The sequence below is a fragment of the Uloborus diversus genome, chromosome 7, assembly GCF_026930045.1.
Source record: "Uloborus diversus isolate 005 chromosome 7, Udiv.v.3.1, whole genome shotgun sequence".
NCBI lineage: Eukaryota > Metazoa > Arthropoda > Arachnida > Araneae > Uloboridae > Uloborus > Uloborus diversus.
Genome location: NC_072737.1, coordinates 90,988,314 through 91,132,492, shown reverse-complemented (window position 1 = coordinate 91,132,492; position 144,179 = coordinate 90,988,314). Strand labels below are relative to the sequence as shown.

Below are 144,179 nucleotides of genomic sequence, written 5' to 3'. Positions count from 1 at the left end.
GGGGTGGTGCCCAATTTGGGGACGGGTTGGCGTTGCTTTTTTTGGAGCGGGGGGGGAGGGGGATGGCGGCGTGCATCCTTGCTCTTGGGGGGGGGGGCTTTCCTGCAATTTCTGTATGTTTCAATGGAACTCTGGAACAACTCTTTGCTGTAACATTTTAAATATTTGTGCTTTGCTTACGTTCCTCACTTTCTTTTTTATTCATTAAAAGCCATCTTATTATAATTATCATTTTTTTTTTTGTGTGAATTGCACTCAAAATTTCTCCTATTGTGTGACGTCGACAGTGATATTCATCCTTATAAAACGTCCTTGAAATAATAAAACTATGCTATTCTGTAATGCCTTTATTTTCGTCAACCCACATACAAACTAAGTATTTTGGAGAAAACATCGTTTCATCTGCACACGATTTCAAGAATGGATGCCAGTTGTCACAATGGATGAATAATTGCCGGCTGCTAGGGGTGTGGAAAGTGTCCGTACCGCTTCGGACACTTAAACCAATTCTCCACGTCACCTGTTTCATCGACGATGCAATCAATATCGTCTTCATCACAATCCGTACCTGGAGGTGTGTTGACTTTCGTCACCATCCTGGTGGAGGATTCTGTTGGTTTTGTTTCATAATCCGTAGTCATCATTGAGGTCGTAATCGTTTCAGTAACACTGACACAGATGTTTGTTTGGTACGAGTTGTGTCTGTTTGATCTGAAGTAAATGATACATCAGTTGAGACTTCAGAAGTACTGCTGGAAGTTGGTGGTGGTGTACCAGTTGAACTTTCTGTAGTCGCCTTTGTAGTCTCCGGAATTATCGTTGTGGGTCTTTCAGTTGACATTCTTGTAGTTGCTTTTGTAGTAGATGGGATTTCTGTTGTCGAAGTTGTTATAACTGAAGTATCTGTAGTTAGCTCTGTAGTAACTGGAATTTTCGTCGTTGAGTAAATGGTTGAATCTTCCTTAGTCATTGTAGTAGGTGGAATTTCTGTGCTGGAAACTTTTGTACTTTTCTCACTTACAACAGTTGAAAGTTCTGTAGTTGTTTCATCTTCCTTATTAGTTGATATTTCTGTTGGTACATCAGTAATTGGATGCTCTGTAACAATATCAGTGACTGTGTTTGGAGTTTCTGATGGGGGTGTTAGTATTTTGGATATTCTGTAGAGGTATCTGTAGCAGTTGTCGGTAATTTTGAGTTAATTGTAGTAACTGTGGGCGATTCCGTAGTTGAAAAATCGTAACTCTCAGAGGTTGGTGGGATAGTTGTTGATGGCTTTGTAGTCGAAGTCCATCTAGTCTCTTCAGTTGTTGGAGCCTTTGTAGAAGTAATGATTGTAGCTGTACTTGAAGATCCAGCTAAAGATGAAGTGAAGAGTCTGGTTGTCCAAACTGTGTCTGTTACAGGTTTGGTTGTGCTAACTATTTTTGTAGAAGGGGTGGTTATCAAGCTTGTTTTTGTAAATGGCTTCCTTGTGGTAAATCTCGTGGTTCCAGTAGTTTTTGTGAAGTACTTTGTGGTTTCTGTAAAAGGTCTGGTTGTTCTCGTTGTTGGTGGCTTGGTTAAATCTGAGAATGAAAAAAAAAAAATTTTTTTTTTCATAATTAGAAATTAGTTATTAGAGAAGGTTATAAAACTTTCATTCGGTAGGTTACTAAGAAAAGAAACATCTCCAAAAAAAAAAAAAAAATGCAAATAAGAATGAGCAAAACGACATTTAAAGCGAATATTTGATAAAAAGCAAAGCGTGCATAGTAGAGAAAAGCCATACAGACTTTGTCGTACAATTCGAAAGACAATGTGAAATAAAAATTACTGAGTTATGAGACTTGTAACTACGTTTTTTATCGCTGTATCATCAGAGTAAGAAAAACAAACGTCATGTGATATTGTTAATTCATTTTATTAAACAAAAAGCAATACCTTTCTTACTAGAGTTTAATGTATGTACCATTTGTAGACATGAGAATTGACCGTTTATATCTATACATATTTACGATGCCATAATAAATTACTGAACCTGCGAAGCAATATGGCGCAAACCGCATATTCATACGACAGTTTGTTGCCTTCTATAAATGTTTAAAATGTATCAAGAACTTTTCAGACACCCTGTATATTATATATATATATATATTTGTTATTATTTAAAATCAAATTTAAGTAAATTGAATATTGATAAGAAAAAAATATTTCCTCAATTTAGGTAAGAAAAGGCAGCAAGGTATTTCTAAATCGTGAAGAGACTTGGTCTATCTAAGCGGGTTAGGATGGTGTAATTGTAATAGACAAAAATTAGCAGTTGTCGCCGATTACAGGGTGACTAAATGATGGCGGTTAAAAATTCAACTGCATATCGTCCCCCGATTGTCATTTAAAAACTAAACAAATGACTTTAAGAGACATTCAGTAGACGGTAAAATCTTTTTCCTTGCAAGGCAGCGTTTATGAATTTATTTATTAAAAATGTAATACTTTCAATCATTAATGGGCTTTGGATTATTAATTTTAAAAGATTGAAATGAATATCGTTAAAATCTTTGAGGTAAAAAAATGCTAATATTTTTTTAAAAAAGTGGCGACTAATGAAATTGTTTCTACCAGCCACTGGTGGTTCGAGGTTTCCCCTAGTATTGCTACTAGGCGTTTGCTCCCCTCCCCTCGTCCTGTCTTTTGTTTCAAGAGATCAATGTTTTTTCATACATCAGGGTGCGGTTTTTGTTTATTTGATATACGTACTGAATATATACCTCCCCCCTCCGCCCACCCGTGAGAAAAAAAAAGCAAGATTGCTGGCGTGAAAGGAATTTTTTTGTGTGGAGAAACTAAATTGAGAAAGTAGCTTCAATGCTTAAAGTTTTTCGTTTAATCGGAAGCACCCCGTTTATTTTCCCCAAGAGCATGATATAAGTAGATAATTACGCTATACACAATTAGTCTAGAAGCTTAAGAACTTTTACACCAACAATGCTTAATCTGTATCCTGTTAGCCGCATGCGACCCGCTGAATCCTTCAAATGTAATCTGAAACCATTTAAGAAGAAAAATCATTAAAAAAAAACCATTTTTTCGCTTAACGTATGTAAAATGCACACAAAAATGCAATTCACATCAAAATATAAACTTCTAAAGAATAGAATGAATGAAAAACTTCGTTTTTTTTTTCTATTTACTCCCGAGTAGGGGTAAATAGAAACACCTTAATGTCTCATCAAAAATAGCTGGGAAGGTGAAATTCATAAATAAATGTTTTTAATAACCTTCCACAGGAAAAGTACGCTTAGTTGGAACCAGTTACTCCGCGTTTGTCTCCTACTGTTGAGGAAAATGTCACTAGATTTTAAAAAACGAATTTTTGCTCAGTGTCATCATCAAACAATGATGGCACCTACATAATTACATGCAATACACTGACAGCCCAGTTATCACTTCCAGAGAATGCAATTTCGTTCTTATTAGAACTCATCTGCCTGGATTAGTGAATAACCGTGCTGGAAGCTGTGCCTTCAACTCACGAATTGAACCGTACTATACTGCGGACACTCGCTGGTGAGATAAATCCACTTCGTCTACCAGTTTGTTGGCACTCTGAGGTTCCATGAGATGACATCTGCCTCCAACATGGTTATTCACTATTCCAGATAGATGAGTTCTAATAAGAACGAAATTGCAGTCTCTGGAAGTGATAACTGGGCAGTCTGGTATATTGCATGAGGTTCTGGGAGGGGGAGGGGACGTTAGCACTGTCATGCGTTCGGTAACTTACTACCTACATAATGGGATTATTTCCTTCAGTCAAAAGTAGTACTTTTTGTCACTAAAACTGATAGAATAAGCAAAAAAAAAAAAAAAAAACATGGACTCAGAAAATACTTTCATTTTACCAACAGTTATTTTTTAATTAATTTTTTAAAATGTCCGATTCTTCAAACAAGACGTGGTCTTTATGACGTCACAAATGATGCACTATGGCGCATCTTTCTACCGCATTTCCACGTTATGATAATCAAGAAGCGAATTACAATTGTGCTCTACGCTCGTTATCAACCTTATCGTTGCCAATACACGTGAGTAAAGATGCGAATTAAATATTTTGGACCGTGAATGGCAACAGTGAATGGCATTTCATCATTTGTGATGTCATCGGCAGAAGCGTTAAACGATGAAAGAGCACCAATTTAAGTAATTTTTTAAAAATATTTAACTTAAAAAAATTATTTAAAAAATGGTCAGACTCTATGTTTTTAAGCATGCTCTTTCAGAAAAAAATACTTTTAAAATTTTGGAAACGACCGTATTGTTTCAAAACACGCGGAGCTCTCGGAATCTCTTATATGTTATTTAGTCCTCAGTCTCAGTACCAGTACCAGCATTTTAGATTCAAGGATTACCACAAGTGTGTATTCATTTACCACACGTGTCCTTTTACTCAAACGGACCCTACATAAATACATAAAATATAACCGCCAGCTCAGTCATTCCATCCGAGGACTGCAGTTTCGTGCTTTTCAGCGCTCATCAGCCCGGAATAGGAAGTAACTGAGTTGGAGGCGGAAAACCTCTCAAGGGAGCCAAGAGAGCCAAACAAACTGGTAGAGCTATGCCATCAATCTTTGAGTTGAACTTCACCATTGCTGCGGTCACTCGTCTGTTGTGCTAATTCTACATTAGCTACCAGTTTGTTTGGCTCTCTTTTGGCTCCCTTAAGAGGTTTTCAGCCTCCATCTGAGTTACTTCCTATTCCGGGCTTATGAGTATTTTATGTATTTCTGCCTTAGCCCTGGTTTAGGGCGGTAACTTACTGCAAAATGACCTTACATAAGTTAGCGAAGCTTCTTAAAATTTACCGTATTAACTTCTCTCAAGTAATATTCCAGTTTGCTTTCTTGACACGGTGTAACTCAAGTTAAAGTCATTACTTAGAGATAAGTTTAAGGGTTCAAAAAAATATGTGCATATGGTTACCATTGGGATCGATTCTGTTATCGCAGTCCACTTGATCCTTTGGTCGACATCTCCTGAAATATGCATCAAACAGTTCCTCCTTCCTGCAAGTGAATAAAGATGGTACGTTGTAGACACAAATAATGTACTTGGCACAATCTCGGGGGTGTGGAAATGTTCCCCAAGTGTAAGGGCACTTGAGTTCTTCCTTTTCTTCTTCTGTTTTTTTTGGACATAAAAAGAAAATGAGTATTGTCAAAAAAATAAATAAAGGATAGGATTATGAATACAATAAAAATGAGACCTGAAAGTGATTACAATTTTCAGTTAAAGACAATAAACAATAGATAACAGATCATTTTTGATACAGTCAAACTTGCTTATAACGAGCACGAAGAGACCACGATATTTCCTCCTTATAACCGAGTGCTCTTAAAAAAAGAAAAAAGAAAAAAAAAAACCGAATTCGTGAAAAATCATAAAAATGCGTGCATACTTGCTGTTTTTCTTATATTCCTCTACAATACTAAAGAATTTGTTTAATTTAGTTCAAACTGTTTTACTGTCTCCTTCTTGTGTTACTGATTTGGAGGAATACTCATAGCGTCATTTCCATGTCTGCCCACGAAAAAAGTTTGAAATTCTTCAGCACATCAGAAGTCATTGAATGTGTTGAGAATTGCTCAGCTTCAAATTCTTAACAATTGTCGTTATCATCGTTTTAATTTTTTTTTTCATCTGTATTACCTTGAATTTAGCTTCAATATCCTCGGAAATGAGAACATTGACTTCAACAAATATATAGTTTTCAAAAACTTCTCTTCTCCACAAATTAAAAAAAAAGGGGGGAGGGGCGTCATAACTTGTTCTCTTGATTTATAACTCATCACTAACTTTCGGTTAACTTCAGAATATTAATAGAATTTTTCAAGGATAAGCTGATCTGGAAAGCAATAAAAATTTTATGAATTCAAAAAATATTGCTCGCTTTAAGCGGGGTTTGGTTGTTAAAAGCGAGTTAGCCCTTCTTAGATTAACATTGTACCAACTAAATATCTCTGACTTCCTCGCTAAATCAGGGTTCGTTAAAAGCGAGTTCAACTGCCGAAGCAAGATGTTTTAAATATAGAGTTTGGCACTTTCAAATTTTAAGATTTTTGATTAATTTGTTTGCCTCACATACTGTTTTATAAGATATTATTTTCGCATTAAATACAATAAAAATAAATAGGGTAACGGCACCAGTAACAGACATGTTTAAGACATCGCTCTCAACTCAATTTTCTGAGCCTTTTCATGTATTTAAACTTTTAAAATTATTTTTCTCTCATGCAACTACATCTCATCTAACGTTTGGCTTCTTCTGCATCTTCTGAATTAGTTAATGCTATTTTTATTTGTTCAATTTCGAGAAAAGGTCCAACACCCCAGTAACAGGCACCGACAATTCAGATGATATCCAGTAACAGGTATGATGAGGAAAGGATGAGTAATGGACAGAATTCGACTTTTCTCTTCAAAATGTGCAAAAGTTCTTTATTTTTAGATCAAAAACCTAATAAATTCAAATGAACATGAAACACCGGCAAACCTCGTGGTGGCTGTTCATAATCTTCCAAAACTTGTAAATACCAATTGGCTAATAAAGTTCACTCTGATAACACTTGGTGGTTGCACCGTGTTCATGTGTCGCAGCAACAGCAGTTTTACCCGTCTAAAAGTTCTTATTATTTAAATCCAAACTTAGGACTGTCTGTTACTAGGTACTTGTCTGTTACTGGTGCCGTTACCCCGCTGTAGTTTGAACAATTCGTCAATAATAATAATTTCATTTTTCGAATGAAATTATTAATATTGACGATTTTTTTTCAAGTGTTTTGGACTAGTTTTGAAAAATTTTGGAGGAGGTTTATAAATCCTAAAAATCCACTCCTTAAATACGGCCATGCTGCTTCTGCACTACGAGCCTCTTTATATTCCGGGGAAATCTGCAATACCTGTCTTTCATTCCAAGGTTCTAGTCTATTTAGACAACAATCACTTTTGTTTTAATTTTTATTTCAAAGAAATTTATCAAAACACTTAACGTACAATAAGGTCTTTTAGAATTGTTTTGTATTGTATTACTTGTTGTGAATTTACATTTGGTAGAAAATAATAGTTTGCCTCGGTAATGTTATAACGCGGATGTAAAACGTGTTTCTTAATGTATAAAAAGCATTTTTATTGATGTATGTAGATCTGAAGAAAAAAAAGTGGAGTAACTTTTATGGTTCTTCTTCGGGGTTTCTGGTAGTTAAAATGTAAACTGGTGCCGTGATCCAGTAAAGCAGCGTTTCCCAAAGTGTGTTCCGCGGAATCCTAGGGCTCCGCCAAAGAAAGATAGGGGTTCCGCCACGATTTTTTTTTCACGTGAACAACTAATAATTAGAATCAGTGAAACTTTTTCTAACCATCGGCATTACATCACATTAATGCCGTTTAGAAAAGCATGTCCTCCAGAGGTTTCAAAATTGAATTCCTTAGTGATAGTCCTGATATCCAGATTTTTTTTAGTGCTTTTTAAAGCTTTTGGCCGCTGCTTAATTTGCCTTCTTAAAAATTCAACACTGGTCAATAATATGGATTTAGAACATGGCGCAAATGTAATTTTTTTGTGCTATTAATCCATTGTTTGAATTATATTTAAAAAAGGGCCGTTTTAAAAAATATATATGCTTTAAACAAAGTAGATCCTCTAGTGAGCAAATACATTTATTTTTCCCCGAACAGCTGTTTAGTAATTTTATGAAATAAAACCCTGTCAGAAGGGCTGTTTTCGCACCCTAAGGCATATCAAGAGCAAGCAACATTTTTGCAATTATGTTGAAGTCTGTACAGATTTGCGGCAGAAGTTGTAAACCACAGAATTGGTTCAAAAATTGTTTTGTAAATATGTGTGTTAACTTCTGAATTAAATGTAGGAGAGTGATCAGAAAATGTGAGGCAAAATTGTGAACGGGGTGAGAGGGGGCGATATTAAGAAAGAATCACACCGAAACATAGGGACGCATTAACAATGCTGACAACAACTCAGCATTGTTAATGCGTCCCTATCAAGTCACACATTGACAAATTTAAAACAAGTTGGTAATTTTTAGCACAAAGATAATATTAACAGAACTAATTGCAGACACTACAAAACATTTCAGTTTTTAAAAGAGGTTTGATGCATTTGTTGAATTTTGCGGCACACAGCTGCATTACATTGCGTCATAACAACAACCAACCGTCCGTCGCAATAATGGCCAGCGATTTTGACGTAGATTTAACAATGGGGTGGTGCATCTCCGAAACATAAATATAAATAAATATTATATTAGCAGCATATTGAATTAAGTTTTTAATCTTAATTATAGCTGTAAATGAGACTTGAGCATTTATATAAATAATACGAAAGTTTCTTTATTGAAGATATACTGGGCGACTCCTATGCAACATGCGATGCTTCCAAGATTTTTTTTTTTACTACGTTAAAACGGCTTTCGAGTATGGGGCTCACAGGAGTGAGGCCGATACTCCTGTTTTGCACAGAAAAATAAGTTAAAAATGTCCTAGAAAAAATATCGTTTTTGGTTGTTTTTAAATAATTTTACGAGAGAATGAGTTTTCTAACTTGCAATACAACCATAGAGTTTAGAAACCAAATGTAATTACATAACTTTCTGCTTTTTCCCTATAAAATGTAATAAAGGCAAACACTTTGCCCTTGGAAATTTTTGAAATGACGGGCCTGTTCAACATACCTATAAAGCGCGTAAATCCATAAAAATTCGAAAATTACACGAGCCCAATGCTTTTTTTTTAATTATTATTTCTTATATTAAATATGGAAAAAGTAAAAACGACAGCGAATTAGTACAATTTTTGTCTTTATCAAGTGACTTCCAGGTAGCAAACATTTTGTCTTGCTATGAACAATATACCGAGGTTCCTTGAAGTAAAGGTAGAGCCCTAAGGGTTCCTCGGCCCAAAAAGTTTGGGAACCACTGCGTAAAGGAACATTTCTAACCAGTGGACTAATATAAAATTTTCCAGTCGTTTCTTTTTATGAATTATACAGAGGAAAGTTGCTGCTGGAGATTCATTTAATAACAACTTTTAAAACCTTATTTAGAAAAATAAAATTATGAATTGTTGATTCAATAAAGTGTTTATTCATTGGTTGGACGAACTACCATATACACTCGATCTCAAAAAATAAGCAACAATCTAAAAAATGGTAAGAAGTAAAAATAATGTATCGAAACGCAACGAAATTTTTAAAGTTGTTTCAACAGCAATGCTATTCATTATAACGGAGGAAACCACTGCGTTTTCAACTAAGCAGTAAAACATACTCGTTCAAATTTTGTAGCTGTAACCATGACCATCGAGAATTAAGGAGGGCCTTTGCCAGTTTGATCGTCGGGCACCATTCTCTTATATAAAAGACCGGGCTCCTAGTTTCTGGCTAGGCTAACATGACCCCTCTTTTTCCCTGGCTGTAACCTTTCGTCATCAATGATAATTTTACTATTTGCTGCCTATTTTAAGAGCTAGAGTGTATTTTAATCTATTATTAAAAACAGTAAGAAGTTCGCCTTGCCTTTGATGCCTCCTGGCCTGTTACCACATCGTACGTTCTCTGCTTCCCGACATTCTTCTCTGTGTTCGTCATACAACAGGGAGCGAGGGCAGTGATGGTGATTGGGGATGAAAAAGGAGCACTCATAAAAGCGAGAGCAGTCCTGTGGATCAGGATAACGTCCGTACTTGAACGGGCAGTGAAATCGTTGATGATCTGAAAAATTGGAACGGAATTTTCAAAATGAAAATGCCAGAGTCAAAACGACTCCGGCAAGATCCATACTGCGCGAAAAAACATTCAGTATCCAGCAAATCGCTACTGTGGGCCGCACAGCGTTTTAACTTAGAACTGGCGGCAGTAAAAAGGTTAAGCACCGGACATGAAATTAAACGTGCTTTTTATTTATTTGATTTTTTAATCTTTTGAATGAGGAAATAAATTTTTCTTTTCGGCATCCCCATTTTACAACGCCACGAATGTGACGACTATTTGTTAAAAGGCACAAAATAAGCGCCATCATTTTCCTTAACACATAATGTAAATAACTGGATTAACCACAGAGAGATGGCAGCACCAGTTATCTTCTCCTTCACAATTTAGACAGGAGGCAAAACGGGAAGGAATTTTTTCTTCAGTCACCTATATCTATGGTAACTGAGAGCAATGGATCACAAGAGTTTAATATTTTTGAGCATGAGCTTACTATTTAATGAACATTAAAAAGCTTGAAAAATGTCGGTATGGACGAGTTAGCTAAAGCTCGAGTAGGAGGTGGATTTGTTATTGTTTTAAATAGTTTGTTGTACTAACTATTATTATCATTTAAAACAATTCCAAATTTCAAAAATGACAAGGCCTCACATGCTTCCCGCATAAAGTCGCCAATGGATCACAATGCAAAATGAATTGAGCTTACCGATGGTTGTTAGAGGAGACGATGTAGTTCGCCAATCAGTGGATCGGATGGTAGTCGTTGTTGTCGTGTGGTATTTAGTGCTTGGTTTCCTGCTTGTGCGCATTTCTATAAAAGAAACAAAATATAATGTACAAAACATTCAGCTACGCAGATTCATTAAAGATTAATTTTATTATGTACTTGCCATCTCTGTCCAGTCTAGATCCACAATTCACTTTCCTTTTATCTAGACATTTCCGGGCTTTTTCATGATAGAGCTCCGATTTTTCGCAGCTGAGTAAGGCTGGGACGTTGTAGACGCACAAGTAATACTTTGAGCAGTCCACGGGATGGGGAAAGGAGCCCCATATATAAGGACATTTGAAATCCAGCTCTTTGCTTACATCTAAATATGAAATTATGCATTATTTCATTAATTAGATATTAATTAGCTTAGACGGTAGAGGAAAGAAATCAAGTATCAATTTGAGTTTCTGGATGGGTTGCAATTTAATTTTTCTAAAGGTTCTACACTCTACAGGTTATTATTTTTTATTAAATTTATGAACAATGCCTGCAGGCTGTAGACTAAAAAGATTTGCTGATAAAATGGAGAATGTGCGTTAAAAAAGCTGATCAAGTATGTTACATTTGCTTATAAAAATCTTTAAAATATAAATTTACCCAAGATAAAATTATTGCATTTCTTAAATATGGTGACTGAGGCATAATCTCAGCAAGCAATTTAAACAATGCCCAAATTGAATTGAATATCAAGAAATATTATTTTGTAAGTATAACAATTCAAACTCGGTTATAAAGTTTTTTTTTGGCAATATCAGGAAACTTTGGAAGAGTTACGGTAGCGTGTTGGTGACAGGTTTTCAAAAATCTGAGCACCACGGCAGATTCCAAATGTTCCGCTAAAAAGTGAAAATTGTGCCAAATAAATAGATTAGGCCACAAAAGACCATTAAACGGTCCCTGAAAATGTAAAACAAATCCGCCAACAAATTATGAAAAGTTCATTGAATAACAAAAGTTCCATGCAAAAGTAACTAATTCTCCATTGTTTGTCACCAGCCCCCCTCAAAGTGACCACGCTGCCGCAACCCCGCCGGAAACTTGTTAGGCCAAACTTCTTTTAGTAAATAAAATATCTTCATTTCTTTGCAGTAACTCTCAATAGAAATGTACGAATTTTTTTAGTTAAAAATTAATGAGTAAAACAAAAATGTTAAATACAGTCGAGTCTCAACTTAAGCGAGGTATGCGTTCCAAGACTCCTTGCGTAAGTCGAAATTTCGCGTTGTGGAAAAATGTATGCATAAACATTTTTTAGAAACATACCAAATTTTTTAGACGTTCGTAAGCATCCCTCAAACTGCTTTAAAGCATTCCTCAACTATACATTACAGTTTCTTACATAAAGAACTCAACTTCTACTGTATTTAAAAAATAAAAAAGCTGTTTTATTCAACACAAAAAGAATGATTGATAAAATAAAACAACACGGTACGTACAGTATGTAGTAATAATAAAATGCTGCACTATAATAGTACTGTACAGTAGATACAGTAATAATATTTATGAGTTAAAAAATGAAGATGATGAAGATTTATGCTGCATGATCAGATCGTTATTTTTTATTAAATACATTTAAAAATACGGTTGCTTCACCTTTTCTTTTATAACGTTTCCATTTATGGCAACAAGCCCCTCTTCCCAATCTCTTTAATCCACAATGCAACAGCAGCTTCCATTTTCATATACTTTAATCAGACTCTTTAAAGCTTTAACATTGAAACTAAGGTCTGAACTTATACAGAAATCATTTTGTTTTGACTTTTAACTGTACGTATGGAAGATTCACTTATACTTATTGCGTTGCTACCATCAACGTTTGGTAGTTGTCCAAGCATATCGAGAATCTAAATCTTCTTTTTATTGTCAGAAACTTTATTTTTCCCCCCATCTTCATAAACTTTAAATGAAACAGCTAACTAAGCTGCCATTATATTTCATCAACTTTAATGTTTAGAATGAAAAAAAAAAGAAAAATGCTGAGCAGTTTTTTTATGCACTAACAACGTGATGCCTAGACTAGTTTGATGTGGGAACTTTCGATGGTCAGTGTGATGCTAATGGGATGCAATAACATTTACAAAAAATATATTTAGTTGTCAATAATGAAGCCGATACTTCCTTCTAAAGAAATTCGTGTTGTGGACGAGGAATTCGCTCGCGTCAGCTCTAAAATTCGTTACTCGTGGAAAATTCGCGTTATAGCCATTTCGCGTAAGTTGAATCGCGTTGTAGCGGGAGTCGACTGTAGATCTTCTAGGCAACGTTATTCAAATCTGTCGTCCGTCATAAGCCTCATCTTTCCGAGAATCACGGGGAGTTAACAGTCCAACGAGGGGACAAAAATTCGAAATTTTATGCGAAACCCATTTCACCCAGTCTTTGTACAAATTTAATTAGCCGAGATATTAATTAAATCATCAATTGCTCTTAACATTCCTACAGTCAATTCGATCGCCAAAGCGTACCACCGACGGCAAGTTGGTGAGTAAGTGGTATTGCAAGTGAAGTTTAATTTTTGACTCTCAGACACATTTTTTAATTACTACTGACTAGATCAATATTAGCAGTGTCTATTCACAAACGACCGTTTATTATTGTATTGTATTAAGCATGTAATGAAGATGTGGAGTAACGAGAAAAAACGAGCTGATGTGTGCATCACATGACTTCCTTTTACTCCAATTTAATGTCATTTCCCCATTATTGGCAATTTTAATGTGATTCAAACGTTTACTCTCTAAATATTACCAACAGTGGACAAATTGAAACCAAATTAAAAAAAAGAAAGAAGAAAAGAAATGCCAAGTTTGTCGCCAAGTTGGCGATAAAACTTTGCGAAGAAAAGACTGGCGATATATCGCCAAGTGTTCGACAAATAATAACACAACTTGAGTTTACATCGAAAATAACAATGATTTCCCCCCAAAAAGGGGCAAAAGACCCCCTTAGGAACATCCGAATGCAACCAAAAGGAAAGGTGCACAACTAGACCCTACTATGAGTCTACGTACCAAATTTCAACTTTCTAGGACATACCGTTTTTGAGTTATGCGAGATACATACATAAACGCATACACTACGTACATACGGACGTCACGAGAAAACTCGTTGTTATTAACTCGGAGGTCGTCAAAATGGATATTTCGGGTGTCTGTACGTTCCTAGGCATGTATCCACGTGTGATCGGGTCGGGGGGGAAAAAAAAAACTCACATTCATTCGGGGGATAGAAAAATGGAAATTAAGGCCGATTTTTGAGTAAAATTTTTTTCGCGAATACAATACTTCCTTTTTTGTAAAAGGAAGTAAAAAAGAAGTAAAAGTACTTGATAACCTTTGTCATCCTGATCCTGGTTATCCTTGTAGCACTGAACACGCCGCTTATCTTTGCACTGTCTTTTCTCTTCATCATACAATTGGTTGTTCCGGCACTTCTTCAAGGTGGGCCATCCATTCTTGCATTCGTAGTACAGGGCGCAGTCACTAGGATGAGCAAATCGTCCTTGATTAGTAGGACAAGTAAAGTGATCGTGCGCTGTATCTTTGTGGTGATGGCTGTTCTGAATTCCCGCTGAAAATAAAAAGGTGAAAAATAAAAGAGAAGGAACGTGGTAACAATATGAAAGTTGTCATTAGTGTGTTAAATAAACAAACCATTAACATTTTTTGTGAAAATTCAAGCTTTAGATTCTTCTGAAAAGAATACGAAAAAATAAGTTTTAGAATGTTCCGATCTGATATATTAGCTTATTTTTACCTTTCATTATAACTGATGTCTCAAGCAGTGAGGGTGGCACTAAAATATTTTTAAGATGCTTTTATCTCTTACTTATTGTTTGAATTAAATAGTATGAAATGAAGAGAGAGAGAGAGAGATAAAAAAGGCTCATTCAGCAGGAAGTAATTCTGGCCATTTCGTCCAGCCAATTTATTAAAACATTCAAGAAACAATATATATATATATATATATATATATATATATATATATATATATATATATATATATATATATAGCAATATATATATATTTCTAGAAAAAGAAATCGCACATGTAGCGTAATTTCTTGGGCAAAAAATGTTTGTTTATTATATTTTGTAAATGGTGTTAGGGGAAGGTCGGGTAGTATCAGACACCTAAGCCATTTTAATCGTAACACTTTTTGTTTTATTTGTAAAGAATTAGTTTTTACACTAAATTATGCTGCACTAAGTTACCTAACATAAATTGTAAACTTTGGTTAAAAAAACATGGAGTCGTATCTTTTAAACAAATTTTTGTCAAACTCTATTTCTGGCCAATTTTAAATTTTTGAGGGTTGCATCGGACACAACATTAAAATGTTGAAATAAAAACAAATAGTTCAGAAATAACATTTTAATGTGCAAAAAAAAAAAAAAAAATGAAACGAACAAAGTAGTTGGCTACTTAGAATAGTATACTTCTTTGTTCTTCCGTAAAGCTTTGATCCTAGCACCCAAAGTACTTTTTGGGACTAAATATCTTTCACTAGCTTCTATAATTGTCATTTTATTAAGTCCAACTTTTTCAATGGCTTCTTTCATATTTGTTTCATCCCATTTATGTCGTGATTTTTCCATTTCAACCTGTTGGACAAAGAAAAACACCTTCAGTATTTTATTTTGGTGCCAGTAACTTTGTCCGATACAACCCGAAATTGGTTTGTCCGATACAACCCGAATGTAAAGCTACAGTTGTTTAACCACCACTAGGTTATTACTTAAGCAGGACACTTTTACAGCTCATGATACTTACAATAATATACTATTAGTCTAAAGCCGCGACTCCACATCACCGGAAAAGCGAAAACGGAAACTGAAACGGAAAACGTACGATCTTCCGTTCCGTTGTATTTCCGTTCAACTCATAGACTAATAATAAGAGTAGACCGAGCTTTCTCATTCTTGTATTTTTTGATGAACATACATTCAGAATAGATTCCATTTGTTGGTACAGGAACCATTTGGGAACATAGACTTCAAGGTTCCCTTTCCTGTACCCAAACTTGTCCTGGACTTTTTTTTTTTTAGTAAACCGGTTCCTTTGAACTGTCCTCTTTGTTTCTGCTACAGGACTTGCAAAAATTTAATTTGTTGCAGTTGATTGTTGATTGCAAACGCATAGTTCATACCATTCAAATAAAGCTACTAAAAATGTTCGACTTACCACTCAAATTGAATTTGGAGCCGATGACAGGCCACAAACTCCTCTTCATTTGGACATCTTCATAATCTTTCCTTTTTTTTTTTTTTTAAATCGAAGAGGCAAGGATATTTCCTGACCTCTTCTAAAAATACTTCTAAATATATCTTCATGGATCCACTAGCCGTCGATATTTCTGAAGAAAACGTAGTTGACAATGTGAAGAGTTCCTATTGGCTGTTGCGAAGCGGATTCCGTTGCCAGAAACAGAAAAAGTTAAAAATGTTTCAACTCTCGATTCCGTCTTGTTTCTGCCGCTCGGAAAAGGAAACAACCGGAAGTGGGAAGGTTTTTCTGTTTCCGTTGTCCGTTTCCGACGACTTTCCGGTGATGTGGAGTCGCGGCTTAAAGGTATAACAATGCAAGAGTATAATTTACTCTATGTGTAAATATATGCCCCAGAAGTTCAGTTCGTGCACTGCAATTCTCTCAACAAACAAACAACTAGCTTTGCACACTAGAACGAACGGTTGATTTTAACCAATATGGCGTCTGTGGCTTTCTTCCCCAATACGGCACACTATATTGACCCAGTACGTGCTGCCCCTGGCAGCGGAATTAAGAAGCTGCCCTTGTCCGATACTACCCGCTGTCCGCTAAACCTTCCCCTACTTTTGAAGTATAATATAAAGCTGTCAAGAGCAGAACAAAATGCAAGATTTTGTGTGGAATGGCACACTATTTGTTTCTTTTTGGAATCAAGCACTAAAAATTAGGAAATCAAAGTATATATTTAAAAAATGCACAACACTATATTTAGAGGATTTTTTGCTAGAATTGAAAAATCTAAAACTGTTGTCCAAAAGTGTGTCCTGTACGGTGACAGGATAACTTCGTTTTTTAAAAGGAATAAGTTTTCAAACAACATTTTAAAAAGATGTTTTGGGGGGGGGGGTGGACTTTTGCTTACCAAATCCTACAAATAGACCTCTTTCACTGGATCTAGAAGTTTTTAGCTTGTAGCCCTAAATAATTTGTATTGTTCTGCCGTGAGAAGGTAAAGCGCAGTATATTGTTTTTGTGTTTTTTTTTGTCACCTATTGTACATCCGCTGAAAATGAAGCACGAAAAAAAAAATTGAGTTCCAACATTTCTCTGTTGTTAGCATGGAGTCTAAAAAGCATTTCTTCAAATATCTGAAAAACTGCACTGCACTTTACCTTCCCACGATAGTATTATACAAAATATGTTTAAAAAACCATTTTATCGAATTTGTCCAACACTTTTGATGGAATCACCCAATTGAGTTGAAACAAAGTTTCAATGATAAAAATGAATTTTCCGCTGAAGTAACGTAGGACAGGGAAAAAGCAAGTTTTTTGCATTTCAACAGATAAGCGGTAGAAAACATATGGAAAGTCTCATGCTGATAATGTTTTTGCTTATCGATTCAATCATTTTTAAGTATTTTCTCACATGTTCTGATTTTAAGGTGATACAGATTTAAATGGTACTCGAACCAAATTTTATTCAAAGTATTTTTTGTTTTTAAGTTTCGTTTTCTAAAAATAGTATTAAGGAAAGAAAAATCCTTTTAAAAATCAATTTTATGAATTTTAATGTGTCTTTTTTTTCTACACAACATAAGATTTTTTTTTTTTTTTTGAGCAATCACACGAATTGCTTATTAACTTCACTTGAACGTGGTGGATGTTCCTTTGATTTTTCAAATTACCGTGATGACAAGAATAACTAATTTTTGTTGTCAGTGTTGCAAATCTCCTGCGGCTTTTCCAAGGCGCAACTCAAGTAGGGTCGTTTTTAGTCGAATACCGTGGAAACGAAATTTAGATGAGTAAGTAAAAGGCTTTCATTAGCACAATCTCTTCCTGGGGAAGGAAGAGGGAGGGGTAGTCACAACAGTCCTTACATGCATACAAGCTTACTATAGTCTGTTCAATGAGAATTGGCATGTCAGGGCCAGACTTTCCAACTTTCCCATTTTCCACCCATCTTCCCTTCTGGTTGTCATGGTTACGGCACTATGAAAAATGTTTCCTACGTTGCTTCTGCAACACATAATATTTGCAGAAGCTGCGTGGAGGAAAGGTTCATAGTGCCATAACCATGACAACCAGAAGAGGAAATGTGCGGAGAGTGGGAAAATTATTTGGCTTTGACACGCCGATTATCGTTACATAGACTATGGAATTCTCAATAATGGCTTAAAATCAAGGTCCCCCCCCCTTTTTTTTTGTTGCCTGGTGAACTCAAAGCTTCTAACTATTTCAATATTTCTATTATAATATTATAGAAGAAGATTTTCAAAAATCCAAAACTGATTGTGGAAAAAGTTGAGCAGTTAAATTTTGATAAAATATAACCATAATAAATAACTGAGAATTTCCGTCCCTGTATAAAACCCTTCTATGTTTATCCCCTAACCCTCATATTTTGTTTTGAAAAATATATGCTTAATACACACTCGCAAGTAGACTTACAAATACTTGAACGATGAGTTTAAAACTACATTAAAAAATTGAAAGTACTAGACTAAAAATTAAATTTTTTGAAAATCTTCAATGTAACACATGACAAGATGCATAAACAAAATAATAACTGTCTAGAAACACATACTTAATGATTTCAATCTGGAAATTTCATTCCCAGCTTCAATTTCTAGCGCTGCTGGTGCAGAAATAAAAACCACTGTAAAAGAAATGTGGTAAATCATACAAAATGGGTCTGTAAAAGGTTATGATAAGCTACGATGAATCAGTACAAATATTTAGTTTTTTTTCCTTACTCGTAAGAAATATACGAACAAAATACAATAAGTAAAGATATATGTATAGGAGAAAAAATAACGAAGAGTATGGTGACGTTTTCAATAGCTGTTTTCAGACGATCGGTTTATAAAATCAGCAACAAAAATATACAAATTTTAAATTTTACGTCAAATCATGCCGTTTTAAAATATCTTGTGAGTGTTAACGTAAGTTAAAATCACGCTACTAGCTACTGTACATTATGACGACATGACACGTGACTTCATTGTCACGTATTGGAATACTCAATGTTCGTTTGCTTCAAAAATATAGGAAAATATATTTTCGCAACGTATGTGAAATTCTTAAGCAGACAAAATGGGTGGCGATTCTTAAAGAATAAACATTAATTGGAGCTTTATTTGGATTTTTTTTAACGGTTAAAAGAAGTCCTAAGCCACCATTTCCCCAACAGATATTGAATTATTAATACAAATAACTGTCAATTCAATGCGAACAAGATGTTACTTTTGATTTAAAGAACGCGATTACAAAGTTTCAGAAAAATACTTAAGAATGACGTGATAGTACTTCTTTTTTTGCGGGCACTGCGATTTATCAACAACGCATGTTACAAAATACCCTATTTGTAATTCCCGGAAAAAAAAAATCAATTGTAAAAAAAAGTGTAACTTCAACATTGTGATTTCTCAGCGTTCATTTTCGAAAAGGTTTCTGTATTTTATTTTTTTCGTTTTAAAATGATTAGCTGGAAATATACGTAAAACTGAACAATAAAAAAAGTGTAAACAAAATGAAGATTAAAATTGGATGCGCAAAAAAAAAGTAAAATAAATAAATAAATAAAGATAAAATAGAGAAAATAAAAGATAAAATTAAATAAATAAAAATGAAGTAAAATAAAATAAATAAATAAATGAATAAAATAAATAAATAAGTAAAATAAAATAAATAAATAAGTAAAATAAAATAAAATAAATAAATAAACAAATAATGCAAAAGCTATTTAGATATAATGCTTTTTACGGGTTAAATCACAATATCGTCGCCTCAGAGCAACAGTAAGATATTTAATCCCAGAAATAATATTAAGATATCTTACTGTTGCTCTGAGATGATGAAATGTTGAAACTCGAAAAAATATTTATGATGCGATGACTAATTTCTTCTGAGAAATAATTAAATTAATATTTTTTTCAAAAAAAAAAAATGCTTTAAATACTTACAATTCTGAGAAAGAGCGTAACCATTTAATCAATCCATTAATTGCGGTTTGAGAATTCAATGTTAAGTTTTTACCTAAGAAATTCTTTCTGTTTTTGCCTACAACTTTTTTCTATTTCTTAGAAAAAAAATAACGTGTTAGCCCCCGCGCTCCCGGATAAGATTAAAAAATTTATGAAAGTTTAGTTCAATATTTGGATTTTTTTTTAATACAAAAAAAAATTTGCAAAAAAAAAAAAGGAATTATATTTTTCTTAGAAAATAAGGTTATAAATAAAGACTAGGTAAATTTTGAATTCGTAACGCATGTTTTAAAATGTTAATTAATAATTCTAACGTAAAAATAAAAAATTTAGGTGATGTATAATGGAAGATGAATGTATTCATCACCATGGCCACAGTTTTACTCTTTGAAAACACACTAAACACTTACGAAACGGTAAAATGAAGAGGACAATCATGACAACGGCAGTGAACGGGCCTCCAGATGATAAAGGATTTATATCGTGATGAACAAACCTTTTATAAGAGAATATTCTTTTTAGAAAAAAAAAATGATAAGGTGTTACAGACCATCTTATCAAACTCTTACCGAGCGCTTCTTTCGAAAAAAAATCAAGTGGTAAGCTGGCAAGTAAATTTAATTGAACAGAATAAATGAGATAACGTGGAATCAAAATACAAGAACATTCTATAATATCTACGAGGAACATTTGAAATGAAATATTTATCGGTTAACACAAAATTACATTTTTGCTTGATTTGGGTGGAGGATGAATAAAAAAGAGAAGCATCAAACCGTTTTAGTTGTGCTTACATATAGGTACATTTCTGACAGTTGCATCTGAAAATGTGCGAGAAGTTGTAATTATCGCTAGAGCTGTAATTTTGTCTCGGAAATAGGACACCGAAAATCGCGGGTGCATGAATGCTACGATATCAGTAATGAAAGTCATAATCTTATATTATTAAAAACTGAGCGTATGTACCTATGTATGTAACTATGTATTTTTCTCCAAGGTACTTCTCCCGAGCGACAGTGAATTGACAATCGAATCAGGTATCGGTGGATTCGTAATCTTCCTGCCGTTATGTTTGGATATTTAACATAATCCTCAGTTAATAATTAGCGGAGATATCAATTAAAAACTATTAATTATGAAGCTTAGATTTCGACACAAAATCTCTATTTTTCAAAGGCCTTCCTCCATTCAAATTATTATTCAGTGCTTCATCTCAAATTTTCATAATAATGCTTTTATTAAAATTTGTAGCGTGAAGATAATCATTAAATGAAAGATCTGTTGCCATTTTTTTCTCAAATATGAACAAATAAAATTCTGGCTTTTGTTTTAAAGCCTTTTCCTGTAATTGAGGGATTTTTAATGTTTACTTTTTGGTTATTTTTCCGTGATCTGCCGCAAAATTTCACTGATTTTTTTTTTTGGTTCAAACCTGATAGTTAAACACGTGTCACTTGACGTAACTTTTATTTTTGAGGTAGACCGTGCAAAGCCGGGTGACGCAGCTAGTATTCATTATAAAACTTGATGGTGGCTTAGAGATGAAAACGGTTGGAAAAAAACTTGAAAATTTCGGAAAAAACGTTTTTTTTTTTCCAAAGAAGTTTATTTCCACTCCGGAAAAATTAAAAAAATCATTTTTCAACTTTTCAGGAAGTTTTAGTTGAAATTTTCAGCAAAAAGTGATTAGAAATTTCTCATACTTAAATTTTGATGCAATTTTCTCCCCCCACCTCCTTATATGTTAAAATACTGTCTAACTTTGATAATGCAAGTTGTTGTATGATAATATAATTTGCTTATAGATAAAGAAACATTTAATACTTTTTGCAAAAAATAAAAAAATAAATTAAACCAATATCCTTAGTGAAGAATTTATTTTCCTTCTTTATAAAGCTTCATAACTTTAATCACAGAACTATGTTTCTCCTAACTGTGCGAACCAAATGTACAGGATGCGGGGAAAAAAAAGGCAAGCAATTTTCATTGTAACTTTATTAAAAATAAATAAATAAACAAAACACAAAAAATAATAATATGAGAAAACCTTTAGCAATCAATAAATTAATTGGTTTCAAGCTGGCCGCCTTTTGAAGTAAAGCAGAGGTGCAACAACTTATTGAAATTTTCATTCAAGGACCGCAAGTCCTTTAATCAATCCTATTCCGTGTAAAGCAATTGGTTTAGAAAGTCCAAACTCATGTATAGTTTAGGGTAGACTTTTGACTCTAAAACAGGCCACACTGTAATAAATGGGATTGAGGTCTAGCGAGTAGAGCGTGCACTCTAAGATGAAACATTTCTCATGTCAAAACCAATGCACCTTGCACTACTTTGTCTTTTTGGCCGTATGAACTAGTGTGGAGTCAAATTGAAATGTCCTTTTACATTGCTATGATGAAGTACTCTTAGGTCCACAGAAGTACAACAGCTTCTAAAATCTCCTTCCGGTACACTTTTTGATTCATTTTAGACCCTCATCCACAAAAAAACAGAGATTTTTTGTCACTTGCAGGGCCGATACTAGCAGGTGTGCAGCGCGTGCACCTCACACGGGCGGTCAAGGTAGGGAGCGACCGTAGGCCCCGTATATTTCTATTAATCAAGCAAAATTTCTCAAGAATTTCTCACAACAAACATTTTTGAGTGAAAATTTTTTCGCTAATACAATACTTCCTTTAAAAAGGAAGTATTGTATTCGCGAAAAAATTTTCACTCAAGAATCGACCTTAATTTTCATTTTACTCACCCCCGAATGAATGATGATTTTTTTTTCCAACTCGACCACACGTGGATAAGTGCCTAAGAACGTATAGACCCTCGAAATAACCATTTCGACGATTCCCGAGTTAATTACAACGAGGTTTCTCGTGACGTCTGTATGTACGTATATGTGCGTGTGTACGGATGTGCGTATGTGCGTATGTATGTCGCAGAACTCAAGAACAGTATGTCCTAGAAATTTGAAATTCGGTACGTAGACTTCTAGTGGGGTCTGGTTGTGCACTTCCTCTTTTGGTTGCATTCGGGTGTTTCTAAAGGGGTATTTCCCCCCTTTTTGGGAGGAAATCATTGTTAATTTCGATGTAAACTCAAGTGGTGTTATATTATGGCGGACACTTGGCGATATATATCGCCAGTATTTTGGTCGCCAAGTTTTGTTGCCAAATTGGCGACAAATTTGGCGATCTTTTTAAATTTATGTTTTTTTTAAATATGGTTTTAATTTGGCTACTGTTGGTGATATTTAGAGAGTAAACTATTGAATCACATTAAAAATGCCAATAATGGGGAAATGACATCAAATTGGTGTAAAAGGAAGTCATGTGATGCACACATCAGTTCGTTTGTAAAAGGAAGTAAAAAAGTTGTAGAAACTATAAGACTCCTGCAATCAAAAGTATTTAAGCCTGATCGAAGCAATAAGGCATATATATTTGCCCTTTGCTCTCTAAATGCATTATAGGAGGCTAATTTTGTTTGATTTTTAAAGAAAGATGAGAAGAAGTTTTGCAAAAATTCACTTCAAGCGCGGTTAAAATTGATTTTCACACATGTGCCTAAGAACGTATAGACACGTGAAATATCCATTTTGACGATTCCCGAGTTAGTTACATCGAGTTTTCTCGTGACGTCTGTATGTACGTATATATGTATGTGCGGGTGTGCGTATGTGTGTATGTATCTCGCATAACTCAAAAACGGTATGTCCTAGAAAGTTGAAATTTGGTACGTAGACTCCTAGTGGGGTCTAGTTGTGCACCTCCCCTTTTGATTGCATTCAGGTGTTTCTAAAGGGGTCTTTTGCCTCTTTTTGGAGGGAAATCATTGTTAATTTCGATGTAAACTCAAGTAGTGTTATAGTTTGGCGGACACTTGGCAATAAATCGCCAGTCTTTTGGTCGCCCAGTTTTGTCGCCAACTTGGCGACAAATTTGGCGATTTTTTAAAAAAAAATCTGTTTCAATTTGACCACTATTGATGATATTTAGAGAGCAAACTATTGAATCACATTAAAAATTGCCAGTAATAGAGAAATGACATTAAATTGGGGTAAAAGGAAGCCATGTGATGCACACATCAGCTCGTTTTTTTTAAAATTACGTTGGAAAAGTGGAATCGACTGATGCGCTGAACGTCTTAGGATTGGAAGCGTGTTGTCGTAGCACGACATACAATATGATTTTTAACAAATAAAGAAATATAAAGGAAACTAGGGAGATTTGACCCTTAGGGAGACAACCCACGAGGAACTTTTTCCATGAAAAGGATATTTAGGGAAAATTTAATCATATTATTGGTTGACCAGTCACACAAAAGTATTTTTGCAGGGATAAGCCATTTCAGAATTATCAGATCTTTTCAAGAAATTCAGTGTTAAAGGATACTGCACCTAAAAAGTAAATTTTTAAGATTTTGGAATTTTTTAGATTCTGTCCCCCAGTTTTGAGGGAAATGAATTTTAAAAGTATACATGTTTTAGTCACTCTTTTTTAGGTACCTAATTGATATACAGTAGTTTTATGTAACTTTAATCTAAGTTGCTAAAAATTTAAGGTAAACAAAAGAAAGAGAACTATGGAGACTTGACCCAAAGAATAATATTATCTTATTGCCTGTAATTTCGCCCTCAATCTTTTGGGTTACTCTCCCGTCGTTAAAATTTCTCTCCTATGAGATTAGAGCCAGGGCTTCGCAACCGGTGTGCCGCGGCACACTGGTGCGCCGTGACAAGGAACCCGGTGTGCCGCGGTATTTTCGTAGTTGTATAAAAAGAAAGAGACTTGATGTATTTTATTTTAACCTTACGACCGAATAGCGTTTGTATCGTTCTGTAACTTCTCAATTCACCCTGTCGGTCATGTGCAATAAGACATACCCAAGAATCAAAGAGGCGGGATTTTCTGCCCCACCTCTTTTAAACTTTTCACGATCCTATTATTTTCAGTTTGCGAAAACGGATTCTAATTTCCACGAAATGCACTAATTATGCAGAATTTTTTTCTAAATTTTTCACAAACGGGAATATCGCCGCCTCCTCCAGACAGAGATCGTGCCCTCCCCGCCCAGAATTTTAGCCCAAGCTTTAACTTTTGTTTTCCTCTTTTCCAGTTCCGATACTAATTTCATTTTATCGTAGTTTCTCAAAGTTCGATTCTGAGACTTAACAAACTGGAAATTAAAACCTTAAACTGTTAACTCCATCGTGAAGCTCTCATGGCAAAGAACTTACCAGATGAGCTGAAGTCGTGAAAATCGTGAATTTCATAAGATCGAGGCCGCTTAATTCTCGCCTTTTCGCCGTATACTTTGTGAAGAATTCGGGCAGATCACCACTCCCTACTTCTTCATACAGAGATTCGCTAGCTTTCATGTGGTAAGGTACTATCAAGAATTTTCGAATTGAGGGATGAGGTACCCCATTTTTTGATTTTAAAAAACGAAATGCAGTACAGCAGTTTGTTGCAAGACAACTATTGGCTGACAAAACTAACGTACATGGCTGACATTTTTTAACACCTTAACGAATTGAATCGGAAAATGTAAAGACAAGGAGAGAATTTGGGTTACATGTATGAACGAGCTAAACGGGTTCAAATCAAAAATTCAGCTGTGGAGAGAAGAAGTAGATCGTGGCTCATTGGACATGTTCAAACAGACCGTCAACGTGGTATGTGAAGGAAATTGCATGGCAGAAAAGCTACTGAATGTGGTAGCGGATCATTTAGTCATACTTCAGAACAAGTTTAAGCACTATTTCAAGAATACTGACATAGAACGGTATGACTGGATTCGCGATCCATTCTCTTTATCTGCCGATGCACCAGTTAAAAGACTTTTCTTTGAAGCCGCGAGAAGAATTTATGGACCTTAAGAGCGACCGTACTCAATGTTGAGCGAAGTGCCGCTCTGAACGAATTTTGGTTGCTGGTTATAAATGAGTATGTCACCATCTCTTTTCTCGCTATTGATGTGCTGCTACCATTTTCAACTACATATCTTTGCGAACTCAGCTTCTCAGCCCTCACACTTATAAAAAAACAGCAAGAAATCATCTCTAAGCCTGGAACCAGAACTTCATGTAGCTCTTTCCAGGATAGAGCCGAACATCAAACGTCTTTGCTCCTCAAGGTAGGCTGAAGTGTCTTATTAGTGTCAAACGGAAGTTGTAGGTGCTTGCTTCGTTTTTGAAACATTATTTGATAAATCGTTTAATTGCAGTGTGCACACTTTAAGGACATGCTTGATGGAAATGCTTTGAAACATATGAAGCATAATTTTCTTTAAAGTCTGATATAGGTAGTTTTGTTGTTCATTATCAACCTCAATACATTTGAAGTATTTCTACTTTCTGAATAAATTAAAATACACTACGTTAGTTATAATTGTTTTATTTATATTAAAAAAGCCCCCCCCCCCGTCTTTCTACCAGTGAATGATAAAAACATTTTTATATTACCATTACGAAGTTAGGTTCAGTGTGCCCCGTTGATCTAGAAATTTCTTAAGTGTGCCGCAAAGTAAAAAAGGTTGAGAAGCACTGGTCTACAGCATCTGAGCTGTTATTCTAAATATGCTTTTAATTAGCAAAATGTAACAGTGCGATTAATAAGCACTATCAATAAGTGATGTTTATCATGACTTGAAGACTAATCGGAGCAAAGTACAGCACAGCGGCAACCCTAGAAATGGAAAAAATTCCGCTTTCGTCGGGATGTTTACGTTTTTGTAAGGAAAAAAATACATTTTGAAGCATTACGGAAATATTCTGTTAAAATCAGTCAGAAAACTACCTGAATTTTCAGGTTTTTTTTAAACAGTGTATCGGCGATTTAATAAGTGGTACTTTAATGCATCTAGGATACGCGATAATCACAGGGAGAGGGGGGGGGAGTTGTTCACAAAAATTATGAATTTATCTCGAATCGCACTCAATGGAGGCAAGTGTTGCAGATTTACGAACGATCCCTTACTATTCGTTGCCTTTCGGGGAATAATTGAAATTCGGCTCTCGCCGACATCTTTATAAGTCTTTATAATGTTTTACTTTAGTTCTTTTATAAGTTGCCATATCTACTTGATTACGAAAATTTGAATGTTATAAACTGCTACCTTTCGCGCATGAGCAGTACGAAATGAATTACTTTGAATATTCATGTTTTATCAAATTTTCAGTATTTAAATCTCGTGTATGCTGTTAAGTTTCTGAAAAGTGATCAGGTTCGACGGAAAATTCGGCGTGTTATTAGACAAAATCTAGCGAATGAAATTGCAATTTTTGAAAAATATCCATCAATAGAATAAAAAAAAATATTTCTTCAATTTGTTACTGGTCACCTAAATCAGGGCTTCGCAACCGGTGTGCCGCGGCACACTGGTGCGCCGCGACAAGGAACCCGATGTGCCGCTGTATTTTCGTAGTTATATGAAAAGAAAGAGCCTTGAGGTATTTTATTTTAAAGTTACGACCAAATAGCGTTTGTATCGTTCTGTAACTTCTCAATGCACCCTGTCGATCATGTGCAATAAGACATACCCAACAAGGGGAGAGGCGGGATTTGCAGCCGCGCCTCTTTTAAACTTCTTGTGATCCTATTATTTTCAGTTTTTTAAAAACGGATTTTAATTTCCAGGAAATCAACTAATTATACAGAATTTTTTCTTAATCTTTTGCAAACGGGAGTATTGTCCCCTCTCTCAGGAATTTCAGCCTCAGCTTTAGCTTTTGTTTTCCTCTTTTCCAGTTCCGAAACTAATTTCCTCTTATCGTAGTTTCTCAAAGTTCGATCCTGAGACTTAGTAAAATAGAAATTAAAACCATACACTGTTTCCTCCAGCGTGAAGTTCTCATGGCAGAACTTACCAGATGAGCTGAAGTCAGCTTTGGCTGAAGTCGTGAATTTCATAAAATCAAGGCCACGTAATTCTCGCCTGTTCTCCGTACTTTGTGAAGAAATGGGGGCAGATTACCATTCTCTACTTCTTCATACAGATATTCGTTGGCTTACATGTGGTGAGGTATTATCAAGAATTTTCGAATTGAGGGACGAGGTACGTTTTGATTTCAAAAAACGAAATGTAGTACGTCAGTTTGTTGCAAGACAAATATTGGCTGGCAAAACTAGCGTACATGGCTGACATTTTTGAAAATCTTAACGAATTGAATCGGAAAATGCAAGGACAAGGAGAGAATTTGGGTTGCATGTACAGACAAGCCAAACGGATTCAAATAAAAAAATCAGCTGTGGAGAGAAGAAGTAGTTCGTGGCTCATTGGACATGTTTTTAAACGGACCGCAACATGGTATGTGAAGAAAATGGCATGGAAGAAAAGCTGCTGAATGTGGTGGCAGAACATTTAGTCATACTTCAGGAGAAATTACAGCACTATTTAAAAGAATAGTAACAGGGAACAGTATGACTGGATTCGCGATCCATTCTCTTCATCTACGGATGTATCAGTTAAAGACCTTTCTTTGAAGGAGCGAGAATAATTTATGAACCTCAAGAGCGACCGTACTCTAAAACTTAAGCTGAGCGAAGTGCCTTTGGACGAATTTTGGTTGCTGGTTAAAAATGAGTATCCCACTATCTCTTGTCTTGCTATTGATGTGCTGCTACCATTTTCAACTACATATCTTTGCGAACTCAGTCTCTCAGCCCTCGCACTTATAAAAAACAGTAAGAGATCATCTCTAAAGAGCCTGGATCAAGAACTTCGTGTAGCTCTTTCCAGCATAGAGAGCGAACATCAAACGTCTTTGCAAAAGTTAGGAGCTTGGTTTTAATTTCTTGCTTGCTTCTTTCTTGAAACATTATTTGATAAATCGTTCAATTTTTGCACTTTTATGACATGTTTGACAGAAATGCTTTGAAACATATGAAGCATAATTTTCTTTAAATAGCTATAGTTTTGTTGTTCATTATCAACCTCAATACATTCGAAATATTTCTGCTTTCTAAATAAGTTTAAATACACTACGTTTGTTATAATTGTTTCATTCATATGAAAAAGGTGTCCCCCCCTCGTCTTTTTACCAGTGAATGATAAAAACATTTCTATATTACCGTTGCGAAATTAACTTCAGTGTGCCCCGTTGATCTAGAAATTTCTTAAGTGTGCCGCAAAGTAAAAAAGGTTGAGAAGCACTGTTCTAGAGATCGTTACGCATTTTGGGGTAAGAAAGTTCTAATGCGTTTGTACTGGCTATATTAATGTTTTTGTTTCTAAGCTTCTTGATTACCAATTGCAAGTAGTGTTGCAAATGAAGGAATAAACCGGGTTTTTTTGGGAAGGAAATTTTGAAAATTCCCGGGAATTTTTCGGTAATTTAAAGAAGGAAAACTTTATATACATATTTAAATATTTTATCTACACGATTTAAAATTATATTGCTTTTTATACAGGGTGTCACAAAACTGCACAAACTCTGCGCAGCTAGATTCCTCGTTGGGAGTAGATAAAAACTGCCCAAAGAAGCGTTTTACGAGCATTATAACTACCTTTAACCGACGAATTTTCTAAATGTTTAATTGATTTATTTGAATGTTTATTATTATTTTTATGAGCACTATACCAATTTGTAATTAAACATTTAAATGATTTATTTGTATATTTAGTTCTCTTTAAAAACTTATTACATTAATACAAACAGCATTACGTAGTTATTTTTGGACATCAACCAACAGTTTAAATTTCTTTCAAAAAGAAAAAAAAAAAACTTGTTCAACAAGTATATTTTTAGTTTTGATTCGATTTCATTTTAAATAATTTTTTCCATAGTGAGAGCAGGGAAGATTTGAATGTTTATTATTTGCGTATGTTTATTGTTATATATTACACACACACACACACACACACACACACACCACCGCCCAGGAGGGAGGGACATGCTCGCCAGGGTTGAGGCTCCCCCCTAAGAGCATGGGCGCATCCCTTAAATATCGCGAAGACCTCCCAATGAGCAACAGCCCGCCAAAAAATGAAAAAAAAAAAAAAAAAACCCTCAGTGCTCGCAGAGGTTTGATTTATTTGAATGTTTATTATTATTTTTATGAACACTATACCAATTTGTAATTAAACATTTAAATGATTTATTTGTATATTTAGTTCTCTTTAAAAAACTTATCACATTAATACAAACAGCATTACGTAGTTATTTTTGGACATCAACCAACAGTTTAATTTCTTTCAAAAAGAAAAAAAAACTTGTTCAACAAGTATATTTTTAGTTTTGATTCGATTTCATTTTAAATAATTTTTTCCATAGTGAGAGCAGGGAAGATTTTTTAGCAATGATACCATCTGAAAAATTTTACATAATCGGGTTTTAATCCTAGAATGAATGTGGGGAAACATGAAATTTGTTTACTTCCGAAATTTCCGATGTTCCCCAAACTTCCTTTTTTATTCTACAAAATACCCGAAATTAATCCCGTAACTCAATAACTGTTTTTTTTTTTTTTTTGCATCTCCAAGTAAAGATAAACAATTGCTGTAAAAGTTGTTTCCGTGCAAGCGCAGTGTCAATGCAGGGAAACTAGCACCTCTTCACTGTATTATGGGTGGGTTGGTTTTGGTCTAAAACAGAGTTTCCCAAACTTCAGACCTCCTCGGAGCCCCTACGAAAGAATTACAAACTTCGCGCCCCCCCCCCCCCCCCGCTCATTGCGAGCGAAAAAAAAAAAAAAAATTGTCACAGTTAGATCTATTTTTTTTCTAATATATTTTTACACTTTTTTCCTTTAAATTTATTTATTCATTGTTCTGTATGTTTTTCAGAGCTCTTGTTTGTTTTTCATTTCTTACGTTTCTTTCTCTCTTTTTTTTTGAGTTATGGAAGTAAATTTTTTTTTTTTTTTTTTTGAAATTTAAGAAGGGATAAAAACGTTATCGCCAAATTTCTACAAGTTTTCTAATAAAAATGAACTTTTGAAGATAGTGAACAAAACACTGTTAGCCTAGTTTAAGTGTGGTATATTCAGTAAATTTCCGCCCAATAGCCTGGGCTAAAGCAGAAATACATCGCCAGCTCAGTCATTTCCAGCCGAGGACTGCAGTTTCGTGCTTATTAGCACTCATCAGCCCGGCATAGGAAAGTGACTAAGCTGGAGATGGAAAAACCTCTTAATTTACTGAACATACCATGCCTTGCCTTCAATCCTCGAGGTGAACCGAACCATTGCTTCTGTCACTCGTCTGGTCTGCGTTAATTCTATATTAGCTATAGTCAGGGGGGCTACGGGGGAAGAATCTGCATTTTGTGATAAAATTTTGAAACTTGGCATGTTTGTAGACATTGTATATATAAATATTTTAGGAAGGGGAGGCATTCCGAAATCCCCCCCACCCCCAAAGCCCTCCTGGCGGCCATTTTTGGTCGAAAACCAAAAATAGTGATTTTTTTAAAAACAAATTGTTATAATTTTTTTAATTATTGCTTGTATCACTCCATAGATGTTAATTATATTTTTTACCGTTTAAAGCTCCATTAAACTTCTGATTTCCGAAATAATTTCACAAAAAGTGGTTATTTAAAAAAAAAATCGATATTTTTAATTTGTAAATTCTCTGACGTGAATTTTCTCCCCTCATTACATAATTACTGGTTTCTAAATTTAATTAGGGTTATATCAAACTAGGGTTCCAGTTATCCGAACTCTAATTGCCCGAACTGTCCAATTATCCGGTCATGATGCACCTCGTTTTTATGACCGAGCTGTCATAATCGAAACTATTCCAAAGGGTATAAGAGAAAAAAGATTTGAAGGAAAACAGGTGAAATTAATGTCAAGACAACATAATTTTAATAGAAAGAAATGTCTTCTTATTTCTATCATTACTATTGTTGCTGTTGTTAATTCTCCGTTACCCGATTGATCACTAGTAAGCTTTTACTCATTTTATGGGAAAAAAAGACATACCTAAAGTGTAACAGGATCCAACGTTGTTTAGCACAAATAAACAGATTTCAGAATACACGTGTTTCGAGGTTTCAAGGAACCCCTTTTTCAATTCAAAGGTGTTCTGTGTTTTTTTTCCCATTTTATTGCTATACTAAACGATGTACATATATTTTTTAGTAAGTATGCTCGATTGTTACCATTTTTCATGAAAAATCTTCTTCTTTAACCCACAAACCTTCCAGACGTACACAAAGCCTTCGAAGAAGGAAGGTTTGTTGTAAAAAAGACAATAAACTTGTTTTCTGTAATTGGATTGTACCATGCTAACATGCAAAAGCAAAACAATGCGGTGGTGAAAGGAGACGGGGGTATAATTGGTTTATTACAGATCCAACTGCGTTAAGAAGATGGATGTTGGTTGGTCTTGAAGTTATCGATTTTTTACCCAATTTGAAAAAGTTACTTTGGCTCATTTAAAGAAACGCTGTATATACGCAATGAAGAAATGTTAAGTTTCCAAAGTCTGTTTTCAAGAAAGGTCTTGAAGAGTCAGGCCTTGAAGAGCAAACGCTGAACATAGAAATCCATTTTTTGAAACATCGAAAGAATTGTTCTCATTAGAGAGGAATATAGCAGTAGACGAAGAATATGTGGAGCAACTCATGAAGATTGGGCAAGTTGGGGAAAAAAAGTTACAACAAATTCATAGAGAAAGGAATTGTGACTCAAAAGTCACTTCATATTCACGGGTAGAAAAGGAAACTTTTTAGTCTTTCATTTTTACAGAAAAACCAGTAAGTCTGTTTAGTGAAAAGATTAAAATTCGATGGAGATTCAATTTCAGAGCTTTTCATTATTTGCGATATCGTACATTTAAACCTGGATGAATTTCTCCTTTATGAAAATCAACCTCACCCTCCATCGATTTCAATAAATGGAGCTCTTTCAACGTGAAATAAGTCTAGTTATTAACATTCCTGCTCAATGAATTAAGTAATAGTATTCCTACTGATGAAGACTACTCGAGAGAAGATGAAAACGTTTTGAGAAAGGATGCTGAAGATGAAAATTATGAATCCTAATTTTAGAATAAGTGCAGAGATACATTGTGATGCTATTGTCTATGATGGTTCTTTCATCGTTCACATAAAACGAAATAGGACCGAAATTTTTTTGTTTTAGTATCTGAAGTCTATTTAGGATACAGATGCAAGACATATAAGAGGAATAGGAGAAATCAGTGGCGGCTCGTGGAAGGGGCCAGAGGGGGCCGGGCTCCCTCACTTTTTTCAGAAGACAATTATTTATAATTTTTATTTATTTTCCTTTTTTTTGTGCATTCGTGCTTGAAATTAAAAAAAAAAAGATTGTATCGTATTATCCTGCATATAATCCGCAGATTATCTGTTAAAAAGTGTAAAATTAATGAGGTGCGGATTATACGTTGTCGCGCGTGTGTGTGTGTTTTTCTCCTCAACACCAATGCATTGAACTTCAATATTTACAGCAGGATTCGCAGAGACCGTTACCCTACCTGTATGCTGTTTATTTTACACAGTTTGAATGTTCTTAAGCGATTCAGGCTATGTAAAATAAACAACAGTAAAGGAAGAAGCCTTCATTTGCATAAGATTAGACCGTTTGCTCCTTTCTTGACTCTTTGTCTTCAAGTAATTAGCTTACTATAACGACAATTTAGAGAAGTAATCATTATTTTTTAGACTATTTTCATATTAGTTTTGAATATACCTTAAAAGTTATTACTTCTTCATGTTTTTAATTTAGTTGCGAAAATTAATTTTATTAATTTAACAAAAAAAAAATTTAATATTAAAAAAATATATATTTTTCAATTTTTTTTTTCAAAAACCAAAGGGGGGGGGGGGGGCGAGGCGAGTGCACCCGTGATCTGGCCCTCTCACCTTTTCAAGGCACGAGCCGCCACTGGGAGAAATATATCATTTTGGAGAAAATGGTTTGCTTCCAGAGAACTGGATCAGTTTCCTCCGGAATGCAGATAAGAAGACTGAATTGTTTTCCATGATTGCACTGCCAATAGCATCTTGATTTGCTCTTAAAGATTCGACGGAGATTTTCATTTCATATGACACCTCTAGCTCCATCAAATCACGAGGAAGCTGATTGTAGGATCTTCGGACATGTTTTGGATGCTGAAGAAAGAGGATACAGAAGCATATGAGTAAGAACTGTTGGCGCCCGCTGTCATTTTAGGCATATCATACTTCCATGAGTTGTACAAAAAGGGGAGAAAGAAGATAGGGCTTACATTTGTAGCTGGAAAACACTTTCGACTAATACTAGTCCAAGATTTTGCTCACAAATTCGGTCAACAAAAAGCAGTTGCTTAAAGAGGATTCTACTCATTCTCAGGATGTGACACGACCTCTTTGTTGCAAGTCGGGGAAAATTGACGATGTGAAAAAGATGGAAAGACTATCCTGATTGGTGCATTTTTATACTTATCCTAACCTCAAAAAAAAAAAAAAGTATACCTGATTAAAAATTTTAAATATCTTATCGAACCTTTGCTACTCGTCTTCATGTAACTTCCGTCTGTAAATGAAGCTAGCAAACGTTTTTCCACCAGCAAACAAAGATCAATGATTAACTTATCACCCACAGCTGAAGCCCTTTGGCAACTTATTTAGTGATTATCAAGGTAGATATCAATGGAACAGTATGCCTAAAAATTTAGCCTGAACTTAAATTCATGATTTTGGGGCTTACAGTAATTGATGAGAAGCACGTTCTTGTTTGTTGAGCAATCACGATTGCTTATTGTTCTCATTTGACCGTTTTTGGTGTCCGTGCCTTTTTCAACTTGGACCAGAAGCCTTTGCAACACCACCGCCCACCGTCCTCTGCTGGCGGCGCGGGGAGGCGCGGCTGCTCCGGTTTTGAGCTATCCGCTTCTCCTGGTTGGAGGCGTCCATGTCCTACACACACGCACGTTCACACACACATACATACACACACATACATACACAAACACACACATACACACACACATACACACACATAACTTCACACACATACACTCACACACACCTACGTGCATACACAGAGGTCTACGCACACACACAACTATGCACAAGTAACCAACCAGGAGGAGAGGCAGACTTGGGGGGGGGGGGGGGACAGGAGCCGTTTCTAGAAATAATAACTCCAATGAGTAGGGTCCTGTCTCAGTTCGTGATTGCGAAAAACATAATTTGAATTCAAAATTTCAGAATTCAAATTAATTTTCTTTCTTTTAAGTGTACTTTTTTGAGTTTGCCCGCAGTTTCAAGTGCTTAAAGCGAATTTATGTCATGCAAGTGTAAAAAACAACTGCTCTCAAATAACTTGCGGGTGCTTCAAAAATGAACTTATCTGCACATCGATCAGTAAATACAGCAAAGGAAAATGCTATATATCTGTGTAAACTACTTGTAAATTCAAACGTTTTAAAATTATGTTTTGTACAATCATTGTACATATCACTTACTCAGATTTGTTGTAGTTTTAGTCGTAGTTTTTGCAATAGTGAGTTATATTTCAAAAAATAACAATTTTATTAATAATAATAATATTTTTATCTTTACTAACATAGCACTAAACTTCTTATTACAGTAATCAATAATTTACTTCTCTTACATCGTTTAAAACATAGAACAAACGCTTCAAATCGTCTGAGAAAAAACTTAAAATTTGTTTTTAAAGCGCCTAATAAAAAATTTTGGTGTTCTATGAACAAAATATCCGTGCACCCCCCCCCCCTCGTTCTCATTTCGCTAGTGCAAATATAACTGATAAAACTGCAGAATGTGTGTCAAACTTTCAAAACATTGCGAAAAAGGTGTTTGAAGTTTTCTTTTTTGTTTTGCCGAAAATGAAAACTGATCTCGTTTTAACTAATCAAGATATTGTATACATTCTTAAGTAACAATTGAAATGTTTGTTTCAAGTTTTGAAAAAAAAAATACTAGCTTTGTTTATGATTTTTTATTTCTAGTTTTATTCTTAGTTTTGTAATCAGTTTTTGACGGTAAATTTTAAAACACATGTTCGGATTTTCTAATGTTTCGGATTTTTGGGGTTCGGATTATTGGGTTCTACTATAAATGAATTGATTTTCTTTAACATAGTGCTTTAAAATACATTTAAAAAAAACATTTCTCAAACAACTCCTCCAGAAATGTTCAAGACTTAAGTTAGTTAAAGTTTTGGTTAAAAAATCAAAGTTTTTGAAATTATTATGAAAATTAGGAGGTTAAGAGATATTTTAATGGTTTTTTACGCTTTAGTAAGCATAATAGAACTCACAAAAAAAGAAACAGTGGGTGTTTTTCAAAAAATAAAAAATAAAAGTTGTTTTGGATTTTTGACCAAAAATGGCCGCCGGAGGGGGGGGGGGGGTTGGGGGGGAATTTGAAATGCCTCCCCTTCTAAAAATGTTTATACGGACATTGTCTACATGCATGCCAAGTTTCATGATTTTATCACAAAATGCAGTTTCCGGCTCTGATTTCTACCATAGCCCCTCTACTACTACCAGTTTGGCACTCTTGGCTTCCTTAAAAGGTTTTTCCATCTCCAGCTCAGTCACTCTCCTATACCGGGCTGATGAGTGCTAATAAGCACGAAACTGCAGTCCTCGGCTGGAAATGACTGAGTTGGCGATGTATTTCTGCTTTAGTCCAGGCTATTGGGCCCCCGTAATTTACTGAATATACCATGCCTTGCCTTCAATCCTCGAGGTGAACCGAACCATTGCTTCGGTCACTCGTCTGGTCTGCGCTAATTCTATATTAGCTACCAGTTTGGCACTCTTGGCTTCCTTAAGAGGTTTTTCCATCTCCAGCTCAGTCACTTTCCTATGCCGGGCTGATGAGTGCTAATAAGCACGAAACTGCAGTCCTCGGCCGGAAATGACTGAGCTGGTGGTGTATTTCATGTAGTTTAAGTGTGTTAATTTTTCATATGAGTTCTATCTTTATGCCGTATTAGGATTTTAATTATTAACTATAGTTCGGTCACGGAGGTGAGAAATCAGAATAACCACACTAAGTTTCTAAAGCAAAATCTATCTTCTTGTTTTTCGACAAAAATCTCACAACTTCAACAACTGTGGCTGAAAATGAACAAGGGGGCTCCGTTGTATCATGGAAAGTAACATTTGGTGTCATTACTGCCACGTGTTAATGAGGAATGGCATTTTATGTTTAGGTAATGGAGGTGAGAATTTATTGTGTGACATAACTCCTTGTCCTTCTAAAACGAACTAAAACACATTATAAAAAAAATTATATATACTTAAACAATTAGCATTTGAGACACTTGTGAAATTAATAATAAATAATCATAAATAAATAATAAGTATCTTATATCTTTAAACGAGCAATTCTTGTGGGTATGGTATATATATTTATATTTCTTATCTCGGAAACGGCTCTATGATTTTGGATGAAATTTTGGATTTAATTGTAGTTTTGCATTCCAAGTTCATCTACATCAGTGTTTTTTCTGTAAAAACGCGATTTTTTACAAAAAGGTTTTTTTAATATAAAGTCTAATTAAGTTAAGTCTTGAAAAAAACTGAATTGACACATCAGGCAGACGATTTGCAACCATAACAATGAAAATCTGTCTCTTCTCGCTTTGAAATTTTAAACTTGTTTAGGGTTGCCAGGTTTCGCTGATATTGGCAACTTTGGCTAATTTCGAACACACTTGGCTGAAAACAAATTCAAAAGCATTATGTAAGTTAATGTAAGGCTTTTTTCTTTTTTAAGTGAAACTATTGCTTGACCGTCTTATTTTATTTTATTTATTTATTTTCTGTTTTATACTTCAAATAGTTTTATATGTTCTTTTTTTATATCACACACATCTAAATTTTATTTCGAAAAAACATACGTCTTGAGACTGTTTATATTTTGTTGTTATGATTTGTTGGAGTGGTTTGTGGATCATCAGTTTTTATGGATAGTACTAGCTGCGTCGCCCGGCTTTGCACGGTCCACCTCGAAAATAAAAGTTATGTCAAGTGACGCGAGTTCAACACTCAGGCTTGAACCAAAAAAAAAAAAAAAAATAAAGTCAGTGAAATTTTGTGGCAGATTGCGGAAAACCCCCATAAAGTAAACATTTTAAATCCCCTGATTACAGGAAAAGCCTCAAAACAAAAACAAGAATTTTACCTGAGCATATTCGAGAAAAAAAAATGGCAACAGATCTTTCATCTCAATGATTTTCTTCACGCTCACATTTTAATAAAAGCATTGTTGCGGAAAGTTGAGATGAAGCACTGAATAATAATTTGAATGGAGGAAAGCCTTCGAAAAATATGGATTTTATTTTGAAATCTAAGAGTCATAATTAATAATTTTTAATTGATATCTCCGCTAATTATTATCGGAGGATTATGTTAAATAGCCAAACATGAAGACGGGAAGATGACGAATCCATCGATACCTGGTTCGATGGTCAGTTCACTGTCGTTCGGGAGAAGAAGCTTGGACATAGATAGATAGATAGATACTCAGATTTTATATGTATAAGACTAGCTGCGTGCCCGGCGTTGCACGGGCTACCTAAAAAATGTAAGAGCAGTCCAGTTGATGCTTTTGTAGTACACTGACACTAGTTTCTAACGCGTTAAGTAATAAATAAATGCGCGTAAAGCAAGGTTTGCAAAACACCAGTAAAACATATTTTTGCCAAAACACCTCATCAACGTTAATAATCGTTATCAATGATACAAGTTATGAGTACATTTTCAGTCAGCACAAAAGGGGAAAATATATGCATTATCAACTATAATCTTTACTCACGTTAAACTGAATTACATCTGATAGACTATATCGGAAATATTTATGCACAATAACAATCCGCTTTTTACATAAAATAGTCTACTACCCGGCGTTGCCCGGGTGTTTATTAATGCAACATACCACTCAGATAAATATTTGGATGGATTCTATCCACATGGTCGTACAAGAATTACATCAATCCGTTTTCCAGGTACAAACCCTCAAGGAACTCAAATAACTTGTAAATCACTCATTTACTTTACGACGTGCACGGTCCTCCTCGAAAATGAAAGTTATGTCATGTGACGCGTATTTAACAATCAGACTTGAACCAAAAAAAAAAAAAGTCACTGAAATTTTGCGGCAGATTGCGGAAAACCCCAAAAAGTAAACATTTTAAATCCCCTGATTACAGGAAAAGCCTCAAAATAAAAACAAGAATTTTACCTGTTCATATTCGAGAAAAAAAATGGCAACAGATCTTTCATCTCAATGATTTTCTTCACCCGCTATACATTTTAATAAAAGTATAGTGCCTAGAAAGAATAGTGTGCCGATCGGCGCTTTTTCCCCCTTCGATTCTTGAAGACAAAATGTATGAAAAACCGCTAGAGGGCAGTGCGGTCGAGGTGTACGTTCAATTTCGCGGTTGTTTACATTAGTAGACGCGGGATTTTGTTACAATTTAGTTCCGCGTTTCTCTTTTTTACCTTTTATTTCGTGAATATTTCATGAAACCAGCGTTTAAGGCTTTTAATGGAGACATCAAAGTTTAATATTAGAAGAAGTAAAGCTTCATCTTGTTTCGTACCAGGGTGCAAAAGTGGATATAAAACATGCAAAGAAAAAGTTTTCGCTTTTTAAAGCTCCAGCAGATGAAGAAAAACTAAAGAAGTGGAACTCGTTAATTCCCAGGTTAGATAAAGTTTTTGATAAATATTGCTCAATTTGTGCTCTGCATTTTCGAAAAAATTTTATTGAAACGCATTATAAGCATATTATAAATGGTGAGGAAGTTTTGTTTCCCTCGAGGAAGACCTTTTTTGAAAGATGAGGCAATTCCGACAATTTTCCCAAATCTGCCAACATACTTTACTAAAAAAATACCAAAGCAAAGGATGGATGATGAATTTCTCGCCAATTGGCTATGTTCATTCGCTCTTCCCATGTTACGATTCCACGTCAGGATAATTTCGTAATTTACTCGTCCATCTTATGATAATTCTGCTTCGGAAACTGTTTTTAAAATTTAAAAATAAAAAAAGAAAAAATCGAATTTTCGAAAAATCGCTTCCGAGGTGCACTCCCCCATGCTACAAAACTAACTTTGTACTAAATTTCATGAAAATTGGCCGAACAGTATAGGCGCTGTGAGCGTCACAGGGATCCAGACAGAATTCCGGACAGAAATCCAGACAGAGAGGACTCAGCTTTATTATTAGTAGAGAAATAAGAGACGCGCTGTTATTGAATACTTAGGGGCCATTCATTAATTACGTAAGGATGATTTTGGCAATTTTTGACTCCCCTCCCCCCATGTAAGGGTACGTAAGAATTTTCACCCCCCCCCCCCCATTCTTATGTAAGATTCCATTTCGATTTTCAAAATGATAAGATAACAAATCTTGAATCGTTACATCACTGCAATCGTTATTAAATTCACATTATTAAATTAAACCTTTTGCGTAAAGAAATAGTTACTGAAAAGAATCTAAACTGAATGTTTTTTTCGACTTTTTTTTTTTTTTTTTGATGTAATATTAATTACAAATAAAACATGCCGTACGCAATATGGACTCCTTTATTATATTTTACACTATAAATTCTTTGTAAAACAAATAAAAAAAAATCTTATCCTAACACGTTTCTTACCTTCCAGACGCAAATGGAACATAATCTCTGCCAAATCACTTGACCGCGCAATTTCTAATGTGAAATATCGACTTGGAAAATATTATGTAAGAAATGATTTTGACCCTCCCCCCAAGTAAGGGTACGTAAGAGGCTTTTCCAACCCCCCTCTCCCCTCGGGACCCTTACGTATTTAATGAATGGGCCCTTATAGTCTACTATTTTCATTGAAGTAAGGTAGTTTTATAATAAGGTAATAAGGTAATTTTATATGCTTCAAAAAATAAACGAACACCCATGTAACAATTAGCACTTATTACAGAATTTGTCTTCTGCGCAGAAATAAGTTTAAGCCGAAAAACGGGGCTTTTAAACTGCGAAATCAGCATGGCAATCGCTGATTTAAAACGAGTCTGATTGAGGAGCATAACGTACTACTCGAGTGCAAGCGCCACCTGGATTTTCCTCAGATCTGACCTCACTTTTTCCCCGCCGATCGGCACACTACTCTTTCTAGGCACTATAATAGGACACGTTTAGTGTGACGTCAGAGGTTGCCAGAAACTCGGGGAAGTTTCCAATCATGCCGTTGCTATGCGCGTTGCTAAGGGATAATCAGCATAGGATCTTCGTAGGAATAGGGTTAGAGCGATGTTTAATTGATAGTTTTTTGGCAATTAAATGGTCGAAATAATTTTTTTAGTGGTTTCAAGTTACATATAAGCCACCTGTAGACATCATTTGACGAGTATCGATAGTTTTTACATGTGAATCGGGTTAAAATTCGGCAAAACATAGAATTATGTGGAATACAAGTGTGTTTTCTAGAGTTATAGACTCTTCTTATTGTTATTTTCTTTTTCGTTGGGGGGGAGGGGGATAGGTCCGACATTTGAGAGGGTCAGGAGAGGTATTGCCAATCTCATGCCTTTTGGAAAATAACTGTATTTCAATAAATTTAGTGTAATTTTTGCTGTTTTTCGACGCAACATACTCGTACATTGACTATTTCCTTTTTGTACGTACCCTTCTAGGAAATTTGAAATATCATGACTTGGGGGGGGGGGGGGGTTGTGAGATTTTTCTTTTAAAGTATAGAGCGAAATTTAATTATTATTATTATTATTATTAGGAAGAGGAGTAGTTTTAATTGAATTGTATGCATTCTTTTCTTTAGAAGACGAGAGACCATGTCAGCCTAGTCAGCGATACCTGGAGGGGGGGGGGAGGATTTTTCTGCATTTGTTCCAGTAATAATGCATATTTTTATATGAAACTCCATTCCTTCGAGCTCTTTGGGGGAAAGGGGAGAATTGCGTGTTTTCTTCAAATTGTCACGAGTATTTTAATCTTTTTTTTTTTTTTTTGTATTCCGAGGCGGGGGATTTTTACTTTACTCTACTTGTTATACATATTTTTTATATCAATATACATAAATATACATCGAAAATTTCAGTTTGTTCTACTATTTCAATGCATAGTTCAATTAAATTCTTTTTTTCTTTGGGGGGAGGGGATATTTCTTCTTGCTGCGCGTAATTTTAAGTAATTGCTCTTTGGGGGGGGGGGGCGACAAGGATATACATATTAGTTTTTTTCTAGGTTCAATGGGAATTTTACCAATTTCTTCAAGTTAGTTTTTATTCCTATTCGGAATAGAACTCAATTGGAGTTTAACTTAAATTACGTGTGTGTTCTCGCAGAAGAAAAACTTTTAAACTAAAATATTCCAATCAAACTCGCATTAGAATAAGGACAATGTAACCTAACAACCCCCCTCCAATTCGAAAAAAAAAAATAACTTCAATGCAAACAAGCATCACAATCGAGAAAAGTGAAAAATTCTCCTTCCCCAAACAAAGAATTACTTATAACATTTAAAAAAAAAAAAAAAAATCCCGGTCGAAGAAAATAATTATAAACAAATTCTTAGAAAGCTTTAAACAGGATTTTAAAAAAATATATCTCCCTCGTCCCGTCATTTCAAATTTTTCTGCAAAGGGGGGGGGGGGGGGTTTAAATCATATACAGTCAATGCATATTGCATCGAAAGACAAAAAAATTGCGCAAAATTTATAGAAATACAGCAATTTTCCAAAAGCGGGGGAGAGGGGCAATGTCTTCCCAGATCCTCTCAAATGGCGAAGTTGTTCCCCCTCCACCCAAAGAAAAAGAAATAACAATAAGAAGAGTGTATAACTCGAGAAAACACACTTGTATTCCACATAAGTCTATGTTTTGCCGAATTTTAACCCGATTCACACGTAAAAACTATCGATATTCGTCAAATGATGTCTGCAGGTGGCTTATATGTAACTTGAAACCGCCAAAAAAATTATTTAAGCTTTTAATTGGCAAGAAACCATCAATTAAACATCGCTCTAACCCTATTCGTACGAAGATCCTATGTTGTTTCTTCCTTAGCAACGCGCATAGCAACGGCATGATTGGAAACTTCCCCGAGTTTCTGGCAACCCCTGACGTCACCACTAAACGTGTCTATAAAAGCATTGTTATGGAAAGTTGAGATGAAGCACTGAATAATAATTTGAATGGAGGAAAGCCTTCGAAAAATAGGGATTTGATTTTGAAATCTAAGAGTCCATAATTAATAGTTTTTAATTGATATCTCCGCTAATTATTACCGGAGGATTATGTTAAATAGCCAAACATGAAGACGGGAAGATGACGAATCCATCGATACCTGGTTCGATGGTCAGTTCACTGTCGTTCGGGAGAAGAAGCTTGGACATAGATAGATAGATAGATACTCAGATTTTATATGTATAAGATGCTGTATGTAGCATTTTATGGCGTAAAATGACCAACTGCACTAAAAGTACTTATTCCAAATGAAAATCTCGATTGGAATAAAATCGTGAATCGCAACTTTTTAACGTTTTAGCTGAATAGCACAGCAGATCCCTTGGGGGTCCGCGGACTACAGTTTGAGAAACTCTGGGTCTAAAACACAATGAAAAACTGACTTCCAAAATTAGAAATCAGTTCAATAAATGAACACATGCATAAAAGGAATAGAAATTAAAACATTGAATAGGCCAAGGGTTTTTTTTTTCTGCTCGATCATTTAAAAGGTTAATTTCTGAACATCGAAGAGGGACTGGTTGCTCTCTCTCAGAGCTCTGATATCCAGTACATCCATTATATAAACATTGTCTGGCATATAAAAAGCTTGCACTGGGATTTCCACGTGATATTTTCAATTAAATTTGTACAGTCGAACTTTGTTATAACGAGCCCTGATTTAACAAGAACCCGGATTTAGCGAGGAAGTTAGAAATATATAAGTTGGTACAATGTTAAGTGAATGGTAGCGTAACTCGCTTTTAACGAGCAAACCCTGATTAAAGCGAGCAATATCTCGTGAATTATGAAATTTCTATTGATTTCCAACTCAGTTTGTCCTTTTTTGGTAAATTTTCTTTAACATTACGAATATAACCGGATTTTAGTAAAAAATCAAATCTTGAGAACAAGCGACGGCAGAGGCTTTTTTTTAATATGTGGAAGTTAAGAAGCATTTAAGAATTACATGTGTTTTGTGTATTCCTCAAAAACAATGGCACAAGATAGAGACATTCAGACAGTTCAAAGCAAATTAACCAACAAACTTTTTTGGAACTGTATAGTGATTAAAAAGAAGGAAAAAGGCAACTGTGATGAATTTTTATGATTTTTTTACGAGCTCGTTTTTTACGAGCACCGGTTAAAACGAGAAAATATCGCGGGCCCTTTGCGCTCGTTATAAGCGTGTTCGATTGTATACCAAAGATTGTTACTTCACATAGTGGGTTGACCGAAAAGTAATTATTTTGTCGAAGAAATAAATCACACATAAACAGCAGGTTGTTGTTCTTGAATTTTGCTTTGATTAGAGTTTGGTCAAAACCTTTTTTACTTCCTTTTACAAAAAAAGGAAGTATTGTATTCGCGAAAAAAAATTTCACTCAAAAATCGGCCTTAATTTCCATTTTGCTCAACCCCAAATGAATGTTGAGTTTTTTTTTTCGACCCGACCACACGTACATATGTACCTAAGTAAGTATAGACGCCCCGAAATATCCATTTTGAAGTTTCCCAAGTTAATTACATCGAGTTTTCCCGTGACATCTGTATGTACGTACGTATGCGCGTATGTGTGTATGTATGTCGCATAACTCAAGAACGGTATGTCCTACAAAGTTGAAATTTGGTACGTAGACTCTTAATGGGGTCTAGTTGTGCACCTTCCCTTTTGGTTGCATTCGGGTGTTTCTAAAGGGGTCTTTTGCACCTTTTTGGGGGGAATTCATTGTTAATTTCGATGTAAACTCAAGTGGTGTTATAATTTGGCGGACATTTGGCGATATATCGCCAAACTTTAATCGCCAACTTGGCTAAAAATTTGGCATTTTTTTTTTTTTAATCTGGATTCAATGTGGCCATTGTTGGTGAGATTTAGAGAGTTAGAGATAGAATCACATTAAAGTTGCAATAATAGGGAAATAGCATTAAATTGGTGTAAAAGGAAGTCATGTGATGCACACATCAGCTCGTTTCCCCTTAGAGCTGCGAGTTTTACTTTCCATGGGAGAGAGCCTAACTCTGGTGGAACTCGCAATTGCAACTGCAAGAGTATAAGGCTTTAGGAAGACAGACACTTACCTCGCTCCTCTGTATAAAAAGGCATTTCGTTGGATCTGCTGGATCTGAGTGTTTTGGCAAATAAGGTTCGCCAGTGTCGTCCTTCTTATTTCTCTGAGTTGATCTGAATATTAAAGAAAATAAAATTAATTAAAACTATATGTATTTCGATATTTTTGTAATTGCTGCAAATATTTAAAGGAAATATATAAAAGTTAGCTGAATGTGTTGTAGAGCACGAAAAATGCAATGAATATATTCTTTAAGACTATGGTTATGTGTGTGTGATGTTCTTATGAAGGTTTTCTATAGAAGAACCAGATGATATCAGAAATTTGTCATAAATTGAATGTACATGAAGGAATAAACACAATGGTTTATTTCATTCCATACAATGCTAAGACTCTGAAATTTGGAGGAGCGGCCTAAAGAGAAAAGTACAGTTTAACAAAAACAAGAGGAATGAGTGTGGAGGGGGGGGGGTGACCATGAAATTAACTTCTCTAATGTATCGCCTCCCATCCATGTTGCTGCGTAATTTGCATGTGTCATAAGGTCTATTGAAAAAATGAATTAATAGAAGTAAAATAAAAATTAAACAACCGTTTTATAATAAGCAATTAACCAACGTTTTAAAGCCCAAAAATTGCAAAAATCTCAGTAACTTGCAGTTTTTGTGCTTCAAAATTTTGGTTAATTGATTATTTCAATTTTCAGCACAAAGGTATTTATTCGTTAACCATTTTATAGTTAGTATCTGCAGGAAATTCTGGGTAATAGTAAAACTTTGTACCAAATTTAAAGATTATAGGTGCTATGGGGTCTCCTGATAATCGGACACAAAGAAACATAACCAATGTACAACCAAAGAAATGTAACAAAGAATAGTAGCTTTTGGATCAGTTTTAACCTTGATGTATTTTATTATCTTTTAATTAGTCACGTTTAATTAATTTTCGTTTCAACGAGAACTGTTGCTGCACTGTTCTCGAAATTCATTTCCGAAGGCTACTTTTGAAACAAAAAGGACAACAGCAATTGCAGCAAGACCACATTCGCAATTATTATGACCTGAGACGACCTACGTATGAATTTAGGGGAAAAGGGAAACAAAAAGTGTCCACAATGGGGTTGTTTCCTTCAGTCAAAAGTAGTACTTTTTGTAACTAAAATTGATAGAATAAGCAAAAAAAAAAAGAAAAAAAAAAAAAAACATGGACTCAGAAAATACTTTTATTTTCCCAACAGTTATTTTTTAATTAATTTTTTAAAATGTCCGATTCTTCAAACAAGGCGTGGTCTTTATGACGTCACAAATGATGCACAATGGCGCATCTTTCTGCCGCATTTCCACGTTATGATAATCAAGAAGCGAATTACAATTGTGCTCTACGCTTGCTATCAACCATATCGTTTCCAATACACGTGAATAAAGATGCGAATTAAATATTTTGGACCGTGAATGGCAACACTGAATAGCATTTCATCATTTGTGATGTCATCGGCAGAAGCGTTAAACGATGAAAGAGCACCGATTTTAGTAATTTTTTAAATATATTAAACTTAAAGAAATTATTTTAAAAATGGTCAGATTCTATGTTTTTAAACATCCTCTTTCGGAAAAAATACTTTTAAAATTTTGGAAACGACCCCATTTTGTCCACTGCAATATGATTGTGTTGATTTCGTGATTGATCTTACCAGGTGAAAAAGAGCCAGCTTGTCCTCCGTGTTCGAAAAAGAATCTATCTCCGTACTTGAGGTGGTAGAATTGGATGCCTATGATGCAGGTGAAAGTGGGTCCAACTACTGCCCCTTGGTTGGGTCGTTCGGCGAGACCCCCCGAGAAGAGATCGATGTCTTCTACACTCCTAATAGAAAACGAAGAAGGTAACAGATTTTTCAAAAATTTACTGCTATTCTTATTGGTATAATAAAAAAGAGTACACATTATTGGTAAGCATTACAGTTGAAACAGCTCATTTAATATCAATGTAATGATACTTAATACTTTTATTGAATTTTATTTATTTTTAACGTTATGGACGCGCTTTGTAAAAAAATACCATTTCACTTTCGGAGCATTTTCAACTGTTTTAGTGCAATAATAACATTAATGTAAGTTCATCTCCAATCGCGTCCTCTTTAAGTCCAGATTATTAGCAGATCCTTATTACTGAATAGACCAACTAGACCGTGGCTAAGGGCTCTCACTTTGAAGGGGTCCCCAAATTGTCTAAAATTATTTGAGCTAATGGCTAAAATTGTGAGGTTTAATTACAAGGGGTCCCCGAAAAACAGTTTGGCCTAGAGCATCCTGATATCTTAATCGACCCCTGATTATTAGGACACAAAAATGTTTTCTATCAATGATGGTGAATTTAGATGATTACCACAATTTTTTTAAAACTATCCTAAGTTTCCTTCAAGTTTTCAACAAATTCATTGCTAATAAAAAAATTTGCTTGGTTGTAAAATCCTTCACATGCTGACTAACTTTTAGAGAAAAAATCTCGCACTTTAAAAATGGCGAATCTGAAAGCTACTAAGCGAAAACACAAGACAAACATGAGACTGATATGAAATCATTTGTAAAATTAGTTGAATCATTCAGTGTACTGTGATGGCTCGAAGCCATTGTAGAATAATAAGATGCAACTGAAAAGAGCAAAAAACTTAATAAAGTAGATAAATCATATCGAACGTCGTTAAATTCTTTTTACAAAGTATGTAGTTTTCCCGCTCCGTCTCAGATCAGGAATGCAAACCGGAAAGTGGATATTTAAACTATAACTATACTTACTCGTAGACCCTCTCGAAGAGTTGTCGAACTCCTCTTTGGAACAATTGATCCAGTTGTCTAAAGTTGGTGATCTGAGGTCCTCCGCAGAATTCCACCAATCGTGTGTACCCAGGTATTCCATGGTCTCTTCCTCTGTTAATGTTCAAGGCGGCCAAGTCGAGGCCGCTCTGGTTGCCCCTAGTCTGGTACAGATGGTTGGTTACGTCCCGGACGATGTTTCTGAAGCAGAAGAGAAGGCGATTAAAAACTATTTGTCGCAAGCGTAGAAACAGTTGATACATTCATTGAATGTCGAATAAACAACCTGACATGAGCGAACCATAGTTAGTGGTGCAGTTTTATAAAACTCACCTCTAATTCCGGATGTGATAGTTTAATATCTGAGTAATGTCTGATCATTGTTGACAAAGTGCAAAAATGGCTGTTAGGATGAAAGCAAACAGTATGCTCATGAAAAGACCATAGCGAGAAACACATCAAAGGCAGGTTCTATATTTGCTGTCCTCGATATTACGATGAAATTATCACTTTATCTAAGTTTGAAAAAAATGATTTTTTAAAATCTACATGGAAAGTTCGACTGTTCAGTACACCATATATTTACGTAATTGGGCTAGGGACGTTTTCATGTTGGCAGTCCAAAAGTAAGCCTAATGCTTTGTCTAATACAGTGTTTCTTAATTTCTTTGATTAGTGGAATCCTTTTTAATGCTCACTGTTTTCGTGGAACCCCTGGTGTTCCAATAGTTTTCAGTGACGTAGCCAGTATTCTGTTTCGGAGAATGTCCAGGTTCTTACCTCAAAGAGACTATCACACTAACTATTTGTCATTAAATCGCTAATTAAATACACATAATTATAAATCATTTTAATTATTGATGAATTCTAATTATTATTTCTTATTGTAAAGTACCAGTACACTCCTATTTGTGATTTTGAGAAACACTCAGAATTTTCAAAAGGGATCAATAACCTCAGAATTTATGCATATGATTATATGTTATATGATTAAAATATTTTCTTAATTAGGAAACGAAATATTGATGCGCTTTGCCTACAAAAGTGTTAATAATTTACTTAAATTTACGCAGAAAAAATTTTTAAATCCTAAAATTAAAAATTTTAAAATATCTCCTATTTTTTAACATTTTTTTTTAAATTTTTTATAAATCAGAGTTTCAGATGTCACTGTGTGTTCTCTCAGACAGAATTAGAGCTGCTGTAAATATAGGGGCCTTAGCCAGAACTAAACCATTTAGACCCTCGTGACCAATACTCCTCCTTAAATTGGTCATCACTCGTTAAATGCTTAAAATGTCCTTTTAACTGCTGCCATTGATACTTTTTACTCCAGAGTCCCCCGTACCTGCCACTATTTGCTAACCAGTTGGATGGAACCCTGAAGACAGCTCTGATTTTTTGAAATCAGACCAGTAATCGAGCAATCCTGGTCCAGCTATCCCAGAGGTATTGTTTCAAGAATTTGTGACCAAAGTCCGATTTAACGTCCCCCAGTCACCATTAATGAAGACGGTGGATCTGCTACCAGTGAGGGTCGAACCCGGGGCTCTCTGGTCACAGGTACAATGCCTTACCGCTCAGGCCACCACGGCCTTGCCATAGATACTGAGAAGTGGCTAGTATCAAGGACAAAATATTTGAAATTGATGTCAAAAATCGTAATTTATGGCAATATTTGGCAATGTTTTTGGAGAGGGATTTGGGGTGCTTTCCCGAAATTTGTTCAACAATGAAGCCATCTTTAAACTATTTTTAGCGATATTAGGGAGTCACTAGCTTCTTCCGAAACTTTTTTAAAATTGAATATTTTAAAACTCAATTTTATGTTATCTTTGGAGACATTAGGTGAAAAATAGACGTTTTGGGATTGATCTCGAAAATTTTTCGAAGTTAAAACCTTGAAAGAACCATTTCATGCTATTTTTGATAGTCAAAAATTTGCATTATTTTAGGCGAGAGAAAAAATTGTTCCCATAGTGGCTATTCCAGATGGGTAATAATGCTTAGATTAGATGCGAAAGTGAGAGTAAATGTATTTTTGAAAAGTCGTTATTTTTGTCGATATTTTAAGTGACAAATTTGAAAGGTGGGAAAAGAAAATATACAAATCTCATGGAACCCCTAAGAGAGCTCCGTGGAACCCTGGGGTTCCGCGGAACACAATTTTAGAAACGCTGGTCTAATATAATCTTTGCCCTAGGACCTCCCCGTGGGCCTAGCACCGGTATGTGGCGTCACAAAAGCGTAGATACTGCCGTACACAAATAAGAATCACGTGAATAGGACCATGAACTATAGTAGTGTTGGCTATCCCACGCATTAGCTCTCACTCTTAATAAAAAATTGTACTTTTTATATGCAATAGACAGACCTCAATTTAACTTTTCAAAATGGAACTCTCGTAACCCTTTGGGCCACTAGAGGGCGCCTGTGATGCAGGGAGTGTTATTGCTGCTAATTTGATAAGTGTTTTCTTACTATAATTTTTCATTATTACTGTCTAGTTTTAGGTTTTTTTACTTCACTTTAAAATTTAATTTAGTTTTATTGTGTTTTGGGGGCTTATTTTAGCTGTTATTGTATTCTTGAAGTGTTTTTGCATTTTTTGGAGCTAAGCCTAACATGTGGTGATCTCCTGGTTTTTGATCTTGTGTGCTTTATTGGGTGTAGCAACTCTGTTTATTTACTGCTGTTTTTAGTATTTATTCTGTGTTTTTTTGCATTTTTATCTTTCTGTTTTGCCTTTTGGAACATATTCACTGAGTAGAAATGGGTGTTATATGCATTATGAAAGAGGTAAAGAGTGGGAAGGGGGACAGGTGGATCTCTTGTGATTTATGTCATATGTTCTGCCTGTATAAGGGGGAAAATGAATCTGTTTTTGAGGAGGATTATATTTGCACTAAATGTGCTGAACTCTCAGACTTAAGACTTAAGATGCTAGTTTTGGAAGCCCAGTTAGCATTAGGGTGTAGGCCAGTTGTAGAGGGTATAAATGTTCGAGAGATTCAGGGGGAAGTTTCAAATGAGGAGTTAGATTGGGAAACTAAGGGTGTAATTTTGGGGGACTCTATGGTAAGGGAGGTGGGTAACACAGTTGGGAGAGTAAAGCGTAAGGTGGCTAGGTGTTGTTTACCAGGGGCTCGGGTAAAAGACGTTAATATGGTTGCTGAAAAGAAGGGAGTATTGAATAAGGAGGACATGGTTACTTTGTGGGTGGGAACAAATGATGTAGGCCACAGTAAAAATGAGGAGTTTTCTAGGGAATGGGAATCCCTGTTGGATAAAGCAACCAGCTTTTCGACGAATGTCCAAGTGGTTGGTTTGCTTCCCAGGTATGGAGTGCATAGGAGCTGGCTAAATCAACGTGCGAGGTGTATGAACTTGCTACTGAAGTCAATTTGCGAAAAGCGCAGTATCAGGTTTATTGATGTATGGAGTCATTGTAAACGGGATTGGATTGCTAGGGATAGCCTGCATCTGAGCTCTACAGGGGTCAAAATGGTTAGTGGATTAATTTTAAGGGCTTCGGAGTCAAAAAACTAAGTTGGAATGGGGGGCATGGTTCAAGCATCAGGTATCGAGAGAATGAAATTTTTTTGGATATTGCTAGAAATGGAAATAAAGTGACGAACAAGAGTAGTAATGTTAACAATTGTAATTTAGGAAATTTCAGGGTGTTAAATAAAAGCAACTTAGGCATGCTTAAAGTTTTCTATACCAATGCTCGCAGTATTAGGAACAAGATGGATGAATTGAAAAGCATAGTTATGGATGAGAAGTTGGATGTTATTGGAATTACAGAGACATGGGCTACCGAATCTGATGCAGAGTTATTACATATTGCTGGGTATAATTTGTTCAGACAGGATAGAGTAGGTAAAAGAGGTGGTGGGGTTTTATTTTATGTTAGAGACAATTTTATTTGCAATGAATTGGTCATAAATGATAAGCCTACTGATATTGATATGGTTTGGCTGGAGTTGATGAGCAGTAAGGGCAAAAAGCTACGCTTTGGAAACATTTATAGGCCACCTAATTCAAACCAGGGACAAGATGAGCAGATGTACCGTATTATTAGTGACATGTCCAGTAAGGGATCCGTTATCATAATGGGGGATTTCAATTTTCCGGGTATTGATTGGAATAATTTTTATCCTGGTAATGGCAAAGAAGAGGAATTTTTAAAAGTAATTGGTGACTGTTTCTTAGATCAAGTTGTAACTCAGGGAACTCGAGAGGAGGCAATTTTGGATCTAGTTTTTTGTGACATAGGTAGTTTTGTTCAGGGGTTGAGTGTAGGGGAGCATATTGGAGATAGTGATCATAACAGCATTAGGTTCCGGGTTAAATTTGAAGTGTGCAAAGATGATAATTTTAGGTTTGTGCCCAATTTCAGAAACACTGATTTTGTTGCACTTAGGCAGAGCTTGAAAGAGGTTTTTTCGTCAGGGTTGGAAAATAGCGACGTAGATCAGCAGTGGACGGAATTTAAGGATAAACTTGCTAAAACCGTTGGGGACTATGTTCCATTTAAGAGAAAAGGTGTTAATACCAAAATTTGGCCCATGTGGTTCTCCAGGGAGACTAAAGAAGCTCTTAATTATAAGCAAGCCACTTTTCGTAAGTTTAAAGAAACTGGTCAGAGTGTGGAGAGGCTCCAGTATGGTAAGGCAAGGCGAAATTTTAAGTATTTGGTACGGATTCAGAAAAGGGAATTGGAGCAAAGGCTGGCAGATGACATTGATGGGAACCCTAAGAGGTTTTTTGCTTACGCTAATTCTGGGAAAGCTCGAAACAGTCAAATTGGGCCTTTGGTTGATGAGTATGGAAATTTAATCCAAAACGATAGGGATATTGCAAATGTTCTTTTTTTCCAGTGTGTTTAACGATAACTGTATCTCAACAGTTGACACTAACAAGACACAAGCTATTATACAGCTTGAGGATTTTGTATTTTCCAGGGAGGAGGTTTTATTTCATTTGAAAAAGATTAAAGCAACTAAAGCTCCGGGACCAGATAATATTTATCCAAAAATTTTAGTTGAATGTGCAGAGGAATTAGTGGATGTTATTTTGAATATTTTCAATGCTTCTTATAACTCGGGGACGGTGCCAGAGAACTGGAAGCTGGCTAACATAACGCCACTCTTTAAGAAGGGGTCTAAAGGTCTTGCTGGGAATTATAGACCTGTAAGTTTGACTTCGGTGATTTGTAAGATTTTCGAAACTTTGATCAAAATTAAGATCATGATGTTCTTAGAGACTAATAGTCTGTTGACTAGTTTGCAGTATGGTTTCAGGAAAGGTAAATCCTGTACTACTAATTTATTGCATTTCTACGACAAGGTTACCTCAGCTTTAGATGACAAAAAATGTGTGGATGTTGTTTATATTGACTTTCAAAAAGCTTTTGACAAGGTACCGCATGTTGCTCTTCTCAGCAAGTTAGCTGACATTGGAATAGGAGGAAAAACTTTACTTTGGGTTAGAAATTGGCTTACTGGTAGGAAGCAAAGAGTAGTTGTGAGAGGAAATCATTCTAATTGGAGTGATGTTTTAAGTGGGGTTCCTCAGGGATCAGTTTTAGGGCCTCTTTTGTTTATTATATTTATGAATGAAATCAATGAAAATATTTCTGGAAGCATGAATTGTTTTGCTGACGATGTAAAAGTTATGGGGATTGTCGAAAATGAAGAACAAGTAAAACAGCTGCAAGAGGATTTAGATCATATTACTAAGTGGGCAGATAAATGGGGTATGGCAGTTAATGTAGGGAAATGTCAAGTGCTACACTTAGGTCATGGAAATAAGCGTATGAGATATCATTTACAGGGTTCAGTCATAAATCAGGCAGAAAATGTTATGGATCTGGGTGTCCTTATAAATCAGGACTTCAAGTTTAGTCAACAGTGCAGTATTGCTAGTAACAAAGCCAACAAAATGCTTGGGTTCATCAAGAGATCTATTTCAAACAAATCTAAGAAAGTTCTTCTGCCTTTATATAGGAGTTTAGTAAGACCTGATTTGGAGTATGCTGTTCAGTTTTGGTCGCCTTATCTGAAGAAAGATATTTTCGTATTGGAAAGGGTTCAAAGAAGGGTAACTAAATTAGTAAGGGGACTCTCAGATTTAGTATGATACCAGACTTAATAGGCTTAACATGTATAGCCTGGAGCAAAGGAGAGTCAGAGGGGACATGATTCAGTTATTTAAATTTATCAAAATGAAAGATGTAAATGGATTAAATTTTTGCGGGGAAAGCAGGACAAGGGGTCATTGTTTTAAGCTATTTAAATCTCAGGCTAATTTGGAAATCAGGAAAAACTACTACTTTAGCAGGGTCGTGGGCACTTGGAATAGCTTACCGGAAGAGGCGGTAATGAGCAAGGGAGTGGATAGCTTTAAGAGGGCCATTGATCTTCATTGGGGACTAATTAATTGACTAGGACCAGCCTAGCTGGGCCCAGAGCCTGTTGCTGGTCGTCACATTTGTATTTGTATTTGTATTTGTAAAAAGAATTTCACTCGAATTTTGGTTTGGAATGAAAAAAAAGGTGTGTTTATTATGAAAGCCGTAAAAATCATGTACAGAAGTGCCAGCATGAGCAAGTGGCGCTGCAGGTGCAGTTACTGTTTGCTTGGGTCCGACATTACCCACCAGCTCATTGGCCTCGTTGCCTGTCCTTTGGCGAAGAGCGTACGGATAGTTTTCGGGTCCGGGCCTGTAAGAACATTATGCTGTTTTTGGAAGCTTCGCTTTATTGCCGTGGGGCAGGACTGTAGCCTGATTTTTGAAATTCCAGCACCAGGTAACACTCGTTGTTCAGTGGGCTAAATGTTTGAACCTTGTTTCACGTTTCAAAGCTGGAAATAATCGTCCAACCTTTGCAGCATTATTCATAGAGACTCCTATTGCAATTACAGTAAGCAGCTTTTGGCACTTTTAGGTACTAATTTCGAAATTTCTGTACAGGATTTTTATGGTTATCACAATAAACATACCATAAATTTCATTCCAAAATCGTCCTTTGTTTTCGAGATATTCAATTTTAAAATCAGGGAATCCTTTGCTGAACACCCTGTACCTACGACCGTAAATAAGACAATCGAAATATCTATTTCGAGCGTGCATAAAAGCTCGCACCTTTCAAGGTCATATCATAATTTATAGCTCGGTGTTCTCATCAGAATAACTACCACCGATAATTGTCTATTCGTTTAATAAATCCTCCCCCCACTTAACTGCTGTGTGTAATAATGATAAGAATGTGCTCAAATAAACTCAGTAGCGGATCCAAAAATTGGTTGTGGAGGATTTAGGATATCGGTGTTAAGTTTTTCTACACACACTTTCAAACTAGTAGTATTTTAGCTAGTAGGAATAATAAAAACTTACAATGGAGTATATGTAATTAGCACGGTTTCTATTTTTCAGCCTCTTATATAGCAAAATGTAAACTAACAAAAGAGGAATATTACAATCACCACATGAAAGAGAAAAAAACGTTAGTCAATTCGTTTTACATAGTGCAAGGCAATTTCATTTTGGGAGGGAATTGCCAGTGAATAAAACAGAGCTGGTAATAAAGAACTTTGCCAAAGTTTACATTTCGTCAAGTCAAGTAGAACTACTGAAAATATGAATGAGTTAGCTAAATTTCTCTAGTAATTCTAAATCTCTTTCTTCAATTTGACTTACCATAACTCAACTGTCATCAAATACAAGAACAAAAGCTTACTCTTGGCCAGGGGCGTGCGCAGAGCTTCAGTAATGGGATACCACTATACTCCCCCTCCCTCACCAAAAACATTCAAGATTGTCTTAAATTGGCTTCAATTTCGTATTAATGTTCCGAGTGAGAGCCTCGAAAACTCTTTCATTAACATTAGTGAAGGTCAGGTAAAATATCATTTTTGGAGCTTAACTTTCGAAAAGTTTCCAGAGAAGATCTCGAATCTCTCCTTTCTCTAACATCCTGAAAACATCTAAAACTGCGTTTTTCAATTTCGAAAATTACTGCAGGAGAATCCCCCGTAGCCCCCTCTCGGTAAACTAGTCGAACATAATCTCTAATTGCGTTTTTAGAAATTCAATTGTAAAATTTGCCGGGGAAGGGAACCCGAATCCCCTCCTCCCTCAACACCTGTTTTCAAAGATGATCTGAAACTGCGTTTTTACAAGTAGGGGTAAGTGGTGTACCTCGGACATATGTGTACCTTGGATCTAGGCTGATTATAGCTCTGCTTATTAAAATAGTTGAACAGTAACATGAGTAGTTAAAGTATTTGCCACTAAAAGTCTCAGTGCATATATTTTTGTTTTGTTGAAAGCTAATCTGATTGAAGTATTATTGAAAAAGGAAATCCACCATTGAAAAGTATGTTTTTCCAGACAATTTTATGTACTTTTATTATGAAACATATATTGTTCATTCTGAAATAAAGGTCATGTATTATACAGTCATGTTCTAACTGTAACACCATGTGCTTGAAACAAAGTTAGTCCCAACTGTAACATAATGGTCAGCTACTTTGTTTTTATAACCAAGTGGTGTACCTCAAACCCAATACAAGTGGTGTACCTTGGACTGGTTCAAGATACACACTTCTGCATAGCTGTTACAACTCCTAAAATTTTACTGCGTGATGGTTAACTGGGTGATGGTTTAAGTGGGTTTTTACTTAATGATGCTACTGGTGTGACAATATCTGAAGCTAGTAGGTACTTCTTTGCCAAGCATTGTTACTCCTGAAGAAATAAGGCTATATCCAAAGGCACTACCAAGAAAACAATTCTGTAGGGGAAGACCTAAAAGAAAGTCTTGTATTTTGATCGATACACCCGAGAAAGAGTTTCTTGAAATAGAAAAGGCTAACAAGGCAATGAAAAAAGTAAAGCAAACTAAGACAGTAAAACCCCCTACCAGGCCAGTTAAAAGAAAGCTTGATTATTTCTCAGAGTTTGAACTGGAGAATATTGAAGATTGATATGAGGAATCCGATATTTCAGATGAAGATTTTAATGAGCTAGAAGATCCAGATAACATCAATATTCAGATTGGTGTTTTTGTATTGATGAAATTCGCTGGCAGAACTATCAAATATTTTCTTGCAGAGATTATTTCTACTGCTGATGATGGGATATGAAGTTAAATATCTGAAAAAAGATTCAAACTGTCAGAAGTTCACAAAAGATCCTACCATTTATGAAGTTGACAAAAAGGATATCATATTCAAGCTAAAACACCCAGTACTATCCGGTGGATCTGAAAGGCAGCTCCAGAAGTTAACCTTTGGAATTGACTTATCTAATTACAATCTTGGTTAGAAATAAGTGTAGCTTAAAAAAATAATCTTGAGCATGGTTTTTAGAAGCTAGAGCATCTTGTTATTTTATTAAAAAGTGAAACGTTATAAGATAATAAGATCTAAATTTTTATTTATCTTTGAAACAAATAAAAAATGTATTTCTAAATTTATGTGTGGATTACTGATTGATAAATAGTGATGTTCTTACTGAAAATCATGTTTTTTTTTTTTACTTGTTAATCATTGGTCCAAGGTACACCATCCCAAGACTCAAGGTACGCCACTGGTGGTGTGTACCTCGATACTAATTGCATTCTTCTGTTTTTCATTAAAAATGTAATTGAAATAAGCTAAATAAATTTTTAAGATAATTATATGTTGTGTAAAAAATCATAAAGTTTCAACTATAGGTATTTGTAGTTAGATTTGGCAAATAATTATGAAATTAAAAATTGAGAAGTGAAAATAGGTTCGAGGTACCCCACCTTCCCCTACAATTTCGTGACTTTTCTAGGTGGAGAAATCCCAGGATTTTCCTATGTCTGCATGAATATTTAACTTATGATTAGGTTCTAATGTTTTATAATGAATTGCTAATGATATTTTCTTCGATGAATTTCTCAAAAGGTATGGAAGGACGGCGCCATTCTTAAGGTTCGCAAGAGATTCTAGACCCCATAGGTACACCACTGAGCACCTTAAATTTTTACACGAGCACCTTTATTTTTCTTTCATGAAAAGCATGATAATCCTTGATATTTAAAGAGTAAAAATGTTATGCACTTCATTTGTGCAAAAAGGGAGTAAAAATCCATCTATCATAAAATAAATGAACTGCTTATACAAGAAAAAGAAATGATGAAGGCTGGGTGAGTGATGTAGACACTGATTAGGAGAAGCAGTCAGCCACATTCACCTCAGTATCATTTCATCCGCCTCAACCATAACAGCAAACCATTATGATGCTATGAACTGTTAATCTCGTTTTTTTTTGAGCAATCACGATTGCTTATTGCTTTCATTCGACTGTTTTGATGTCCTATGATTTTATTTTCCCACCAGCACCCTCTGCAGCATCACCGTCGACCGGCTCCTCACGATGCTGCTCCTATAGCAAAAACCATCTCCAGATTGCATCCATGTCCTACACACATACGCATATATACACAACTACACACACACACACATACACAAACACATACACACATACATACAGACACCTACACATACACACACACCTACACACAGCTACCCACACACTCATACCTGCACTTAGACACAAACACACATGCCTACACACACATACACATACCCCTACACACAAACACACATACCAATCACACACACATGAACACACACACACTTGTGATTGCGAAAAACATAATTTGAATTCAAGAGGTCAAAATTCAAATTAATTTTTTTTTTTTTGAGAGCTAATGGGGGTACTACTGTATCCCTGGTGATCCCCGTGCGTACGTCCCTGCTTGTCGTCAATATATTATTATTTTTTAGGCTTGCAAACCATGGTTAATCCAGGTTGCTTTTGTTTAACGTTTTGTGTGACATCCAAAAACACCATCCAGAAACAATCTGGATTAATTACTGCCAACTATCCCAGAAAATAGTTACATTATTTGCTGTCACCAATCAGTATTTTTTTTCCTTCTCAACACAATCATTAACGAACTTGTCTGTTCTGCTATATAAGAAAGTGGTGAGCCTCACCGATCAAACTTCTGTGACGGTGAGTCTGTCAGTCCTCCTAGAATACCATCTAGCTGTCCCCTGTATAATTCGAAGGGATATTGGAACATGTCTCTCAACATGTTGCCCCTGTCCGATCCTCGGGTGTCTGGAAAGAAACCATTGATCATGGAATGTCCAAATCGGTAGGCAGCGGTCGAGAATTCGTTGACTAAAGTTGCGGGGATGGTATCGTCGTACTGTGTGTAACCAGAACGACGTACGGACAGATCAAACCATTCCATGCGTTCAGGTCCGAGCACCAAAGGTAGAAATTCATTGTAGGTGATCATTTGCAGCTCTGCGCCGACAATTCGCCTGAAAATATGAAGCAAAATTGAGACTAAATTTTTCATAGATACTATATTACATTATAACTGGTAATAGCTTACACGCTTACTTATTTCTTAGTAAAACCTGTTCTGAAAACAAAATAAGTCGGGAGTATGAACCTCGACAAAAAATGGCGAAGAGAGAAAAGTGATTGCAAAGTTAGAGATAGGAAAAAAAACATTTTTATAAATAGTAGAAGTAACTTAATGTAATACAGAGGATGCTGGTTATTTGAATCAGTGGTTAACTGAATCAACCGCTTTAATGAATCAAATCGTCAAAAGCAGAACAAAATCCGAGAGGCTTTATTGAATCAGCCGCTTTATGGAATCAAAACTGTTTAGAACAAACGTGATTCATAGAAGCGGCGGCCACTGTATCAATAGCTTATAAAGCAAACCACCCCTCCAGAAGCACTACAAATAGACATTTTGAATGATGGATTTCTTTAGGTTTTATGGCAGAAATGTCCATTTGCGGTCGATTCTGGCGTAAATTTATCAACTGATCAAATAACTTTCGTCTTTTACGAGATAGCAGAAGCTCATTTCCCAGCATGTCTGAATCATGCATTATTTGAGCAAAAATTAGTGACTTAGCAAGTTATAGAAGAACATTATAGTCTTATAAGAATTGAAGCGAAAGTCGTGCCATATGTGATCAAGCGTTTTCCTGTGTGACATTCCAGCATTGATAGCTTATACAATACCATGAGTTGAAAAATGTCTTTAATGTACGAGCGAACCATCAGATATCCTAGCAGATCAACTAAAAACAATTTCCTGTCCCAGCACATTTTCCCCCGAACTGTCACACGTGTTGTGGTAGTGTGTTGTTAACTCTATTGGATCTATGTATGACGAATCTGTTCTCCACTCACGTATGTCATAATCACTGACAGAAAAGGATTTATTGCTGAAGATCCAATAACACGTTGCAATCAGTTTTCCTGAGATCGACACCAATCCAAATGGCACTGCCTAAGTCGAGTGATTAGCGGACATTATCCTAATAGACCTGAGCTCAGAGTTTCCACGTCGTTTACGATTGGAATCACTTTGACACCGTTGCATCCTTATCATCTGGAAAATGACATTAGATAGGAGATAGAGGCTGCAACAAAAGCCTCGTGTCACAATACACAGAAGCAGTAATTGTATGGAATTAGCAAACGTCCAATTAAGAGAAGTCTATCTGAATGAGGATAGAAAAGTAAAAATTTGATGCGCGCGTTTCGCTCATTTGAATGAGACTCTGCTTAATTTAGAGACTAACATACATCTGCAAAAGCTGACATTTCTAAAAACTAATAGATGCGTCCATTTCCGCCTGTAAACCGGATGTGTGCCTTTTCATACAATCTGTGGTCAGACAAAAAAATTTTTTCCCCAGCAGGCGTATTCCTCCTCTTCTGATCTTTGTATGTTTGTACAAAAGGTTAAAGAGAAACGTTATTCCTAATGAGCTAACGCTGCCATGAATCGATATCAATCGAAAAGGTGCCCAAATATTGAGAAAATGCAATACGTGTGACAAAAGTTATCCGATATGATTATTAAAGAAATATTTCAGCGTCTGAACATTTTCCAACCCACCTTTCAGAAGATTCAAGCATCAAACATAACGAACCCACATCATTTGTTTAAGCGGTAAAGCCAGTTAATTATCAACACCGGGAGGATTTTTGCTACTTAGTTTCATTTAAACAATGCAGTTTCACTTACGAAAGAACTAAGTTTCACTGGAGGTAAAAATTTCAATCAACGTAACTTATGACATAAGCCGTAGAGGAACCTTACTGCACTCGAACATGTGCAGTTACTTCACAAGCCATGAGAAAATCGGCTAATGTTTTGACCGGCATTGTTGGAGATGTGAAGGACCATCTCACAGGAACCTACAGGGTGTTTCAGAAAGAACTTCCCTGATTTTGAAACATAAAAGCGAAACTGGGTAAAATAGAAAAATGGAAACAAGCTGTATTGCTGACAGATAGGTATGGAACTTTTATACACCGATTTTCGGATAAAATTCTGAGGATTGGTCATCAGAGGGTGCTTAAGTTAAATGTATTTTAAACTGTCTAGTGTCTATGAAAGTATGCTCATCGAACCCTGGTCGAATCAGATTACAATAGTTTCGATAAGGACACCTTTTACAAGAGTAGCATGATACAAACGAAGAGAAAAGTTCGAAGTCACATATGCCTTCACTGAAATGGATGCACTGCACATGCTTCACAAACAGAGTAATGCGTAATTACGAATTTCTTCCTTCGGTTGCACCGTGTTGATGCTGTGAAAGGGGGTCATATCGAAACCATAATTATGCGATTCGACCTCTATTCACTTTCGTTCATGCTTCATTTAAGAGACATTTGTGATTGCTGCTCCATCTGATGTCAAATCTTGGAACTTCCAAAACCGGTGTGTAATCTTTCTAACACACCACTTGTTCACCTTTCTGTCTCTTCTTGTAATGCCATTTCAAGTTAGGGAGTCCTTTCTTAAACATCATGTGCAGTAAACTCGATTATCCGCTTAATATGGGTGCGGGGTTACTGTGGATAAGCAAATTTAGTGCATAATCTGCAAAATAAGTAAACCACGATGCTAGATTATAATACGATTGCTAAAACCGAAAACTGTATGTTAAAAATGTATGTAAAAGTTAAAACAGAATCGATACAAACGGATTTGACGTATACTATACACAGCGCTGACTAACTACAGCCGATCAATTTAGGCTACGCCAAAAACGTGTAGTGGAGGGGAGAGCAAATTTTTAGAACAAAACTGATCTGGTTTATCGTTTACACGCGTAAAGAATGTGGATGTAAAACCTGAGTTTCAATTAGTCAGTTTTCGGTCAACTAGGAAGGTTTGGTATTATTGGAAGAGGAGGGAGAAGACTGAAATTAGAAAATCTAAAAATAGAGTTTTTAAGTTAAAATGGGTGCATTTTTTTAATTCAGAAATCGATCGCCAAAAGCTGTGACAGACCGCGGATAAACCGCAAAATGCATAATCCGAACTCGGATAATTGTGAGTTCACTATTTTTTTACTTCTCCGAAAATGACTCTCTTATCTAAAATGCTACGCAATTCCGAATTGGCTTTATGTCTCAACCTCTATCACTCTTACAAGTTTGTCGCAACATTGGAAAGACAAGGAATTGCTACAAATAACGTAACAACACTATATCGCAAACTTTTGGCCATTGTTCATCTCTTGAAATACTTGCTTACCTTGATTCTTGATAGAGCCTCTCATCATCCCAGCTTGGATTGATTTCTCGAAGTCGCCTGGCAATCCTATTGTGTTCTCTTAGGGAAATAATGTGTAGAGAAGTCAGAGCGGGGTGCTGATTGGCTCTCTGATCACCTGCGAAACACGAATGTTATTATTGGACTAGTTAGCTCTTTCATTTTCACGGGCTACCTAAAAATGAAAGAGATGTCCATTTGATGTTTTAGTAGTAGTCTAACGTCATTTTCTGAAGCGTTAAGGAATTAAAAAATGCACGTAATGCAGGGTGTTTAAAATAAAATTCTAGACGAAAAAGTTGTTTTATGATTTGGATAGCAGCCAAAAAACTGGGCGCTTAAAACAATTATTAGAATTTTATTTTCTAATCCATATGTTAAATGGCAACAGGAAATAAATAAAAATTCCCTTTAAAAATCAATCGGTACCTCATTCGGCTCTCGACTCGCAGCGATTCTCGAGAAGATCAAGCTTCAGACTTACAGACAGACAGATGCGAACAGATTTTAATAGTATAGATTAATGCTCATTCTGTAAAGTATGTTACAATTAGGGTGGTAAATTTGGCGCTTGTTTTAACAAAGTTTTACTTTGCATGTGCGATTTTGCGAATTAGAAAACGAATTGAAATTTGATCCACGCCTGAATTTCTTTCGCGTAAAAACTGTTTGGAATCCTTCCTTGAAAAAGTTATTTGCAATAAAGCCATGTGTTTTAAAAGAATTTTATGAAATTTAAAATGAACGATAAGCAGCTGTAAATCACCTCCTCAAGACGGGACTAAGACGAGTCGCATCATTCTTACAAACTTTATGGGTGCGCTAAATCCTTTTTGGCTACCAGAGTGAAGGAAATTTCAGCTTCAATGAGAGAAAATCTGCTTCCAGCTTGGTTATGGCTATTCTAGACGGATGATTCCCAATAAGGTTTAAACTAAAGTATCTGAATCTCATAATCGGGCTATCAATACTTGCTGGCAGACGGTAATAAGCACGCATTTTACACCTGATGGTTTAATTTTGTAATGTAAACTTGAATCTTTTGTGGAGTGTGTTTGAATTTCACAATGGGGTTCTTTCCTTCAGTCAAAAGTACTACTTTTAGTCACTAAAATTGATAGAATAAGCAAAAAAGAAAAAAAGTAAAAAAATAATTAATTTGAACTTTGGAAATTATGTTTTTCGCAATCACGAGTGTGCATGTCTGTGTGCAGGCATGAGTGTGTGGGTATGTGTGTGTGTATGTATGTGTGTATATATGTTAGAATGTGTGTGTATGTGTGGTATGCATGCACGTGTGTGTAGGATATGGACTCAACCTGGAGACTAATTTCTTTTAACTGTCCGATTTTCAAACAACTCGTGGTCTTTATGACGTCACAAAGGTGCACTTGGCGCATCTTTCTACCGCTCTGTGAATGGCAACAATGAATGGCATTTTTATCATTTTCGACGTCTTCAGCAGAAGAGTAAACAATAAAAGTGCACCGATTAAAGATTTTTTTTAAATACATATTAAACTTAAATAAATTATTTAAAAAATGGTCAGATTCTATGTTTTTAAGCATGTTCTTTCAGAAAAAAAAAACTTTTAAAGTTTTGGAAACGACCCCATTGCACACTTGGAGGATTCAAAAAAAAAAAAAAAAAAGCTAAGAAATGTATCCTCTACATTTTATTCATTAAAACTGATATTGAATACGGTTTCATTTTGATTAGACAATGTTGCGATAAATAAATTTCAAATTCAGAGAACGAAATCCATTTATTATGTTAAATTAAAATTTTGCACCTCAGACACGTATTTCGGGGCTCCAAGGAATCTCTATTTCAATACCCAGAGATATTAGCTTCCGGCTGAAAAGGTTTTTGAAAAGAAGTCCTCATAGATCTCACCCTCAAGGGAGATCAAGCAAATTAAAACACTAGTCCCAGATGCATCAAAAATCATTTAACTTTATTTGCGATTAGCGCGGTACCCGCACGACTTTGCCCGTAGTAGGAAATTAAAAGGTCATTTGGTTCGCTTGTATATTTACAAATAATGGATGGTGAATTTCTCGCCAATTTGCTATGTTCATTTGCTCGCCCATGTTACAGTTACACGTTATGATAATTTGGTAATTTACTCGTCCACGTTATGATAATTTGCTCGGTAAAATGTTCTTGAAATTGGAATAGAAAAAGAACCAAATCGAATTTTCGAGAAATCACTTCGAAGTGCTCACCCCTATGCTAAGAACTAATTCTGTGCCATATTTCATGAAAATCGGTCGAACGGTCTAGGCTTTACAGGGTTCGTACTCAATTTTCGAAATAATATGAAGGAGTTTTGAAGGAGAAAAATAAGATTTTGAAGGAGTACCAATGGGCTGCCCGTAAATGAAGTGTCACACTTCATCTTACTCCTCCTCTTGTCACATGTCATATTTTTTATAAACATACTGTTATAATAACTGCATGATGTTACTTTTTGTCACCCTCTCTCTCTTCCCCTTGTCACAATTTCATAAACCCCTCCCCCCTCTCAAGGCATGACATCACTTGTGAACGTTACAATATCATAACTGCGATTTGCTACACAATTGTTTTTTTAACACAATCACTTAACATAGTACATCTGCTTATGTATTTCTAAATATTTAAATAATAATTAGAAAAACTGACTTTTGCAGATGAGAGAGTGGTGGAGAGAAAAGCACAGCCAAGCACCATTTAAGCATGGTTTACTTTATGATATGTCTTAGTCATCTAATAATATTTTCGCCTTCAACTTTTATAACTTCTATGATCAATTTGTAAATCACATCTTTATGAAAAATTAAATATACGAAATTACTACATTAAAATCGCCCTCATACCTTCGCCCTTGTGATGAATGTAAGTTGTGTCGACCGAAGTATTTTAAGTTACTGTCATAGAAGAAGACTATGGAGTCTTGAAATCAAAAAGAAGGAGTTTTGAAGGAGTTCAAACCAAAATGAAGGAGTTTGAAGGGCCCTACAAAAATATTTCCTAAATGAAGGAGTATTGGAGGAGTTTTGAAGGAGCGTACGAACCTGCTTTATGCGCGTAACAGACATCCAAGCATCCCGACATCGTGACATCCAGACATCCCGACATCCAGAGACACAGACTTTCAGCTTTATTATTTGTAAAGATAGTCAAAATGTGTTACGAAATTAAATTATCACTTTTTGCAAATGACTTTACCTGTTTCAAAGCAGTCAAATTCTGTATCTTGAAAACTGCATTGATCGTCGTTTGGAATGGAACTTCCTGGGGGCAGTTCCCCGACTTGCCCTACATTCACGGACCGCAAGGTTCCTAAAGAATGACGAAAAATAAGTGAATATGTAGCAACAGCGTAAAGAGAATATATATTGTCATGTGTGGTATGGGTAATAATTTATGTATCAAAATCAAATGGTGCACACTTAATTAGGTAACGCCGTTATTCCGAAAACGGAAAAGGAATAAAATTTCTTGCACCTGAGCTCACACACCTGAAACATATGCAAAAAAAAAGCAATACATAGCTTGAATAATGTCATAGTGAATGAAAAAAATAAAAATAAATTAAATAGTAAAATAAATGGAAATTGAGAGCAACAAAATCTATTTTACAACTTCAACTCTTACACGACTGAAACTAAAAAGAATTGCAATGAATATGAGTGTTTTGTCATTATTCATATGGAGTTACAGGATTTCGAAATAATTCTGATCTCCCCCCCCCCTTTTTTTTTCTTTTTTTCAAATCTAAGGCCTGAAAATTAGGCCCATCATTTAAAAGAGTTGTGACTGAGTGTAAGGAATCTGGGTTTGGTGAATTCTCAGCAAGTACCTAGTGGAATGCTCAAAAGTTCCCTTCGACGCTATATTTCTGGGCCTTATACTTTTTACTGATGCTAAGGGTCTACTCGTACATGCGTACATTACGGACTTTATGTCATCACAAAACCCAAGCACAGCATTTTTCAACTGGAGGAGTATCAGAAATGAGAAAGAAGATTATTATTCTTACCACTTCCATCCCTATTTCGAAGAGCCATAGCCTCCTCGGTTGTCAGTGCGTAGATGTGCGAAGCATCGATGTAAGCTGTGAGCTGATTGGTCTGTTGTCTGGGTCCTAAAAAAAGCATATGCAATTAACATACAGATGCAAATTTATTGAACTGTCTTTCTTGTTATCATCTTCTCACATATATAATGAATTTCAAATAAAAATTTAAAGCACATATGAGAGCATTTTAAAGCACAACAGTGGCAGATTCACATAGTTTTTGTGTCCCGCCGCAATGCATTTTTGACTGCCGTTTGTCTATCACACAACTTTGTAAAACATTTACTATGTGCACTTTTATATCCCTTAACGGTCTCCTGGTAGATGCGACATTTGCGATACGACAAATCCGCGCTGAGCACAAATATGTATTTCTCAGATGCCACGGCTACTACAAAGGGGAGCCTCCGCCCTTTGTTAATCGTCAAAGATTGCCAAAACTATTCTAAGATTTAAATATCAAAAAATGTCCGGGGAGATCACCCGAACCCAAACATCACCAAAGATAACTTAAAATTGTTATTTTAAGACTTAAAATTTCAAAAAATTTGCATTTTAAACTCCAACTTCGGAACCTTTTCCTGGAAAAGAGCACCTTTGCCTTTACATCAGTAAACATAACTTGAAAATACTTCTTTACCACCTCAATTTGGACAAAAAAAAAAGCAAAATAGTTCCCTGAATCTTCCTCTGAAGTTACCAAAGTAAGTCTAACATTGAGTTCTTAGCATTTCGTAATTTCAAAAAAAAAAAGGAAAAGAGCCTTCAAACCTCTTCTTTAGCCTTTAAACCACCCAAAGATAACTTTAAATAACATTTTTAAAGCTTCCACTTCACAAAATTTCCGGAATATTACCCTTGAATCAATTGCCTAAAGTTTGCTAAAGGTGGCTTAAATTTGGGTTAAAGACACCAGTTTGGGATTTTTTTTTTCGTGGAGCCCCCTCCCGCCCCCTTCCTTTCCCATTTTTACATCATCAGAGATTTCCGAAGCATTTTTTTCTTAAGACTTCAACTTCAAAGAATTTCCGGGGGGAGAACCACAAATCTTCTCCCTGCTCCCCAACGCTGACAAAATAATGCTAAAATCACAATTCCAAAACATTTACGACGGAGAGCGCATCCTTAATCTTTCCTCTTTAAGTTCCTTAAAAATTAGCCCAAAATCCGGTCTTCATCTTCCAAAAATGTTTGCCCCCTCACTTGAAAGCTCCATTCACCACTATTCCGCTCCGCATACATACTTGTTTCATAGGCGAAATCAGGAAGAGTTTTGGAGAACCCTCGTTTTTACAAAATAAGTCATCATTGACCGCAATCGGTGAGCCGAAGCCATTTGTTTTGGTTAGGCTGTGCTGATTGAGTTAATTTTCGTACGTCCAACTAAAATTAAAACTAAATATAATAATATCAAAGTTAAGAATTAAAAGTTGAAAATTCAATTTTGTTGAAAAGTAAAAGCATATGGATTAATATTTTTTAATGAACGAAGTGGGAAGTTTATGAGCAAAGCACTTTGTAATTCCGCTACATGTGTTCGTAATTTTCGTTGCATATCTTATTACATTGTTTCTTTATAACCTATATACCGTTCAAAATTAATCATTTTTAAGACAAAAAAAAAAAAAAACTTATTAGTTTAAATAAGGTAATTTTTCTGACGAAACGGCTATGTAACCTTAATGATTCGGTAACCTGAAATTCTCTATTCTCTCCATTTTCGTCTAAAATCTTTCGTTTTCGACCAAAAGCTTCATCCCAACTGCCAAAGTTACAATCTAAAAATAAAAAACAGCTTTCCACGTTTGAAAACATACCGAATGCCTGAAAGTATTATGTGAATAGTATGAAGAATATTGATTGAATTAAATCTGGTTTTGGTTTAAAGGAAAAAAAAACTAGTATGTTGTGGCCATCACGAAACTTTCTTCTATATTTTTCCTTTTTCTGATCCCTCCCCATGCTTGACGAGGAAGCAATATTCCCAACAAAAACAAAATTACACATGCAAAAACTTGACGACCATCCCAATGTCTGAATTATTGCAAAAACAAAACAAAGAGCGAAAATTGAAAGTTATTTTAAAAGCCTTACTTGAATTAATTACAAATATTTTATTTATTAACAAACATAAGATGGCAAGAGTTAAAAATTTTAAATCATTGAGATAATATTTCCGATCATTTCCATACAATTAAAATCACGAGAAATACGCAGACGACAATCTATTACGATTTATCTTTCTTATTGTTGCATTAATAAAACTATTTTTATTCGCAAAAAAAAAAAAAAAAAAAATCAACACCTCTTGGAGCGATTGGAGTCAAAATTGAACCAAAGCCTGTTTACGTATGGATTCACATATATTCCAAATTTCAACCAGAACGTAGCATTACTTCTTGAGATAGGGCACTCACAATGGAAAAAAAGAACGGGCGATTGCGCTACCCCCTTTTTAGCTGTTGACACCAAAATAAAATCAGCTCTAATACCCACTAAGGGCTACTTGTCAAAAAATTTTTGTTTGATTCCGTTCGTTATTTCTTGAGATACAGCAGTCACAATTGACGACAAAAAACGTTCTATAACTCAACCCCCGTTTGAGCTATTGACACCAAAATTGAATCAGCACCTGCTCCTGTTAGGGGCAACACATGGACCAAATTTTGTTTGATTCCGCCAGTTACTTCCTGAGGAATAGCAAGCACGCGTAACTCAAAAAACGTCCCATTGCTCCACCCCCCTTGGAGGAATTCGCGCCAAAAACTAATGGGCACAAGTTCACATAGGGGCACATATGTGTACTAAATTTCGTTCGATTTCATGCGGTAGTTTTTGTTGTAGAGCGGCCACAAAAAACTGGTCACACACAGACGTGACACACATACATACACACACACACACACACACATACATACATACACACACACACACAGACAGACAGACATTTTCCAAAAATGGTCGAAATGGACTCAGTACACCTCAAAACGTTCGAATCCGTCAAAATTCGAAATTCGAAAATTTGCACGAATCCAATACTTTCTTCTATATATTAGATATAGAAGAAAGTAAAAAAGAAAAAACTTGATCTTAAACAAGCTCATTTATGTTACGGTCAAAGAGGATAAATTCTTTGATTTTCAAAATGCCAATAACCATGGTCGTCAACGCAATCCAACTCTCCCCATCCTTAGTTAAACAAATGGAATCGTTTACTCCTCAAACGATCGGAAGTCAACTTATCAGAGCCTTACTATAACATCATTTTTATCCGATTGCGCGTGCGCGACGCAAACGAGGGTAATGTGTTTATCAATCTATGTATGTATGTTTGTTCCTATGTGGCGTTCTAGAGGCTAAACGCCTTGGTCAATTTTAATAACTCTTACGTCAATCGATGTCTTAACCTTGGGAGTGTCACTAAACACATGTCAGTAATCAAAATTCTCCATATCAACAATCAGTCGCCATTTTGTCATTTTGGGATCGCGTCGCATGCTACCTGCTTGCGACACAGCGAACGGAAAATGCAGGTAGTGTTTTCACTGCCTGAATTTTTTGTTTACTAAGTCTACGAATTCGATTTTAATCTTTAACATGTTGCATTTGCTTTTGCCTTGATTCAAGGGACTGAGTTTCGCGACGTGTACTTTCTTGATGGGTTTTTTTAGTTCTGCGAGAAAGATTTGACTGACTAGGTTTCCGATTTCGCGCCATCATGATTAAACAGGTTGTTTACATAGCTGTGATGTGGTTGACTACCACTTTGTTTTGTGGTTGACATTTTTGCTAAAGGTCAAGCACATGTAGCTTTCGGCCGAGTTAAAATCATCAGTAGTTTAGACCACTGCAAGTTACTTAATAAACCTCACGATATAAACTCTCTCAATGAAATGACAAGATTTCGAAATTTACCATCTTATAATCATAACTAAGTCAATGAAAATTAACTAAAAAGTCAAATTTTACGGGGTTCCTTGATTGGTCAAAAAAGAATGGGCCCCGACTATTATCCTTCTATTATGCTCTTGACTTTATGATTTGTCTTAGTGTGTATCGATTGTAAAACTATTTCAATGGTGTAGTTATTCACTAGTACTTGATAACATTCTAAACGACTTGGCTTACATTTTTTTCTTTTTGGTTTTTTGGTTTTTACGTAGTCGGGTTTTTTGTTTTTATTTAATAATTTTTTATTAACTATTTGGATTAGAAAATCCCTTCGAACGCGAAACGTTTCACGATGCGTTTACTAATGCTTGTTTTTTAATTTGAAAATGAAATGCGATTTTTAAGTTGTTCTGATCGTCTTACCTAAGGAACAGGTGGAGCAAATGGTGGAACGGACGTTGCTCAAACAGGTGATCCCGAAATTCCGGAAGAAGGGATCGTCTTGGTCTATGAGGATGGGATCACACTGTGGTGGATCTTCTTCACTCACAGGACAGCAATCCAGAATCTCATTGTTTGCTGTAAGAAAATTCACATCGGAATTCAAGAGAAGTATTTATATATCATTTTTATGCCATTCGCCAATCAGCAATTCTACTAGAAAGCTAGTTAAGCATAGAGAAATTCTAAGTTTACAACATTTCTTAGAAGACATTCCTCCTCGAGTGTAAAAATAAATAAACCCATTGTGATTTTAACAACTGGTCAACAATGAGAACTTTTTTTAACACAAAAAAAGAACCACTTCATAACATTGGGAATCGAGTGTGGTGGAATATTTTAATGCCATATGAGGCAGTGAGAAGTAAAGGGATGTAAGTGGACATTTTAAAGTTTTGAGTAAAACGACTATAAAGATAACGTTCTAGGTAGGCTGACATTGAATTTCTTTTATAAATCATGCTATACAGCAGCACCTACCAGGGCCACTAGTACTATATCTTGTCCATGGCAGAGGAGAGGTTCACTTACCATTTGTACGGGTTATCTCCAAATTTTTAATTTTACCACTTACATCCTTTTGCTTCTCACTGCCTCATATGTTATTTATAGTTATTATTAAGACGTTAAGGCACTATTTTTGCATATTTCAACATTTTTCTTATGAGTGATGCAATCTTGAAAGAAAAATGACAACTTCGACATTTCTCTTAATTATGTCTTTATTATACTGCTATCAAATTGACCCATGAAAATAAATAACTTCTTTATCATTTAAGACAAATTTTCTCTAGTCGAACGTGCTTAATCGAATAGGCAATTTGCAACGAAAAACTATTATAATGAACGAGATGTTCCATTATCCGGGATCAAAATAACAAATTATAACGGTTTGGTGCTTGGAAAATGTTTTGTATTAAGCGGGATATTCTTTTAACCGATATTCTAATAAGCGAGCTTGACTGTATATTGAAGACATTTTAGTTTGCTGGCGTTAAGGTTCCGTGAAACGTGGACTTTGTAAAAAGGCTTCCATATGATTGAAAAGTTTTTGAAAATGCTGACATAAAGCACTAATACTCGCAAGCCCCCTTGGAACAGGTACGATATCTTGAGGGAAAGTACTGAAAGCTGATCCAGCGTGACGGATGTTATCACTTCCCAAGGTTGTTTCATTGAAGTGCTATGTCCGAAATTTGGCGATTTTAGCATGAATATTCATAACAAAAAGACACTATTGTCCGTTTTTCAGGAGAAGGCACTTCGCCACGCCTCTTCGAAAGCAGAGTTCCATTTTATGCGAAGATAATCGGTACGCGATCCACCAAAAGAGACTCCAATAAAGGAGACAACCAGACAGCCTTAATTTGGGTGTGCATTTTAATGTGCAAAAAAGTCTAAGTGTCCTTTACATCACTTGCTTCACTTGTATGTTGTCATATTAGTTATTCTTACATTTTAAAAACTGCTGCTTTTACAACAAAATGCTATGATCTGAATATACCTTCCGCCGAAAACAGCGAAATCGAATCATCGGATACCACGTGGCGAAGGAGGAGTCAAGTGCCTTCTTGTGAAAAACACACAATACTTACGTCCTTGGCTTAGGGGACTGAGAGAGATGTCGTGGTCAAGGAACTGGCCAAAGGTCATGAATGCGTGGGTGACGTAGTCTGTCGGGTTGTCGAAGTGGGAGTGGATCTCCAGCGAAATGCGTCGGGGTGATGGGAGGGGTCCACCAGATCGGGACAATCGTTTGTCGGCAGTGCCTGAAAAGAAAAGAAAACAAAATTGAAATTTGAAGTCTGTATCATATTGAAGCAACTGAAGCCCTATATCGTACCTTAAGTAGCGACGTATCCGCCATCTTGGGGCTAAATCCCATTTTCTTTTTGAGTCTGCTATAAGTAGCTTATTTTGCTTCTTGATTGAGGTGCATTTGATTGTGGAATTACATTGAGTTAGCAAGAAACCATAAACAAAAAGCAAAACACTCTTCTTCATCACAGCAGACATAGAGGTGTGGGGTTAAAACTTCGCGGCCAAAACTTCGCTGGACAAAACTTCGCGGCCAAAACTTCGCCGATCCATTACTTTGCGCGGTCAAAACTTCGAGTGGACAAAACTTCGCGCGGTCAAGACTTCTCGTGGAAAAAACTTCGCGTGAACAAAAGAAAGAAAGCATCAAGTCCTAAGATGGTGAACGTATCACTACTTTATTCTACGATTCAGGGCTTTAAGGAATTACAAGCGTGTAAGATCCTAAGATCCCTTTATTAATTACTAGCGGTATCCGAACGGCTTTGCCCGTAGTAGAAAATTAAAAGGTCATTTGATTCGTCTGTATATTTACAAACAATGCATGATGAATTTCTCGCCAATTTGAAATGTTCATTTGCTTGCCCAGGTTACGGTTTCGCGTTATGATAATTTGTTAATTTACTCGCCCACGTTATGATAATTTGCTCGATAAAATGTTCTTAAAATTGGAATAGAAAAAGAACAAAATCGAATTTTCGAAAAAAGCTTCTAGGTGCACACCCACATGCTACAAACAAATTTAGTGAAAAATTTCATGAAAATCGGCCGAACGGTCTAGGCGCTATGGGCGTCACAGAGATCCAGACAGAGAGACTTTCAGCTTTATTATTAGTAAAGATTTATCAGTTTCAGAAAATGCATGTTAATTGAATTCTAGGTTTAAAGTTAATATAAGATAATTTTCTTGTTTCTAATTTCACTAACATTTTTTTTTTTTAATTTCTCGTTGCTAAATTTACCACTGACCGTCTGCGTATTCTGGATCGACGAGCCTCTCAAAGCAGCACGAAGCCATGCCCCAGGAAGGGTGTTTCAGGTTGTTACAGGTCCCATCATATGTTCGATATCTGTCACTCGACCTGCAGGAGAAGTTGAATTGTCGTTCGCAGTTGTCCACTTCACTGCCCTGAAGCATGGTCTTCAGATCCGTTTCGGCCAGTCCAAACATAATTTGCTGTGGAGTCAAGTTGAACCTGCGTGAGGAAAATAGACAAATGAATTTGAACGGCACTAACTAAAAAAAAATCAAAATTTCTCTCTTGTTCTTCGTAATTCGCATAATAGTGTACAATGTACATTGGATCAACAATAAAAAAAGATCATAACGCACAAAAAAAGAAAAAAAAAAGAAAAACGGGAATCGTGTGTCGTAAAGACAATATAAGAATAGAAAAAAGAGAAGACAGAAGTGAGAAACTTTTATCTTTTCTTTCTTTTACATTCCGAACCCTACTTCACCCGCACGTTTTTGCCCACGCAAGATCTTGTTTTTTTTTTTTTTTTCTGCGCTTGACTTAAGCATATTACCAACAAAAGTTTATATTCTAATGAAGAAAATAGATTACAAACAATAAGAAAACTAATCACTACTCGAGATCCACTTTTTAATTGTGTCCAAAAACAATGAAAAATAATAGTACTAATCATCAAGTTAATTTTGTTAATAAAAGTTAACAATGCAATTACAATGCATTAGATATCGCTTTTAAACTGATGATTTGACTTGAATCAAAGAAACCTGCATTATTTGAAAATGTTAAATCCACAAATATACGCCTGCTTAAGTTCTAACTTTTTAACTATAATTATTTTTCATTGTTTTTACCAACAATGGGGTGGTTTCCTTCAGTCAAAAGTACTACTTTTAGTCATTGAAATGGATAGAATGAGGGGGGGGGGGGAAAAAACCATGGACCCAGAAAATATTTTATTTTCCCAACAGTTTTTTTTTTTTTTGAATTAATTTTTTAAAATGTCCGATTTTGAAAACAAGGCGTGGTCTTTATGACGTCACAAATGATGCAATTTGACGCATCTTTCTACCACGTTTTCACGTTATGATAATCAAGCAGCGAATTAAAATTGCGCTCTACGCTTGCTATCAACCATATCGTTGCCAATACACGCGAGTAAAAATGCGAATTAAATATTTTGCACTGTGAATGGCAACACTGAATGGCATTTCATCATTTGTGATGTCATCGGCTGAAGCCGTAAACAATGAAAGCGCTCCGATTTCCGTAATTTTTTAAAAATATAAAACGTAAACAAATTTATTAAAAAATGGTCAGATCCTTTGTTTTAAAAAGTATGCTCTTTCAAAAAAAAAAATACTTTTAAAATTTTGGAAACGACTCCACACACACACATTAAAATATAACTTCGCCATTCCCATCACACAAAACGTTTGCCAATCAGAATTTCAAAGTCCTCGCATGAAAAATTTCACTTAAAAAAAAAAACGAGCTGATGTGTGCATCACATGACTTCCTTTTACTCCAATTTAATGTCATTTCCCCATTATTCGCTATTTTAATGTGATTCAATATTTATTCTCTAAATATCACCAACAATGGCCAAATTGAAACCAAAAAAAAACTCCGCCAAATTTGTCGCCAAGTTGGCGACAAAACTTGGCGACCAAAAGACTGGCGATATATCGCCAAGTGTCCGACAAATTATAACGCCACTTGAGTTTACATCGAAATTAACAATGATTTCCCCCCAAAAAGGTGCAAAAGACCCCCTTAGGAACATCCGAAAGCAACCAAAAGGGGAGGTGCACAACTAGACCCCACTACGAGTCTATGTACCAAATTTCAACTTTCTAGGACATACCATTTTTGAGTTATGCGAGATACATACGCACATACGCACATACGCACATACACACATACGCACATACATACAGACGTCACGAGAAAAGTCGTTGTAATTACCTCGGTGATGGTCAAAATGGATATTTCGCGTGTCTATACATTCTTAGGCACTTTTCCGCATGTGGTCGAATCGAAAAAAAAACTCAACATTCATTTGGGGGTGAGCAAAATGGAAATTAAGGGCGATTTTTGAGTGAAAATTTTTTCGCGAATACAATACTTCCTTTTTTGTAAAAGGAAGTAAAAACTTTGTTGCAGCGAACTTACTCTATAAGGAGGATCCTGGTGGCTTCTTCGAATCTTTCTTGAACGGTTTCCAACCTTCTTGATCTCGGTCGACTCGCCAAGAAACTCCGATGTCGTTGGACGGGAATATTGTTTTCGGGTCTCACTGGAGAGAAAAACGAGAAAGATTTATTAACATAGGGGAGGGTGACCCAAAGCGGCTAGGTTTTCGAAGAACGCTCGAAAATTCCAGTTTTTGGACTTTTATCGCAACAATTTTGGTTTTATTTCCTAGCAGGGTTCTTGAACTTCAAAATAAAAAGTGATTTTTGTATTATTTCAAACCCAATATTGATTTAATATCAAAGTTTACAAACATTTGAAAACCCGCTTTGCCCTACCATGGAGCGCAAAGCGGTTAAGCTTAATTAATTGTGGTTTGGTATATTTGCCAGTCAAATATGAAGTTATGAATGATTAAAATAATTGACTATCTACCTGCCATTATAAAAAAAAACGTATAAAAAAGTTGTACTAATCCAATTTAAAGTCAGCACATGTGTTTATAAAACATAAAGAAATAACTGATTAAATTAATAGACTAAATAGTTGCCATCATAAAAGTAACTTTTTAAGTTATACTTATCCTGTTGAAATAGAAAATCTAAGTCAGCACACGAGTCAAGAAATTATAAATAAATATATGATTAAATCCTATACCCGCTTTGCCCGAAGGTACGGTTTTTATTTCAATAATTATAACCTTAAATTTAAAAAAAGAAACAAACGAAATGACTATCATAGTTTGTAGGTGGATGGTTTCAGAATAACGTAATATTATTGTCAATCAAAAAAAATAAGCTGGTCTTCGACTAATCACAAGTTATAAAACTTCATTTTTTAAAGAAATGTATCATATTTTTTATTTTAATCCTGGTTGCACTGTGCTGCTTCACGGCTGCTTCACTGGGACTGTTTCAAACTCGGGGGTGTTCACGTAAACACGACATACGTATGCATCGCCGCTTACACACCAGGGGGGGGGGGAGGCATACGAAGGTCTACCCGCTTTGGGTGACCTACCCGCTTTTTGCAACCCTCCCCTGTATCATACTTCATCCGACATGGGAAGTTCATTACCTATCGCTCTTTTTCAATAATTTATGAACAAAATTGAGAATGCGTTTTCGTTGTATTTGGCTGATCCAAATATTTCATTTTTACGAAATTTTTTAAGTATTTTTTTCAATATTACCTCTTTATACTTCGAACTATATTAAAATGGAGTTTTGTTTAAAAAAATCATTTGTTAAGAAAAAGGACGTTAAACCAATTTTGGTTGAGTAATTTTAAGGAGTCAGATATTTTTTCACTGATGAAAGATGTCAAAAGAGTGCTAATTTCTCTTGCAACTTATTCCTAAATCTAATAGTTTGTTGGAAATTTAAATTACAACACGTTCAAAGGTAGCCTGTATACTTATTTTAAGATGAATGTATTAACTATGAGTAATATTAAGGTTTTTAAGAAATTATTTTACTTTAGCGATTAACATAAAATTCTAAATTTGAAAATTTCTGCTCACAGCATTTAAATTCTTTAAAATATGTCAACGGATTTTTTTGTTACATAAGATACATCATATGTTCAAAATAACCCATTCTTTTAAGAATACCATATGTTTAACTATGACTCACCAATTTTCGAGCTAGTCAATTGTAAATGTACTTTCATTTTATTATTGTTAATATAAAATATAAAATTACATTTAGAATAGAAATGAAAAATTACTTAAAATTCTGTATAATAGTAGTACACATAAGTTGGTGTTATAACAATAAGAATTTTGTCCCGAAAAGAGGAAAAACATGTTTACACAATAGGATGTTCTAAAAATTTAAAACATACATTATACAGTTTAAGACTCACTAGTTTGACCATAATGTAACATTAATAAATTAAGACATCTACTTTCAAGCCACACAGCAAAATTTAGGTTCACAACACAGGTTTTCACACGACAACGAAGATGCCGCTTTTAACAGTCTTGGGTTTCAAGAGGGGGGACGGGGAAAAACATTAATCCTGACCTCACTAATGGGTAAACCAAATAATTTATACTAATTTCTAATACTAATAATTTCTTTTTCTCTTAATTTTCTTCTGAGGTATTGTACATTAAATATTAACACATACAGTCGTTTCAACTTGTCATCAAGCAGGTAGCTAGAAATTTGTTAAGAGGGGGCGAGTCCAAGATTGCACGAAGTTCAAACGTGAAGAAATACTAACTCAGAAGAATTAACAGTGAATTATATTAGGTAAGATTAATTAATAAAATATCATAATTAACTTAAAATTAATCAATTAATTATAATTGGTAGAGTCACAAATTTTTTGTGCTCTCAATCTTTTTTCTGTGCGAATTTTTTTGTGCGGTATATGAAAATTTCAATCAGATTGGGACTCAATCGACAAAATTATTTATAAAACGAGTGCGAGGTAGTATCTTCAAGTGATGACAGGGAAACCCCGATGGGAGGTCACTGTGACCTCCCATCTGTGTATTCCCAAAAATTTCGTCCAACTATTCGGCACCATTATCATCACTCGGTTTATTTTGATTTCGTTTAAGGAAGCAATTCCTAGCTATTTCGTAAGTTTTTGGGTTATTTTCTACGTGAGATTTTTTTTATGCGGTCTCTATCCACCGCATTTTTTTTTTTAATTGTGTTGCAAAAACAACGTTTCATAGTCAAGCAGTTTTTTTTTTTTTTTTTTTTTGTGCGGTCCCTATCCACCGCGTGAAAACAGGTTTGGATGTATTATCATATGCTTTGATTTCTAGATATAACTTTTTTCTGACTGAAATGATGTTGCAACAAAGTTAAAATATAACTAGATAGGAATATCGGTCATGTTAAAAACAGGTTAAATATTTCCCATTGCCTTACTATTTCACTTTACCTCACATTTCCTTGACATTCCTCATTACTATAGCGCTTTACTTTTGAAAATTGATGATGTAACTAGCTAGAAAAAAAGAACAAATTTGTGCTCTTGCACTACATGTCTTGAAATGCTAAAATTTCATTTGAATACAAGTATAGTAATTTCTCCAAAAAATAAATAAATAAATAAATAAATTTAAAAAATAAATAAATAAATGAATGAATGAATAAATAAATAAATAAATGAATGAATGAATAAATAAATAAATAAATAAATAAATAAATAAATAAATGAATAAATAAATAAATAAATAAATGAATGAATAAATAAATAAATAAATAAATGAATGAATAAATAAATAAATTAAAAAATAAATAAATAAATAAATAAATAAATAAATAAATTAAAAAAATAAATAAAAATAATTCCTGCGAACAGAGAGTTCTGGATTTAAGTCCCAGACAACGGAGGTTTTACTGTCCCTTCATATGATTGTAAAACTTGAATCAATGGTCCAGATTTTAATTTCGGGGAATGCCTGAGATATTTGGACTCTAGTAAATAAAATACGTGTCCGATTTTGCAAACATTTTAGCATGCCAGGTATGCTACATTCCCGCGCCCATTAACCGTTGCACATGACATGTTCAAATGTCGTACAAGACGGTACTAAGCAGCAACGAAAAGCAAACTGATCATTGAACACAATTTCGCAATACACGGAATGCAAGTAGCTCATGTCATGCATTTTGTGAAAATATATTAAAAAGAATCACATGTAAAGCGCAAAATATATTAATCGTTTTTCTAGGAGATTTTCTTTCATTGGTTACTTTAAAAAAAATTAAAAAAAAAAAAAACTATTTCTAATGGCATTTCATAAATTTCATGACAATTTGAAGAACGGTTTTGTTTATACCAAAATGAGGATTTAAAATTGGAACACTACATACACTTGGAGTATTCTACGAATTGTTTGTAGAAATAAGTTAGTTTTATGAGAAGATGATAAAATGATGAGAGAAAATCTTGTATGCTTACATCTCGGTTGGTAGCCTTCTCTTCTTCCTCTGATGACTTCGGCTGCTCTTTCGAAAGCTTCTCGCACGGACCTTGGTGTAAAATTCCTGGGCAGCACCACTGCAGGGGTCTGCCGTTGCCTCTGACTCAGTGGGCGAGGGTTGAATTGGGCCTCGACTCCCAGAAGGAAGACTGAGCACAAAAAGCTGCAAAGTCGAAATAAAACAAAGTTATAAAATTTGAGAGTAAAAGAAAAGGATCGAAAAGATTTATCGTTTTTAAGGAAAAAAAAAGTTGTTTTTAGAAAAAAATTTCAATTAAGGAACAAACAGGTTTTGAAACGTTATTATTCATTTATTTATTTTTTAAAACGTTATTTTTGCTCTACATTTGATGTTGTTTTTTATCTGAAATTTCAACTACGAGTAACTTTACTGTAAATGTTTCTCTTATTCATTAAGAATTTATAACTAAATCTAGATAAGTTACATTCAGTTTATTTTTGTTTTAGAGTAGTTTGTAAAGTTTTCTTTGTAGTAGTAAGTAAAGTGAAATAAAATAATCATAAGTTTAGATATTTGTGTATTCCAAAGCAATGTTTATCATTTTAGATGCTTTTCAGTTTTTTCTTGTTAAAACATTCATGGGAGCCTACCAGAAGGCAAAGGGGGGGGGGGGGGGGCGATGCCCAGAGGCCGGATCTAAATTCAATTGAAACTTTATGAGGCATTCTGACACACGAAGTGCGCAAAGAATATCGAAACAAGGAAAAACTCATTTTCTCCATCGAAAAAGCAAGGATAATTATTTTCAAGAACGTTCTTCAACTACCATGGCGTCAAGACTGATAAGAGTGATTGAAAGTAAGTGCGAAATTATAAATTAATGTGGTATTTTATGGAAAAATACTGATTGTCCTTATAATTTTGTGCAGTTTTTACAAAGGCATTTTTTACGGCAAAATATCTATATACAGGTAGTTATCAAAATAATGGAAACGCCTGTGAATAAAAGTGACATTTTTTTATGTGCGTCGTAAGTAATAAATAACAAAACTTGATATTTGTTTTTTTTTTTTCTTTTCCTTTTTTTTTGTTTTTGTTTTTTTTATAAATCGCAATGTACACCTTCTGATTGCACATGGTTGCTTGATTGAAGTTCTGGACGTCTTGGATTTTTTCCAAGCGCGTGAAATGTCGGAACTCTCAAATTTTAAAAGATGCGAAATTGTTGGAGCGTGTCTAGCTGGAGCAAGTGTAACTGAAACATCTCAACATTTTGACGTTTCTAGAATTACAGTATCTAAAGCCATGACAGTATACAAACAGCGCGGTAAGACAAGCTCCGGCAAAGCAAAATAGTGGGCGAAAAGATAAACTCAATGAAAGAAACCGACAGGTATTGAAGCGAATTGTAATGTCTGAAAAGTAAACAATAGCAGCAAAAGTGACCACAGAACTCAATCACTACCTGGATTCACCAATGTGAGTGATTACAGTCAGAAGGCACTTTTATTAACAGAACATTTACGATAGAGTAGCGACTCCCAACCCCCTTGTCACTGAGTGTTTCCATTATTTTGATAAATACCTGTATATTGTATTTTTAAATGATCTGCATTCCACAATGGTTTTTAGCACAAAGAAGTATTTTATGAGATTTTTTTTCCGTGTATTTTTGTGTTTTCCTCATAAGTCTGATTATCACTGCAGAGTTCATGTACTTGACTGATTGCGAGTCTGACATCTGAGCTTTTGAAACTCACAAGATTCAAAAACCTTCTCTCAATTTCCATTTGAAAAAGAGTTCACTCAGGAATAAAACAAATTTTTGCATTTTATTAATATTTAAATAAGCTGCAATAAGCCGTGAACATGTTGCCGAGAGAAATAATCATCTCTTGTGCGCAGTCAAATGGAAACGGTAGAAAATTTCTTTCTACTTGTTTGAAGCGAAGGTGAGAGTACTTCGTTTGAATACATAATGACATAATGACTTGCTGACCTTCAGACGTCAATAGAAATAGCCTTTAATTTCACTTGCAGTAACGAGACGATTTTTTTGAGGAGAAAAGAATGATTATGTCAGAACAAAAATGGTTCAATTCAAAAAAAAAAAAAAGGAAAGTTCATCCGGTGTGTGTGTCTGTGTGTAGGGAAGGGGGGGGGGGGTAGCTGCTGGCGAAAGGAGGGAATAGTTCTAACGTTTATTAAAGAAAAAGGACTAGTTGATGATTTGAATCGAATTGATGAAAGCTACATGAACTAAAGCTACAATACTTAAAAACTCTGAAGAAATTCTATCTTAGACAGAAATATCCACTCCTTTAATTGGTATAAACATTTTAAATGTTCAAGTATGGATTCACCAACAAGTTTTCGAAAGAATTATAGCTTATTTTTCGACTAATATATTGGTTAAACACTCCAATAAAGGTGAGACCAGGCAAAATTAGTTTCATAAAAAGTTTTTTTTTTTCATGATTGGCTTTACGAGTAAATCTTGGTTGTTCTTGAGGTGATCGCACACAAGACTACTGATGCCAACTTGTCAAATCTCATTTCTTTCTCGCCAAGTCCATAGAATTCGATGTTAAATTCACAGGAAGCTTGTTAAATTGCTTATAGGTAAGACTTAATTTTGGATGAAAATTATCGGAATGAACGCCAAAATAAACAAGATTACAAGAAATGAATCGCGTAAAAACATAAAAATGATAACTATTTACAAAATTTGTAACAATACATTCGTTTGCTTACATAAAGGCTATTTTTAAAAAGGAAAAAGCGCGACCTACGGACTTGAGAAAACAATAAAAAATCTTCGTTGCTCAAAAGAAAAAAAAAAAAAACTAATGAAGCAAGAAGTGTACTAATAAATTTTCTTGTGTCTGAAAGTTTGAGTTTGAGGTGATCTGTTACATTTCAATACTGTTAAAAATAAAAAGAAAAAAAAAAACATTCATTTATTCAATGTTCAATGATTACAAAAATAAGTAATAAAAGTGTATATCCTTTCTTTCAAAACAAAACAGTGTTAATATTCCACAAAACGACTTTAAAATCAAAGCATGGACGATAACTATGAAATTGGTACAAAAATTGTTAAAGAACTTCTGGACACTTACAAATTTCAACATGCTTGTTTCTTTGATATTAGTAGATATAATGAAGTAGATTTCGATATATGTAATAGAAATCAACCGCTACCCAGATGACTACTACAAATTTCTCTCAGACATCCAAATCAGTTGATCATAAATCTTTAAGGCCATTGGATTTGCTGGACAAGTGACCGACTTTTAGATATATCCAAATCATGGATACAGTTTCTTACATATCAGCTGTACATCAGACTGTAATACATATTTTAGATATGCATATTTTGATAACTTCTAGATATCCAGACATTTCCAAGGCATGCATATGGATTTTGAAGTGTTCTACCGCCCTAAGACAGGTCTAAGGCAAAAATACATAAAACACTCCGCCAGCGCAGTTATTCCATCCGAGGACTGCAGTTTCGTGCTTTTTAACACTCATCAGCCCGGAATAGGAAGTGACTGAGTTGGAGGCAAAACACCTCTTAAGAGTGCCAAACAAACTGGTAGCTAATGCAGAATTAGCAAACAGACGAGTGACCGCACAAAGCACGAAACTCCTCGGATGGAATAACAGAGTTGACGGTGTATTTTATGTATACATATGGATGTTTACATGTCCATTATAGATATTCACAGTTGTACGTTTAAGTTTTGAGTACCTGGACGACCGAGCCTCGCTCGGCTTTAAAAGAATTATTTTTTGTCAACTCATGTTTTTTTAAGGTTCAATAATTTTCCAAATCTACTTGAAAAGGTTCACCTTAACGAAATATTAAGCACTCGACCTTCTTATAACACTAAAGCACCAAACAAAGAAAATTCTGAATGTAATTAAATCAACATTTTGCTTTAAACTATCTGTTACATTTGTTTCCACTATACAATTTTTCTTGTCAGTAATTAAAATATTTTGACCTTGGAGCCAGTTTTGGTATAGTGAAATCGGTTTTGCGTTTCACGATTTTATCCCAATCGAGATTTTCTTTTTGAACAGTACTTTTAGTGTAGTTGGTCACTTTACGCCATAAAATGCTACATACAGCATGATATCTATCAAAACTTTTGATCCACAAACCTATTCCATCAAATGATAACAACTGTCTTAACAAAACATAAACAGTCTCAAGACATACGTTTCTTTGAAATAAAATTTATATGCGAAATTTAAAAAACATGTTAAACTATTTGAAGTGTAAAAAGAAAATAAATAAATAAAATAAAATAGGACGGTCAAGCAATAGTTTCACTTAAAAAAGAAAAAAGCCTTACATTAACTTACATAATGCTTTTGAATTTGTTTTCAGCCAAGTGTGTTCGAAATTAGCCAAAGTTGCCCATATCAGCGAAACATGGCAACCCTAAACAAGTTTAAAATTTTAAAGCGAGAAGAGACAAATTTTTATTGTTATGGTTGCAAATCGTCTGCCTGATGCGTCAATTCACAGTTTACTTCAAGGCTTAACTCAATTAGACTTTATATTAAAAAACTCGTTTTTGTAAAAAATAGCGTTTTTTTTGTAAAAACGCTGATGTAAATGAACTTAGAATGCTAAACTACAATTAAATCCAAAATTTCATCCAAATCGTTAGAGCCGTTTCCGAGATACGAAATATATACATACCCACAAGAATTGCTCGTTTAAAGATATAAGATATTTGAATATCTTATGGATCACTATTTGATATCACGTTATATTATAAATCTTCATGGATGTCTATTTTGGCAAAATTTCATTGAAAACTTTGGTAGAGGAATTCAGAGCAAAGTAAAATAGAGCGAAATATTTACTCTGCTTTTAGCACCTCTTATCTGTTAGTTATGCAGTAACACATGTAGTCTATTTCAATCATTACAAAGTTACCTCGAAAATAAAAGTTATGTCAATTGACGCGTGTTCAACAATCAGGCTTGAACAAAAAGAAACAGAGAAGAAAAATCAGTAAAATTTTGCAGCAGATTGCGGAAAAATAATCAAAAAGTAAACATTTTAAATCCCCCAATTACAGGAAATGCCTTTAAAATAAAAGCCAGAAATTTATTTGTTCATATTCGAGAAAAAAATGGCAACAGTTCTTTCGTCTCAATAATTTTCTTCACGCTATAAATTTTGGTAAAAGCAATGTTACGGAAAGTTGAGATGAAGCACTGAATAATAATTTGAATGGAGGAAAGCCTTCGAAAAATAGGGATTTTGGGTCGAAATCTAAGTGTCATAATGGGGTCGTTTCCAAAATTTTAAAAGTATTTTTTTCTGAAAGAACATACTCAAAAACACAGAATCTAACCATTTTTAAAATAATTTGTTCAAGTTTAATATTTTTAAAAAATTACTTAAATCGGTGCTCTTTCATCGTTTAACGCTTCTGCCGATGACATCACAAATGATGAAATGCCATTCTGTGTTGCCATTCACAGAGCAAAATATAAAATTCGCATCTTTACGTGTATTGGCAACGATATAGTTGATACGCAAGCATAGAGCGCAATTTTAATTCGCTTCTTGATTATCATAACGTGGAAACGCGGTACAAAATGGCCAAAGAGCATCATTTGTGACGTCATCAAGACCACGCCTTGTTTGCAAAATCGGACGTTTTAAAAAAAAGAATTTTCTGGGTCCATGTTATTTTTTTGCTTATTCTATCAATTTCAGTGACTAGAAGTACTACTTTTGATTTAAGGAAACAACACCATTAATAGTTTTTAATTTATATCTCCACATATTATTATCGGAGTATTATGGTAATTAGCCAAATATAAAGACGGGAAAATTACGAATCCATCGATACGATGGTCAGTTTGCTGGCGTTCGGGAGAAATAACTTGGACATAGATACATAGATACATAGCTACATACATTGATACGCTCAGATTTTAATTATATAAGATACTCATATAGCAATATTTTGTTGTGAAAGTTAAAAATTATTTCAGTTATTAAAATGATAAAATTCATGGTATTAACATTTTCAGTATTGATTAAGGCCTGCTAATATTTGATGCAGCATTTATTTATTTATTATTAAGCTTACTTTCATCGTAAAAGTTTTATACAATTAGTCAAGTGCGTGCGTTGCAAAGTGGAATAGTTCATTTCATTTTACTTATTCAACAATTTGTTGAATGACTTACGTATTCATTTATTATTTACTTCACTTGCATGCCTTCATTTAATAACTCATTTATTTATTCATTCATTCACTTATTTTCTGATTTATTCACTCATTTATTATTTTCCTATAATAATTTATTTATTTATTCGTTTGTTGTTACATTATTTAGTCATTTTTTCTGTCATTCGTTTATTTATACATTCATTTGATGAAAAATATTTTAGTGATTACATAGAAAGTATTTCATCAGTAAAACACGTTAATTTTTACTTTCACATTACTTGTTTTTTTGTGTATTTTCATTTTTAGAACGAATTTTCATTTTGTTCATTTAAAGAAAGGCATTCACCCAAACTATTTTAGTTTGCTTCATATTCCTCTACTAATAAAATGATGAACAGGTTTTATTATGTTTTTAACAGTTTGTTTTATTTATAAAATGATTGAATAGCTTTTTTATTATTAAAATGTGTACCGATCCGAAAAATGAGACTTCAACCTTCAAGTACTTTTGAAACCACTCCTTTTTTTTTCAAACTCGTAATACATGTGTGTTGACGAATTTCGATGTGGATAATTTTCCTTATTATGGTTGAATACGTAATGTAAGTGTTCTTTTTCTGATAAGTGCTTTACGTTGGTTTCTAGAAATTTCATGATTTGTTATCAAGCGGAAGTTTTCGAATATGGTTGGGCAACAAGAGTAATTATTTGCGGTGCCACTCAGTTGTTCAATTTGAAATGCCTGCGTCGTGCAATTTATTTTTTATTTTTACTAATAGTGTATTCAAACTTCATAATTGCTTTTGTGAAAAATGAGACACTAAAACTTAAGTTAAACTTAACTTCTAGAACTTCTACATATTTATGAATGTCCACGTTCATCCATTTGTTTTAAATTTTACTTCTGAAAAAAAAAATAAATAAATAAATTTAAAAAACGATTATTATGCTTCTTTAATTTTCCAATGGTATATGTTGCTTAAAAATGCATTTGCATTTAAAAGATGAAGATGGTAAGGTTTCGCTTCATGAGATTTCAAATACATATTAGATTGAATATTGTATTTACTTGAATTTTATTAACCACTAACGGTTCCCGCACGGCTTTGCCCGTAGTAGAGAATTAAATGGTCATTTGGTTCGCCTGTATATTTATAAATAATGCATGATGAATTTCTCGCCAATTTGCTATGTTCATTTGCTCGCCCATGTTACGGTTTCACGTTACGATAATTTGGTAATTTACTCGTCCACGTTGTTATAATTTGCTCGGTAAAATTTTCTTAAAATTGGAGTAGAAAAAGAACAGCATCGAATTTTCGAAAAATCGCTTCGAGGTGTTCACCGCTATGCTACAAACTAATTTTGCGCCAAGTTTCATGAAAATCGGCCACAACGGTCGAGGCTGTATGCGCGTAACAGAGATCCAGATATCCAGACTTTCAGCTTGTAAAGATTTTAGGATATTTTATTAACTATTAGGAATTGAAAATGTTACCCGATGAATACTTCACTATCGGAAGTCATTGTTTAGTGTAGTGGATATTTATTATAGATCATCTGATTTCGAACATTTTTGCAATTGGAAGTATTCATCTAGGACTAACGGTTGCGAAAATAGAAGTCTTGCAGATTAAACGGGAACGCCCTGTCTATATATGTATTTTTTAAGGGATGGTTATGGGTCCATTACCCTGTTCAAGTTTTTTAGTTGCTTTTAGCATTTAAGTTCAAGAAATTCACATTTTAAAATCGCTAAGTTTACAGTTTTTACTGTGTAAATAAAAGTAGTAATTTCTTGTAGATTTTGTTTAAAAGATGGTTGCTAATGCATTACTGTGGGCAATCTGCGTTTCTTTTTTTTTTCAAACAAAAATAATGAAGGTTAATTTGAGCGATGTTTTATAATGGGCAAAAATATTGAACACTAATTTGATATTCTCATAGCCATCGGCGTTTTATGTCGGAAGGCGATGACAGTAGCTACATCAATTAAAAACATTTCACCTGGCTTACGCATCTTTACAGTTACAATCAGGGTTGCCAGGATTAAGAACAGTAAAGACGGGACAGGCTTCTAGGAGTGAAAAGGGGGGGACGTCTTTTTTTGAGACGTCTATTCATGATAAATCTGAAAATTTAAATGCAACAAAGCAATAAACCTCACAAAATGTCACCTATCCAAGTATAAAAATCGTTTACATTGCGATTGACAACGCATGCGCAGAGATATATTTCCAACGTGGGTAAATGAGCAAAGAAGCAACCATTTAATTCCTCATGGTCTACCGCCAAAACAAAAACATTCAAACCAAATCAAAAGGGAAATAATTTTTGCGTTTGCTGCCACATGATTTTCTTATTGCTCATTATTTCTCTTTTTTTGTTTCACTTTATTTTTCCCCCAAAAATAATGTCTCGTTCTGTAAAATATTGTTATCAGCTAGAATACGGGACTTTAGCCATCCCGTATGGAAGTTCCCCGGGACGTGGGACAATTTTTCAAACTACGGGACTGTCCCTTGAAATCCGGGACGTCTGGCAACCCTGGTTATAATATTCTTTGATCACTTGTAGTCAGACTGGGCTGTTTTCTATGTAGCGTCGAGAAATATCCTCAGAATTCATATCGTTGCCTCAGAGCAACAGTAAGATATATAATCCTAGAAATAACACTAAGATATCTTACTGTTGCTCTGAGGCGACGATATATTACTTTACTTTTCCTTGAAATTAAAAGTGAAAATTGGGAAAAGTGTCACTGTAAGAGCTCATTAAAGTTCCCTTTGAATCGAAGTTTTATTTGTGACTGAAGTCTGTGTCATATTTTTGCATTTGTACAACGTTCGAAGTAACAGTCGGGGTAGAGATGACTGTTATAAAATCAACGAGTTTGACCTTTTTTTTTTAAATCAATACTTTCTCGAGTTGAAATATCATCGATTCCGACGTGCTTACAAAGGAAATGAAACGAGCCTTCTCAAAGAATTATTGAAGGGGACTACGAATAAAATTCGTTTACATTGAAACCTGCAACCATGCGCACTCAGAGCTAAAAATATTTGGCATGCGTAAATTCCTAATTTGCCGAATAAAAGTCCAAATTTTACCGGATGATGAAATACGGGTATGTGCACATAGGTTACTACATCTAATAAAGAGGGACATTCGGGCATTTAGAAATTACAATACAATTGCAATCATGGTCACAAATTTGCCGAATCGGCAGACGAAAATCACCGATTTTGGACATTTTGAGAAGTCATTGTGACCTCCCGTAACCTCCTATCTGGGCGCTTATGCCTATATTTAACCATTGTTATTGCTAGGAGGTATTGGACTAATCCGTTTCCCAGCTGGTAAAGAGTAAGTGGATATCTCGCAGTGATTCTCTTTTGTTCCCCTCTACCATGAGGAATTTTCATTTTAAGGTTTAAAAGTATTCTCAATGATTTAATCCGTCGGTCAATGCAAAGACCTTTAAATGTCCAGATATTACACCCCCCCCCTCCCCTCCAAAAAAAAAAAAAGACGTACAGTAAATCAACAGTAGCACATGTTCTGAATGTTCTCTGCAACTGTGACATGATAACAATACTTTGTTTTATTGAACAATATTCTTCAGCATGTTTTACACATAGCTTCTGCGATTAAAGCATTTGAACAAAGTATATTTATTTTTTAATGAAACCAAAGGGCGGCTCGAAGTTGAAAGACCTACCATATCCATTTCCACTCTGTCGGTAAACATTGAGGGAAAGCCCACTTTTATCACGAGATATCTCTCCATTCTGCTAATCGGAAATACCTCTTGCCATTAAAATCCCATCATCTGCCCTCTAAATATACACATTGAACTTCCCGGTTTTTGTAGTCGCTTTCTCGTCCAAGGACGTGAACAGTTAGTTCATAGCAGAACGAAAACGGATGTTCAAAATTCGACGAATTTAAGAGAATAGCGGAAATAAGAACGAGAGGTTCCTTGTCAAATGGGCTTCCACTCGGAAATTCTTTTTCCCGTTTCATTACCAGTACTACTCTTTTCGAGTAGTTGTTATGCATCTACATTATGTAACTTACTTTTTAAATGTATGAATGTAAAATTATACATGAAGTCATCAGCTACTGAATTTCACACTTTCGTTGCAACTGTTGTGACTAACAGGACTCTTAAAACGTGTTAGTTATATGATTTTTAGCCTACTTTCCCGTAAAAGTAAAAAAAAAAATAGAGGTTTAAATTAAGATCGAAAAATTAAAATTGGAAAGTTTTGAGTTGAGTAAAATATGTCTATGACGATCTGTCTGTCTGCTTCCCCCCCCCCCCCGTCGCATCAAATTTTGAGTGAGCTGTTCGGTTCGAACAAACTTTTTTTTTGTTCAAAAGAGCTCGGTGAGGACACCTCATTCCCATATTTCACTTTTTGATTTGAACGATTTCTCGTTAAGTTTTGAACAGTTGCCAAAAGCTTAACATTAGCTTCTACGGGGAAATTTGAGGCAAATATAAATCTCGAGCATAAAGACAGAGTTGCTTCCAAAAAAATTTGTTGGGAAAAGCACTTGATGAAAAACATACACAGAAAAGATCTATTTGATTTCAAGAACTTTTCGTTCAGTTTTGAACAGTTCCAAAAAAAAAAAAAACGTTTAGTTTTGAACAATTAAAAAAAAAAGAAAGAAAGAAAAAAAGAAAAAGGAAAAATAAAAGAAAGAAACATTAGCGCCTACATGAAAATTTAAGGCAACTATAGATCCTGAATATGATGACGGATTTGCTTCAAACAAACTTTGTTAGAAAAAGATATAGCTAAGATTAAAGCTGAGAAAAAAAGGATTTTGCTTGAAATCAGTAAATAAAAGGATTAATTTTCTTTAATACGAGGTGTTGCTATAATGCAATTTTACCGCTTTGAACACGGTTTTACAATTTAATGTTTGTCACGTACATGTAATTATATTCATATTGGTTACCTTTTTTTCTGCTTTAAAAATACACAACGGAAAAATGGAAAACAATATTTACGTTTAAATTTAATCTTATTAGCTACTTGGAACACAATAGTTCCTGTACTCAAAGGAGTTGTTCGAACTCTCGGCAATCATTAATCCTAATCCGTGGATTAGAGTCCCCGCTTTTAATCCTCCTGTTGGGATGAAGAAAGAAAACGGTGTGTGGTTGAGGATTGATATTCAAAAGTATAACAACGGCACTTCCGATAACAAGAATGAATTTGGCCTTGAATGGAGAATAAATGCTTCTGCAGTAGATTGAACTCTTTTGCTGCTTTGCAATGAATATTCGCGGAAAGGAACTAGTTTTAAGACGATGCTTAATCAACTAAGTGTAACAAGTAAAAAATATTAAAATTAAAGATATTTTTAAATTACGTAAAGATATTTTTTTAAGGGATACCGATAACGTTGAAGAGTTCGAAAAGAATTTGAATTAAATTAAATGATCCACATTCAGTCTGTTCGAGAAAAAAGATAGCTGTTTTAAATGCTATGTTTCAAAAACACTGTGTTAGTAAAGTTTTGATGGGAAAGGAACATTATGTACTCAAACTTTTTTTTTTTTTTTTTTGTAAGTTGCAGTCGTAGAAGAACTAAATTACAGGGATAAGCTAAAAGTTATTGAAGGCAAAATTGGTTTATTACTAAAATGGTGCTTTCCAACTAATTCGTAAAAATACTTCGTAAAAACAGAAGTGCAGAAGCTGAGCTCCCTAGTAAGCTCTCTTGCAAATGGAGCCCTAAATAACTTCACGAACGTTTCTCTACAACTTTCACGGGAAAGATAGACTAAATGTAAACAAAGAAATGTGCCATTAGGCGACGTCAATCACGTGTTTGGCTTGGAAAAGAGCAAATTGGTGCCAAGTAGACGGCGATCGTGAATACTATCGGTTTACCTTTTTTTATCATAGAAAAAAAAGGCCAAATGGGGTCATAATGGCAATTCTTCTGCCAACCTGTTTGTTAACATTTGGTGTATCATTTCCGCGAACGCAGTATAGAATTCCAGAGAAGTTTCAAACATTTTCCCTTGGGACCGGAAATACACTGATCAGTTCGAACAAAATGCAACTTCAATAATTCAATATCATGTTCCTGAATTCTGTTGTTATCTCTATACAAAAAAAAAAAAAAAAGAGAAATTGTGTCTATGTCTTTCCCTTGTCCAGGTGACTTCATAGCAGTGGTAAAAGGAACATATGCATCCCCCAAGATTATGTTGAACAATTATAGAGGAATATCGAAAATCGGTAAAATAAATGGAAGAAAGGATAGGGAAGTGGGTTGAATTTCAAAATAAATACAAAGTATGTCCTTCATGAAAAGATGCTTCAGATATTTTTCAATGTGAAATTCTTGATGAAAATATTCCAATAATTTTAACCAGGGAATTAAAAAAAAAAAAAAATGAAAACTCTGATACAAAGTTTTAGTTGTGAAAAGGCAAGAGAGAAAATGAGGAGTGTACCAGCATCTGACAAACATTTTGTAAGTTTCTAGAGCATTACAGCAACCTCTTGCATTGGCATTAGTAATTGCAGATGAAACTTTTTTCTTCCTCTTGTCTTGTTTTGATTATAACACTTTTGAATAAATTGTAGAATCTGTAATTTTGCATCGTAATGAAAGATTGACAAAATACGGAGCAGTTTTGACTTATAGATATACATTTTAATCATAGCGGAATATCAAATCTGTATGTAGAACTGTACGAAGTACTGTACTGGGAGAAAAATCTCAAATCTGTACTGCATAGATGAAAATAAATAAGAAATACTGAACGAAATCTATTTAAAAAAAATTGGACCTGCCGAGAAGTTTTAACTGAACGTAAACCCCAAAGTGATAGGTTCTTCGAATAAACATTGTAGGAAAGAGCTTATGACGTAGAATATGGGAAAGAAAAATTGTATGATTTGTTTTTTTCAAAAACAGTTTTTGAGTACACGCGTCTTTTTTTTTTTTTTTTTGAGTTATTGAAAAATACCAGTTATTTAACAAGCGTGCGAAGAAGTCGTGTGGTTTCCACGTCTGTCTTTTTTTATTTATTTATTTAAATTTTTCATTTCAAAAATTGTCAATATTTAATTCGCTTCTAAATTATCATAACCTGGAAAGGCGGTAGACAGCAAGTGTAAATATTCAGCGCGCTAATGGAGTGCTCCACAAAGTGCACCACTTGTGACGTCATAAAGACCACGTCTTGTCTGAAAAAATGGACATTAAAAAAAAATGATTAAAAACTAAACGCTTTGAAAATAAAAGATTTTCCTCGGTCCATGTTATTTTTTTCGCTCATTTTATCAACTTCAGTGATTAGAAGTAGTACTTTTGACTAATGGAAACAACCCCATTATAAGAAAGCATCAAAGATACATAATTAACTTCAGCTATTTTTCAGAAAACGGTTCTCATTTACAGATTTTTAACTGCATAAAAATACTACTTGTCCTCCCTTGAACGCTCAAACTCTTGCAGTAAGCTATCGTCACCCATTGATGACTAACTGTCGGTTACTCAACCAACGGTGACGACATTCAATTCGTATTGCAATGCTAAGTGCTAATCACACATGCAGAATAATCTTTGCAGTAGAAGAGACATATCATTGCAATACAAAAACACCTTCTGTTTTCTGTTTTTTAAACCAGATAAGAGTAAGCAATCTCAAACAGTATAACCACGAAATGTCAATGCAACTGGCTAAACGGCCTCCGTGAGTGTGTGGTTGAAGCTGCGTCTTCTAAACTGGAGGCTGTGGATTCGATTACCACCTCGCCTTGGCTGTTAATTCCTTCTCGTGGAATGCAAATCTTTCATATGTATTGTCTTGAGATTGAAATTTGGGGTAACGTTGTGGATTATTGGAGGCAGTGGTTGGAAAAGCAGAATTTGCGAACTACAACTACAATTACTTTGTTACAAAAAAAGTTAACTGCAACTACAAGTACTCTTTTTAAAACGTAGCAACTACTAACTACTTTTGAAATGTAGCACTACTTCGCTACTTTTCAAAAAATAAATAAATAAAAAGCATACACACTTGGGTGTCTCACAGAAATAGAAAGTCGTTTTTTCCTCTTATATTTTTCTTTTATGTCAAAACAATTGTAAAACTAGTATGTTGTGGCCATCACGAAACTTTCTTCTATATTTTTCCTTTTTCTGATCCCTCCCCATGCTTGACAAGGAAGCAATATTCCTGACAAAAACAAAATTACACATGCAAAAACTTGACGACCATCCCAATGTCTGAATTATTGTAAAAGCCAAGCAAAGAGCGAAAATTGAAAGTTATTTTAAAAGCCTTGCTTGAATTAATTACAAATATTTTATTTATTAACAAACATAAGATGGCAACAGTTAAAAATTTTAAATCATTGAGATAATATTTCCGATAATTTCCATAGAATTAAAATCACGAGAAATACGCAGACGACAATCTATTACGATTTATCTTTCTTGTTGTTGAATTAATAAAGCTATTTTTATTCGCAAAAAAAAAAAAAAAATAAAATAAAGAAAGAAAAAGAAAAAGAAAAAGAAAAAAATTAATTTGAATTTTGACATCTGAAATTCAAATTATGTTTTTCGCAATCACGAGTGTGTGTGTGTGTGTGTATGTAGGCGTGTGTGTTTGTGCCTGTGTGCAGGTATGAGTGTGTGGGCAGTTGTGTGTATGAGTGTTTGTGTTGGGGGGGGGGAATGTGTATGTGTGTGTAGGCATGAGTGTGTGGGTAGTTGTGTGTAGGTGTGTGTGTATGTGTAGGTGTCTGTATGTATGCGTGTGTATGTATGTGTTTGTGTATGTGTGTAGGTGTATGTATGTGTTTATGTATGTATGTAGATGTATGTATGCGTTTGTGTATGTGTGTAGGTGTATGTATGCGTGTGTTTGTTTGCACGTGCGTGTATGTATGCGTGTAAGTGTAGGATATTGACGCAACCTGGAGACGACTTTCGCTATAGGAGCAGCATCGTGAGGCGGCCGGTCCACGGTGATAGTGCGGAGGGTGGCGGTGGGAAAATAAAATGACAGGACATCAAAACAGTCAAATAAAAGCAATAAGCAATCGTGATTGCTCAAAAAAAAAAAATCAACACCTCTTGGAGCGATTGGAGTCAAAATTGAACCAAAGCCTGTTTACGTATGGATTCACATATATTCCAAATTTCAACCAGAACGTAGCATTACTTCTTGAGATAGGGCACTCACAATGGAAAAAAAGAACGGGCGATTGCGCTACCCCCTTTTTAGCTGTTGACACCAAAATAAAATCAGCTCTTATACCTACTAAGGGCTACTTGTCAAAAAATTTTTGTTTGATTCCGTTCGTTATTTCTTGAGATACAGCAGTCACAATTGACGACAAAAAACGTTCTATAGCTCAACCCCCGTTTGAGTTATTGACACCAAAATTGAATCAGCACCTGTTCCTGTTAATGGCAACATATGGACCAAATTTTGTTTGATTCCGCCAGTTACTTCCTGAGGAATAGCAAGCACGCGTAACTCAAAAAACGTCCCATTGCTCCACCCCCTTGGAGGAATTCGCGCCAAAAACCAATGGGCACAAGTTCACATAGGGGCACATATGTGTACCAAATTTCGTTCGATTTCATGCGGTAGTTTTTGCTGTAGAGCAGCAACAAAAAACTGGTCACACACAGACGTGACACACATACACACACACACATACACACACACACATACACACACACACATACACACACACACATACACACACACACACATACACACACACACACACACACACACATACACACAGACAGACAGACATTTTCCAAAAATAGTCGAAATGGACTCAGCACACCTCAAAACGTTCGAATCCGTCAAAATTCGAAATTCGAAAATTTGAACGAATCCAATACTTTCTTCTATATATTAGATATAGAAGAAAGTAAAAAGTTTCATATAATTTGAACAACGGTAACCATGTCGACTTGCCTCAGAAAGTATAAACAGCACCTGTATGCTGAGACAAATAAGAAAAAAAAACCCACTTTTTTTAGAAACTCGAAATTCCTGTTGCTAAAACGTTGCCCCTATACCCCACATGTACAGCAAAAACATTTATTCAATTTTAAAAACATTTAGATATCCCACACTTGGCATAAAATTTATAATTTCCTTCAAAAAATTGATTTTTTTTTCTTTTTATCATTTAAAAAATTGCATACAAATTTATAATAAAAATATTAAGTGCAAAAATTAATAGTGTCCACATTTTCAGATCAACATTTGCAAATAAATAACAATAATAATAATAATAATAAAAATAATAATACATTTAAAATAGAAAAATAACTTAAACTTGAAAAAATCCATGAGTATTATGTGGGAGACCTTGATTATTTCGTAAAATTTACCGAACCGTTTCTAAAATATATGTTTAAAAAAATCAATTTTTTGAAGAAAATTATAAATTTTAGGCCAAGTGTGGGATGCCTAAATGTTTTTTTTTTTTAAATTTAAATAAATGTTTTTGTGGTACACGTTGGGTATAAGTACAATCAATGCTTTATCAACAGAAATATGTTCCCGTCGTAATCACGAAAATTTTCGCCGCAGGAAATATATTTGTTTTTTTTACTTTCGATCAGTTTATATAAAATTCACGAAATTTTCAACCCGCGAAATCACAGATATGTTCCTTTTCGCGAAATAAGTGCGTTCACCGTATTTTTTTTTTTTTTTTGGAGCAATAGTCTCTTTGAAATCTAAAACATTCATCCACGGAACATTCTCGGCAGAAAAACGAGTTACTCAATGGCTGGTTATCGTTAATTCATATACTTTTATTTTTAAATCAAGCTCTATTCAATACAAATATTGGCGAGATAGGAAAATTACGATGCCAAACAAACTAATGGCGTCAAACAGATAGAAGGTATGGCGTCAAAATGATAGGCTGAGGTCAGCTCGTATTTTTATGCCTTATTTCTCATTGCATCAGCTGATGTACTTGTGCAAAATTTGCGCCAGTCAAATTCGTTTAAATCTTGATTTTTCTTTTTTTTTTTTTTTAAGTTTATTTAAAAGTAGTTTACAGAAATCGCTACAAACTTTTTTTTTTTGTATCGAACTACTCACTACACTACTTTCTTTAAAATGTAGTGCACTACACTACAAAGTACTCAAAAATGTAGCTACTACAGTAGCGTCGCTACTTGTAGAGCGCTACTTCCAATTAGTTGGATTTGAGGTGTAAGATTCTCCACAGAGAACAGAAAAAGATCTCAATTTGTATTATTAAATCAAATCAAGTGGCTAAAAAAATTGAGGAATCTTTTTTCACTGAAATGCATCATTAAATTTCGCAATTTGATAATTGGACGCACGAGAAATTAGTAGTCATTATGTTTACTATGCGGTCTGTACAAGTGTTAGTTTAAGAAAGAGGTGGATAAAAGTTTCCATCTAGGGAAAGTTACAAAAAAGCGGTACATCAAAAGTTATTTAATTTAAATATTCCCGAAAAGCCAAACTAGTCACACAAAAATGTAAAAAAATTGAGAAAATTTTAAAAGAGTTTAATTTTTCTTTTCCGACTCTAGAATTAATGTTTGACAAAGTAATTAATTGATTGAATGATTCTAAGAAGTCGGAACACTTTATTTTCGAATTTGTTTCTGCCATCAATCGTTCCACGGGGTCAGGGAAAACGATCGATTGCGTCCTCCCTTAAGCACCTATGCCCATCATGGTCCACCTGTATGCCATTTAAAAAATGTTGTGACGAGAAAGATATTCGAAAGGGCCGAAGCGCCCTCGGAACAATTGCAGTTGAAACTAGAAACGAATCACCTCCTTTGCTTACTCACATCCTCCTGCATACCAATCTTCTTTAGAATTCTGGCACTACATTTTCTTGCAGCAATGAAAACAAATCATCGCTCTTTCGCATTAGATTTATTACCAATTTTTAGCATAAACCAAACTTTATATAATTAAATATCATTTTTACAGTGGCTCCCAAAAGTGTTCGTACACATACGACTTTCAATGAAATAGGCTCCTATGCATTGGTTAGAATTAATATTTTGGAATAGGTATTTAATTATAAGATCTGTGATCTATTTTTAACAAAACTACACGAAAATTTTTAATAAAACATTAAAAATTAATTTTTTAAAAATCAAAAACCAAAAAGTGCCGGAAATTTTATCTCACAAAAGTCTTCGTACACTTTGAAAAAATATCAAAAAATTAGTAAATAATCCAACTATTTGCAAAATTAGTATTTAGTAGAATATCATGTAGTATCAACAACAGCTTTTAAACGTCTGGGAATAGATTTCATTGTTTTTTCTTTCTTTTTTTATGCAATTTCTGAATAAGTGTTCAGCCGCACTTCGAGTCTTACAATTTCTAGTTTGCTTTTCGTTTCAATGGTGTATTTTCGTAATCTAACCACCAGATATCTCCAAATATGTTCGCGATTGAGGAGATATTTCTAAGTTTAAGGACAATTTTTGTGGCACCAAACGCAAACGTGTACTTCTTATCGCTATTTTGATAAAAAACAAATTTGTTTCCGATTGCCAAATTTTGGGCTAATAGTTTAAAATTGTTTTTCGAAATATTTAAATGAACAGCATGATTCATTTTTTCATCAAAAAATTCCAAATTTCCAAGTCCTGATGCTGTTATGCACCCTCACATAAAAGCACCTTCACCGTCCTGATTAACTGATCCAGTTAAACTTCTTAAGATTAAATTCCTCATTTTTCCTTCTATTGACAATTATACAACAATTTAACCCAATATATTAAATTTATTTTCATCCATAAGTAAGATGTTGTTCCAAAACATTTTGAGCTTATTTATCATTGATTTTACGACGGAAAGCGTTAGTTTACTGTTTTTTGTACAAACAAGAAAATTTCTGCGGGAAGAAGTCCCCTTTAATCCAGCTAATCAGAGAACTTAGCGAACAATTTTAGGTGAAAATTAAATGTAAAATGTTTCATACAATTCTGCAGAAACTTTTTCAGCGCTCAAATGTGTATTTTTCATAATTTTTTTAACTGTAAACCTCCGATCACGCTTTGTTAACTTTGCCAGTTGAGCTTTTCTTGCCTTGTTTTCGATCCGATTCTTGTCTTTAAAGCATTTTATCCAGTATTTCAGTATAGAATGGTATAAGTTAACTAATTTAGAGACATTTCAAACCAATTTATGGCTACTCTGAGGGGAAAAAATCAAATTTCGAATCGTGTTTGTTGTTTTCTACGTATACCTGCCATTTTAAAATAATAAGCAGAACATTAGGGAATAAATAAACAAAAAAATTAAGGCAAATGACTTTACAGTGTCATTACAATGCAAAAATAATAAAAAAAACCACATATGATAATTTTAATCATGAATTTATTCGAAAATGTTTCAGTGTACGATGACTTCTGTGGCGTATTTTTTCTCAGTCTCATCGTTTTTTGACAAATTTCAAAAATAAAATTTGGCAATATTTTGAAAAAAACTACTAGGTTTTATTCATAATGGCATAGGAATGGTGTGAAAAAAAATGGACTTCATATTCGAATTCAGTTTTGCGTTATTTTGATTTTACTTTAAAATTTCAAGGTGTACGAACACTTTTGGGAGCCACTCTATGTATCACTAGAACAGCAAGAATTTACCCTCTTGATGGAGGGGGTTGAAACCCCAAAAAAACTTCTCGCTGCACCCCTATGCATGTATTTATATATATGCAGTGCATGTATAGAGTAAACCATTAAAAACATATAATATAACCTCTAGAATAGTGATTATCAACAGGTGGTTCGGTGGATCGGCACAGTTCGCAGAAAAATTTGATTGGTCCACAGAGTTTTTTTGCTCGTCCACGTTAAAAAAATTTTCTTACTTAAAAAAAAAAAAACACAATAATAATAATAATAATAATAATAATAATAATAATAATGGTATTTCCTACGTACGAAATCTTAAACTTGAACTTTGGAGTAGCTTTTTACAGCTTTCCATGACTTAAAGCAATATTTATTACTTATAGGGGAGGGTGACTCAAAGCGGGTAGGTTTTCGAAGAACGCTGGAAAATTTCAGGTTTTGTATTTTTATCGCATTAATTTCGTTTTTATTTCCTAGCAGAGTTCTTGAACTTCAAAACAAAAAGTGATTTTTGTATTATTTCAAACCCAATATTTATTTATTTCAAACATTACAAACACTTGAAAAATCCGCTTTGCTCTACCAGGGGGCCCAAAGCGGGTAAGCTTAACTAATTGTGATTTGGTACATTTGCCAATCAAATACGAAGTAATAAATGATTAAACTAGTTGACTAGCTACCTGCCGTTAGAAAAAATGTAGGTAAACAAGTTATACTTATCCAATTTAAAGTCAGTAAATTTGTTTATAAAACATAAATAAATAACTGATTAAACTAATAGACTAACTAATTGCCATTATAAAAAATAACCTTTAAAAGTTATACTTATCCTATTGAAATAGAAAATCCACCATGCCGCTTCACTGCTGCTTCACTGCTGCTTCACTGGGACTGATTAAAACTGGGGGCTGTTCAGGTAAACACCATACATATAGTGAAGCTCTGGTTAGTTGAGCTGTGACCTTGACTATGTTTACCTGTTTTAGGGGAGTTTAGTGAGAAATAGACGTGTTATTGGCTCGGATTTTAGTTGGAATATTTTTGCAAAACTACTAAGAAAGTTTCTCAACTCAATTTAGCGCCAATTACCCCGTCCTATTTACCGAAACAGAGGCAAACATTGTCAGAGTCGGAGCTAACTTCTCAGAGCCTCCCAATATGCATAGCAAATTACACACCATGCGGAGGTATACGGAGATATACCCGCTTTGGGCGATCCACCCGCTTTGGGCCACCCTCCCCTACTTATGCATACTTATTTCAATAATTACTTTTCATATTTTTAACATTTAAATAATTCTTGTATCACATCTTTAACACCAACGTAAGGATTTAAATTCATTTGTTAGTTTTTATGTTAAAAATGGCGTAAGCCCTTCCCTTAGCCGTTTGCAAACTTTTCCACAAGTGTTTAACGGTCCCCAAATCGATTTTTTCCCCGAAAAGGAAAAAAAATTAAAAATTAATTTGAATTTTGACATCTGGAATCCAAATTATGTTTTTCGCAATCACGAGTGTGTTTGTATGTAGGCGTTTGTGTTTGTGTCTGTGTGCAGGCACAAGTGTGTGTGTATGTGTGTGTGTATATATGTGTGTGTTTGTAGGTGTGGGTGTGTGTGTGTAGTTGTGTGTGTGCGTAGTTGTGTTTATGTGTGTAGTTGTGTGTGTGCGTAGTTGTGTTTATGTGTGTAGTTGTGTGTGTATAGTTGTGTGTGTGTAGTTGTGTGTATGTGTTTGTAGTTGTGTGTAGGTGCGTGTATGTATGCGTGTGTGTGTAGAATATTGGCGTAACCTGGAGACGATTTTCGCTATAGGAGCAGCATCGTGAGGCCGGTCGAAGCTGGGTGCTGCAGAGGGAGGCGGGGACAAGTAAAATCATAGGACATCAAAAAAGTCAAGTGAGAACAATAAGCAATCGTAATTGCTCAAAAAAAAAAAAAAGGAAAATATCATTGGTCGGTAAAAAAAATCACATATTTCTTACGGTTCGCAAAGACAAGTGTTAAAAAAGGGAGGTGGCGGCATCACCGGTCCACGAATTTTTTTTCAAAAGCTTTTGCTGGTCTGCAGGTCAAAAAACGTTGTGAAACGTTGCTCCAGAATATTTCGATAGAGATCATGGATTTTTCGTCAAGATTTACTTTAGCACGCTGAACCATGGGCGCCCTAAACTAAAATTTTTTAAGAGGGGGGGGGGGGAGATTCTCAGTTGTCCGAATGAAATTCCTACTATACCGAATGATAGAATACAAGCATGCACACGTATCATACAAAAATAACATCGATTTAGAATAAACATAGGTAACATTAAAAAAAATTTAAAAAAAAAATCAAATGAAAATATCTCAATGTTGCATTTAATAGCTACCAGCATTGAAAGCTGAATATTAGGGAGGCTTATTGTCAAATTCGGGAGACTCTGCTATGATTAAATATAACGTCAAAAATTTGAGCGTAAAAGGGATTTTTAAAATATGAGTAGAGACTTCTTAAATCAAGTCTGTATGGGGTTCGAAATTCGGCGATGAAAAATCCGACAGGATCCAAAACTCAAGAATTGAAATTTTTGTTATTACTTTTTTATGTTAATAAGAAAAAAAAATTAAAAAAAAAGTAAAACTTTCATGTTAACAAACATTTTAAAATACGCATATATGTGTTTTCTCGCAAAAGTGATAATCAATATGTCTTGATGCAGGTGAATATGTTGGAAATTCAGAGAAAAACTAGGAACGTTTGACCGCATTTTTTTGAGAAATACAAATTTTAAAAGCAGGAAAGTTAAATTAACGAGTATCAAAAGTATCATTTTCATACACGTATATGAAAAGATTTCATTTCCGCAATAGTGATCGTTTAGTTGTGGGTATCTCTCCTGAAGTTTTAAACGGTGATTGAAGAGAATTTCGTTATTTTGATGAAAATTTGGGTGATATTTACTTTGGCATTTTGGGAGAAGGTATAAAAAATCGGCAGTCTCCTGAAGAAATCGAAGAAGGGGGGGGGGGTTGTTCCCTTCTGTCAAAAGTACTACTTTTAGTCACTGAACTTGATAGAATAAGCCAAAAAAAAAAAAAAAAAAAACATGGAGCGAGAAAAAACTTTCATTTTTCCAACGCTTACTTTTTAATCAATTTTTTAAAATATCCGATTTTGAAAATAAGGCGTTGTCATTATGACGTCTCAAATGATGAACTTTGGTGCGTACTCCAATGGTGCACTGAATGCATACGCTTTCTGTCAACCGTCGTGTTTCCAACTTATGATAATTCAGTAGCGAATTAAATATTGCGCTCTACGCTTGCTATCAGCCATATCGTTGCCAGTACATGTGAGTACAGAAACGAATTAAATATTACGCTTTGCGCTAATGGCATCAGTGAATGGCATTTTATCACTTGTGATGTCTTGTGTAGAAGTTGCAGTTTAAAATAATTGTTAAAAAACACTAAACTTTGTCAAATCATTTTAAAAATGGTTAAATCCTAAGTTTTTAAGCATGCACTTTCACAAAAAACTTTTAAAATTTCGGAAATAACCCCATTGGCAGCTGTGTAATATTGTCTCCAAATTTGCCGAATAGTCAGCAAAATTCGCAGAATAAGTAAATTTTTAGGAGGTAACTGTGATCTCCCATCGGGGCGCTCCTGCGCTGAACTGATGCTGAAGATAAATAAATTTCAAAGAATCAAATAACAGCAAAGAGAAAAGTATCATTCAGAGGGATTAATAATAATGCTATAGAAACACATGCTCAGCCATTATTTTAGTTTTTCATGAAATTATTTTAATGAAAAGAGAAAGCAAAACTATATTAAAGAGCTTTGTTTACATGAAACTGAACATTTTCTCACTTACCCCCAAGAAAACAACATGGTCACCCTCTATAAAAGATGGAAAACAAAACGATGTTTTTTTTTTCATTTACTGCATTCGGTCACAAGTATTTACAGTCCCCTCGTGAAACAGTTTTAAAACTTGTTCCGAGCACTGCGCGTTTCTTAGCGTCTTCCATTATCGGAAAAAAAAATCTGTCACTCTCATCCAATGAAAGGTCACGTCACAGCGTGACGTCACTCGCAAATTGCTTTCTCTGAATGGCGGAGAAGATTTCTAAATGATTTCCTTTTTTTTAATCTTTGTTTGTTTAAATTCGCTTCACTTCAGTTGTTACCTGTTTACAATGTCCACTTTGCACAGGACAATGTATAGGTGGATCTTGAGGTTATTCATTTTGTAAATGTGCAAACGAAAATAAAGGAAGAGTAAGAATTTCATTTGCAATTATTTGCCTTAGAAGTGAAAAACAAGAACGAAAAAATCTACAAAATGGGGAGAAAAGACATGAGAAGGGGAGGGGGTGCTTTTTTTTTTTTTAATGGAGTTTGGTCCAAATGAGCCAGAATTTTTTTTTCTGGGGGTGAAAGTGGCTCATTGCTCATAACGAGCCATATATTTTTTTTCCTGTTAAGACATAACGTTAATTGCGGGTATAAATGCATTACCATCAAGGGTTAACAAAATTACTTAAAATGAAAGGCTAAGGGGGGGGGGGGGGGGGTAAACCCCTCTGACTTTCTTTGCTTGCCATTAATAAAATGAATAAATAAGCAAAACCAGTTGAAGTAACAACCATCCTCATTGGAGTACCTAAGCGTTTAAGACTATATAATAAAAGGATACCATATAAATATCCAATCTTAAAGAAAGTGTCAAAAGAAAAAAAAAGACAAAATAAGTTAAAAGAAGATGTAATAAGATGAGATTTTTCGTCTACAAAAACAAGTGAAAAAAAAAGAAACAAAAATTAATGAAGATATACATTGTATTTATACCAGTGAAGAAAAACTAGACGGTAGTATAAAATTCTGAAGAATAAATTTCATTAACAGATTCACAAGAGTTCACATGGTAGCTATCTACCACTCGAAAAAGTAATATAATAAGAATCGTTAAGGCGCAGCCAAGTGAAAGCGATTAATCAATCTTGATTACACACACACACACACACACAAAAAAAAAAAAGGTCAAGGATATAAAGCAAAATGTAGGACTGAATTACAACAAAACATTACTGAATTATAAGTTTTGTTCGTCAGACGCATTTTCCCATCTCTTGACCTAACTTCAAATTTTTATTTTCAATAACTATTAGAAGAAAAAAAAATACTTGTGCTTTATTATTATTTTTGCTTTTAGATATATTTGTGATACATTTTATGCCTTCCTTCGTGCTAGCTAACTTCGTTCATGCCAACTTTTGAGGGACAGTAAGCTAATAGGATTTGATGACATTGTGAACAGAAAATCCAATTGAACTGATTTAATTTGATTGTACTCTATCTCACCATTGAACTTGAGTGGACGTGAACATATTGCAATGGGTTGAACATTTTAATGAACATTTTCATCTGTCACAGTATGACCTTTTCCTCAAACTTTTGTCGTCATACTTGTGTTAATTTCGAAAGGGCTACTAAACGAGTTTTAGAGGCTCAAGGACGAAGATAGGATCAATATTAATTGGGGAAATCCGTAAGTTGCAATGACTTCTATCAACAGTAACCTGTTGCTCTCTAAAGCTTCTTTATTCCCGCCGAAGCACTGAACAACACGCAATTGTGATTCCATGCACGCTCGGTATTGTAAAACTTCAGGTGGATTGGCAAGCGTCGAACGTTTTTTCTTCGGTTCGAAATTCGAATTTGAAAGAGCGAGAAAGGCAACGAAAAACGCTTGAAAACTATCAAAATAAAAAGGGGGGGGGAGGGGGAGAACAATTTGTGTAAATTGAATAAGAATATTGCACCCATGTTTGGAAGCATTTTTATACAGTATTTTTAAACTTTTTTTTTTTTTTTTTTCGAATTGTGATAATTTTTGGTTGATAATTCCGTGTCAAAAAATTATTATTTTTCGTAAATTTCTTTATTTCTTTTCAAATAATTTCTTCATACAAAAAGAACAACTAATAAAGCGTATTATTTTGAAAGTTACACTGCATAATACATGAAACAATCATCAGCAAAAAAGAAAAAAAAAATTGCAATTCAGTAAGAAATGCGCATAGTTGTGATATTAAATGAAAGAGGCTGTAACAGAAATGTATTTTGCTTATTTTGATTTTGATTATTTATTTTCAAGTAGCAGACAAAGTGAAAAGGAAAAAGAAACTAAAAACGTATTAATTAAAATATGTTTGGTTAAAAATTACAGTGAAATGGAATGCAGGATATGTCTCTCGAATTACGCTCACTTTGATCGCTTCAAATAGAACATGGGTGTGCATTTCGAGGAGCAAAGGGAGCGCTTTTACCAAGATATGCAATCTTTCTTTCGTCGTTACCAGGGATGCGAACAGGTGATGTTTGGGTTCTCAATAAATAATAGGGATTTTTTATTGACTTTTTTTTCCTAAAAAGAAATGTTCAGGAAGTTTGACGTGGTTCGTTCCTTACGAGAAAATCATACCATAAGGCAATTGTGAAAGGAAAATTAAATCACTTATTGAAAGAGCATAGTAAAACATGTTTCTGGACGAGTAAGTTGTTTGCCCTCGTGTCCCTTTTATCGAAATATGATGTTTTAAAGTCTACCGAAGCTTTAAGCAAACTCGCAAAATTTTTCGAGTTTCGGTGTGTTGTGGAAGATACGCTGTGCGGATGGATATCCTGCCACATGCAGATGGTGAAATCGCGTGGTATTTTCAATTTCTCGCCAAGTCTTTAAATTTGGCGTTTTTCTTTTAATTTCGGCTGATTTCAAGACCTGATATTTCGGTAACAGGGGTACAATGACAAATAATTTAACTGTCAAAAAATGCCCCAATATACTCTTTCTATTGCTTCCTATTTGAGCTTTTTTAAAGAAATTATTACGATGCTTGTGTGGTTCCGTGGTTATTATTTTTAAGCACTCAGGAGTTCTCATAAGGAAAAATATTTACCCACTTAGCGGATAAGTGATAATTCTCCATTTTTAAAACAAATTTACTGCAGCAAATTAGGAATGATATTTTAGGAGAAGTAATGTTATGAAACGCACTTTTATGTACTTCAGTTTCTTAGATGAATTTCCTTTTTTTTTTCTCTTTTCATTTTGAAAACAATTTCTCTTAATCATTTCACTGTGCCCCAAGTTTCCCTCTTAGCTGCATTTTTTTTTTTTTTTTTTTTTCAACACTGGCACTTTCAGAAAGATTCCCTGTAGTTATGGGACCCAGTGACACGACGACCCACCTGAGCTGACAAGTGCGTCAGTGAAAACGCTATCGCTCGGGAGGTCAAGGGAGATAGGTGGTGACGGGGACATTCCCAGTCTGCGGTAAGAAGACGATTGCGACAGTGATTACTTTTCTTTCTCTTCTTCTTCTTCTAAACCAGTTGCGATAGAAGTGAAACAAAATAAAGAAAACAGCCAGTTTACTAACAAGGACTCTGGCATTTGTCGCGGTTAGAATGAAAATGGTGTACGTCCTTCTAACTTGGTTTGGAGTAAATGAAAATTTTGTGGGGGAAAAATAAATTAATAAATAAAAAAAATCCAAGACTAAACATCCAGCCCCTCGCAATAATTTGAATTTTGGCATTTTGAATTCGAATTATATGTATTTCGCAATTGCTGGGAGCGCAATCAGAGTTGGGTTCCTTTCCTTGCTTCTACAAATGGCTCCTATGGCAAACATAACTGCGAAAAACATAATTTGAATTCAAGACGTCAAAATTCAAATGAATGCCAAAAGTTGGATGTTGTTTTTGTTTAAAAAGGATTGTGTGAAGTCGAGAGGGTTGGATATAAATAAAGTCGATTCTGGGGGACATGGAGGCAACCGCCCTGGAGGAACACCAGCGTGCGGAAATTGGAAAAGTGACGCGAAACCTCATCTTCAATCAAGTGAGAACAATTAGCAATTCCTGGTTGCCGCAAAAAAATATACAGACTGCGCACGTTTTAATTTCAAGGGCAGGATTTGTATAAAAATATAAACAGATTATTTTATGCTATTACCTCATTATATATTAAAAAAAAGGTAACGTCAACGATATTGTGAAAGGATGTTCGCAACCAAATAGTTTCTTAATTCTTCAATATTACTTACATGTTATGAAGCTATGATTTCTTTAATTATATAATATTTTATCTAAAAAAAGCAAGGTCAAAGAAATTATGAAAGGATGTCTGTGGCGGGTCTGCGTCCAGAATACCCCATAGACATACAGCCTTGAACTTATGTACAAAATTACTTCAAGCAGCGGGGGTTGCACCTGGGATTTTTTATTTAAAAATTTAGAATTAGCTTTTTTTGTAATTATTTTTAAAGAATTTTTACCCACCCCACAAATTTAAGTTCGGGGTACGTTTGTGTAAAAGAGCCCACGATAAATCTGAACTTTCCAGAATCACACTTCATCACATTCCAGCATCCCCCGTACCTGCCACTATTTGTGGCTTAACCAGTTGGATGGTACCCTGAAGACAGCTCTGATTTTTTGATCCAGACCATAAGCCGAGCAATCCCTGGTCCAGCACCCCCAGAGGTATCGTTTCACTTGGAGCATATTTAATGTCCCCCAGTTTCGGAATCCAAACAATGTTCAGCCCCAGTTAGTTCGGATTTCTAAGGTCCACTGTAGCTTAAAATGACTTACTTATACCACAGTCATTCCATACTATGATGGAATGACTGTGGTGTAAGCAGGAAATTCAAACACAGGCAAGCACAAATAAATTGTAGTAGGTTATTTTGATTGCTTGTCCAAGCAGCGGGATTTAAACTGACCTACGCTACTATCATCCTCATCTAAAACACAGTTCAAATAAGATGGCATTTTCTGCGTGTTCCTCCTGCCCAACATATTTTAGTTCACTTAAACTTGCTTTTGTGCGGTCTTTTTTTGTGTGGTAAATGAAAATTTCCATCAGCTTAGGACTCAATTGACGAAATCTCTACATAGTATAAAATGACGTGTTCAAAAAGCGTCTGTGTGTTTGAACTCGCAAAACTCGAGAACTACCCGGCCGATTTCGCTGAAATTTTCACAATTTGTTCCTTTAAGTCTTGAGAAGGTTTGCAGACCAGTTCGAAAACAATTCGATGAATAGTTCTTTTTTTATTCCAATTTAGGCCCAATTTTCATATAAATTCCCGAATATGGGGTGAAAAATTACTCGCAATTAGTAATATTATATATCGTTGGAAAGGGAAGAATTTTCCGCGTTCTACGCAATTCGTCCCAACGCTCTAACTTAATTGCGGCGGGAGTTATTTACGTTTTTAGCTCGAATTTGTTTAGGTTTAGCTGAAATTTAGGCACTACTTTCTTCATTAAATTTAACAATTCGGAACTCCAGCGCTCGAATACGCTACCTTGCGGTGATTTACAAAACTGCAAATGAAACTAAAACATTGCCACATTGCGCTCCACGTGTGTCTGTTGACGTAAACACAGGCAGTTTGTTCTGAGTATTTATTAACGCAATCGATGTGTCTTAGTTTACTTTCAGCTGCAGAAATTAATTCGTCCCTTAGTAGTATTCTCGAGCTTCTCAAAATAATGTTAGTTTTCATTATTTCCTTAATAATTGGTGAAAGCGAAAATTCTGGATTAACAAATTTGGATAACGTTATACAAGGTAAAATTTTTTATTGTTTTGTATGAATTTGTAAGAATATGGGTTTTTTTTTTAATCTTAAATTAATTAAACTTACCATATTTTACAGCAGCATTTAGTTGGAATGGACAGTATGCAAAATATTTTCTTGAATATATTATCGTAGAACAAAATGAATAACCGAGAAAGAATTTACTTTATTCCTTTTATTCTCAGCTGAAAGGTTTCGCCAAATTTGTTTAGGGTTATAGTTTTAGTATAGTGCGAGCAAAGTAGCCTTGGCGAGATTTCGCGTTTTTAGTTACACCATTTTTAATTTTTATCATGAGTGGAATAAAATGGTAGTAAGATTACAGAATTCGATAAGTGAAAAGAAATAATGGTCAATCAACTGAAAAGAAAACTACCACCATATATCCGTGAGAATTTTGTTGATGATTTGCATAACATGACACAATTAAATCGTAACTCAGAAATTAGAAAAATCGAAACAGAAAATTTTTAAATTAACCGATTCGGGAATTCGAGAGAAATAACTCAGCTACAAATAGAAAACAATAAGCGCTAGCCAAGCAAGGCAAAAAAGTATCATCTTCTTTCGATAACAATTTGTAATGTCATACTGAATTTTCTAGCATTAATTGTTATTTTTGTCAGGCTACAATTATTATTTAGTTTTATCAAGAATTGATAAATATCGAATTCAACATCGTGGAAATAGCTGCTTAGAACTACGAACTACGTAGTTTGCATTAATTATTGACGTTTAGTAATGCTTCTTGAATTATCATTTCTTTCTACGTGGGCCAGAATATCCACAAGACTTTGAAAATTAATTTAAAAAGAATAAAGCGAAAAAATCATACGTACGAACAAAATCACAACACTTTTAGCATTTTCTTCGTTACCATGTGCGTTTGTTTTAGTTTTTAAGTCCGCCATTAGACAGTGACTTCAGTGCCCCCCTATAGTTCGTTGGAGTTGCGAATAAAAAGTGAAGGAATTGTCCTACAGTTTTCTTTTTGACACCATTGAAAAGAGCTACCCTTTTTACTCCAGATCTAACTCGACCTATGGTCGGAAGTTTAACCCTCTATCTCCATTAGAAAAAAAGTTACAAGCGAATTAAATGAAGTTCAAAAATCTGTTCTCTATTCAAGTTTTTAACCATTTTATTTTGCGTTTCCACGGTAACGCTTTTTGAATCCATTATTTCCATTTTTCTCATTTTCAATTCTGAAACTTATTTTATTTTGTGTTTCCATGGTTACGCTTTTTAAATCCATCTTTCTCATTTTATTTTAATTTCTTAAAAGTATTTTAATATCTGTCGTCATTGTTTGGAGAGGAAATTTTGCATGATGATTTTTTTTCTTTTATTTATGCCTGATTGTTGAATATACGTCACTTGACACAATTTTTGTTTTCAAAATAGACCGGGCAAAGTCGGGCAACGCAGCTAGTTATTTATAAAACTAGTGCGAGGTGAGTGACGTCATCTTCAAGTGACGACAGGGGCACCCCAATGGGAAGCCACTGTGACCTCCCAAAAATTTCCTTATTCGGGAAATGTTGCCCGACTATTCGTCAAAATTATCATCACTTGGTTCAATTTCATTTCGTTTTAAAGAAGCAATTTCTAGTTATTTCGTAAGTTTTTGGGTTATTTTCTACGTGAAACCTTTTTTATGCGATCCTTATCCACCGCATAAAAAAAATATTTTTTAACTGTGCTGCGAAAACAACTTTTTTTACAGCTACTCGTAAGGTTTCGATTTCTTTTTTTTTTTAATGCAGTCCCTATCCACTGCATAGATGCAGGTTTAGGTGTACAAATTTTTTTTGGCTCATCTGGAAAACCATAGTAGAGGAACTGAAGAAGAACCTAAATTCATGCTTAACTTAAAATCTTCAAATCTATGACTTAAACCACGATCATTCTAACCCGTCCGTTTTTTTTTCACACTACAGCAAGAGTGTCGAAATGTATGTGGAGAAACACCCTTAAATGCGATATTGAATTCATTAATAAAATTGTCTCATTAATGTCTGTTAATTTTGAGACACTCAATTGAATGTTATATGCTTGAGGCAATTTTTAACCTTGCAATGAAGAAACTACTCGGAGAATTTCTTAAGGGTTGAAAGGTGGTTTTTTGCATTATTTATGGAGTTGCAGGTTTCAGTAATTTTTGAAACCTTAAAAACATCCCCAATGACATAACGGTTGAAAAAGATGATTTACACTCAACACCAAAATCTTGTTTTTTGCTTGTTGAAAAAGTTCAGGGAAGGTTTGACAAACTGATTGATGTAAATCTTCTGGAACGCAAAACGGAATAATGATAACAGTCTTTTATTTCCTTCCGGAAGTTCTGTACTTGCAATGGTAGGAAAGTGCGGTTAACCGATATGTTGACGTGGGCCATACAGGTGTAAACCTTGAGAAAAATTCATGGGACTTTACGTCAGTACCTAGTGGTCTTTCCGGACCGTTATGCACTGTGCTTCCATACTTTTGAATCTCGTATGTGTGCGTGTGTTGTTTCCAATGTTATACTCTGCGCTTTACATAAAGGGATTAATTTTTAAAATTTTGAGCAGGTGGAGAAAAAGTAGAGGGAAGCATTTCAACCCTCGTTTTGCCTTAATGAAAAAAATTTTAATTTTTATCAAAACACATTTCTAGCCATCTTTTGTTTCAATGATCAAGCAGAAAACTTTGACCGGTCCTCAGAGATTTTTTTTTCGCCCAAGTTAAAAAACTTTCCTTACTCAAAAAAAAAAAAATAATAATAATAATAATGACAATAATAGTTCCCTAGATGAAATTTTTTACTTGAATTTTGTGAATAATTTTCATAATTGTCTATTATTTTTCAGCGGTGTCTTTTATAATAAGTTAAGTTTTACTCACATATTTATTTGTTAATTTGTTGTTTCTTCGATAAAAAATTGTAAAAAATTTCAGCCGTTCACAAAATTTTTCACAAGTTTTCAACGATCCCCGAGTCACAAAAACTTAATTCTTTTTTTGCAAGAAAAGAAGGAAGGAAAAAAAAGTTGGTTGGGTGGGGGGGGGGGGGGAGCCTCAAAGGTCAGTGAATAAAGGTTTTTAACGGTTCATGAACTCGAGTTTTGTTTTTACAAAAAAAAAAAAAAAAAGAAGAAGAAGAAGAAGAAAAGAAAAAGAAAGAAATGGGAAAAAAGGATTTTTCGGATTTTTTTCGGGAGAAATACCTTATCACCCCCCTACGCCCTCATCTAACGTCTCCAAAGATTAAAACTGCATTTTGTAAAACTTTCGAGGAAGGAAACCCGGACTCTTCAGACCTTTTCCTTTATCGTTCCCAAAGATAGCCCAAAATTTCGTTCATAGACTTTTGCGTGGGTAGGAGAGTTCGCTAATCTTCTTTCTCAAAGATAGCCTAAAGTGAAGTTCAGCTTCAAGAAAGATTTTTTGAAGGAAACCTAAATTGCTCCTTACATTATCAATATCAAACAAAGCCTAAAGTCGGGCGTCAATTACGGAAATTTTCTATGAGAGAGCCGCCTGACTTCACAAAATTTTTGGTGCCATTAGGTGTTAGGGAACCCTTTAACATCATCAAAGATAGCCTACAATTGCGTTTTTGAGACTTTGGTGGTGAACAATTATGAAAGAAAGAAGCCGAACCTTCCCCATTCCTGTGAATCGCCAAAGATACCTTTAAAATTGATTTCAATTTTAAAATTATTTCAGTAAGAAACCCCATTGCCTCTCTCTCCCCTCAGGGGGTCCAAAGGGGGGGGGATTATGGTGCAAGTTGCGCCATCAATTTTTTTTTGGGGGGGGGAGATTTTTTAATTTAAGTTTATTTATTGATTTATTTTTAATTTAAATTTATTTTATTCTGTCTATATTTTATTTCATTTATTTATTTTGTATGTGTGTGTATATGTCATTGGCGTAGCACAGAACTTTTCGAAAAAAAAATTAATTAATAAACAAATAAAAATTATTCAAAAATATGAATAAAACAAAAAAATGAACTGAAAAATCGAAAAGCAAAAAAGGGTTGAAGATTTTTTTTTTTGGGGGGGGGGGGGGCGGAATAGGGGAGGAATTAGCGCTATTGAACTTGGGAGGGGGCACCCTTGTCTCTTCTAACGTCTACAAACTGCGTTCGAGTGCACATGTAATTGCGCTGCCAAAGATAGCCTACAATGGGGTAGTTTCCAAAGAAAAAAGTATTTTTTTTTTTTTTGAAAGAGCATGTTTAAAAAGGTAGGATCTGACCATTTTTTAAATAATTTGCTTATGTTTAATATTTTTAAAAAAATACTTAAATCGGTGCGCTTTCATTGTTTATATTTCTGCCGATGGCATCACAAATGAGGAAATGCCATTCAGTACTTCCACTCACAGATTAAAATATTTAATTTGCCTCTGTACTCACGTGTAACGGCAACGATATGGTTGATAGCAAGCGTAGAGCGCAATGTTTAATTTGCTTCTTGATTATCATAACGTGGAAACGCTGTAGAAAGATGCGCTAAAATGCATCATTTGGTGACGTCATCAAGAACACGCCTTGAAAAATCTGACATTTAAAAAAATTAATTAAAAGTAAGTGTTGGGAAAATGAAAGTATTTTCTGGGCCCATGTTATTATTTTTGCTTATTCTATCAATTTCAGTGACTAAAAGTAGTACTTTTGACTGAAGGAAACAACCACATTGCATACTTCAGAGCTGAAAATTTACGAAATGAGTATCCGACTATTCTACACTTCTTAACCTCTCCACAAAGTTGACTAAGCTGCGTTTTTAAACTTTGATTTCGGAACATTTCCTTGCGGTGCCCACCGATCTCCTAACGTCAACAAAGAAACACTAAAGAGACTTTAGTTTTGAATAAATCGGTTTTGAACTTTAGTTTCGAAAACGAGTGGGCTTCTCCCCCCCCCCTTTTTTTTGTAAGTATATAGAAACTAATTACGTCATTTTTTTTTTCTTTTATTAAATTTCTAGTTTTCATTTAAACAGCCTTGACAGTTTAATAATATATTAGCTATTTCACCACGAAAGCGGCGTCAAATTGAGGAACCGCCCCGGGCGGCAAACGCTTTAGCTACGCTACTGGGGGGAGTACATCACTGGTCCGCTGTATTGCTCTTTAGCTACAGTTTTGTGCCCCCAATTTTTGATGCCGTAGGCTCGTGCTGCATGTGCCCATGCCTTAATATGGTCTTGGATAAAGGGGCTCATTTGCAGTCTTCAAACACCCTTCACAGCACTTTCTTCGCATGTGTTTGGTTTCATTCACACTTCTATCATATTCGCGTATTAACAGAGCTAGTCCTTAAAGATCGTTATAAACATTACAGCATGCAGTACAAAATGAAGTGATTCACACCTAATAGGGTGAATGTTATACTTAAGAATAAAATATATGTGAGCATATTAGAAGAAAAATGCTTTTAACTTAAATCACAAAATATTTTTCTTTACGTTGTATTTTTTTTTAACTGCCATGATTGTTTTTGTAGTTTTTTATCCGAAATGAAATTTCGAATTAGGGTTGGTTGGGGTAAGTGGGTCACCCCATAAAACTGAAATATGGATAAAGTTTCCAAAACTTTTTTTGCACTCATCATGTTACATTCCATCACAGTGATTGGTTTTGCGCATGTTTGGAGTTCGTGGAATTTTTTTCTCGGTCATAGCATTTAATCAAAAAATAATTCTGAAAATATTTTTTTGCGAGTTGAAGAAACACTTTTCAAAAGAGTGTTTCCAGGTTAGTTTTCTATTAATTTTTTATGATAATTAATTTTTCACGTACAGTTTAACTTAAAGTTCATACAGCAACAAGAATTAATAAGTGTTTAAGAGGAGGGGTCCCACGTACCCCGTAAATTTTTGCTATAAGGGGTAAGTGGGTCCTCTCACTATGGGGTAAGTGGATCCCCCTATAATAATATGTATTTCAAAATCAAAAGCAACTCTGATTAGATATTTGTATTGTTGAAATACAAGACAACTCTGATCACTTAGTAAGAATTCTTATAGTTCAGCTACAAAAACTGTTAAAGCTGGTGATGTATTTGTGAAACACACGTGAAAGAAAATTATTATGATTTTAAGTAGGTCTAATGTTGGAAGTTGATGATACAAATTAAAAAATACTAATGAATTTGAAGGAACGAATAGAAATAGTGACAATTTTTATTGGCATAGTGCAGATGATGTAATGATTGCTGAGGATGAAGCGATAATGGGTCTTCCTTAGCCAACTTTACATAATAGACGCAGTCTCGTTTAGTGTTTCCAATTTCTTTTTCAACTCATAGCATTGACTAGTTTACTTCAAACTGATCTTTATATATACATATATATATATATATATATATATATATATATATATATATAATATTATAAACAGATACTTGAATATAATACGGTTGTAATAGATCGCATATATAAATAAAATTGCACGCAATCAGTGAAGATAAAGTTAAAAGCAGAATAATATGCATGTATCTATATGCAATATTTATAGTACAGTAAAAATAGGGGTCAGACCCAAACATCCAAAAAAAAAAAGCTAAACCTGGTGCAAATTGTTTATTACCCTCCCAATAAGAACAGGTAAAAAGTCCCACCCCATTGTGCGTCGGGTTTTGGAATGGGGGGCTTCTAAAAATTGCTGTTTTGGGTATTTTTCCAGAATTTTTAGAGTAAATTTAAAGTGAGAATATTAAGTTTTACTAAATTTAAAAGCATGAAATTAAAGGTGTTTGACCCCCAAGAGAGATGACGTAACCCACCAATGCTACAGAGCCCCCCCCCCCATCCCCGTAAAACGAAGCAGTACCCCCGAACCCCCCTCCATACATTTCATATGGAAACATTATTTTATGCTAAGTTAAAGTTAGAAATCGAGTGTGTCCATCTTCCAAGATTGATGGTGCATCTCCTCTCAAAGCTACAGCCCCCCCCCCTTCCGCCAAATAAAATAAATCCTCACCCCCCCCCCTTTTATTTCAAGTAGAAGTATTATTTCATGCTAATCAAAAATGCATTAAATCAGGACTGTCCATCCCATAAGAACAGTAGCTCACCTCCCAAAACGAAATTATATACTAAAATATTATCCTTCCCCCCCCCCACCCCCTCTAATGGTGCACATTTTATTAAATGGCCAGAAAAATTACGCTGAACTGTTTTTTGCTTTTAAATGATTTCTCCTAAGCTTGTAACAAAAAGTCTTCGTTATCAAGATGTTTTTAGGAATCTAGACCCTCAGCGAAATCGTTATTGTTGCAGCTATGTCTAACACAGTTTGTGCATATAATTGAGCACTTCAGTCCACTTTCAGACTTTTCAAACATTCACTATATCCAATGAACTCTTCAGAGCAAGCACAAGATTTGAGACGCAGAAAGTCTTCTAGAGCAGAAGGCTTGACTGTTGTAATACGACGCAGATTATATTTGTGTGGTGCTTTCTTTGCACCCATCAAAAATGACACTAGCTTTCCCATACTTACAAATTACCTATACACTGCATTGCTGACTTATTTCCTTGAAGCTTACAGATCATTACCAAAAATATGATCAAGCAGGTATCTTCCATCTATTACATATGAGCCAGTGAGAAGCAAAGGGATGCAAGTGGCAAAATTAAAAATTTGGAGATAACCAGTACAAATGGTTGATGAACATCTCATCTATCTTGAGGCAAGAGATGGTACTAGTAGACCTGGTAGTTGCTTCTATACAGCAAGATTTAGAAAAGAAAATCAATGCAAGTCTACCTAGGATCTTATCTTTATTCGGTTTTATTCAAAACTTGAAAATGTCCACTTGCATCCCTTTGCTTCTCACTGCCTCATATATGACACCAGCTGTTCGTTCTGTGATGGTGGATGAACCTTTTGCTTCACGATAATAGCACTTTAACAATACAAGATTTCTTTCCTTTTGAAACCAGATTCATCGAATACTGATGGAGGATCAGCGCATAACTCGTACCAGAAGTTTTTAACAATTTGTTATTCCATCTTTACTGTTCATACCATTCGGTGTAAAAGATGGTTTGGTCTTACACATCTTTTCGGATAGTAACTGCTCTCGTAACATAAGCTAAAGACATAACTGATTACCTCCTTTACAAAGAAATGCCACAAAATTGTTTTTCTTCAATATCCTTTGATGTTACTACCCGAACGTGAAAGGTTTTCATCGCAACTCACCTTATCATCAGCGAGCAATACCACTACCAACTTAAGAGGGAAGAAACTTCTGGGGGCTTTAGAAACGGATTGTGATTTCCAAACTGGGAGACAAAAGGTGTAAATATTTAGCATTCTATTGTTGTATTGCTCATTGCTCTCATCAAGAATCACTACAGGTTCTAGACCACCTGAACTTGTCACTGCGTTAGATCGTTGGATAGCTGATGTTTTAGATGATGTTTGATGTGATCAAATTTTTTTTATCGCATAATGTACTCAAAAGTTTTGAGATAGTGTTGAAAGTATATGTCTGCATATTTAGCATAATTCACATAACCAGCTGCGTAAAAGAGAGGTAGCTCGGTGTTTGCAAATGAGAACCCCCACCGGCTTAGAGGGTGCAGAATTGCAGCATTGCCCGTCTCACTATTGGCAATTTCGGCTTGTCCCCCCTTGACGGTGATGGCAAAAGATTGTAGAATAGTTGAAGTTTGTTAATCAAGAAGTAGGGAAAACTTTGATCAATTTGGACTTTTTTTATGCAGCACAGGAATTTTGTTTTCCAGCGCTCTAAAACAGTTTTAATACACTCCAGTCACAAATAATTTGGTTACTGAGCTCGCTTAGATCTTTTAGAATTTATCATTCTGACATTACCATATCATTGTGTGGCATTTTGTACTTTGGAAAAGTTGAAATCAGGCAAATTTTTTCGTGAACTTCACTGCAATAGTTGATTTTAGAATGTAAATTCAGGGTCCTTCCCCCCCCAAAAAAAAGGTGATGGGCGCACCCCTTAAGTGTGACGGAGTATCCATCCAGAATAAGCCGTCAAAAAAGAAAGAAATACCCCTTGAGAAAACTTGCCTTAAAAATTCCAATGACGCAAAACTGCTCTATGAACCCACCCATCCCCCCCCCCCCCCCGCCTGTGCACCCCTGTTAATTAGAATTTTTTCTGTGAGAGTTTATTATTTTACTATTATAAAGTGGTTTCTTCGAGGTTTGAGAATTTTTTTTAAGTAATAGAAATTATTTTTATTTAGATAGAGGATTATTTCGGTCCCCCCCCCCTTCCCCCCAAAACCCGACGCGCAAAGTGCTGGGACTTTTTACCCCTTCTTGCTGGAAGGGTAAGAAGCCATTTGCAACAGGTTTCACCTTTTTTTTTTGGATGTTTGGGTTTGGCCATTTTTTGGCCTAATTTTACTGTACTATTATAATTATAAAGCTAAAGAGAAATCTAAGGGAACTAGTGCTGCCATCTATTGACTGATGAGAAATGACATACTGAACCGGGGCAATGTCTTCACAGTGAGGACGTATAAAATAAATGTATATTTCTCAATGTTTTTGCACTATTAAAATTTGGTAAAGACATTTATGAAGTCTTAGGAGCCTATAAAAATAAAATTTGTGACTAATATTTTTTAACTCTGGGTCTTACTACTGAAAAAAAAAAAAAAAAAAATCCTCTGACCCTAAAAATTCGCACATTTCAAACCTCTCTCAGAGAAGGAAAAAAGACTTCAATGGTGCTGACATCTATTGAGTGAAAAAGCAACTACAAGGGTTCTTTAACAAATCGATAGTTTTTTTGCAGAGAGCTATATATATTTGGAAAAAAATTGTCAAATATGCGTTCTCAAGGCGGGGACGCTGCCCTTGAAAGGGTTAATCAACTGTATTACGTTCATTAAACACATCTTGATGTATAAAACTAAAATATATACCTATAGGCTTTCAATAAATTTCACGAATGAAATTGTATTGTTTTTCATTTAAAAATTTTCCGTGATACATATTTAAAAGACAGTAAATATCTCACAAATGGATGCATTAAAGAAAATAATAATTTACGCTAAAAATTTACATACTTTATCATGTAAGCCCCCCTTACCCCTCTTTTCGATATGCTTCATTTAAATTTAAATAAAAGAGGGGTGGCCTGTTTACCGCTTACTATGGTGTAAGTGGGACACCAATCCAATGTTTTAAAAAATATAATAGTTATGAATATTTAAAGAATTATTTTAGAAAATAACGATGAACTTTTGTTTATTAATAATGTCCAAGATAAAATAAGACAATCAGTTAATTTTTTTTTGTTTCAAAACTTTTGTATGAGGTTTCAAAAATGAACTATTCTCAAAAAAGGTCCCACTTACCCCCAACCGACCCTACTTAAAAATATCCAATGAATATTTTACAAAACTCAGAAGTTCTTTCTACTGTTTTTGTTTTCATTGTTTTTAATGAAATAACAACAAAAGTTGAGATTTTGATGCAAACGAAAATAAATTATTCGTAAAAGTTTTGCGCGTTCATACTTTCAGGCTCAATATCAAAACTAGAAGCCGTCTTCATTTTGATACTGTGTTAGAGTCAATTGCGAAAGATTAGCACATTTTCAGGCAAAATGACGTTAAAAAATATATTTAATAGTAATAGTAATAATAATAATAATAATAATAATAATGATAACAACGACAACAACAACAATAATAATAATAATGATAATTATAATAAACTTTAACTTTAAAAAGATGATTATAAAAAATTGTTTTATCTAAATCTGTTAGTGTTTCATTTAAAAGCTCATAAAAAGAGCTTTGAAATAAATTAAGCTCAAGTATTATTCGTCAGATTTACAAATGACTTTTTAAAGGGTAAGAGGCGAACTTTGAAAACTTATTTGACATTCTGTATTTAAAGAAAGCACATACCTATGCGAAACTGAAAATATTTCAAGTAAAAATTTTTACATTCTTCACAAAAATTTCGCTCTATGTTACGGACATTACGGAAGCCTCAAAAATCTAAGTATGGTTGATTTTATATGAACGACCCATATGAGAGGGGGAGACTGATGTCGTAAAAATTTTATATTGTCTTCAAGTCTCCAACTTAAACGAAAGAGGTGTGTGTGTGTGTGTGTGTGTGTGTGTGCTGCGTAGTCATTTAAAACTAAATTAAAAATAAGTTTAGCTCTGGTCTGGCGAGGAGAGGGGGGTAAGGGGTCTGTAGTTCTGCAGCAGTTCCCTTAGATTGGTTGCATAATATTAACTGCTTTTTTTTTTTTTTAAGCCTAGACTCTCATTTTCTGGCAAAATAGGTGGAGAGGGCAAGAGGCGAACCAAATTAACTTTGATCCTTAAAATCATCAACATATTACCCCACTACTAGCACTAGGCACTTTTCCCGAAAGATAAAGACCAAATTTAAATTATCTTCCATACTTCCATTTGGTAAACGCTCTTGAGCTAAAATTCCTATTTTACTATTAGCTGTGTGTTACTCTAACTTCCCATTTCTCCCCCCCCCCCTGCTCCCTGTTCTTTCGATATTGAAACAAGGGCGCCCATATGGGGGGAAGTGGAGGCTCAAGCCACCCCTTAACAATTAGAACTTCCTTGCTGTTTGTACTTTTTCTTTGGAGAAATGTAAAAATATATATTTATCAGTCATTAATGAATAAGTTATTAAAAATTTCAAATTTTAATAACTCTAATCTGTATTGAAATCGGTTTCCACTGGAAATTTTTTCCTCCTTAACCATGGGGAAAATATCTGAGCCCCCCCCCCCCTTAAAATTTTGCATATGGGCGCCCATGTATTGAAACAAAACTATTCATCAGAAGATATTCAAGAAATTCCAAAAATTACTGAAGGAGGGAAAAACACCAAAATAGTAGGTGATCGTTATTAAATACAGGTGGGCAATGTCGTTCTTTTTAATGATCCTTTCATCAGAGGATCGTTCATTCGTTTAATCCGTTCGTTTAACTCGTTCATTTAAAAAAGTTGCAAGTTTTCTCTGAACGACATATTCACGTACATTCGATATGTTTCATTAGATCAGTAATATTCTTATCGAAGTAAAGATAATTAAAATTATCTAAAAGTTAGAAAATATGCCTAGGAAGAGCGAATTTAAAAAACTTTATTCAGGTTTAGCAATTATGGTTCCTTTTGTAAGATATTTCACAGTTGCCACTAGACGTTAAATCCCGGTTATCACAAATTTGCCAACTGCGCTTGCGCGCAGACTTAGCTTTTCGGGCTTTCTGTTTTAAGATTTCGTGTTGCTTGTTTATATTTAGGCTGAGCGAGAGTCCCACCAAATTGATGAAAGCGATTAGAATATTTTTACAGCGATTTCGTGTTATATTATATGAAACTACGGATATGAATAAATGATATTCTTAAGAGAAAAATGACACTTCAATATTTATTAGTTAAGGAATATTTAACATTAATGTAAAACACGTTGTGTACTTCAAAAATGATTGGAATATTAGTACAAAAATCCGTCTTTTGCGGGCGTAAACAACTTAGTATTATACATTTTTATTTAGATTGAGGGTTCGACTTTGTATTAGAAGTGATGCTGCAATGCTAGTACGCTCTTCTGAGGTTAAAAATTTGTTCCTGATAAAAGACATACAAATCAAACACCGAATCCATTAATAATTACGACGCAGAATTCAATCTTTACCGACTCCTAAAAACTAAATCAGAGAAAACTTTGTGATTTCTAATTTTTATCTGTTGCTACTCATATTTATTACCAAATTTAAAATGTTTGTAATTAATTTTAGCAAGATTTTTGAAATCAGCTAAGTCCGCGCACAAGCGCAGTTGAAATGGCAAATTTGTGATATTCGGGATTTAACGTCGAGTACAGTTGCCAATGGTAAGAAATCTTTTCCATTCCAAAAATCACAGGTTCCATTTCAGTGTGTAAAAAAATTTAGTTATTAAATTTTTTCAGCTACAGCACTGTATATGGGTGAATATGAGGAAAAGTGCCAATTTGATCATGGAAATTTTTGATTTTGAAAAAAACGATTTTCAAATATGGATTTTTTAAAGATTTTTAATGTTAATAGGGTAGTGTAATTACGCATCTGTAACAGATTTTTTTAAAAATTAGGGGCAAAGTCAAAGTGAGCATTTAAACCTAATTTTAGAGGGGTGGGTGGGGATGTATTTGACTGTTACAGATATGATGCGAAAATGTTACATATGTGATAAATATTATAAATTTTTACACTTCATGGGCATGATACATTACCTGTATAAATTATATAAATAATATAAATATGTATTAAATATATGTAATTTTTACAGAAATTTTAACTTATACTGATAGCCATTGAATTATCTTATCATAACGTCTCACGTTGAAAATTTTAATTTAAAAATATTATTATAAACTGAAATTATTAATAATAGATTGAGGAAAAAGTAACACTTAAGTTAATAGTTTTTAAATTTAAAAAAGTAAAATTAATCTTAAAACAAGCTTAAAAAAACAAAACTAACTCAAGACAGTCTGAGTTTGGAGGGGGGGGGGGGTAGATTTGCACAAGTTAACAAATAAACTTTTTTAAAACAAAATCACACCTTTTAAGTAGCACGAAGGTAAAAGAAAAAAAGGTGAAAAACGAAGATAAAATTTTGATCGAGAATTCACAATTTTTGGGAGAAAATAATGTTTGAGAAGCATATTTTAAGAAATTAAACTATTTTTCAGTAATAGATAGTCAACAAACTCATTACACAGAGAAATAATTGTGAAAAACATCGGTAATGCACGCATCAGTTCAGTAACAAATGGTTTCCACTTTTGTGCTACCGATATGACGAATTTCTGAATTTTTGATCGCTGAACATCGCTTATTAAAGACACGAAAACTAAAAAGCATTATTATTTTCATCGCAGAAAAATTATTTTCAACTATGCAAATATAGTTTGAGAAATTATTTTATTTTCCGTTTTAATTTGCGCTACCGACATGACGCTTGATTTCATAGAAACAGAAAAGTAAATATTGGAAAATTCTTACCTGTAATTCTATACAACTGAAGTGAAAACTTTCGATTGGAACTTATACACTAGGGTGGAACGAAAAAAACAAAGTTTTTATTTTCGAATCGTAATAGTGCGGAAAAGTTGCGATTGGTGAAGACTTACAAAACAAAACAAAAGTTTTAAAAATCGGATAATATCTTCCGATCCCGCAACGAGCCTGAATATTTGAAAAAATGGAAAATTTCGTGTTTTCTTAGTGATTTTTCAAAAATTTTGTTTTAATGTTTCTTTTTAAGGCTCTAAGACGGAAAAGTTACAATTGGTAAAACCTTCAGAAAAAAAAAAAAATTGAAATCGAATAATACCTTCTGATCCAGACACAAGCCTAAAAAATCGAAAAAGTTGACAATTTCAGGGGTTTTTTTCCCGAATTTTTAACATTTTTGGTTCAATGTACTTTTTCAGGCTACAAAACGGAGAAGTTACGTTTAGTGAAGACTTCAAAAAAAAAAAAAATCTTTTTGAAATAAAACAATGTCTTCCGATCGCGCAACGAACCTACATGTTTGAAAAAATGTAAACTTTAAGCCCTTTTTCAGCTTTTTTTTTTATTTTAGTTTAACGATCCTCATAAGTTCGGTATGAAATACTAATAGAAGAACATTTGTTTATAAAACAAATGTGATATTTTAGTATTAGCCTGCCTGTGAAATTGTCCACATGGCCCTTTAATCCCGCGAGTGTATGCATCTAATATACCCCATTAGCGCCTCACGATCTTGAATTTATGAGCTTTTTAGTTGGCTTGTGTCTATAGGTATCTTACTTAAATGAATAAAGCAGTCGTGCTGGCATCAGTTTTTCTAAATGTTTCTAATGTGCGTGTGAAGTCGATTTGCTCTGCTAAACGTGTTTCAATCATGAATCCATCTTTGCAGAAAAGAATTACGAGAAAGTCCTTTCAGTGCCCTATATTTGGCCACCCGAGAGATTTGCCAACAAACAAGCTCCCTACTTATGAAAATGTACTTCACCCGAGAGATTTGCCAACAAACAAGCTCCCTACTTATGAAAATGTACTTCAAAGTTGCTTTCAAGAGAGATTTGAGTTAGCTAGAAAAGTCAATAACACGAAAGTGAGTTTTTCCATTGTTAAGGACATAGTGGCGCAAAAAGTTTAAATGTATCTTTGATAAGGCCTCGATTCCTACAGTTTCCCTAAAAAGAATTGCTCAGTTCATCGATATCTTCTACAAAAAATATCTCAATTTCATGAGATCTTACAACCGAGACAAGGATAAACCACGACCATTGCAATGGGCTATTTGTTTATAACATTTCATTGAGTTCCCTTTTCGCCATCTTTTTCTGCATTTGGATGGTGGAACAACTGGCTTAAGTTCGTTTTCTGGACCAATAGGAGAACAACTCAGAGATTGCGAAAAACTGCCAGTAATAGATTTTCAAGCAATTGACTGTACAATTCCAGATGTAAACAGAAAGTGCTTGAGCAAGGATCAAAGATATCTTTTAGATATATCTCAGGCAATAAAGGGTGGCAATTGCACAAATGATTTGTCAAATCGTGACCCCGGCCCACTCTCACATTCCAGATGGCACACTTGTGCAAATAGAGTCCTTAGACTGTACGTAAGTGTATCGATCCCATCAGGTGAGTTAAAAGACATAGTGACTTTTATTTTGAGATGTTACATGCCGATCTGGTTTGAAATAAAGAACCGCAAAAATTTCACAGACGGTGCCATTCATGTTTACAGAACAATTCAAACCTGTCGATACTTACCTGGCAATCTAAAACAAGTTGTTTACCCTGTCATTGAAAGAAACTCTTTCTTTGCGCATCCCGAAAACTTATTAATGTCAATGGTGTTTGATGAAAGGAGGCACATAAGAGAACTAGCGTTTAAAAACGTCTTGAAAGTCAGGGGGTATCTGTTTCTAAAAGCAAAAGCATTAGAAACTTTGTCATTCCATCTCTAAATTTCGAAGCAGAAGATTACGCAGAGATTATTAATTGGAACACGACAAAGTTATCTTCTCCACCTTTTCTTCGAAAAGTTCCTTACAAAGACATTGAAAATCTTATTGCAACAGGCACTATACCCGACTGGGATATAAAACTATTCCCCTGCCATACGCAAGCTGTCGAAAGATGTGTGAAGCTAGTGACGGAGGCTTCGCTCAAAGTGTGTGGATTTAAATCAAGAGATGGCTACTTAGAGCAACATTGAAATCTAGATCAATTATGCCCGAATTTTCCAAAAAATCTGATTATAAATTAGCTTCAACAAGTAACACTTAAAACAATAAGACTTGTATACTGGATTGTAAATTTGGTAAATATTTTATAGCGTTTTATTATTTGAAAATGTTTCAGTGTTGTAAAGAATGGTAGTTTTGCATGTTTTTGCAGATACCTTAAAAATCAAGAAATAAATTAATGTTTATGTGTAATATAGGGCTTTTTAAAAGACTTTTCCCTGTAACACCGGGGGAAAAAAACAAGAAAAACAATTTTATTTTTAATCACTAAGAAAAAATGAATTTCTCCCGTTTTTTTACTTTTCATGCTTGTTCCTGGATCAGAAGGTATTATTTGATTTCAATATGTTTTTTTAAATTTCTGAAGGCTTTAACAATCGTAACTTTTCCGTCTTAGAGTATTAAAAAGAAACGTTGGAGCAAAGTTTTTAAAAAAAATCGCTAAAAACATGAAATTTTCCATTTTCCCAAATTTTTAGGCTCGTTGCGGGATCGGAAGATATTATCCGATTTCAAAACTTTTTGTTTTGTTTTGTAAGTCTTCACCAATCGCAACTTTTCTGCACTATTACAATTCGAAAATAAAAACTTTGTTTTTTTCGTTCCACCCTATTATACACCCATAAAAGGCTTAATCCCGCGCAATCTGTTGGAGGCAAATAAATGTTTTTTTACTAAAAAAAAACAATTCCGGAAGTTTGCGCTCCACGCATGAAAACTTGGGACAAGCATAAATTGTTTTTTTTTTTTTTTTTTATCGATGCAAATTCATTTTTTTTTAAACGCATAAGTCAATACTTAGAGACAAACAGAAAACACATCACTTCATTTTGTATTTGTTTCCGCTGCAATGTTTCATAATGCACAGAATTTTTTTTAAACTTGCGATTCGAACGTCGGACAGTTGCCGACATGATTAGCAACAAAAAGAGTTCCAATGTCATATATTAAAGTAAAACCTCAAACTTTTGTCATTTATTGCATGTGCGACGAAGTTTACTATGTGAATTTTTTTTTTTTTTTTCGTTTTTAATTGTAAGTGCTTGCAAAATTCATCTGTCACTTAAATCAATACTTTTCCTGATATTCTCCCATATATGCATATAGTATGATAATTGTATAGCGAAAAAAGTAACAACAAATACATCGGTAGCTCAGCCGAAGTACCAGATAACTTAGTAAAAAAAAAAATAAATAAAAAAAGACTCACCTAAATATTAGAAAACTTCAAAAGCAGAGTTCGCCGATATAATATCAGTCGATATATATCATGATATATATTATGATATATATCCGATATTTATTTTGAAAATATCCTGATATTTTGATATTTCCGATATTTATTTTGAAAATATCATGATATTTTTATATTTCCGATATTTATTTTTTCAACTACGGTATTTTTAATATCAAATGTATATTAATCACAGTATTATTATTAATTTATTGTTAAATATAAGCAAAAAGTGATGTACTATATTTTTATAATTTGTTAATACATCTATATATATATAAATGAATGTATGTTTGTGTGTGTGTGGGTATGTGTGTATGTTCCTTATACAAATCCACAGTTTTAGTCGGATTTCTTCCAAATTTAGCACAAAGGTAAATTGTTGCTCAGGAATTCATATAGGCAGGTTTTTGGAATTTTAAAAGATCCAAAGAAGTCTAATTTCGTATTTTGAGTGATAAAATTGCACTTTTCTGCACGAACGAATTTTTGTATAGTTATAAATTTAATCTAAATGAAAAACCCGTAAAAAACTGCCCTAGATGAAGTTTCTTCAATTGTGAACCTTGGTTCAAAGCAATTGAAAACGGTTATCAACATATAACCACCAGGAGCTATTTTAAATGCAATCAATGCAAAAAGTATCCTGAACGATGGCTGTCAATGCTGTTTAGCGATAAGCGTTAAAGCATGTTTGACGAAAAAGCCGTAGATATAAGCAGGGCTGTGGAGTCGGAGTCGAACAGATTTTGGGGTAAAGGAGTTTGAGTCAGAGTCGTTAGAAAACATTCCGACTCCGACTCTGGGCTTCTTTTTTTCTTTCCTTTTCATTGACTCTCCTTGCATTTTTTAAAAACTGACTACCAATTGGTTCGATTACATGTATAAAAAAATATTAATGGGAAAATAACTGCCATTATGGCAATCAGCTGGCTTGAGTGCTTACCGAACTTTCTGCAGCCGTCCTCTAGTTTGCTTGCTTTTTAACTTAACTAATAGCAATTGTCAGCAAACGGTTTGGTGCCTAACATTTTCAAGTAATCACTTTCAAATAAAAATAGAAATATAGTGTTTTGTTCGATCTCAGTTATAAAATAGTAAAAGAAACGTAACAAATTAGTAAGTCGAAGCCCGTAGTTAAGGTTAAACGTTTAAGGGTGATCGGCAAAGAAGATCGTTCAAAGAAGTTCTGGCGCGAAAGCAGGAATCCAAAAGATTCGATGAAATAATCTAATGTTTTTTTCTTTATTAGACTTTCTATAAGCTTGGTTCTCATTAAAAAGTATGGAACAAAATAAGTGTAAATGATTTCTTGATTACAACACACAATAACTGCAGTTAATCATAAAATCTTCATATTAAGGTTAGTTCTAAAGCAGCCAATAAAATTTAGCGAAGAAAAAATATAGGTATAGTAAAAGCAATTCGTACAAATTTGTATACCGCTGCATTTTGTGTAAAATTAGCTCCTGACGTATATGTGCCCTATTTTCGTTGAAATTTTATTGACGAAATATAATTTAAAATATATTTGAAAATTTTCAGAATTAAAGTAGTTATATTTCTTATAAACTCTGAAATTAACTTTGGGTGTCATTTACCAGATGGGTGTCATTCGGAGCAAAAAACCCCGTCTCAAGAACTTGGATTTAGAAAAAAAAGCTTTTTTCTCTCAAGTTACAGCTTTTAAAAATTGAAAGCACACGATTTGATCAATATCTATTTGTTAAACATTAAAGGGGGGCAAGTTACAGATAATCCTTTTCAATTTTTTTAAAAGGGATTTTTAAGTCATCTCACTATTTAACTCGTAACTATTGGAAAATTTGATTTTTAAATTGATTTTCTAATGTTGTATGCGTCTTGGGTTTACAATAAAAAACAAAATGCGAAATTTTCATAAAAAGGAATTAATATTTCAATCTCTGTTTAGAGGTTTTCTCCCTTCCCCTGAAGGGAGAGAGGGAGTTGAAAAATACAATTAAAAAAAAATTTAAAAAATCTGGAGTCGGAGTCGGGCGTTTCAAAATCCAGGAGTCGGAGTCGGGGTCGGAGTCGGCCATTTTCCTTCCGACTCCGCAGCCCTGGATATAAGAAATGATGCTGTCCATCGTTTCTTAAACTGCGACCTATGAAGCACCAGGGGGGGAGGGGGGGCATTGGTGCTACTTAATTTGAATACTACCGTTGGATTACAATTTTTAAATATTGTAAGGTTGCGTTTAATATTTGATCAGTGTTTTTCCTGTTAATAGCAGAGAAAATACAAACATGAGTAAGGTAATAATATTGCATTCAATATTGACGTACAACCTCCGACTGTTTCAGCATTAAACTACTTTTATTAAAACCACATCTATTTCATCCTTGCAACAGAAATTTAATTTAATGTTCTATGATCCTTATGAAACCAATTTGTAATATATAAATTTTCTTTATACTATTCCTTGATTTACGTCGAATCTTTAAGTAATTCGGTTCAACTATAACCGATAGCCTAATTCGGTTTAATTGAAATCGCTCGAGCCTGTCAAAGAGCAGGGGTAAAGGTACTAATAAAGAAACTAAATTGCAAAATAATCATAGTAATGCATAATAGCGCATTCGGATTTTATCTATTAAATGGGAGGGATGTGGTCAAGGCTTTCCTTACATCCATATATGTAAAAATGGATGTAACAGGAAAAAGGATGTAACATAAAAATGGATGTATGTTTGTGGGTATGTGTGTATGTTCCTTATACAAATCCACAGTTTTCGTCAGATTTCTTCCAAATTTGGCACAAAGGTAAATTGTTGCTCAGGAATTCATATAGGCGGGTTTTGGAATTTTAAAAAGACCCAAAGAGGTCTAATCTCGTATTTTAAATCATAAAATTGCTCTTTTCTGCACGAACGAATTTTTGTAAAGTTATGAATTTAGTCAAAATGAATAGGCTGTAAAAATCTGCCCTAGATGAAGTTTCTTCAAAGATTAACTTTAATCGTTAAATTTGTGAACATTTGTTCAAAACAAATGAAAACGGTTATCAACATATAACCACCAGGAGCTATTTTAAATGCAATCAACACAAAACGTATCCTGAACGATGGTCGTCAACGCCGTTTAGCGATGAGCATTAAAGCATGTTTGGCGAGAAAGCCGTAGATATAAGAAATGATGCTGTACGTCGTTTCTTGAACTGCGACCTACGAAGCCAAGGGGTCCATTGATGCTACTCATGGTTCTACTTAATTAGAATGCTACCGTTAAATTATAATTTTTAAATATTGTTTGATCATAAAATCCACAACAGTGAAAGGGTTGCGTGTAATTTTTGATCAGTGTTTTTCCTGTTAATAGCAGAGAAAATACAAACATGAGTAAGGTACGTTAATATTGCATTCAATATTGACGTACAATCTTCGACTGTTTCAGCATTAGACTACTTTTATTAAAACCACATCTATTTCAACCTTGCAACATAAATTTAATTTAATGCTCTATGATCCTTTTAAAACCAATTTGCAATATGTAAATTTTCTTTATACTATTCCTTGATTTACGTCGAATTTTTAAGTAATTCGGTTCAACTATAACCGATAACCTAATTCGGTTTGATGGAAGTCGCTCCAGGTGATCAACGAACATGGGTAAATCTCTCTATATATATATGTAAATGGATGTATGTTTGTGGGTGTATTCCTTCTACAAATCCAGTTTTCGTCGGATTTCTTCCACATTTAGCACAAAGGTAAATTGTTGCTCAGGAATTCATATAGGCGGATTTTTGGAATTTTAAAAAGACCCAAAGAGGTCTGAATTCATATTTTGAGTCATAAAATTGCCCTTTTTTTCACGAACGAATTTGTGTATAGTTATTAATTTAGTCTAAATGAAAAGCCCGTAATAAATTGAACTAGATGAAGTTTCTTCAAAGATTAACCACTATTGTTAAATTTAGGAACTTTGATTCCAAGCTAATAAAAATGATTTGCAACTTATAACCACCAGGAAATATTTTAAATGCAATCAAAACTAAAGGTATTCTCAAAGTTTACCGCTAATGCCGATTCGCGACTAGCGTAAAGCGTGTTTGGCAAGAAAACGGAACGAAATCGGAATTGCTGCTGTTTAGTGTTTTGAATAGCGGTCTCCGACAGTTCTACTTACTTTGCATGCTTTCTTTTGGTATTTCCGTTGCAGTAATGGCAGAACGAAATTAGAGATCAGTATTTCCCACATGAACAGGCCAGAAAATACCAAAATCATCTCGGTATCAATAATTCATTCATTATCCATGTACAAGCTTCAACAATTAAATGTTGGATGGTCCTTAAAACCAATATGCATATGTTCTTTATACGATTCCATGATTTACGTCGGATCTTTACCTAATTCAATCCAACTAAGTTTAATCGCTGAAGTCTAACAAAGAACAAAAAAAAATACTAATTTCGCAAATAAATTGCAAAGTAATCATATTTGTGCGCAGGAATTTGTAGCGTATCTGGAATTTGGTTTTCAAGGGGGAGGGGTGATGGTCATGACGTTTCTTACATGCACATAAACTACCATACTAGGATTGCGTGCTAAAATTAAAGGTTGTGCACCTTTTTTACCTGCAAAACCACACGGAAATATAATTTGGCGGAATTCATACAGTTTGGGAGGGTTGGAGTTTTAAGTTTGGAAGATGTGCAAATAAATATTGATTTAAATTTCAACTGTTTTAAACTGCAAAAAATTGCTATAATGCAAAAAATTTCTAATATGAATGAAAAATTATCACTGTTAATTTTCCATTATACAAAATAGCTTAAACTCTCTTTAACAGTAAAGGGATAAGGTGAAACACTTTGTATCTCACGTGTAACCACAATGGACGATTAAGTGCTGTAAATGTATTTGAGATGTAACTATTTTCGATATAGATAGCTTTATGTTACTTGCTCAGGGTTGGTTTCACTTACAAGTAAAATTCTTCTTGCTGCTGGGAGGGGGACTAAAAACAATATTTAGAAAAAAGTTTTGAATTAAATTTATGGGTTAGAAAAATTTGAATCATTTAAGTTTTAAATTTTTAGACTACGTTTCGAAACGTGAAATACATTTCGTTTGCTTTTAAGCTGTGGATAAGGGGAACAAAATATGCAACAAGATGCTGTAAAATAAAACAAAAGATTTGTCTATTATACAGTTGTAAGTACAAACAAGACTTTTTTTTTTAATTTTCCGGCCTGCAAATAATTAAAAAGCAAAATCTAACACGGATAGTGACCAAAATGCGCACGCTTACTTCTTTCTCTATAAAGCAGTTTAATTGACGGTTTTTAAAAGTGTGTTCAATAGTTCACGTGCACCCACTTCCATTTTTAATGTTTTACATAACTTAAAATAATGACTGTAATGTAGTCAGTGGACCCATTCCCACCTCTCGCAACGACTGTGGCTCTATAAATTAAAATTTTGTTGTTCTCTAAAGAATTCTCTGTCTAAAGCAACAAACTTAAATACGTGCTCTCTCTACCTGCATCAGTGTGAGATATCATGTATAACATTTACGGCAAGTATTACGTTTTAAAAATTTGAATTAGAACTTAAATCTTGACAAATTTCAAATTGTTACAAGACATGAACCTTGGAACGAGCGAGCAGACACACTTTGTAAAGTTTTTTTATAGTATGCAAACTTTTTCTGCGAAATGTGCTTTCCTGAAAACATACAAAATAACCTATCACTTAAGACCTTCATTCGAAAAACACCGCCAAAAAAGAGTGTTATCGTCTATTAACAACACTGACTGAATTCTTTATTTTCTGTACGGTGGACTATCTGTTTGGCTTTTGGACATTGAAGATGATTTTAAATTAATCTGAAAATATTATAACTGTGTCCAAGAAGATTTTTTGTATATATTTGTGCCTGATAATAGGGATTGACTTTTTTTTGGTAAGCTCACGACTCTTTCTAAGGAAGCAGTCAATGATTTATTTTCGAATAAATTGTACATGGAAAGTACTGTTGCATTTTTTAAAGTCTTGTGGAAAGCAAAACCTACAAAGGAGGCACAACACTTTTCTTTCGAAGCACCACGTAAAAGGTTGTCCCACAAGACGTGCAAAAGACAATCATTTGTCTTTTCATTAAGACAATTTATGTACCGCTCATCTGATTCAACCTCAGACAACGCACCAGTGTACACTACAGAGCCCAAACAATATTCTTCATACTTTTTTGCTTCAAGTTGATGTTACTTTTTCAGCAAATGATTGATTTTCTGTGTTATTTAAAGTATTTTGAAGATTTGAGCCTAGAAAGCGGGGTGAATGTATTTTTTTACGCTCATTTAGATAGAATTCATACATTTGATAATCCAAAAGATATGTTGCATTAAAAAGCTCCCGGGCAACGCCGGGTAGTAAGCTAGTCAATAATATAACAAAGTAATGCAATATTCCTTTTTTACTTGTATTTTATATTCATAAAATTATTATTATTGTAACAATTTGAATTCATATTAAAAGTGCCCAATTAAATATTAAACAATGTTCAGAAAAAAGTAAATGTCTTATGACTGGGCACCGACTAATGTATATTATTTATTTCTGATAAATCGTGTAACTGTAAAAGTAGCTAAAAGAAGAAAAATTAGTAAAATAGCTAAAGCTAAATAAACTCCATTAACAATTGATAGAAATTTAAAACAAAATGTTAGATATAAATAATGAAGGAAACCATAATTTTAAATCTACATATTGTTATTATAATGCAAGAAAATAAAGAGTGATTTGAGGATGCATTTACTAATTTGAAGTCTTTAGTTTGTGCTCATTGAAAATATCGGATATTTTCGAAACTATCATTGTATTTTCGAACCCTGTTAAAAAGTATTTCACAGTACTGATGAAAACGGAGAAAAAAAGGACAAAACTTTTTTAAATGGTAGAAAAAAATAAAAAGACAGCAATAGTACTTCTTAAAATCTGGATATTGAATGTAAAATAAGCGACTTGGAAACGGTTAAACAAGTTAAACATAAAGCGAAATCAATGTAGATGGTAGTTGATAGAGATGTTATAGAAGACAAAAGGATCGCCAGAAAAGTGATAAAAGGTATTTTTAGAAATAATTTTGGTGACAGAAAGTGTGAGAAGGAGTTAGCAGTTGCGTGAGATAGGAAGTAAAATGTCCAAACATTTCGTTAGTAGCCCAAACAAGTTACACAAAACATTACTAATGGATACATTGGAAAATTGAAAATGAACTTCAACGGTTTAAAAAAATGAGTAAAAAGCAGAAAGTAAAAAGGTTCGAAATGAATATATCGTACTGCACTGAGAAAAAGGAAATTTGAGATTTATTGAGAGTTTAAAGTTTGGAGATGAATGTAATTTTTCTAAAAAATGCAATTTTATCACAAGTCATCAATATAATGTTCCAAACTGCTCATCGTTCAAAAGAACGATTGTTCATTTTTTTAAAGGAATGAATCGGTCCGTTCATTTCAAGGATTCGTTCTTTTTGACCCGTTCGTTCATGAACGACACATCTCTATAATAAAAATAACTAAGCAATTCCAGGGGCGTGTTCTATCGTGTGCAGGTAAACGGCAGTATCTGCAGAAATGAGTTTCCGAGATATTTGAAGAAATGTGTGTCGGAATCAACATTAACCAATAGTGAAGTCTTGGAACTAGATGTTTTTTTCGCGCCTTTTTTTCAGCGGAAGTCAAATAAGCAAACTTGCACAATAAAACTAACGTACAATAGATGACAAAAATGCAAAAATAAATAAATAAATAACTAAATAAAAATAACTGAAAAGTTTGCAGTTACTGCCCTTTACCTGCACACGGCAGTGTACAGGGGAGGGGGGAAGGGACGCCTGTTGGCCCGAGCCGGAGCTTGAAGAGGGCCATTATTTTCAAATGAGAGCTGAAATATGTGTGGAGACGTAGGGCTGAACAATATACTGAACAATTTTTTAAGGACCTGTTAAAGTCATTTGTGCCGAGCCTCAAAATTTCAGTGCAAGCTCCTGAGTAATTTCATCTAAACCGAAACTGAAACCGAAAGACTTGGCCATGACGGGCAGTTTTACGGCTGGCGCCATCTATTAAGTTTTAGTTGAACTAATAGAAAATTTAGGACAAATTAAATAAAACTAACAAATCTCAAAGATCATTTCTATTGTCAAGGAATGACTCAAAATTTTCAATGTGAAAAATCTTGCTTGTGTGCCAGCGATGTTGGTATCCTCGTTAATTGCGTCTTCCTTTGTCATTTCTAAAAATTCTTCTTCCAGTGTGTTCTGAATTGTGTGAGTTTAATAGCTTTTCTCCTCGAAAGAGCTATAAAACCTATCACACACAAAAAAAAAGAAAAAAAAAACCCTCCAGTGGCCAAGCTTACTTATTAGCACGCCGAAATGCATGTTTTTGCATGTTACCTGCAATCTCATCAGAAGTTTGGATTTTGAATGATGTAAAACTCTTTTTTGTTTGCAATGCCGGATCCACATAAAAACAAAACTTATTAACGTAAAACAAAATGAGTCTTCGAATCTCAAACCGCGTAAAAGAAACCTGCCCAAAATGATAATCTATAGTACTTTCTAGGTATGTAAATTGAAGAATATGTGAAAGCTGAAAATGGAATTTTGCAAGCAAATGTAAGGCAAGGATGCCTACCTAGGGAGGTCATGGCGCTGACTGCGCCATTGAAATGTTTATAGGGGGGAAGGATTGTTTTGACGGGTATTTTTCTCTTTTTTTCGGGAGGCTCTCTCTGGGGAAGAGAGGTTTGGGGTACTTAGGGATGGGGGCGCATTTTGCTCTTAGGGGGATGAGCAGCATCCTTGTGTAAGAGGTAGTTATGAACATAATTTTTACGGAGGATTTGATTTGTCAGAGTTGTGTGTGTGTCTGCGTCTATGTATGTCTAAGATAGCCGAAAGTCAATTAAATTCCTTGATTTGAGCCAATGATATTGTTCACATTTTCTTTGCAATAATATCGGAGATATGATCGTAAAAGATCAAACTGATTTTACTAGCCGATGGATTTAGGCACTTTGAACAGATGCTTGGTTTTATAGCTGGAGCGATCTATTGAGTTTGAAGTGAACTAACTTGTATAAGTTAGTAATCATTAATTAGCATTATATTAAAATCATTGTAGAAGGGGAAACTTACATCATCCTCGATTAGTTCCAGTGCACAGGGGTGTCTTCCCTCCAAGAGTAAGGGTGCACTCCCCTTAAATATCACACCCCCCCCCCTCAACGCAGGAGCCTCTCCAAGAAAGGGAAAAATACCCCTCGAAACAACCCCCTTAAAAATTTCAATGGCGCAGTCAGCGTCATGAACCCCCCCCCCCCCGCCCCCAGGCGAGCACAGATGTACTAAAAATGCTTTTTTTTTTAATTACAGCTGAGAAACTTTCACCTGTTAAAATCAGCTCGTATCAGTCTGTCCGTTTGAAGCTTGGTGTTCTCGAGAATCGCTGCGAGACGAGAGTCGAACCAGGTACCACGTCTATTAGAAATTTTGTAAAAAAAAGAATAAGACCAATCTCGTAATTGTACGACTTTAATTAGCGGAGATATTAATTAAAACGTTTATAACATTACTGTACTCGGGAATTTTATTTCTTTCCTGTTCCCATGTTGCATAAGGGTTTGAATTTAAAATTTTAATAATTGTATTAAAAGGGGAGATTTTTGGTTGTTTTTCAATTCTTAAAACTACTTTTTCGCCTAGAATTTTAGTTTAAATTAGCTTCATTTCTCTTTTATTCTAATACATAAATCATAAAACTACTTTTTAAAGCAATTTTTTCGTTTACAGTTTTATTATTAACTAGTGGTACCCGCACGGCTTTGCCCGTAATAGAAAAATTAAAAGGTCTTTTGGTTCGCCTGTATATTTACAAATAATGTATGGTGAATTTTCTCGCCAATTGGCTTGTACCCATGTTACGGTTCCACGTTATGATAATTTCATAATTTACTCGTCCATCTTATGATATTTTTGTTCTTAAAATTGGAATAGAAAAAGAACCACATCGGATTTTCGAAAAATCGCTTCGAGTGGCACACCCCCATGCTACAAACTAATTTTGTGCCGAATTTCATGAAAATCGGCCGAACGGTCTAGGTGCTATGCGTGTCACAAAGATCCAGACATCCTACAGACATCCTCCGGGCAGAGAGACTTTCAGCTTTATTAATAGTAATATAATATAATATAATAATAATAATCATAACAATAAAGATAAAGAAAATTCGCAACTCCAATGAACTATAGGGGGCACTGTAGCCACTTTCTAATGGTTAATAAATACTCCTAACAAACTGCCTGTGTTTAAGTCAACAGACACACATGGAACGCAATGTGGCAATGTTTTAGTTTTTTCGGCAATTTTGTAAATCACCGCAAGGTAGCGTATTCGAGCGCTGGAGTTGCGAATAGCTTCGTTTCATAACTAATAATAAGAGTAGACCGAGCTTTCCCAAAAGTGCTGATGAAAAAATTGGGTCATGGATACATCATGTGATTGGTGGAAGGCTTGACGAACACTTTGGCGGCATGGTTGCTAGATGGCAACATTATCTCTAGTTTGGCACTCGACATATATTTTAAGACGTAATGTATTTTCATTATAATTTTTTTTCCAGGTGCAGAGATTGAACTGTGTTTCTTTTAATTATGCATTAGTATTTTGGCATTAGTTTTTGATCACAGTTTTCAGTAACTTTTATTTCATTTGGAACTGCTACGTCAGCGTTAGCGTGAACGTAATGGCGTAAACGTTTTGCGTTAACTCAAAAATGTACTAATCGGTATCTTAAATTGAAATTTTAGGTAAAAATCTTACCGTTTGCTGATTCATTTTGGGCGCTTGCATCTTTAATTGCTTATAGAGTTATTGAAATTGACTAAAGAAAATGCACAATACGATCTAAACGAAAAACTCACTATATTAACAAAATATTTGCAACTTAGAATAACAAATTTACAAATCGGACTCCATAAAAATCATTCTTCCGTGTTCCATCAATTCTATTTATTTTATTTCTCGCGGACGTTGATCGTCTGCTACGATCAACGCCCGCTGTTGCTAGGATATCCACCAGTCAAATGGGGTGACGTGCTACTAATTATGCTTATTTTGTTGGACATTTTCCCTTCACATTTTGCATTTCTCCAGAATGAGTGAGTTTTCGAATTATAATAACTCTCTTTTTCCCTCATTTGTTAAAAACATTTGGAATACATTTTGTATAGTTACAAGAACACGTTAAACTAAGATTATTTCGATTTCTTTAAATGAAAGAGAAGTTCCAGATCTAAGAAATTTTGCTCTTAATGCTTTTAACTACAGTGACTCCCAAAAGTGTTCGTAGACTTTGAAATTTTTTAGTAAAACCAAAATAACTCGAAACTGAATTCGAATATGAAGTCCAATATTTTTTCACATTATTTCTATGTCATTCTAAATACAACACATTGGTTTTTTCAAAATATTGACGGATCTTCTTTTTGAAATGGGTCAGAAAACGAAGAGACAGAGAAATAACACGCCACAAAAGTCATCGTACATTCAAATATTTTCGAATAAATTGATGATTAAAATTATCATATGCCGTTTTATTAATATTTTCGCATTGTGTTGACCCTTACAAGTCATTTGGCTTTAATTTTTTGTTTATTTATTCCTTGATATTTTGCTTATTACTCTAAAATGGCTGGTATTCGTAAAAAACCGCAAACACCATTCAAAGTTTGAATTTTTTGCCCACAGTAGTGGTAAATTGGTTTGAAATGTCTCTAAATTAGTTGATTTATTATATTCTATAGTAAAGTGCTCGATAAAATGCTTTAAAGAAAAGAATCGGACTGAGAACAAGGTAAGAAAAGGTCAACCGGCAGAGTTGACAAAGCGTGATCGGAGATTTACGGTTGAAAAATGTATGAAAAATACACATTTGAGTGCTGTAAAAGTTTCTGCAGAGTTAAATGAAAATTTTTACATTTAATTTTCACCTAAAATTGTTCGCCAAGTTATGTGATTTGCTGGATTAAATGGGACCTCTTCCCACCGAAATTTTCTTGGTCGTGCGAGAAACAGAAAGCTTACGCTTTTCGTCGCAAAATCAATGATAAATACTAAGCTAAAAACGTTTTAGAATCACGTCTAACTTACAGATAAAAATTAATTCAACATTTTTGGTTAAATTGTTGCATAACTATAAGTAGAAAAAAAAATTAGGAACTTAATCTTAAGAACTTATTTGGATCAGTTAATCAGGACGGTGGAGGTGTTCTAGTGTGAGGGTGCATATCAGCATCAGGACTTGATAGTTTGTAATTTTTTGATGAAATAATGAATCATGCTGTTCCTTTAAATATTTTAAAAACCAATTTTGAACTCTTAACCAAAAATTTGGTTATTGGAATCAACTTTATTTTTTATCAAGATAACGATAAGAAGCACAAGGTTTTCAACGTTTGCGTCTAGTGCCTCGAAAATTGTCCTAAAGTTTAGAAAATACCCCCTCAACCTCCAGATTTTAACTTAATGTAACGTATTTAGAGATATCTGGAGGCTAGATTACGAAAATAAGGCTTTAAAACCAAAATAGAGCTAGAAACAGTAAGACTCGAAGTGTGGTTGAACACTTACTCAGAAATTACGCAAAAAAAAAAAAAAAAAAGGAAAATAATGAAATCTATTCCCAGACATTTAAAAGGTATTATGAATACTGTATGATATTCTACTAATTAATAACTTAATCAAAAGTTAGATTATTCAATATTCTATAGACATTTTATAAAGTGTACGAAGACTTTTGTGAGATAAAATTTCCGGCACTTTTGGGTTTTTGATTTTTAAAAAATTAAGTTTTAATATTTTTTAAAAACTTTTCATGTAGTTTTGTTAAAAAATGATCATAGATCTTATAATTAAATACCTATTCCGAAATATTAATTCTAACCAATGGATTGGGGACTATTTCGTTGAAAGTCGTAGGTGTACAAAGACTTTTGGGAGCCACTGTAAATCTTAATTGAAAGCTGATAACTTGGTATTAAAGGAATGGAATTATTAGTATTAATTTAAGCCTTGATGCTTTAATTTCACGTAACCAACCAAGCAATTGTCGTTTTATGTAAAAAGTTGATTGTTATTTTACATAAATATTTTGGATATAGTCTGTAAGATGTAATTCAGTTTAACGTGAGCACAGATTATAGCTGATAACGCATATATTTTCATCTTTTGTGATAATTGAAAATGCTCACAATTTTTACTATTGACAACTATTACTAACGTTAAAGAGATATTTGTCAAAAATGATTTATCGGTTTTTTACAAACCCCCAGATTACACGCATTTATTTAATCCTTAACGTGTTAGAAACTGATGTCAGAGTATTACAAAAACATCGACTTGACATCTCTCTGGGTCATTCCACGCAATACGATCATTTTGTCCTGCACGTGACGCCTTATAGATTTCATCCTCATATAAATAATAGCCGATGATCGAGTAACCCGTATTTCAACAATGAAACTCGCGCCACGGCATGATAGTTTGATAAAATGTTTTGTTGATGTTTAACAAGCAGGGAAAGGTGTTACTGCGACAAGGCTGAACTCGATCCGATGACGTAACTGTTTTACTGGTAACACTCATTTCAGGGGAATGAAGAAACGAAAAAATGGTCAAAAATGAACGCTATCTACTGGAATTTAGAGTTAATCCACTGGAGTTAGAGTTAAAATTTCAACTCTCAAACTATCACCAAACAGGCAGTTGCTTCGTTCAAATGTAGAAGTAATTTTCACCCGGCATATCTTGACGGGTGACTTAGTAGTTAAAAATAATATTTTAAAATATTAATGAACAAATTTTTTCTGCTTAACAAATTACGAACTTATGCATGATTTCCTAAAAAACTTCATCATTACTCTATAAAATTATGTTACTTTTTAATGAAATATATGAATCGTCACGTGCGGGACTAAAGGGTTGACTTTTTCGTGGAATGGCCCTTTCATTTTTGAAGTAGCCCGTGCAACGCTGGGTGACGTAACTAATTTACTATTAAAAAAGTGATGCCTTTTCTTTTTAAACTTACAAAACCAATCCCGCGAACCCCATAGAAAGTTTCTGCTTCACAACTTTTATGTCGCTGTATCAAAAGTAAAGATAACAAAATAAATAAAAAAGCATTTATTTACAAAGATCGATGATGTACACTTTATTCATATTTCAAAAAATGTTGGCCCCTTTTCATCACATATAAAAGTGAAAATAGTTTTGTTTTTTATGAAGGTTTTTAAAAACTGTCTTCCTTTAAAATGCTCTCAGTTTTTACTGAATATATCACAGTTGAAGGAAAGTTTAGATGCAAAATTTTATTTGAGTAGAACCTCTTCCATTTTTAAGTTTTACAAAATATAAAAAGGATTTAAGTTCACTCTAAGAAACAATGTATAATTATGTGCTTAGCATAAGCACATAACATTCCATTTGTCACAAAATATTGATTGTTATGATATCTTATGGTATTCTGGAAAAAAAATGGTGTGAATGATTCATTTTCGACTAGATTTCGTTGTTTTTATTATCTGTGAACTCAGGACGTTTTCTGTTCCAAAATTGCATAAGACTGTCGCATTAACTACAAAGCATAATATCTTCAGTCTACAACAATAGTCTTATAGTGTGGCTCTGATAAGTTAGGACATAAACTTGATAAGATTTACCTGTTTTGGGGGTAATACAGAAGGCTAATTGGCGCTGAGTTGAGTTGGGCTTCTTTCGTCGTAGTTTTGCGAAAGCATTCCAACCCAAACCCCGGCCAATAACATAAAAGCTTGACCTTTATCGGATGTCTTTGCATCCAAAAAGCTCACTTTTTTTCCTTTGAAAAAAAGGATTCCTTGAAACCCTGAAACACGTAAATGCAGTTTTCCTGCAAAGTTTACTTTTTTTTATGTTGTTTTACTTATTTATTTTTTTCAAGCACAAGGGTAATTCATGGCACATTCGTAATTGTTCATGTTCTAAGAGCTATATATTATGAATTAAATTTAAGATCTGTTTGAGAGAAATTGCTCATGATAGTAGTCATCAGCGTAAATAATCAATCATAGAAACTTATTACTCTAAAAATAAAATGTTTTTTCAAGGCTTGATTATTGTAGTTCTACAGACATTTAAAACTTCATAAATATCCTCGAACATATCAATATAGCTTTTCTTTTTCTTTTGCTTCTTTCTTTCGTTCTTTCTTTTCTATCATTTTTTCTTTATCTTTTCTTTTTTTCTTTTGAGCAAATATTGAACTTGTTCTAAATTATTTTTTTACAAAAAAGATATACTGTAATCTATCTTCTAACAAAACTAATATTTTTATGGCAACACATATTTATGATTGGATACAAAGCTGCATTCTTCATATTTTAAAACTAATTAATCTTGTTTACTTTGCACTTCATTCGACACTCTCTAGAACATAAATCACTTCCATTAGTTCATAATTGAAATGTCTCGCTTCACATAAGAAATAGTTTGAGGTAGCTCCAACTTATAGTACGTCTGTTTACGGTTTGTTACCTTACTTCTAAACTTTCAGTTTGCAAAACGTCTCTTTACAAATACATCTTCCATTTATTATCTTCAGAGCAACATATTTATCATGTAAACCATTTCATGTAAACAAAACAATGATTGCACTTTGAGGTTGTGCGATTGATGCCAGATATGTACTCTTCCGGCTTAATACAACTGATCCATTGCTATTTTAAATAGGTACAGGATGAAGAAACGCAATTACGGCGTTGCAACGTTCGTCTGCTTTCAGTACTGATAATTTAAAAGCAATGTGCCACTATGAATAGCTATTTCAGTTTCATCCTCTGAAAATGATTTGAACAGAATGTACCTCAATTCGTATTTAAAATAAACTAAAAGAGGCGCTGTAGTCTCTGAACAATGGCTGTTAAAGATGGTAAAACAAACACTCATCCACTTTCAGCTGTCCACTCAGACATCGCCAAACGTCTGCACCAAACTGGAACCTCTTTGGCTAATTTCTTAAATAATCGCAAAGTGGCATATCCAAGCTCTAGAACTGCGAACACATGTGGAAAAAGAATACTGCAATTTTAATATGTTACTATGTGAAACATATTTCGTGCCATATGAAGGCCTGCGACATGAATTTTTATCCAAGCTTGGAGCAAGAAAAAAATTCAATTCCGATGAGAGGTTTGGCTCATTCACGATGAAACAAATGCACACAGGAAGTACTAGTGAATGTAAAGTTTTTTGGCAATTGTTTATGTTAACCACTGTCACACAGATACTGCATCCTCTGTGCAGTCAGAAGATACGACGTAAGACTGCCGGCATCTTGCTGCTTGACGCCTCTTCTCCCAGCTGGACAGTTTGGACAAAGGCAAGCCTAATATTCCGGACAGCAGAATCAGTGATCCGGATATGTAAAAAGATGCATCGTAACTTCCTGTTGCATCGTAGAACATTCCTGGAACAACATCAAAAAATTAAAATATGAAATGAAAATAGTAATAGAAATTATATCGGGGCTCTGATAAGTTTAGCTATGACCTTGACAATGTTTACCTCTTCTTGGGATAATGGGCAATTAACGCTGAGTTTAGTTAGGTTACAGTCGTAGTAGTTTTGTTAAAGCATTCCAACTCAAACTCTGCACCAATAACGCGTCTGTTTTGCACTGAACGCCCCAATAGACATAAGCATTATTAAGGTCAAAGCTTAACTTATCACAATTATCAAGTCACACTATATTTGAAGATCGAAAGCAGTTCAACCTCTTTTTTTTTCTTCTTGAGTTTTAAGAAGAGGGAAAAAAGTCGCATATCAGGGGTTCTCAAACTTTTCCGACTCGCGGCACCCTTTGAAGAATTGGCATTTTTCACGGCACCCTAGTCTATCCCCATTATATACATACATATCACAAATCACTCCGGGGTTTGGAAGTCTTTTTGAAACGAATGAATACAGCAACAATACTGAATTTGTTGGAGAATGAAACTGTACAAGTTTCGTTTTAAAAATGTTCGAAATATGGACCTATCGTATTGCGGCGGATATCAAGTGAAAGTCTAGTTCTTGTTTACTCGCTGTAACATGACACGATCAATCTTAGAAAATGCGATTGTGATCTTTTGGCGCAAAATGTGCAAATCACGTGGGCCATGGGGCACGAACTCACAATTTTTGATGTAACACCATAATAAAGTCGCTTGGAGATAGGTCCGGAGAGCTCGGCGGCCATGGAAAACGGTGATTGTAGTC

At 34.5% G+C, this 144,179-nt stretch overlaps 3 protein-coding genes across 3 annotated transcripts in view; all 3 read right to left on the bottom strand.

Annotated features, from left to right (window-relative positions):
* Positions 1-10,612: 10,612 nt before the first annotated feature.
* Positions 10,613-20,189, bottom strand: LOC129226788 (protein obstructor-E-like). The gene is made up of 4 exons (XM_054861417.1): positions 20,142-20,189; positions 18,333-18,404; positions 13,869-14,105; positions 10,613-10,854 (listed from the first exon to the last, which is right to left on the bottom strand). Exons 1-4 carry the CDS (start codon positions 20,167-20,169, stop codon positions 10,613-10,615), a joined length of 579 nt encoding a protein of 192 aa, XP_054717392.1. The 5' UTR covers positions 20,170-20,189.
* Positions 20,190-37,316: 17,127 nt separating this feature from the next.
* Positions 37,317-103,661, bottom strand: LOC129226787 (chorion peroxidase-like). The gene is made up of 14 exons (XM_054861416.1): positions 103,533-103,661; positions 79,802-79,986; positions 75,851-75,974; positions 73,671-73,897; positions 72,479-72,652; positions 70,806-70,961; positions 66,453-66,557; positions 65,639-65,752; positions 62,408-62,543; positions 58,809-59,144; positions 47,751-47,969; positions 46,649-46,818; positions 44,969-45,071; positions 37,317-37,374 (listed from the first exon to the last, which is right to left on the bottom strand). Exons 1-14 carry the CDS (start codon positions 103,547-103,549, stop codon positions 37,317-37,319), a joined length of 2,124 nt encoding a protein of 707 aa, XP_054717391.1. The 5' UTR covers positions 103,550-103,661.
* A 37,407-nt stretch (positions 103,662-141,068) lies between these two features.
* Positions 141,069-144,179, bottom strand: part of LOC129225663 (monocarboxylate transporter 12-like) — a 43,522-nt gene continuing 40,411 nt past the window's right edge. The window contains exon 8 of the mRNA XM_054860139.1: positions 141,069-143,385. Coding sequence (XP_054716114.1) covers positions 143,195-143,385 — 191 coding nt within the window. The 3' untranslated portion in view covers positions 141,069-143,194. The remainder of the gene's footprint in view (positions 143,386-144,179) is intronic.

Bases quoted from the DNA above. Each gene is read 5' to 3' on its own strand.
- LOC129226788 (XM_054861417.1), bottom strand. From the start codon at position 20,169: ATGATTGTCCTCTTCATTTTACCGTTTC. The intron at 14,106-18,332 runs GTATGTGTTTCT...TTTTATTTTCAG, and splicing joins TTCCAGATTGAAATCATTAA to CGGGAATTCAGAACAGCCAT. The intron at 10,855-13,868 runs GTTATCAAGTAC...TTTCATATTTAG, and splicing joins CCAGGATCAGGATGACAAAG to ATGTAAGCAAAGAGCTGGAT.
- LOC129226787 (XM_054861416.1), bottom strand. The intron at 75,975-79,801 runs GTAAGCATACAA...TTTTCTCTCCAG, and splicing joins AGAAGGCTACCAACCGAGAT to TGAGACCCGAAAACAATATT. The intron at 66,558-70,805 runs GTAAGACGATCA...TGCTTTTTTTAG, and splicing joins TTGCTCCACCTGTTCCTTAG to GACCCAGACAACAGACCAAT.